Here is a 132,283-nt window from a genome sequence, read left to right as displayed (position 1 = left end):
GTCCTCACCAATATTTTAGCGAACTTATTTGTACTGCTGATCATTCCGACAGCCAGCACGACAATACAAGAAACGTCAGGGTTATCTGACACGCAGGCTACACGCATGGAGAATGCCAATGCACAGGCTACTTTGCAGTGGCAGTCAAGCGAGCAGGTGTGTCAACGACAAGTTACCAGGGCTGTCTGCCAATACATACCCCATAAAAGGCCAAAGTAAAACATTTTGATATTCCCTTTGCCCTTAAGAAGAAAGGGGACATACAAAGCTTTTTCATTATGCAGTCTAAGTAGGCAAACTAGCCATACAAACTGGCGACTAGTGACCAGGCTTTAAAATTCGGCATACTGTGTAAAATAACATTAGCTGTTAGGAGTACCCAGGATATTGTCACAGCTAAACTTAGCTTCTGTAATCTTTCAACCAAAGTTAGGAGTCATGTTGAATATGGGTGTGCCGTGCGGAGAGTCGCATAGGCTATAGCACAGAAAAGAAGTCACTAGGCTGCCAATCTTGCATTGCGAGACACCAGATATTTCTTCTATGATCTCATCCCATAAAGCTTTTCTTTGACTTGTTAGTTTTTTGAACATTTATTTTATCTAATGACATAGCAAACATGATTAATTGAATCCACATATCCTTGCACTTGCGAAAACTATTTTTCACTAGCCTAAAACAATGAGGTCGCAAAAACAATGACTTCAGACTTGACTTGCGACTCCACTCAAAAGACTTCAGACTTGGACACTTCAAGACTCCTGAACAAGCTGTATTTCATGCAATTATTGCTTTTTTTTATCTAAATGTATTCATGTATTTCTATTTTATTGCAACATACAGTATACTTTGGAAAATGTATAACGAGCGACATGGCCCCTTTGCCATAATGTGCAACGTAACGCATGTGCGCACACTCACGGATAAAAAATGCATTGACCATGGCGACAAGAAGTCCTCCCGGAGTTGTGCCTTTTATCATTACTTTCGGTTACAATAACTTCGTGCACAGAGGAAATAAGCGAACAGCTACATGCAAGGTGTGTGGCAACAACGTCTGATTCCATCAGGCATCTCCAAACGCACCCATATAGACCCTTTCAACAAGGTAAACAAAAACAATGCTTGAACGTTCTATTTGGGCCCCAATCTACTTCCTCTGCATTAAGAGAACATATGGAATGTTAAAAAGGAAGTCGTGTGGGGCCAACTATGATGCTGATAATGGAACTCTCTTGAAAGGGTCCATAGGTCAGTCACTTAGGCCTAGCATATATCGTCACAGGTGACAAGCTAACCATAGCAAAGTAGCAAAGTGTTGTGCTAATGCTGGGAACAGGCAGGGGTGGGAAAAAAATACATCAGAATGTATTTCAATATAAAATAAAATACCTAATACCTACCCTCATTTTTAATGTATCAAAATAAAATACTGTATTTTTGTATTTAGAAAATACTCAAAATACTTTTTTCAAGGAAGTATGAACGCACTGCAAAAAAAGCTTTTTTTTATCCCAAACATTGAGCCTATAAACTATACAGTAAAAAACAATACAATTTGGCCCCTGTCATGCCAAATAGTATACCGTATGCAAGTTCATGTAGCGTGTAAGAATAATTCAAGAATTTACATTTCCATTTAGTCATCTAGCTGATGCTTATCCAAAACGACTGACAGAGCTTTCAATTCGGCAGCCGTGGCCTACTGGTTAGCGCTTCGGACTTGTAACCGGAGGGTTGCCGGTTCGAACCCCGACCCCTCATTGCTACCCGTGCGCTGCTGTTGATGCAGGCAGCTCACTGCGCCGGGCCCGGGATTAATGTGTGTTCACTGTGTGCTGAGTGTTTCACTAATTCACGGATTGGGATAAATGCAGAGATTATATTTTCTTAAATGCAGAGATTAAAATATACTTATACTTGCAATTAACCACATTATAATCAATAGGCCAAAATCATAATTGTGTATCTGTGTCGAATTTCGTAATTCAAGTCCAGTGTAGAACTGAATAAGAAAATCATAAGGCTGTATATCTTGAACTTCCAGTATGTGAGAAACTTGACTTGCCTTAATATCTCCAACCTCAAGTATGCAGCTAATAAGGAAATATAATTGTTATTTAATTAAACAAGGTGAACTTCTCCCCACTGTGGAATGCAGAAAAGGATGCTACAAGGAAGGAAATTCAAACACAATCAACACCTTACCATCTATTGATGTCATTGTGGTTCATTGAGATATCTGACATTTTTTCTGTTAATTGGCTTGGATACAAAAGGACATTGTTGCCTTTGTCGGTGTCCTTATGTGAACTTGCACAGGTAACCTTGCTCATCTGCACTTGCGTATGACTTCACACCAGTGCTTCAGGGCAGCCGTGACCTACTGGTTAGCGCTTCGGACTTGTGACCGGAGGGTTGCCGGTTCGAACCCCGACCAGTAGGCACGGCTGAAGTGCCCTTGAGCAAGGCACCTAACCCCTCACTGCTCCCCGAGCGCCGCTGTTGTTGCAGGCAGCTCACTGCGCCGTGATTAGTGGGTACCTCACTGTGTGTTTACTGTGTGCTGAGTGTGTTTCACTAATTCACAGATTGGGATAAATGCAGAGACCAAATTTCCCTCACGGGATCAAAAGAGTATTTATACTTCAGACCAGAGCTGAAGGTCGTCACTGAAAAGCTGTGAATGTCGTTGAACACCGCTGTTCTCACATTAGCTAACTGCGATAAACATTAACCATTGTTGCCTAATTACCAATTATTCATTACACCTGTGTGTAGTATCTACTTTTTTTTAGTGTTTTTCACATATAGTATTTTGCAGTATTTTTAAAATACAAAAATACACACCAATAAAGTATTTGATACAAAATACAGAGCCATTTCCTTCAACCCAATAAAATACAAATGACAAAATACTATTTTGTATTTGAAATACATATTACATGTTTCAGAAATACTACCCATCCCTGAGAACAGGCAGATTACATCTTTATAGTTGGCCATATGATGACATACTTAGGTTAATACTGTATTTCACCAGTTAGGGCACCAAAATTGCCAGCAGCGGCACTGTGTAGCCTATCTTGACATGTCTATGTTTTGGGTTGCAATATACAGGTAGTGGGCTCTCTGTTAATTTTAAAGAGTAGGCCTAAGCCTAAAGTTACAGCATTTCTATCACAATTGACCAGACTTTGACCTTTGGTCTGCTTTTAACAAAATTCTGGCTATTGCATTCTACTGTTGTTAGCCTTAAGCCTAGCTCAGTCATTATGTTATACCACATCGCCCTCCATTAGAAGTGCAATGAGCTGCATTGAGCATAATAAACTGCATTTAGAATTCCAAATTCATATTTCTAGATATTTTGGTGAAAGTAACTCAAAAGTAATACAATAGTAGTGTAATGCCTTACAATTCAGATACATATTATAATGTAACAAATTACTTTGAAATGACAGTAATGAGTAATACATAATACATTACGATTTTGAAGTAAGTTGCCCAACACTGATGACAACCATCACTTTCTATGTGTGTTTGTGTGTGTGTGTGTGTGTGTGTGTGTGTGTGGAAAGTCAATCAAATTCTGTGATTGCCACTGATGTGAATGATCTCACAAATCACACAAACCAAATCAAGTTTTAAAAAATCGCAAAAGTATCGAAATTGAGATTCTTCACTTGGTATTGAAACAATAATGTTGGTATTGTGACAACAGGAGTTGGGGATGTGTCCCCACCAAAGCTGAGACCAAACCTACGCCCTTGGTTTACTAGCTGGTAACTAAACCACAGCGGGTCTGTAAACAGAATCCAATGTCCCTTTCTACTCACCCTGAAGCCAGTTGTTCACCGTCTCAGGGCAGATTGTTGATGCGAGGGAGTTTAACTCGCAGTGCTGCTATCCAAGAGACTCGTGCAATAAACATCCACAAGGTAAAAATCTGCAAACTCTCCACTAACGTTAGCCTAAAATAAACGGCAAACTCGTGTATCCTCCGTGTATCTGGGGTCAACTTGGGGTAACGAAGTTTGTAACAGTTTCAAGGGAGGGAGAGAGAGAGCCTGTGTGAGTTGTTGTTACGAGTGCCAGTAGTCCAGACTGCGTTATACATTGCCGTGACAATGCGTGTTATAGCTTATTTGTATATGCACCGTAGCCTTCGCATAGGCCTAATGTAGTGGTGGTAAGTGAGTATGCAGTTGTGTGGATGATGTACAGTAGGCAATGTGTGTGTGTGAGGGATGGAGGGAGACAGAGAGACAGCGTGCGTGTTGCTGTCTCAAGCGCCCCTCGTCCAGTTTTCTACATGACCTGTAGGCTAGGTCTACAGTAGCCTATGTTGTGCCGCACAAAATGTATCTATGTTGTACATTGCACAAAATGTATACCCCCTGAAATAAACACATACATAAATAAACATATTTTTCCCGTCACTTTGGCTTCCTCGAACATTTTCCCTACGTTTCGCCACTGCTTTGCAACATATAGATTCCAGTGTCCATGCTCCGGCAGCGCCCACAGTAATTTTAACCCAAATGATCCTACTGAAGGTTGAGCTGGAGCCTGAAACCGATCGTCCCCCATCTAGTGGTAGTCAAGACCATAGACATAATATACATAGACGCCGCATCGACCGCTACTCCTTACTAGCGCTGACGAGATTTGGAGCCGCCATCTTGGACCGGTCATCCACTCCACTCAGTGTAATCTGTTTGGCCGGTGAGATGAGCTGTCAACGCACTTAATTAATCATATCTCACTGAATACCGAACAGATTCTCACGCGGTTTTTTTTGCTGCAAAGGTCATACATGTAGCTATGATACAGGACACATTATTTAGCGTATTTTAATATTCATAGTGGGTTTAACAGTAATAGAATATTCTGATATATGATATAAAGTGACCTGACGTCCGATATCAAAACTGGGAACATAATCCATGTTTGACAGCATAGACAAAACTAGTTTGATACCAGTTTAATGAGTTAAATATAGTTCACAGTTGACCGAAAAGTTCCATCAACAGCATTATTCACAGTCCGCAGAAAGGTTCCATAAACATTTATGTGAGATCAGTGCCATTCAGACATCTGAGGGGTATTCCAAGTAGGCCTATGTGGTTTAGTGACAAACTTGGGTAAATTGACTCAGAATAAGTTGTAAACCTCCCAGTAGAAAAGCTGTATGATACAGGAAACATGGTTGTGTGTATTTTAATATTCATAGTGGGCTTAACAGTAATAGAATATTCTGATATATGATATATTATAAAGTGATGACATCCAATATAAAAACTGGGAACATAACTAATCCACGTTTGACAGCATAGACAAAAACTGGTTTGATACAAGTTTTAATGAGTTAAATTTACAGAAAAAAATCCATTAACATTTTCAGTTCAGTGCCATCAAAAATAAAGTGATGAACAGACATTGGTGTGGCATAAAGGAAATGGAGTAACTGGGTTCAATATCAACAGCATTTGTTCCAAGTTCCATAAATATTGTAAAGTGCAAGTTTGTAGGTTTGTTTCTGATCCTTAAAAAACAGACATTGGTTTGGCATAGTAAGTGTAACAGTTCATCAATTCAAGACAAAAAGGTGACTTGTCACTTGTACAGTGTCAATGGGTTCATCAACAGCATCTGTTATTTACAGTTCACAGAAAGGTTAAAATGGGTAAACTCCATAAAAGAGGACTGAGTCAACCAGACGATGGGAAAATGGGACACAGAGTGGCGAATGCAGGTGGAGCTCATAAATCAAACATTCAGTCACAGTGTAGCAGATGCCCTGCAGTACTGCAATGAAGAGCTGCACCTTCCTCAGTTCCAGGGGTGTGAGGAGACCGTTCAGTTCATTCACAGTCTTCTTGAACAAGGCAGTTGTTCTGGAGAGATACAAAATAATAAATAAATGAATGAAAAGGAATTTGAGAGGCATCTTATTCTTGTTAGGGTAAATGACATGTGAATAATACAGTGTTGGGCAAGCTACTTCGAAATTGTAGTGAGCTAAACTATCAGTTACTCTGCCATGAATAAAACACTACACAAAACTACCACCCAGGCAAATGTATTAGTAGCCTAACACAAACACAGCAGTAGGCTAGTTCACTACATAGGAAGCTACTTTAAATTGCATAAAGGAAATGGAGTAACTGGGTTCAATATCAACAGCATTTGTTCCAAGTTCCATAAATATTGTAAAGTGCAAGTTTGTAGGTTTGTTTCTGATCCTTAAAAAACAGACATTGGTTTGGCATAGTAAGTGTAACAGTTCATCAATTCAAGACAAAAAGGTGACTTTCTTCTGCTGCTGCATCGTTCCTTGTCCTCCACACATGGCTTACTATATATATATATATATATATATATATATATATATATATATATATATATATATATATATATATATATATATATATATATATATATATATATACACAGTGTATATATAAGGCATTAGCTGACCATCAAAGCTCAGCGATGGCGTTGATCAGTCAATCAGAGTTGATCAGTTGTACTGTCTGGTTTCCCTCGCAGGCCTTGCAGAAAGCCAGCCAGGTGATCGCGGAGATCAGAGAAACCCACCTGTGGTGAGGAGCTCCACTCCAGACCCCCCCACTGCCCCCCCCCCTCCACACCCAAGCCCCGCACCGCCAGGCCCTGCCCCCACCCCTCGGTGCTCCGGCACGGACAACTTGAAAATGCACTGGTGTCAATTTGTGTGTACTGAACATAGTTTTATTATGTACCATATGGACTGTTGGACTACAGGAAGGGCATCGCATATCTTCATCATCATCATCATCATTATTATGTTCATCTGTCACCTGCACAGGCACGTGTCCAGTGGTATCTCTCAAGTGTAAGTATGTTGTATAAGTAACCATGAAAGGCTTATCATTGTGTACGGCCTACAGTTCACAGGAACACTGGCTCCCTGATGTAGCTCATATTAAAGAGGATGGAAACCTGCGTCCTCTTGGTCAGCTTATGGTTTGTGTTTTTCTTCAACAGCACTGATCCTTTATCAATCAAACAACACTGTTGTAAAATAATAATTAAAAGATATACAGTAAAACATTTGCTGTCATGACCATGAATGCCACCGTTCTCCCAATTGTTCACATGATATTTGTTTTTCATATAGGGTGTATAACGTGAAGCCTTCCTAGTGCTGTATACATCAGGAATGTGATCGAGGTGATATTGTTGCAAAACATGCGTTTATCTGCGTTAAATTTATTTTTTTCACATGTGATTTCAACAGTTTCATTATTCTTATGAAGACCAAATGGTTCTAGATATGATATGATATCTAGATTGTATGGTGGTAAAAATGGCACAGAAAATATCTGAAATGTGGAGAATCACAGTCCTTACACTTTTTAATAATATTGAATCATCATGATTTTTCCTACCAGCCTATAGCTATTGATAATTTACCTGAGTTTCCACTGAAGTACACACACACACACTCACTCTCTCACACACACACACACACACACACTCACTCACTCACTCACTCACTCACTCACTCACTCACTCATACATACACACACTCACACACACTCACTCACTCTCACACACACACTCTCACACACACACACTCACTCACTCTCACTCACACACACACTCACACACATGCCAAACCCATATAAGCACCAGGGTTCTTCTGTGAGTGGTCTGTCTTCAGGTCTGGTGGTGTACACTGCCCTGAGGTCACTGTCCCTACCTGCACGCTCTCCTCCTAACGTTGAAAACCTTTTTGTTTTTTTGGGCTTTTCACTGCATCACCTGCCTTATACTCGAACTGCATGATGAAGGCCGGAATGGTAATAGGTTAAAACACTGCCTCCTGACCGGGTTCCTTAAAGGTTTTCGCCAACTCGGACCCTCAAGTACAGTATATGTGTTTTCCTTTGGAAAAATTTGAGCCTGGCTTTATCAAACGATCTAATTTTGTTTGTAAGCAAATAAGTGCATATTTAATGAGAGAGGGCATCATTTGCATATTTAAACATTAAAATTGAAAAAAAAACATGCAATACATTTTTTTCTCATCTTAACATAAGTAATTAACTGCGAAGGTTTCATGGTGATAGCTAGCCTGGGTGTTCCCATGCTGCCTTGCGCGCATTGAGAAGTGGTGGCGCTAGCCAGGCTAGGTGATAGCTAGGCTATAATTTAACATTTGACCCTATTCACGCTTCAATGATCTTATTATGCTAATTGCCCAAAGTGCAACTTTTAGCAACCAAGTTGAAATCCATCCACTAGGCCTATAGATGACATTTCTGCAATAAAACTTTAAGGTACTCAACATTTCTGGGTTTTCTATTGGGCCTATGGGAGATGCAACTACACTGTCTCTAGACCAGAGGGGTATTTCACAAAACCTAGATAAGGGATTAAGCTGGGATTTTTTGGTTATCCTGGATGAATTTAGCCTAGACTTGGTTTCACAAAAGAGATGGCACATAAATTACCATGGGGATTTATTCTCTGCACCTAGCCTGGTCCCGACCAGGCTAACAGCCAAGCTAAGTTAATTCTAATGATAATTATGTTGTCTTATTGGTTCAGCTAGGTGTCATTCAAATCAGATCTCCGTGCTAATTTTTAAGGAGCTTTATTCCATTTATATAGTATTTGCTAAATGCATTTGCTCGCAAAACAAACCGGATTGTCTGCCTACTACCATATGGTTATTATTTTAATTGTGATAGCCTTATAATTATTAACATAGGCCTAGGTTGTTTGCTTCTTTTGTTGATAGACGTTTGCTGAATAGCCTACTGTAGTTGATTGGAAGTGGAGGGGCAAGTTTTCGAAGGTGTTTTCAACTATAATGTAAAGGTATATCATAGGCCTACTATGTGCATCTTTGCAGGGGCAGGCGCTTTTTTTAAATGACGTTGCGTGTCGAGACAAGGAAGCACTCACACGTGGGTGCATACGTAAATTTGCATTCAGTTGGTCTACCACGCCTACTCCTGCTGTTTTACAGAAATAGCCATGATTCCCCATTCCAAAAAGGACAACTTTACTTCATTGTTAGTCTATATCAAAAGCGGCTGTTCACTTTGTGTGAATGACGCTATTTTCCGCGTCTTTTTTATTCCAACCGTGAGTTCTTTGGGGCAGAAACGAGAACGCGCACACATCCTGAATTACCTGGCTTGACATAGTCGCTCCTACTGATCCTGGATTGGCGTTAGTGAAATGAGTTGAGCTAGGATGACCAGACAACGCTATGTCAAACCTCGCTTTATCACTTATCTTGGATGTCTTAATTCTGCCTTTGTGAAATACCCCTCAGGGTTCTCAAACTCCGGCCCGCGGGCCAATTCTGGCCCGCTTCCGGCCCGCGACCTAATGTCAAAATAATATGTAATTCGGCCCTTGAGGGTATTTTTGATTGCGACAAACAACAACACTGGTTAAGATAGACGATAGATCCCATTTGTACTCTCCTTCACTAATTGCAGACATCCAGAGCTTCGATTCAAGCCCAAATTCGCTGCACAACGTTTTCAGGAAATTTTGTACACGCGAGAAACACAAAGACGTGCATTTATAATGACGCGGAAGCGATGCAGGCCGTAATTTTGCACAAATAGAAGCAGAAATAGGTCGACACCAAATGTTGAAAAAACGTTCACGTGTGATGAAGTCTTGGGTAGGCTTTGTTATTCACCTATTCTGATTCTGAAGGAGAATATCTGCCTTTTGGAGATTATGATCGACTATTGACAGTGATAGTCACGGTGCATCTTTGCGTGTACGACGTGTCCACTAAGCATACCATGCTTATTTCGACCCTCTGCTCAACATAGCTGGAGATGGCAGTGGTAATCGTGATGATAGTGACCGTAATGGACGCGGTACAGACAGCAGGGGTAGTAAAAAATAGGGCTCTGAAGAACAACAAAGTCACCCACGATAGGAACTGATTTGACCATAGTACATTATTGTAGGCCTATAATAACGGTTTGTGGTTATAGGCTTGTAATAGTTTACTATTGTTGGTTTACATCTTAGGCCTACTGTTTTTCTGTTAATTTGTTATATGGGTAATATGATAAAAAATAAAGTAAACCTGCTCAAATATGTTCAACATCTAGTATTTACTGAAAGGTGCATAATTTGAGGTGTTTGCGATACAGTGGCAAATTAGATGGGTAAATTTACCCCCTTCATAAACCTTTGTTTATATAGATTTTATATTTACAGTAGGACTTTATCTCTGACCACTTTCAAACCTTTTGACATTTTGATGTCAAAATCCAATGGTGTTGTCCCATTGCTCTGGTGCCTAAAGTTTGCCATGCAGGTTTAAATAAGTTATGAGAGGAAAATATTTTTATTTGGTGTGAAACACACACATACCTGTTTTTATGCTTTTTGTTTTGTTTTGTTCTGTTTCATAATTTGGATTAATATTTATTTCATCATTATTTTATTTATAAGCTAAGGTTGCTCAGGTGCCTAAAAAGAGATAAAAACACTTGCACTTTCTGTTTGCAGTTTTGTGTGTTTGTGTGTTTTAAAAAAAACATAGCATTTTCAGAAATAGCCGGCCCTCCAATCAGATGACGTTGGCAGAAGTGGCCCCTAGCTCATTTGATTTTGAGACCCCTGCTCTAGACCTCATCTTCCCTGGTTGCTCTTAGCTATCTGTCTGTATCAAATGGCTGCCTAATAACTTGCAAAGAAATGTATCTGACATGTCATCTGTGTGACATGTCAGATACAGGAACATCACGTTGTCTTTGTTTAGCCCAGTCCATTACCTATGTTGTACAATTCTGCACCTTACTCTTCACAAAACATGGAAAACCAGAATAAAAGACCATGAATGGTAATACTTTTAATGCTCTTCAGGTACATGTGAGTCTCTGGGGTAATATGATAAATCAATAAACAGATAAAACACAAACACACAATCTCCTCAGCACTCAGGCCTTCGGTCCACTGCAGTCTCTTTACCTCAGCCGGCCGGCCATCTTGCCCTTGGCACGACCTTTGGCACTGAAGAGTGGGATAAGGAGGCAGGTAAGCATGTTGTGAGGCACAAAGATGAATATGCTTATTTCATTACTGCATCTCATGCCTGGGAGTTGTTGCACATTTGAATTCATAACTTAAAACAAACTCACAATTAGACCAATTACGTTTTTTCTTCCAGTAAATTAAAACGCCAGGATTAAAATACTGTCAGATATACTACCTTTGATTTGGTGCCTTTGTTATGTGCAGGGATCATAATATTTTCCACTGTAACATCTCACAGGTTTAGGGCCTTAACAGTAAGCAGGAGTGACACAGGGGGCTCCACAACAAGACGTATAAGAATGGATACTTTTTTTTTACTGAGAATATTGAAGTTGTTTGGCAATAATGAGCAGCAATTCCCAATTCCTCTTTCCTGTATTGGGTAACATGGGGTGGAATGGAAGTTACTGTCCAAGTCATGCCCAAGCATCACAAACACACCAACGCCACCGATGAGCTGTGCAGAAGTGGTCAACAGGGCTGTTATTATGGCCTCCAATGGCATTCAAGGTGTCCAAGACCTCCACACAGACTATTTGAGACGCAAAATGTCTTGGACACCTTCTGAATATCCATAGGAGAGTGACAATTTCTCACAACGAGCTCATCAGGTTTTGAAAGGACTGTGGAGCTAGTAGGCATGTTCAGTGTTGAGAGGGAACCGTTTGAAATTCACACGGACTCAAAACAGAACATGCGTTGTCTCCGAGCGCACGGAAGCTCCGCCTCCACTGCCCTTTCAGCAGGTGGTCTCAGCACTTACCTTTGGTGGCACTGCACGCGCGTAAGGAGCTGATTGATCTGTGAAGACACACAGAGCTCTGCTGAGCGCGCACACAACACAAGTTCAAACATGGCACACGGAACCTCACCTGAGTCATCCTACCTCCTGAGTCCTGAACATGGCACACGGAACCTCACCTGAGTCATCCTACCTCCTGAGTCCTGACCCACAGCTCACCCTATCACCTGGGACAACGTCCGCAGTCACTTACCATCATCCGTTACCTCTCCCTCGTGCAAACGACCACCTTGACCCATGTCAGACCAGCAAGCAGGCCACGGTTACGGGGATATTAGAGATGCACGATAATATTGGCACTAGATCGGTATCAGGAGATAAAAACTGCAGAAGCTGATTATCGGCAGATGATTTCGGCTAATGTGCCAGGCCAATATGGTTTCAGGGAAGGATCGGTGTTTTTGGAAATCCAATATTGTGCATCCCTAGTGGGAACCAGAGCCCTCCCAACTCTTCTACTTACAACTTGCTCTGTTCATTGATACGGCACTGGAGCACAGCGATCTGGAAGCAAGTCACAGGTTAAGCCCCAGAGCATTTATTGAACATCCCAGTATACGGCCACTTGGCGTTAATTGAACATCCCAGTATACGGCCACTTGGCGTTAATTGAACATCCCAGTATACGGCCACTTGGCGTTAATTGAACATCCCAGTATACGGCCACTTGGCGTTAATTGAACATCCCAGTATACGGCCACTTGGCGTTAATTGAATAAAGGAAAGAAAAGGAAAAGTCATGTACAAACTGGTTTGAATATAGAAATGATTATTAATTATTATTATTATATAGAAATGATTATTAATTATTATTATTATATAGAAATGATTATTAATTATTATTATTATATAGAAATTATTCTTGGTCCTGAATTCACTATTTTCTGGACTCCCAGTCTGGTAGGATAGTTCATGGTTACCCCCAAATCCAATCCAGTATCCAAATGTTCAACTGTGTGAAAGCCAGTACCCAAGTGTGCATGTGACCCTAACCCAGTACCCAAGTGTGCATGTGACCCTAACCCAGTACCCAAGTGTGTATGTGACCCTAACCCAGCACCCAAGTGTGCATGGGACCCTAACCCAGTACCCCCTAACCCAGTACCCAAGTGTGCAGGTGACCCTAACCCAGCACCCAAGTGTGCATGGGACCCTAACCCAGTACCCAAGTGTGTATGTGACCCTAACCCAGCACCCAAGTGTGCATGGGACCCTAACCCAGCACCCAAGTGTGCATGGGACCCTAACCCAGTACCCAAGTGTGCATGGGACCCTAACCCAGTACCCCCTAACCCAGTACCCAAGTGTGCAGGTGACCCTAACCCAGCACCCAAGTGTGCATGGGACCCTAACCCAGTACCCAAGTGTGCATGTGACCCTAACCCTAACCTTAATGTGTGAAAGCAATCTCTCACCTCATATTTCTGTCTTTTGAATTTCTCCGTGAGGTCAAACTTCTCTCCCTCCAATTCCATCAACCATTGCCACAGCTCAGTAGCCTTCTCCCTGTGGGAAACACAATAGGAGACCTGTTGGAAATGCTCATTATCTGCCCCCTTGTGGCTGGGAGTGGAAGACCACGGTCCTGGTGTGTGCAGACAGCACAGTAACAGTGTATTGATTTCACAGCTGGAAGGAGCAGTCAGGTTGCTCTGAGATCAGAATTTAAGCATTTGCCCTGATGACGAGGGCTATTTTCAGCATTACTTTATGACCATTAAGTTTAACAAGTAAGGAAAGTGGAAATGCGCACTTCAGTTTGTCATCGCTCAGATGGTCAATATTGAGATTCTTTCGTCGGTCAGCCAGGATCTTCTTTTTCTTCTCCCTCTCTGTCTGCTTCTTGGCCCCTTTCTTCCCCTCGGACTGCTGTTAGTGGACCAACAGAGCTTCAGGTTCACACAGGTCAAGCACACAGCAAATGCATTATACTGGACTTGGGTCTTTATTCTGAAATATCACATCTTTATCCTGTTATATTTTTCATCTTCTGTCAGAATTAAATACATTCATTTTCAAAGCACCTACAATCCAAATCCAATTACATTCCAAAATGTAATTGCTCATATTTTTTAATGGAAGCACATTGGAAAGTATGTACATGTGTTTTGGGGTATAAGACATTATAGATGCTGCAAATTACTTGAGTGAAATTGTGTGTTTGTGAGCAGCACACCAACCTTGGACTGCAGGCCGGACTGCAGGGTCTTTTGGGAGAGAACTTTCTTCTTCTTCATGTCATCGTCCTGCTTCCTCCTCTGCTCCTCTAGCTCCTTCCTCTCCTTCTCCTCCTGCACCCCACAGCATGAAGGAGAACATAGAACATCAGCATCTGTGTTCTAGCACTCCACAGCATGAAGGAGAACATAGAACATCAGCATCTGTGTTCTAGCACTCCACAGCATGAAGGAGAACATAGAACATCAGCATCTGTGTTCTAGCACATCAGCATCTGTGTTCTAGCACTCCACAGCATGAAGGAGAACATAGAACATCAGCATCTGTGTTCTAGCACCCCACAGCATGAAGGAGAACATCAGCATCTGTGTTCTATCACTATTTGGACTTTTATTTGGCCTTTAGGCCTTTAGGTAAATGGACATTAGTCTGACCAGCCAGACCCACATCTGCCGCTAGGGTGCGTCTAGATTTCTCGGCTACCTACATTAGATTTCCTGATGCAATGTTATTAGGGTATGACTGTAAAACATAATTATTTATAGTATTGCTAGTTTGTATTATTGTATGCAGATTTGAAAAAAGATTTGGTAAAAAGACTGAGGTGAACATGGGGTGCATGGTGCATGGTGGCCAGGAGAGGGCAGCAGAGCAGGGTGCGTACAGCTAGTCTGGCCTGCCTCTCCTTCTCTCTCTCCGAACGTATCCTCTGCTGCTCAGCTCTCTCAGCACGGCGCTTCTCCTGCACAGGCAGCCAACAGCCACACACACACACACACACACACACACACACACACACACACACACACCAACAGGGAGGGAGGGAGGGAGAGAGGGAGGGAGAGAAAGAAAGAGTGAGTGTTTGTCTGGTTACTGGTATAAAATAATATAATGTCTAGCAATACCTGCCACAGACACATGTTGGGTCTGGTCCTGCAGGAAGGGGTGGGGCCTACTCACAATCCTGTTGACCAGGGAGAGGAGGTCCTCCTCATCCTTCTTCCTCTGGACGAAGTGAGCCTCGATGAGCGACTGCAGCTCGGACAGATCCTTCTCCTGCCGCTTCCGGTGGATATCCTGAAGAGGCCCAGCAGAAGATGTTAGTATGGCAAACTCTTTGTGTGTGTGTGTGTGTGTGTGTGTATGTAACTCACATCAAAGTCCACTTTATCACCCTCTGTGTGTGTGTGTGTGTGTGTGTGTGTGTGTGTGTGTGTGTAACTCACATCAAAGTCCACTTTATCACCCTCTGGAATCTTTGGAGCTGTCATGTTGGGCATAAACCTGCGGAGTTCACATTTGAGGACATTTAGAGAAGCTGTCCTCTCATGGGAGGTAGAGTAATAAAAAATACTTACTTTGGTTTGGCTACTTCCTCCCTTGAGAGAGAGAGAGAGAGAGAGAGAGAGAGAGAGGGAGGGAGGGAGGGGAGGAGGAATGTCAGTCAATGGAATAATGCAATACCTTTCAACATTTTTGTATTTATAGTACAGTACTGACTGATGTGAACTTACGGCACATCCCCCTCCACTACCTCCTCTGTGTCCCCCATGTCTGTGAGCTGAACCTTGCAGAACCTAGCAGAACCCTGAAACCAACGGAGGATGTTAAGAACCGATGATAGATAGATAGATAGATAGATAGATAGATAGACAAAAGACACAACACAAAAGCACAAAAGACAAAAAAAGACAAAAAAAACACAAAAGACACAGAAGCTACTTAAGATGCTTGTGTATGTATGGGACCATTTCACTGAAGTAAGTTCCCGTAACAAAAACTATTCTTTGAATGTAATGGGCTAGTTACATGCCATTTCTGAGAAACGGGGAACCCCATTAATGCTTTAACAAATAGCTCCCATCACAGAGCGGTCTCAGTTATTCGGATCACGCATAGTGCCTTTGTAGTGGAGAATGACTCACAAGTTGGGTCACATATTTAGCATACTCCTCGCAGTCCTCTGCTGGGTATAAGTGACACGCTAACACATGAAATTACTTTTATAAGTTCCGGCAGTTATTATTATTAATTCTGCTCAAGGTCATGCTGGTGTATTTAATACCTTATTGCCTTGTATACCTTATTTGTGCTTATCTCCCATACATACTACTTCTACAAATCTGTACAATAATACAAATGTTCAACACAATATTGCCTGGAACACTCCATCCCTATTTTATCATCATTTGCATCATCATTTTATCTTTGCATCTCAAAAAGACAGATTTTGCTGCACTATATACATCATAGTCAAACAAATAGTTTTTTATTCAAAGTCTCAGTCTCCCTGTGTTTTACCTCAAACTAGGTTTTAACATCATTCATGTATCAATACCTCTACATAGGTAGAATATAAAGTCAATGACATAAATAAATAAATAAATAAATAACAGTTACTAACACAGAGAAATACCTCTTACCCAAATCCCCGGAGCCAAGAGAATGCCTTATTGTTTGCAGAGCAGCAGCCTAATAGACAAGTTAAGGCTTCAAGGCTAACATACTATTGTCTGTCTAACCACATGACCAAAGTGCCCACTGATTGGTGTTTGCTGGATCCCCTGTCTATTGTTAGCTAATGGGAAACCCTAAATATATGTGTCAATGAAGTTCTAAAACCGAACATTGTGCAGTTCCCATCAGAGGTAACCTTGTTTCACCTGCTATAGAAGATCTGTTGATATATGTGTACCACTGACTCAAGGCTATAAGGGGTTTACCCCAAAAGAATCACTGTACTGAATAAAAACAAAAAACATTTCTTTCAAATATGCATTTATTGTCTTGCTCAACTGAGGGTAAAATTCAACAACAATTTGCAAAAGTTAATATCAAGTCATTTTTATGAGCTAAGCAAAAGCCAAAACAAACAATCTGATAAACTGCCCATTTAGTGTCCTACAGGTTTAATGAAAATGTTACACAAAATGGAATGTCTGTACAGTTTGAACTTTTTCAGATTGTATGTGAGAAACAAAGACCAACATGACATTCCATCATCACACAACACATTTGATGTCCATCCCTGTCTCAGCTTATTAAATCAAAGGGTTGGAACCATAAACTTTAAGGCCATGGGCCATTTTTAGCAGTAAGATGAGACTAAGATGAGCCGTGGTTGTCTGTTAGTCCTCATGGCCGGTAATAAAACAGTCCCCTTATTCAAAATGCCTTTCCCTGATAGGGAAAGCATTCAGGTTCAGGCTTCCTTGCTTTATTGTTGACGCACAAGTCTGTTGGGACCTCAGTGGGTCTAGGCTGGGGTGAGTGACATTGCATACGTGTGTGTGTGTGTGTGTTGGAGGGGGCCCATCTTGCTGAGGTCTGAGCTGGGGTGAGTGACATTGCATATATCTTCATCCTGACATGATGCTGTTGTGACCGGGTTACATGATACCAACAGCTGTCCATCTGGCCGAGACCTCTACCTGATTGACACCACACTGGCTCAGATGTTTTTCACTGCGTCACAGCTTACACATCAATGATATTGAAAGACACATGTTAACAGCATAGTTAGTGCTAGTATAGGTAGTTAGTTAGTACCATGACGGGCATGTTGGCTGGCCACAGATACCACACAGACTGATATTAAACTCTAATCAGGTTGTCTGTTTCTGCCAAAGTGTTCTTCCTAGTTGCATATAACTGTGGTAAGCTTGTCGTACATATATCTGTGAGTGAGATACATTTATAAGCACTGTGAACGCAATGGGCTTGTTGTACTGCAACAGTCTTTATTGATGCAGTGGCAGCCAGCACTTATTCTGCATGCAGTGGCATAATGAAACTAGCGCTAAGCATGCTATGAGAGCTCAACACTGAGAAACTACAAAGTCACTTATTTTCAAAGCGTCAAGTTAATTATCCAGTGCCAATTACAATGTGGTGTCGAGCTGTCATTCTGTAGGAGTTATTGATTGGTTGTATGAAATGAAGCATTGAGCTGTGGCAGATCATCGCAAGACAGATAAGACATTCAGTGAGCAGCTCTGCCAGCGGTTTAGAGGCCCATGATCATCTGCACCAGACAGTTAAGAGCCAATAAATGGAATCAGAGACTGATATGCATCAGAAGCAAAATGGTTGAAAAATAAACCAGACATCTTCAATAGGTAACATACTGTTCGCTGGCACTATATTGTGTTATGTGGCTGTAAATCCAAATATCCTAAATTTTCCTCTCGTTTGGTTGTAATCAGTTTTCCATGAATTGTGGATAGTAAAGTCCTGTTAGTGCTTCTCATCTGCTGTCTGCTGTCTGGCGACTGTAGTGATGATATTTCTGTTGATTGTCTGCCCTTGAAGTCTGTCTTGTGTTCTTTACAAAGAACAGAGAGGAGAGAGGGAGAGAATTTAATGGTATTGTTATTTTAGATCACAGATATTAAAAAGTATGTGTCAGTGTGTGACAAGCTTAGAGAGAGAGAGAGAGAGAGAGAGAGAGAGACAGATACGCAGAAAAAAACACATAAAGGTGTAACGATCACAGAGTGTGTGTGTGTGTGTGTGTGTATATGTGTGTGTGTGTGTATATATATGTGTGTGTGTGTGTGTATATATATGTGTGTGTGTGTGTGTGTGTGTGTGTGTGTGTGTGTGTGTGTGTGTGTGTGTGTGTGTGTGTGTGTGTATATATGTGTGTGTGTGTGTGTGAGAGAGGTATGTGGGTAAGACTAGTATGACGGTATACATAGTCTGGGGTCCTACATAGTGACACTGCACTGCGTGGCCTTGCATTGCCAGTTGCGCTCCTCTTCACCCTGAAGGCCCTATTTGTGCTCTGCGTGGGAATGACCAAGGTTGCTGTGGGGGGGGGGCTGGAGTGCACAGTGGAGGGGGTAAGAGGGGGGGGGGGGGGGGGGGGCTGGAGTGCACAGTGGAGGGGGTAAGAGGGGGGGGGTGGAGTGGAGTGCACAGTGGAGGGGGTAAGAGGGGGGGGGGGGGGGGGTAAGGGGGGGGGGGTGTGGAGTGGAGTGCACAGTGGAGGGGGTAAGAGGGGGGGGGGGGCTGGAGTGCACAGTGGAGGGGTAAGGGGGGGGGGGGGTGTGGAGTGGAGTGCACAGTGGAGGGGGTAAGAGGGGGGGGGGGGTGGAGTGGAGTGCACAGTGGAGGGGGTAAGAGGGGGTAAGAGGGGGGGGGGGGGGTGGAGTGCACAGTGGAGGGGCACTATTTAGAGTGGCGAGCAACCTTATCCTTTCCCTCTCCCGTCAGTACAGAGCAAACCTTTGAAAGAGAGGCATGCTAAATGTTAGCTTTAGCGGCTTTCGACCAGTTAGCGACTACTCTGCATATTGATCCTAGTGAGCCTGATGAGAGAGGGGCAGAGAGGGGTGTCGCAAGCTACCCTGGGTACACGGGGCAGGTAGGAGGGGGCCCTGAGCGCTAATCCCCCGAGACACCCGCAGGTAATGTGACAAGCAGACAGCTGCGGCCCTGGCGCCATGCGTGCCAGTATGCTGTCACCGCAGTACTGCTCTGCCCAGGTGGCACCGGAGGGGAGGGGGGGGGTGAATTTGCGCACTGCGGAGATATGTGCACCCTGCCAAGAGCCCTGCAAGGTTCTCTCTACAGGGAAACAAGGTCAGGGCTTATAAATACAGAGCCCCGAGGCATCCCAGAGAGTGCGCGCCCAGAGAAATGTACTGCACTGCGGCCGGAGTCCAGGAGTCAGTGGCGGTGAGACAGCGGCCTGCCAAGCGTGCTGTCAATCACAGAGTCCTGGGTCTGCTGAAGAGGAGCCCATGCCAGCTCAATCCCCAGCGTCAGGAATGAGTGGGAATGTGTCACTGTTGCAACATACATGAGAGGAACCACACTGATACTTTGTAGAGGACATCCAAAATTCACCCAGACACACATTAGGATTTTGAGCTTCTATGCACAAGCCAACAGAGAGAGACAGCTAGGAGAGGAGGGGCAGAGGTCCCACAGATCCAAAGAGGAGAGAAACAATCAGGTGGATTTACCTCTGACCACTCAGGACTTATTACCACTCAGGACTTATTTCTTTCCAAAGGCCACCTGAAAACAGCAGGAAGACATTGAGAACTGAGGGAACAAAACAGTATTCCCTTTCAAAGGTCAAGGTGCATCATGAGACACCTTCCTCCTTTTCCTTGGTATCAATAACAGATGTGCTATCATCCATATGGGTTAACTGATCACCCATATGGGTTAACTGATCACCCATATGGGTTAACTGATCATTTATGGGTTAACTGATTATTTCATAGACATGTTCTTTGTTTTATGTTAACAGCAAGTCATGAAAAATTCAAAAGGGGTTTGAGTCAGCAATTGAATTGAATTGAATTGGCCCTGCATTGTGTAATTTGCCCACTACAATGGGAATGTGCTAGTGTGTGTGTGTGTGTGTGTGTGTGTGTGTGTGTGTGATCTCTTACTCGGCCTGGGGTGGAGCTCTTGTTTTCCCACAGACTACGTGGTTTGGTGACGTCAGCTCGTTTGGGATCCTGCTGAGTGAACAGAATTCCCACCGTGAATTTTCACTGCTGGCTCACAGACAAAGTATCCAGCACCTCTCTCCTCCCCTCTCCTCTCCTCTCCTCTCCTCTACCACTACAATCCTCTCCTCTCCTCTACAATCTCCTCCTCTCCTCTCCACCCCTCTCCTCTCCTCTACAATCTCCTCCCCTCTCCTCTCCTCTCCTCTCCTCTACCACTACAATCCTCTCCTCTCCTCTCCTCTACCACTACAATCCTCTCCTCTCCTCTCCTCTACCCCTTAACCACTCTCCTCCCCTCTCCTCTCCTCTCCTCTCCTCTACCACTACAATCCTCCCCTCTCCTCTCCTCTCCTCTCCTCTCCTCTACCACTACAATCCTCTCCTCTCCTCTCCTCTACCCCTTAACCACTCTCCTCCCCTCTCCTCTCCTCTCCTTTCCTCTACCACTACAATCCTCTCCTCTCCTCTACCCCTTAACCACTCTCCTCTCCTCTACAATCTCCTCCTCTCCTCTCCACCCCTCTCCTCTCCTCTACAATCTCCTCCTCTCCTCTCCTCTCCTCTACAATCTCCTCCTCTCCTCTCCTCTCCACCCCTCTCCTCTCCTCTACAATCTCCTCCTCTCCTCTCCTCTCCTCTCCTCTACAATCTCCTCCTCTCCTCTCCTCTCCACCCCTCTCCTCTCCTCTACAATCTCCTCCTCTCCTCTCCACCCCTCTCCTCTCCTCTACAATCTCCTCCTCTCCTCTCCTCTCCTCTCCTCTCCTCTCCTCTTCACACCTCTCCTCTCCTCTACCCCTTAACCACTCTCCTCTCCTCTCCTCTACAATCTCCTCCTCTCCTCTCCACCCCTCTCCTCTACAATCTCCTCCTCTCCTCTCCTCTCCACCCCTCTCCTCTCCTCTCCTCTCCACCCCTCTCCTCTCCTCTACAATCTCCTCCTCTCCTCTCCTCTCCACCCCTTTCCTCTCCAATCTCCTCCTCTACTCTCCTCTCCCCTCCTCTCCTCTACAATCTCCTCCTCTCCTCTCCTCTTCACTCCTCTCCTCTCCAATCTCCTCCTCTACTCTCCTCTCCACCCCTCTCCTCTCCTCTACAATCCTCTCCTCTCCTCTCCACCCCTCTCAGGAATGCCACTGGTCCATGAGGCCCTGGCTCTCTGGTCAGGCCTTAATCACTGTTCCTACACTACAGTCGTACCTGTTTATGTGCATGCAGAGGAAAGCAGACAGGTCCAGCAGAGAAGACAACTGACAAAAGGAGATATACAGGAGATATATAATGGTAATAGAACAGTTTCAACACTGTTCAAATACAAGTTGGATTTAGAGCACAGATACAAATAGAATAGAATAGAATAGAATAGAATAGACAGAGACAGTGCTGTGCAAAGCATACTTTTGAGAATATATAGATGACAGATTGTACACATGCAGATGGCACATCTGCCCATATAGATGTTTAGATTAAAGTGAATGCCAGAGTGGAGAAGAAGAGGTAATGCCTGTATTCTACTCGTATCCCCATGTCTTTCCTCTGATATCAGCTCAAAGAACTTTGTGTTCTTTCAACCACAAGAGGGACGTCTCAAATAGTTAATGACCTGGCAACAATAAAGGATTATTCTTAAATAGTGGTTTTGAGGCCACACTTGTGAAGTTATAAGAATTACCGGTAGTCCATATAACAAAGATTTCCTTAATTTAATATCTTTTCTTTTTTAAAAAAAAAAAAAAAAGAAAAGACATATAACTAACAAAATCCATCTTGAAAATGTGCCTGCTTCCCATTCATGGGTCTGATTAGTTGTATATTGTATACATGTCTGACCGTGATCAGAGAGTCTTGTGATGAAAGCTTAAAATAAATATGGAGATGTGATGAAATATAGCGAGAGAGAGAGAGAGAGAGAGAGAGAGAGAGAGAGAGAGAGAGAGAGAGAGAGTTGGAAGACCGCCACTTGGCTCTTGGTAAATAAGCGCTTTGACACTACTGACCTTCCAGTGATCCCAAGAACTTCCCATTCCCATAAGGTGTAAACCTGTCCTTTTGTCCTTTTATAATAATGCTAAACATTTGCTTTGACCTTATTATTACCTGCTGTTTTCTGCAAAATGTCATCAATATTCATCAGATATCATCTTTAGAGATATTTACATTCCTGGCCACTAGGTGGCAATAGATATCTACAGATAGAGTGTGACTCAGTCAGTGAACTGCTTGGTTGATTTGTGTTCATGTGGGTGGGATGTGCTGGGTGCTATACACTGGGATGTGCCACATGACGCTGTGGGATGTGCCGCATGGCTTACAGCAGGTTTTGCTGGCGCTGCCTTCTCAGGCTCTGGGGCTTTGGTCTTCCAGCTGTTGAGCTGACCCGTCACACCTGTCTTCATCCCAGATGTTTCCTGCACAAAGACCACAAGAATTCCGCTCCAATTAGTTGTGTCCAAATGTACAGCACGTACCTTCTCTCCTCCCCCCTCTTTTTTTTTTACCCCTTTCTCCAATTCTATTCAGCACCTCCAAAATGCCCCCCACTCTTTCCCCTCCCCGCTGCACTCTGGTCACCTTGCTCACTGCGTTCTGCTGGACTGGCAGGGGGCTTGTTGGGGAGCTCTGCGCATTGCTCTTCTCCCACATGCTCTTGATATTCCGCACGCCTGCCTCTCCTGGAGCGTCCACCAGGGGGGACTTTGGAGACCGTGGCTCTTTGCTGCCCTGCAGAGACATCGTTAGAGGGAGACCAGCAGAGCAGTTGAATCCAGAGAGAAGGGCTCGAATACAGTAATATGGAGGATAGCTGTCCGGCCACTGGCCAGAGGGGACAGAGCTCTCACCACTGGTCAGTTGTGGAACTTGCGACTGACCTGAGCTGCGGACGTGAACTGCTCCATTCTGTTGCCTATCTTGGTCACAATGGGTGAGACATTATGAGTCGGCCTCACAGAACTGCTGTGAGACAGAAAAAACAGATATTTTCAGGTGACTAACATTGAGTGTTTTACAGGCCAGAGAAAAACTTCATATACTTTGAAAAACAATTTAAATATTAAATTAATTAATTTTAAAAAAAAATATATATACACACAATTATCATTATCTCTCTTAAAGGAGAATTCCGGTGTGATTTTGACCTAAAGTGTGTTGAAACATGATACCGAGTGTTAACGTATGTATGCAAAAATGATCTATCTATCTGGCGCCGATCGAAAAACTGTTTGTAGCATCGGCTAACTAGTGCCAGATTTCTGAGTGCAGGGGACAAGCCGAGATGAGCTATGAGACATACGTTCACACTCGGTATCATGTTTCAACACACTTTAGGTCAAAATCACACCGGAATTCTCTTTTAAACACTGGGCATCACATTCATTATATGAACTCCATACATGCAAAACATCTGATAAAAATCAGAAGTTACCTCTTCTGTGCAGACTTGTTCAAAAATTCAGCTTTCACCCCAATCTAGCAACGCAAAGGAACAGAGGCACACGTCACGTTATGCACTACTGTGGTACCGTTACGTACGTTATGTACTACTGTGCTACTGTTACGCACGTTTTGCACTACTGTGCTACTGTTACGCACGTTACGTATGTTACACACTACTGTGGTACTGTTACGCACATTACACACATTATGCACTACTGTGGTACTGTTACGCACATTACACACATTATGCACTACTGTGGTACCGTTACGTACGTTACGCACTACTGTGCTACTGTTACGCACATTATGTACGTTATGCACTACTGTGCTACTGTTACGCACATTACACACGTTACATACGTTATGCACTACTGTGGTACCGTTACGTACGTTATGCACTACTGTTACGCACATTACACACGTTACATACGTTATGCACTACTGTGGTACCGTTACGTACGTTATGCACTACTGTTACGCACATTACACACGTTACATACGTTATGCACTACTGTGGTACTGTTACGCACGTTACGTACGTTATGCACTACTGTGGTACCGTTACGTACGTTATGCACTACTGTGCTACTGTTACGTACGTTATGCACTACTGTGGTACCGTTACGTACGTTATGCACTACTGTGCTACTGTTACGTACGTTATGCACTACTGTGGTACCGTTACGTACGTTATGCACTACTGTGCTACTGTTACGTACGTTATGCACTACTGTGGTACCGTTACGCACGTTATGCACTACTGTGCTACTGTTACGTACGTTATGCACTACTGTGGTACCGTTACGCACGTTATGCACTACTGTGCTACTGTTACGCACGTAGGGATGTAACGGTATGAACATTTAACTTCACGTTATAGTGACCAAAATCGTCACGCTTTTCGGTATTATCACGGTATTTCTAAAAGTGTGTTCAATATATTTAGAAAGCACTGATAGGTCTACACAGGCTGAAATAGTTTCAAAAAGTGTCCCGTTCACTTTTTTCTTGGTCATGTTTAATTGGCTATGTGCTTATAGCTTAACTTACCCTACCATAACTTGGAGTTTGCTATTTCTGTTATTTGGATTCAATGAATGAGACCAAAGTAAGCGTTCAAAATAAAACTTTAGGCTACTGTATTCTCCTGATAACGTAAGTGGAATAGATTTAATGCGGACGCAAACATAAAAAGACGCAGAGTGGCTACATGATACAGTGCACATTTTGTGGTGAAAATGTTATGCCTTTTAAAATCAGGTGTAGCCTAATCCGAATTGTAGTTAAAACCATCAATTAGACAACAGAATCAGTAGGGTACTAGTTTTGTTTCATTGTGCCAAGCCTACTGTATGTCAAAAGCTGGGAAGGATTAAACACACGGTTTCCACACCGCGGTAATCAACCGCGATAATCATGATATTTGAAAAGAAAACGGTAATTGTTATCGTCAACATTTTTATTGCGGTTTACCATTATACCGGTAATCGTTACATCCCTATACGCACGTTACGTACGTTAGGCACTACTGTGCTACTGTTACGCACGTTATGTACGTTATGCACTACTGTGCTACTGTTACGCACATTACACATGTTACTGTACATACGTTATGCACTACTGTGGTACCGTTACGTACGTTATGCACTACTGTGCTACTGTTACGCACATTACGTACGTTATGCACTACTATGCTACTGTTACGTACGTTATGCACTACTATGCTACTGTTACGTACATTATGCACTACTGTGGTACCGTTACGCACGTTACGTACATTATGCACTACTGCGCTACTGCAGATGCTTTCACTCCTTAGTGCTGTGACACTGGTGGCACATGTTCACCAACCTTTGAGGCAGGGCCCTTGGTGCCAACACACTTGAAGGGCATCTTTGCCTCCGCTTCTGGTGCCTCCCCTTTCTGCCGTTTCTCTGCCGCCTCTGCTCTCCTCTTCTCAATCTCCTCCTTCAGCCTCCTCTTCTCCTCCTGGGAGCCACACACATAACACAAGAGTGCCACTAGTTCAGATGACTGATCAACTTGCATGGCACTAAAAGCTTGTCATTTCGGAACAAACAAGTGTTAAGTGCCATCAGAACAAGGAGAGTGTGTACAGTCATTAATTGAGGGGAAAGACATCCTTGCCTAACCGGGCACGTAACTGAAGCGCTCCGTTCACAGAGTGTAAAAATAGTTTTAGAAGACTGGTCTAATTTGTTGGAGCATACACGCCGCTATCACGTCTGGTGTAGCTACTTCCATTGATTATAGTGGAAGATAATTGTTGCAGCAGACGCTACGCTAACGGAATGCTTCAGTTACATGACCGGTGTAGCCTTCCTGTAAGAGCTAATAAGGTTTGGAAATAGAGTAGAACAGCTTGGACAAGATCAACACCAGAAGTCTACGCCCATTAAGATGTCATGACTAAAAAAGCCCCAAATGGAGCATGACCAGATTCTTTTCACAAACTATGAGAGAGAGCCCATCTATCTGCTGGGTTGTGGGCACCCCAGTAGTGGTCACTTGCCTCCTCTTTGGCCTTCTTGTCAGCCAGCTCCTGCTTCCTCTGTCTCTCCTCCTCCTCCTGCATCCTCTTCCTCTCCTCCCTCTTCCTCTTCAGCTCCTCCAGCTCCGCCTCCGCCCCGGTGGCCTTGGCCTTGATCCTCTGGAACTCCTGGCTCTCCTGCTCGCTGCGCTTCTTCTTCAGCTCCAGTAGCTTGCGCTCAGCCTCCAGCTCCTCCTTAGTCGCTGCCTCTTTGGTCCCCACACCACGGCTGAACGTATACAATACACTTATGTACAATATGCCTATGAAGATGTACACACCGTCATGCATGCATGAAATTATATTAGGTTTGTACATTGCTTTGTCTGACCTTGGCATTTTCTCTGGTTTCTTCAGCTTTGTGGGGTCAGGAAGACCTCCATTTTGTTGTTTGAGGTTCTGATTCACACACACACACACACACGGTTGGAGAAAGAAAATGAGAATGAGAGAGTGAGAGAGAGCGAATGCTTTTATATGCCTCACTATCTAAAATAAGGCTCCATAATTTGATAGTGTTGTGCTCTCACCTGCAGGAAGGCTGGCTTTCGCTTTTCCTCGACAGTCTTGGAGGCAGAATGCAAAAAATGTGTTCCAACACAGAGTACAAGCATAGATATGAAATGCTACATAAAGGCTAAGGCATCTTCAGTGTAACATCATCACATTGTCACTACAAGCATTGACAAATAGCATGACAGAATTGACTGATCACACACCAGCAAGCTTAAGTGACTATACAGTACCTCCTCTTTCTTAAGTTGAGATGTCTTTTCCTCCACCTCCCTCTTCCATTTGGGTTTCTCCTCGGCCTCCTTCTTCGGGACCACTGCTTTCTCTTCTACTTTCTTGAGTGGCACTTCTTTCTCCTCCACTTTCTTCGGAGGGAACTGTTTCTCCTCGACCTCTTTCTTAGCTTTCTGCTTCTCTTCAGCCTCTTGTTTCCATTTGGGCACTGGGGCTTCAGTCTTCACACGTTTCTTCTCTTCCTCTTTCTTCCATTTGGGCACTTTGTCCTCCACCTTTTCTGCTTTCTCCTCTGGCTCTTTCTTGACCAGTTGAGGTTTCTTCTCTGGCTCTTTCTTGACCAGTTGAGGTTTCTCCTCTGGCTCTTTCTTGACCAGTTGAGGTTTCTCCTCCAATTTTTCCGACTTTTTCTCGGGCTCCTTTTGGGTTGTTTTGGGTTTTTCCTCAACCTCTGCCTTGGGCTTTTCTTGTACGTCTACGCTCACTGGAGTCGATGGTGTTTCCACTACAATCTCCACAGCAGGCTTGATTTCCTCCTTGTTCACCTCGGCTGGTTCTTCAGGCGTTGCTGTGTCCTCCACCACAGCTTCTACTGCTGGCGCCACAGATTCTTCTTCTGTCTTTGAGGAGTCATCGTGGACTTCTGTTTTGTCTAACGTTGCGCTTCCTACCTCTTTGTCAGCCTTTTCCTCATTTTCCTTTCCTGAAGTCTACAAACAGAGAAATGCATTTCCATTTGTCCCCATCCCCATACAGTACATGCCCTGATGCCCAGACCTTTCCAACGCCACATGAACACTAAACATTTGCTGTTCTCCTTAGAGGAAAGGAAACACAAGTACGCTCATTCTGTAACCATTTGTCATGCTTGTACTGCACAGCTGCAATGCCTGCAAGGTGGCTGAGTGTGCTATTAGCACTAGCATGCTTTTGAGGTGGCTGAGTGTGCTGTTAGCACTAGCATGAGTGTGCTGTTAGCACTAGCATGCTTTTGAGGTGGCTGAGTGTGCTGTTAGCACTAGCATGCTTTGAGGTGGCTGAGTGTTGTTAGCACTAGCATGCTTTTGAGGTGGCTGAGTGTGCTGTTTGCAGTAGCATGCTTTTGAGGTGGCTGAGTGTGCTGTTAGCACTAGCATGCTTTGAGGTGGCTGAGTGTTGTTAGCACTAGCATGCTTTTGAGGTGGCTGAGTGTGCTGTTAGCACTAGCATGAGTGTGCTGTTAGCACTAGCATGCTTTTGAGGTGGCTGAGTGTGCTATTAGCACTAGCATGCTTTTGAGGTGGCTGAGTGTGCTGTTTTGCACTAGCATGCTTTTGAGGTGGCTGAGTGTGCTGTTAGCACTAGCATGAGTGTGCTGTTAGCACTAGCATGCTTTTGAGGTGGCTGAGTGTGCTGTTAGCACTAGCATGAGTGTGCTGTTAGCACTAGCATGAGTGTGCTGTTAGCACTAGCATGCTTTTGAGGTGGCTGAGTGTGCTGTTAGCACTAGCATGCTTTGAGGTGGCTGAGTGTCGTTAGCACTAGCATGCTTTTGAGGTGGCTGAGTGTGCTGTTAGCACTAGCATGAGTGTGCTGTTAGCACTAGCATGCTTTTGAGGTGGCTGAGTGTGCTGTTTTTGCAGTAGCATGCTTTTGAGGTGGCTGAGTGTGCTGTTAGCACTAGCATGCTTTTGAGGTGGCTGAGTTCTCATCTCACCTGCTCTGTCCACTCTGCTCGTGGCTTCTCCTCGCTGGTCTCTGCTCCTCTCTCAGGTTTGCTCTCATTCACTTCTGGAGCTGTTACTGTGTCCTCTGCCGCCTTCGTTTCTTCCATGGTTGTTTTCTCCTCTTCTGTCTTCTCCTCCGTCTCCCTGCTGGAGCTGGTGTCGTGGCTCGAGGCCTCGTTCTGGGTCGGCTCGGCCTCTGTGCTCTGCTGGCCGGACGACCTCCGCTCGCCGCCGGTGGCAGTGGTGATGCTGTCAGCAGTGGCGGCGTCCAGCGACTTCTGCCTCTCCATGGCGTCCCTCATGCGCCGCAGACGCCGCTCCTCGCGCTTGGCGATGCGCTCCAGAAGTGCCTGGTCGTCCTCGCTGCCCCCGGGCGGGATGGACATGATGGAGGAGGACAGGATGTCGGTCCCTTTGTCAGGCATGCTGCAGTGCACAGGGGGAGCAGAGCACCAGTATGGACAGAGGATCAGTGTGGACAGAGCACCAGTATGGACAGAGGATCAGTGTGGACAGAGGATCAGATAAGCAGCCGTGGACAGAGGATCAGAAGATCAGTGTGGACAGAGGATCAGTGTGGACAGAGGATCAGATAAGCAGCCGTGGACAGAGGATCAGAGGATCAGTGTGGACAGAAGCTCAGATGAGCAGCCGTGGCCTACTAGTTAGGGCTTTGGACTTGTAACCGGAGGGTTGCCGGTTCGAACCACGACCAGTAGGAACGGCTGAAGTGCCCTTGAGCAAGGCACCTAACCCCTCACTGCTCCCCGAGCACCGCTGTAGCAGGCAGCTCACTGCGTCAGGATTAGTGTGTGCTTCACCTCACTGTGTGTTCACTGTGTGCTATGTGTGTTTCACTAATTCACTGATTGGGATAAATGCAGAGACCAAATTTCCCTCACGGGATCAAAAGAGTATATATACTTTCTTATATATACTATACTTTATTCAGAGGATCAGTGTGGACAGAGGATCAGAGGATCAGTCAGTTTGGATGTGAAACATATTCGGTTCACCCATATTATGTCAGCCTTTTCAATTTATGATCAGGATGTGAATTATAGAACTGCAATTTAAAATTGAAATGTGATGTGAACAGCAATGTATGATAGAATGTGCATTTTCAATATCAAATGTTCAAACTGCATTTGCCTGTTAGCATTATGGATCACCTGTTGTTCCATTTATTAGGGCCCGAGCACTGAAAGGCGCAAGGCCCTATTGTTTTTGTAAGGATTATTATTATGACCGCCGCGCAGCGGCATCAAGCCGTTTTTGAAAAGTAAATGTTCCAATCAATGATCTAGGCAGCACATTTTCTTCTCTCTCCTTCATTTTACAGTCTAATGGTTACTGACTACAACGGCTCGGGGTCAGAGGTCATACAGAATCGATTAATCTGCATTACTTTTTTTAATCAGTTATTTTTTCTTAAATTAATTAACCGAAATTAATCAGTTATTTTGACAGCCCTAGTTTTAATATCTCACTACATAAACAGGAAATGTGTCATAAAGTCACAGTGCATTGAATGAATGGTCTGAAACTTCTCAGGTTAATAGATATTATGATTATGATGATATCCAGACACCCAACGGGCCTGCCTGGCATAGCGCCACCACCTGGCCAAGCAGGAAAATGTGCCAGAAAATAACATTCAAAAAACAAATAGCACACGCATCAAATATGCACATTTCACAAACGCACCACGTCGGGGCTTTGTTGGATTCCGACATGTCACGGGTTGCGGCCCGCAGGTGCTCGGGCCCGCCATTGCTGCTTGCGGCTATATTTTACATTGTCCCCCGAGCAACTTGGGATTAAGTGCATTGCTCAAGGGCACAATGGTTGAAGCCAGGAACCTACAACTTTTCAGTCTACTGCATGCTAGCCCAACTCCGACCTTAGCCACTATGCTACCACTCCGACCTTAGCCACTATGCTACCCCCCCCCCCCCCACACACACACACTCTCTCTCTCTCTCTCTCTCTCACTCACACACTCACACACTCACAACTGCATGCTAGCCCAACTCCTTAGTGGTCCACTGCACATGTGTTGCAGATGACCAGGGCCTTGTCTAGAGCTAGTCTGATGCAGAAGACCAGGGCCTTGTCTAGAGTTAGTCTGATGCAGATGACCAGGGCCTTGTCTAGAGCTAGTCTGATGCAGATGACCAGGGCCTTGTCTAGAGCTAGTCTGATGCAGCCTAACACTGATCTGTGTGTAGTGTATCTATGCATCTACCTGCTGGACTCCTCGTTGTCTCTGTTGCGTAGTCTCTCCATACGGGCCTGTCTCCTTTGCTCTCGTGCTGCCTCATCCTCCTCATTGGCCTGGCCTGACCTACAGCCCAGCAACACCAGAGACAAGGACAGCGGCCGTCAGCAGACTCAACAGCACTTGGATACCACAAAAGAGTCATTTGAACAGCCAAGTGCAGATTCCAATATTTATATTATATTATACATTTACATTATTTATTTTTATTTCAGTAGACCTACGTTTTGGATTATGGACAGGGTACCAATGACACAGCAGTATAACAACATGTATATTCAGCATTTACAACATCTGATTTGTAGATAGATAGATAGATAGATAGATAGATACTTTATTGATCCCCAGGGGAAATTCAAGAAGTGTACAGTATACTTGTAGTATACAGTATGTCAAGGCATATAACTTGATTTTATAAAATAAAAATAACAATATATTATTACTAGAGAACAGTGTGGCACGTATATTTTACAGGAATCTTGTTACAATGATACCAAGCTTGGAACCCGTAACACATTTTTCACATTTTTCCCTATATCCATTTCAGCACTTTAATGGACACCACGGTCCATTGCCCAGGAAATATCAACAATCAACTGTGAACACATATGCACTACAAAAATGTTTTCATCTATGGTGATGACCCTTTTACAAGAGAAACATGTCTTACACAGCGGAGGGGAGCGAAGACAATTTCACACCAAACATGGGAGGGTGAAGATCACACTTTGTATCTTAGCATGCTATGAAGATTTATGTTAAAAGTGGGCATTTTGCATATGGAATGCCTGAATTCCTTTTATGGAACTTAATAGGTACACAGTATTTATGTAGCAACAGCAACCTCTACATTAAAGAATTCCAACTGCCATGTCTAATGCAGCAATATGACATGTCTGGTGCTTACTATGTTTAAATATGAGTCAATCAATTCATGCAATGGTTGAGGTGTAGAGAACATACAGTACTGTGCAACATACATCCACAGTGTGTGCTGTATAGATTTGTGCTCATGTAGTCCAATCTAACCAATAGACTCACTGTCTACAGTGTTTATGAAAGGAAAGTCATGCAAAATAGGAACATCTATTCCATGGTATTTAGGTTTTACTTAAGAGAGAGGCCTCTCTGCCTGAGCATGTACACAAAGCACTTAACTAAAACTCAAAAGTACAGATGCACAAATCACATCTTAATGGCTTGCACATCCTAATGGTTTGTAGTCAACATCTCTCTCAGAGATGTTGACTACAACCATATAGTCAACTGAAATTGAGGTGGATCCATGACCCATGAAGCTCTCTCTAAAAAAAAAGGTTTGCATCTAGTGGGCAGTTCATTATAAATTCCACATGTACAGTATCTTAACAGTGCTAAGTGGCTCTGTAGTGGGAGCTGAACTGGAGTGCATCACTTCAATATCTGACAAAAGGACCCTGAACAAACTGATCAACATCTAGGACAATGAGTTTCACCCACTCCACAGCACTATTGTTAAGCAGAAGAGCCTGATCAGCTGGAGACTTCGCTCACTGCCATGCACAACTGACAGACTGAGGAAGTCATTTGTCCCCAGGTCCATTGAACTGTTCAATGCTTCACTTAAGGGGAAGAGGAGAGATAGACTCTGCATAGTCTGTCTGCCTCCTCACCCCCTCCATGTTTGGACACTGTCTGTCCACTAGCCACTTTTTACCACTGTCTTTCTGCCTCACTGTTTGCGTGCTATATTAGCACATTAGCACATATGCACTCCATGCCACAGCCGAACTGTGGCCACACTTATACCTTTTCTTAAAATAGTTATAGATAGATAGATAGATAGATAGATAGATAGATAGATACTTTATTGATCCCCAGGGGAAATTCAAGGTCTCAGCAGCATACAGACAACACAAACACATTCTTTAACAGCAGAAAGAGTAATTAAAGTATATAATATAAAAACACAACTAAGCAGTAAGGACAGTAGAAGATAAATAATATGCTCAATATACTAAAATACAAATTATACTAACACTTAATACAATATATAAAAATATACTAAAATACAAATTACAAAAATACAAATTATACTAACACTTAATCTAAATCAATTCTAAAATCTGTATCCACATAGTGGTGATTAATAAATCAGAGGCGCTTGCAATGACTGAGGCAGGGACTGAGCCTGTGATTCTCTGTGCATAGTAAGGTATGGTAAGGTGCTCTAAGGTGCTCTGTGTGAATGAATGAATGAGTGTCATGGTGGTAGTGCAATGGTGATAGTGGTCATGGTGATAGTGCAAATGAGTAAGTCAACAGTGCAACAATGCAGAAATAAAGTAAAGTAAAGTCTATATATCTATATATTTAACTATTCAAGAAAAAGTAAGTGTGGCCACAGTTCGGCTGTTGCATGGAGGGGGGGGTTATGCATATGTGCTAATATAGCACGCAAACAGTGAGGCATAAAGACAGTGGTACAAGTGGCTAGTGGACAGACAGTACCAAACATGGAGGGGGTGAAGAGGCAGACAGACTATGCAGAGAAGTCTATCTCTCCTCTTCCCTTAAGTGAGGCATTGAACAGTTCAATGGCCCTGGGGACAAATTACTTTCTCAGTCTGTCAGTTGTGCAAGGCAGTGAGCGAAGTCTCCAGCTGATCAGGCTCTTCTGCTTAACAATAGTGCTGTGGAGTGGGTGACACTCATTGTCCAAGATGTTGATCAGTTTGTTCAGGGTCCTTTTGTCAGATAGTGAAGTGATGCACTCCAGTTCAGCTCCCACCACAGAGCCAGCTTTCCTTACCAGCCTGTCAATTCGCTCCACATCCTTCTTCCTTGTGCTTCCTTCCCAGCATACTACTGCATAGAAGAGGACGCTGGCAACAACAGACTGGTAGAACATCCTAAGGAGCTTACTGCACACATTGAAGGACCGCAGCCTCCTCAGGAAGTACAGCCTGCTCTGCCCTTTCTTGTAGAGTGCATCAGTGTTGGCTGACCAGTCCAGTTTATTGTCCAGGTGGAGACCCAGATACTTGTAGGTGCTAACCACCTCCACATTGACCCCATCAATGTGGACTGGTAGCAGAAATATGATAGATAGTTATATATAGTTATATAGGTATATGACCACTATCACCATTGCACTATCACTGTGACACTCACTCACACAGAGCACCTTACCTTACTTTACTATGCACAGAGAATCACAGGCTCAGTCCCTTGCCTCAGTCATTGCAAGCGCCTCTTGATTAATTAATCACCACTATGTGGATACTATTTTTAGAATTTATTTAGATTAAGTGTTAGTTAGTATAATTTGTTTTTTAGTATTAGTATATTCTTTATCTTCTACTGTCCTTATTGCTTAGTTGTGTTTTTATATTATATACTTTTAATTACTTTTTCTGCTGTTAATGAATGCGTGTTTGTTGTCTGTATGCTACTGAGACTTTGAATTTCTCCTGGGGATCAATGAAGTATCTATCTATCTATCTAAATGCTCTGGGTAGAATGCTGTGTGTGTTTGCATATGTCTCTTTGAGAGCTTGCTGATGCCAGCTCATCCATTATGATGTCCAGCAGAGTGTGGACACTCTTAATAGAGTGTTTATGCAACCTGGGGATAAATAGTGACTGCCTTCTGGGGAGATCTGGGGAATTCTCCCACTATAACATAGACTCTGATCTGAGGTCAGTCTAAGCTGTGCTGAGGCCAACCTTTTTCTTTTAATTTAATTTTATTATTTTATTTTTATTTTGCTATTTTATTTATTTGTGTGTGTGGGGGGGGGGGCATTGCACACTAATGTTTATGTCTACCCTGAATACACAGTTATGACACATTTGTAGTAATGATCTTATTGAGGAATTCTCTCTTAGTCCTCGTTTCCCCGTGCTCTTCCTCAGGGACAAGGTCAGGCAGGAGGGGAGATATTGAAGGGGAAATCAATATCTGAAACGGGCCTCTATAAACTGTCTGCAAAGCCCCCTCTTTCTCTCACAAACACATACTCACACACACACACACACACACACACACACACACGTGCACACACAAATATGTAGAGAGCTAGACATGCAGAGAATTAAAGAGATGACAATCATTACAGGAATTAAAAGCATTTTCCCATACACAGACATTACAATACTGTACATAACATTAATATACATTATATTATTACAGCATCTAACACTTCAGACTCTCACCAAACACGCCAATGCGTTTACTATCCTCAAGTGTTTCCGTAGCATTCACAGAACCCCTGGCTGCTGAGGAACAAACAGACACACTCCCAAACACTCCCAAACATTGACCGCTCCGCTCCCCACCTCAGCCCGTGCGGCTGCCGAGTCACTGGCCTTATAAGGCCGCCTGCGCTGGGGGAGTTGTCTAATGCCGGCCAGAGAAACGTGCTGCTCGCCCTGTCCATAAACAAACACCCTTCAAGACCGCAGCCGGCCAAACACGCAGCACACAGAATCAGCATCTCAATGTGCTTTTTATAACACCAAAAATGGCTCATTGACTGAGAGCCAGTGTGTGTCTTTGCAGCTCTTTGGGTTATAAGAGAGAAGAAACTATCCGAGACATGTAACATTACACATCACCAAATGCCCTCAATCATTAGATTATCATGGTGCAGAGTCTATTGCTTGCCTGCCAGAGATAATTAAATGATTACATATATATGGCCACACATACAGGCGCATCTGCTTCTGATTGAGTTGGAACTGATTGTACTAAACTAAAGCTAAAACTAAAGCTCAGGGATTGACATTTACATGAGGCAGTGTGACTTACGTGACATAAGTGTTAAATTATCCTCATGACTAGGTTTCATACCTCAGAATTAGAAACAGCATAGCATTTTTATGGCCCACTGTTTAAATCAGTCATACATGGTACAGCCTGCATGAATACCAAAGGCCAACCATATTGAATGTCATCTTTTTTTGGGAGGATAAAGACACTGTAGAGAAACTGATGTGGCTAATTTACTGTGAGCAGGACAATAATAACAGTGTAATATTATATAGTGTAATATATAGTGTAAAATTATATAGTGATATAATATTACAGGCAGTGGTGGATGAAGTACACAAATCTTGTACTTGAGTGAAAGTCAAATGTTACTCCAGTAAAAGTAGAAGTCCTCCTTTTACATTTCCACTTGAGTGGAAGTACAAAAGTACTTGCCTTCAAATGTACTTAAGTATCAAAAGTAAAAGTCCTGAAATGTATTATGACTAATACAGTCATTTACATGCATTTACTATTGTTGAAATTATTCGACACAGACATAAGCATTCATTGAGCCTTTCTCCTCCATTCAAGGACAAAATCAGCTAATAATTGTTGTATGTAGAAAGAACTAAAAACAAACTAATGTGATATCTTATCTTAGATAATTCAAAGTAACCACATTTTTCTTTGTTGAATGCTTTACACTTTCGGACCAAATCAAGATGTTCCCTTTTGTGTTTGACAGTGTCAGATTGTTTATCATTTGATCGATGGCGTCAAGAGGCTAGTTATGGTAACATCAATATTGTGAAAAGGGGTCAACAAGGTACAGTAAATAGTGGATATGACAATAACATAGGTTAGGCAACACCATTATTTAAAGTCTAGCTCGCTTAATAGAAAATATACATGTAAATGTATTTGGACAGTCCTTTTTTTCCAAAAGGAACTTCAGCTGTCACAAAATGTAGTGGAGTAAAAAGTAAGATATTTGGCCTCAAAATGTACTGGAGTAAAAGTAAAAAACTTTTTAAAAGTAAAACATGAAAAAGCGACTTACAGTAATTGAGTAAAATGTAGTCAAGTAATGTCCACCACTGATTACAGGACAATGAAGAGCTTATTTAAAACTAGAAAATTACAGACTTGTTTTAGTGTTGGACCTGGACAATGAAATAAATCGACCTTGTACTGGGACTAGACCTTTGCTGAGAGACAATGCAGTTTACAACCTCTTTAACAGAGACTATATCCAATTGTATTTATTTTTTAACTTGTATGTATGTATGTATATGTGTGATATATGTTTATATTATTAATGGCTGCTGTAACACCATCATTTCCCTCTGGGGATGAATAAAGTCATCAATCAATCAATCAATCAATCTATCTATCTATCTATCTATCAATCTATTTTTATTTCCTTTGTTGGAGAGCAGCATCCAGTACAATGCAATGTCCAATGATTCAGCCCACATCACTTAATGATCCAGCCCATCTCCATCTCTTAATGGCTATATGTGCAATATAAAACTAAACAGAGAAATGTAAATTGTGCCACAGGTCCTTATGGTGCCACCACAAGATCACCAGGCTGAGAGAATCCAAATGTCTCCAGCCTAACAAAAGCAGCTGAGCAGAGGGCAATTGAGCAGAGGGGCAGTTGAGCAGGGGGGCAGAGGGGCAGTTGAGCAGAGGGGCAGTTGATCAGGGGGCAGTTGAGCTGGAGCTGGGAACTTCCTTAATAAGGAATCTGTGAGCTCAGTGTGTTGAAGTCTTTGGCAGAACCACACAAACTCATCACATCATCTCTTTCCAGAAGCAAACAACCCAGAGCGGAACATCCACAGCTCACAGCCAAACTACCCACAAGCCTTCTCTTTCAGTGACTGCGTTTACATCCACATCTACAGCTCACAGCCAAACTACCCACAAGCCTTCTCTTTCAGTGACTGCGTTTACATGCACCTCAGTACCCCAGTTATGAGGTTCATCCTGGTTTTGATCATATTCATGACATGGTGTTCACATGAACAGAGAAACCTGGTTATTAATATATCTGTGAACATGATGAATACTAGCGTCACAGTTAGCAACAATAAAGTTCTATTAGCACACCACATCCCAGTCTCTAACGCAATCGCACGTTTGAATGAGAAACCGGGATAAGGTGGATACATGGAACAGTATTCCGGTTGCTGTCGGAGTACTCCACCTACCATAACAGGTGTTGAGTGTGAGGTTATATCTGAGCTTATAATTCACTACAGAAGCAAGGAAATAACAAACTGGCTGCATTTGCTGTTCCATCCATCCTTAACTGACATGGGGCGGATGGAAAATGAAATGCTACTATGCTTCTAGTGCACACCTGGCTACTATGCTTCTAGTGCACACCCGGCTACTATGCTTCTAATGCACACCTGGCTACTATGCTTCCAGTGCACACCTGGCTACTATGCTTCCAGTGCACACCTGGCTACTATGCTTCCAGTGCACACCTGGCTACTATGCTTCCAGTGCACACCTGGCTACTATGCTTCCAGTGCACACCTGGCTACTATGCTTCCAGTGCACACCTGGCGTGTGTCATCGCTCGCCCCCAAGCCCATGGTCTGAACTACAGACTGAGCCACCTGCACTCAGTTGAAGGGTTGGGTCAGGGGTCAGGGGGGGGGCTATACGCTCAAAGAGAACGAAAGACAGAGAGACTGAGGAGAGGAGAGGAGAGGACAGGAGAGCAGAGGAGTGATTGAAGAGGAGGAGAGGAGTGATTGAAGAGAGGAGGAGAGGAGAGGAGTGATTGAAGAGAGGGGGAGAGGAGAGGAGTGATTGAAGAGAGGGGGAGAGGAGAGGACAGGAGAGGAGAGGAGAGGAGAGGAGAGGAGAGGAGAGGAGACACAGGGAGAAGTTCACTGCTCACTTCTCTGACTCCAGACGCATCTCCTCCCTGCGCTGCCTCCTGAGCTCTCGGCGGCGCTCCAGGTCAAGATCCTCTTCCATGATGCCTCACAACAGCTTCCTGTGACCTGCAGGGGAACGCACAACATCAACACCAAGTCCTCTACACAAGGTCTCAGTGACATGCTGGCTCATCCTATGAGCAATAAAACATGACACAGATTAACCTACATTCAGTACTTATGTCAGAAAGTCATAAATAGTACAAATACATAACAAATTTTACCAAAATATTATGTTAACTTTTAGTATTCAGAAAATTATTTGAAACAATTATTTTACAAATATTTTACAAAAGGTTATTTGTCTAATGTTTTCACACATGACAACTGTGGGAGAATATTAAGGTAATTTTAAAAACTGACATACACGTCCCTGTTTCAACATAAAATCCAGCTCATTGTGTGTATTCCTGAATTCTGTGCAATTTTATGTAGAGTTGCGATGGTTATCACATTGGTTTGTCTGAATCCCATTATGACTTCACTCTCTCTCAGAAAAAATGTAAGAAATCCTTTCCCGTCCTACCTTACTTAAGAATAACTTAGGTCCATGCACAGTCCTCCTGAGTATATCAATGAACCAAATCCACAGTCTGGTTTATATCGCAGCAAGAATTCCTTCCTGTACTTTCCCAAGCTTGAACTACCAGAAAAGGCAACGCTTCCCCTCCCTTTCTCTGCCCCTGTCCGACTCCTCACATCCTCACACTTCCCATCCTCTCTTTCCTACGTTTCTCCCCCATGTCATCTCACACACACACTTGTTTTGCCTCTTTCCCTGACTACTCCTCCTCCTCTCATTTTTCCTCTCACCTTTTTATCTCCCTCTCATCTCTCACTCTCTCACTCTCTCATCTCTCACTCTCCCACACTCTCTCACTCTCTCACTCTCTCATTGCATTCTACTCTCTTGCATTCTTCCTTTGTTGAGGTTTTCATATCCTATCTGACCTGACAATTGACCTCCTCCTGACTTGAGGGTCCTGCTCAGGGTCCTGCTTAGAGTCCTGCTTCAATCTCCTTAGAACCTCATCTAACCATCACTGTTGTTCCTCCACATTGTTAATGTCTGTCACAAATCACAGCCAAACTCTGCATGGTCTCAGAGATAGATAGATAGATATATAAATAGATAGACAGATAGACAGATAGATAGATAGATAGATAGATAGATAGATAGATAGATAGATAGATACTTTATTCATCCCAAAGGGACATTTTAGGCATCCAGTAGCTTATACAACCATAACACAACCACAACAAACACACATACAGCTCACATACATAAAATCACTCACAGAAATTAAAAAATTTAAGAGTTAAATATTTTAAAGTATTTACAAGGGTCAGTGTTGTAGGGGATGCAAGGAGAGACACCTCCACTAAAGGACCTGTTCCATTTCTCACCCATCACTGCATAACAATATTTTCAGAGACTCTGCCCCAATAAGGAGTAGGCAGAATAACAATACTAAATGAATAAAAAAAGAAATCCACTGTCACTATCAAATTCCCAAGAATACTTCAGAGCTACATTTCCTCATCAATCATTTTGTGTTTGCAGAGAAAAGGTTTGAAAGTCCTACAGGTCAGTGGAGAAAAAAAGAAAGAAGAACCCCACTGAGAGACTGCTGGCTGGAAATAATACAAATCAATCTCAATCTCGTTTGTGTTGACACTCACAGTGTTCGTTCCCAAGGCTCAAATGAACACTATACAGAACTCATCCATTACACCCTCAAGAATGTTGAACTGTGAACTGCTATCCAGACCATCTCAATCACATCAGGCCTATTATATATGCATTTTTAATCACAGACTGCAGTGGCCCTCTCTATTTCTCTCTCTCCCTCTCTCTCTCTCTACTCTTTCTTCTTTAGTATTATTTAGACATCTTTAGTATTATTGGTCAGAGGGACCATTATATTCATTCTGATCTGGTAGCCCAAGGTGTTAACAAAAGTTTGGTTCAGAGTACATACCGACAACACCTACAGCTTACCTGTAGCACAAGTGTCTAGCTGAGGCTATGGTAAGACTCTAGTCCTTATTAATAGATAGATAGATACTTTATTTAGTCCCCAGGGGGAAATTCAAGGCTGCTTGGGTAATCTGCCTGCTAATGCAGAGTGAACTCAGATGTTTTGTCTCATTATTTGTGTAGATCTGTGGGACTGCTGTGGGCTGCTGACTGGTTGACAAATACCTTTAAAGGGCTGGGTCTGGTAAGGAGCCAAAGCTCTTTAAAGGGCTGGGTCTGGTAAGGAGCCAAAGCTCTCTCTGATCATGGGGCATTCCAAGCCCCAGAAGGTTACAGCGTGGAGCAGACCGGAGCTGAGGAGACTCTCACATTCCTCTAGTCGCCAGTCTCTTTCCACACGGCAGTCAGAGAAAAGCATGGCTCAGAGGTGCTGTTGCAATACCATACATCCCTCTGACTGAAGAGTGTATTATAGAAAGTCAAACGTGAAGGGTCAGACACGCAGCCTGCTTTGTCATCATATGGTTAGTCTATCTATAGGCTAACTGGGGGATAATATGTTTACATTTGACATGGTAACAAGAAATGTTAACACAGGACACAGGCATGATGGGTGATCAGCAGCCATAGAACCATGAAAGTAAACTAAATGGGGGTTCTAAGGCACAAGTAGAAATGATCAATTATTTATTTATTTTTTTCAGTTTTCAGAACACTGGTTGAAATGTCATGCTCCTATTTGTAGGTATTCCCGTGTGGTTAATATCAGCCTGTGCCAAAAGATCAAACAGTCCAAACAGATCTTGTGTAACTAGCCCTCATTACTTTCCCAGGAGTCTTATCTTCACCATCAGGGCCTTAGAAAAGGGCCGTGTTTACCAGGCAAACTACTAAAATGGATATTAACAGTTTAGAGAAGTATAGCTGTCTGAAAGCAAACATCCAACTAAGGAAACTAAAACACTGTAATGTTGAGAACATTGGTCCTCTTCCAGATACAGGAATCACACCAGGTCATAATGCAAACATGCTTCAGAGTCTGTCTCAACCCGCAAAAAGACTTTTTTAGCACATCTGCTTGGTTTAGCATGGTGATGTATTAGATGTGTATAATGTACATAGTCTGAGGTGGCACAGAATAGCCTGGACAAGCTTCCTTTATGGTGTGCTGAAGAAACCCATACAAATGAATTTTCACTGAATGCAGACATGATTTACATGTATGATCATACAGACATGATTTACCCATTCGCTTCCTGTAACTGTGTATAAACTACGACATCCCCAGAAGAGTTAGCCTAGCTCATGTGCTTTACTGAGGGCGAGTTAGCCTAGCTAATGTGCTTTACTGAGAGTGAGTTAGCCTAGCTCATGTGCTCTACTGAGGGTGAGTTAGCCTAGCTCATGTGCTCTACTGAGGGTGAGTTACTGTAGCCTAGCTCATGTGCTCTACAGAGGGTGAGTTAGCCTAGCTCATGTGCTCTACTGAGGGTGAGTTACTGTAGCCTAGCTCATGTGCTCTACGGAGGGTGAGTTAGCCTAGCTCATGTGCTCTACTGAGGGTTCCCTAGTCATTCCTCATGACCTGCCCTGGCTGCCCACTGCACTGTAGTAAGAGATGACTGAGGAATGCTGGCTATGTGCACTCGGGCTCATGATCTCTCATCTCCCCTCACTGGGACTCCTGCAGAAAGCTGTGAACAGACAGCTGCTGATCTGCTCGTCACCTCAAAAGTTGAAATTAGTTAAACTTTGTCGCCCAATGTCTTGCATCACCAACGGTTATTTCACTTTTAGTTGCAGAATTTCATTAACATTCCATAATCTCTCATTACCATTATCGTACTGTGTGAATGTGGCTTAAGACCAAGGCCTCTTTGGTAGCACTTTCCTTTTAATGTCCACCATTAGACCCTCTTGCCACCATGAGATATTGCATACCACTACAATACCACTACAATCTCCTGATTTAGACATAACATTCACAATCACACACATTCTCCCCTGTAATGTCCCATGATACTACTGTGCCACAGCCATGAATGGGAGCAATACTCTGTCCTGAATTATCTCAGAAAGGCTGACAGCTGTTGCTGTTTGCCCCACTCAGGGGCTGCTGTCTGACCCACTGCTCTGCTCGCACTGTGCACTGCGTAGAGGAAAGAAGAACAGCAATGTAAGAGTGACAGCTTAATGAAAGCACACAGTGGCACAAGATACACATCAGAGAGGAGCTGCATGTCCATATGAAGAGTACTGTAAACCAGACTACTAAAGTACTGGATTGTATCCATATGAAGAGTAAACCAGACTAAAGTACTGGATTGTATCCATATGAAGAGTAAGCCAGACTAAAGTACTGGATTGTATCCGTATGAAGAGTAAACCAGACTACTAAAGTACTGGATTGTATCCATATGAAGAGTAAACCAGACTAAAGTACTGGATTGTATCCATATGAAGAGTAAGCCAGACTAAAGTACTGGATTGTATCCGTATGAAGAGTAAACCAGACTACTAAAGTACTGGATTGTATCCATATGAAGAGTAAACCAGACTACTAAAGTACTGGATTGTATCCATATGAAGAGTAAACCAGACTAAAGTACTGGATTGTATCCGTATGAAGAGTAAGCCAGACTAAAGTACTGGATTGTATCCGTATGAAGAGTAAGCCAGACTAAAGTACTGGATTGTATCCGTATGAAGAGTAAACCAGACTAAAGTACTGGATTGTATCCGTATGAAGAGTAAACCAGACTACTAAAGTACTGGATTGTATCCATATGAAGAGTAAACCAGACTACTAAAGTACTGGATTGTATCCATATGAAGAGTAAGCCAGACTAAAGTACTGGATTGTATCCGTATGAAGAGTAAGCCAGACTAAAGTACTGTAAAGTAAAGTAGTGATTGGATGACATTGTCAGACAGAGCTACAGTACCAACACAGGATTATGTTTATAGAATAACTATGTGTGGTCATGGCAGTGGGCCCCTGGGCCGGTCACTGGCGAATAGCTTAAATATATTTAGGGGTTTCTCCAGTCCATATTGGGGGTGGTTTTGTTATCAGACGTTGGGTAAAGGCCTTTATTATGTATATATGGTTCCAACAACGTTGTTGATGATGCAGCGATACATATCATTGGTGGAAACAGTGGCAAAGTGTAATACCCCACCCCCTAGAAATTTTCTGCCACAGCCTATGTCGACATTTTTTCTAATTTAAACCAAAAGTGATTAATGCTGGCATTGTCAGTGGCATCAGCAAAAGCCTAAACCTATTGCAAGCATATAAAACAGTTTACTTAAGCCGACCAATATGTGTCATTATTTGTGTTAAATCCTCTCTCTACTTTTCACTTCTGAGTAAGAGTAGGCCTACGAGACACAACAAATATTTATGCATATAGTTACGCTACATCGAGAGACCATTAGGTACATGACATCAGTCAAAACAATTGTTTCAAATATAATTGCACAGCTTTATTTGGTATTTCCACGTATCACACCAGTTCACCTGCACGTAATCAGAAGCAAGAGGACAATCTCACTTCATAAGATAATCAAACCTACAACGTGCGACCAACAAATCACCTGCTTTAGCCACTACATCACTGATCACTGTGATCTAAAGAGCCTGTGAAGATTATAACACTAGCCTATCAAAAAGCAAGTCAACACTCGAATTAACATCAATAGCAAGAATGAGCCCAGTAGAGGAGTCAGTCTCTTAATGAAAATGAAGCTACAGCATAGATCAATCATTGAGACAGAAGATAAACAACCACCTCGTAATGTTTTGTTGGGCGGTTGTGATTTTTGGTTAGGCGCTCCGGACACCAACTGGAACTACCAACCCACCCAGGGGCAGCAGTTCAAACCACCAAACAATTTGCGATTGAGAGTTCGAACTACCTTTTCTAGAAACCCCAAATCCAACAACTACGGAGGTTAGCCAACTACGCTTTCTAGAAACGCATCCCTGTCACAGGAGCATATGTACAACTGTTCAACTGAGTGTATTGTAGATTTTTGACCACAAATCATTTCCATGTGAGGGGGCATTGAAGACACGTTCTAATTGACACATCTGTAACTTATTCTGCTTCTTGGGTATGTTGCCCTTTACGAGATCTCTGCCTCTGCAGCCTAAACTACAGTTGGAGAAAAGATGTCACAAGAAAGCTTCTTCCGTTCGACCTGATCTTACAACCAGAAAAATAAATATTCACACACATTAAGTAACCACACAAATCTGGAAGCCATTTTTAGAGAAAAGGGCATCATGGAGTCTCTCAGTCAAGAGACAAAATTGTTGCTTGGTGGATGTAAGACACAGAAGAGGCGCTATGAATGGGACATTAATCAACTGAGAGTTTACACCTCTAACTTTCGGGGCCTGGGATATTGTGCTGTGTGAATATCGTCCCAGACCATGGCAGAGCTGCTCCACAGCCAAAACCAACGAAATCAGAACACTATCCAAACCCACTAAGAGAAAATAGTTTTTCTCAATCGCTTTGGTGCTTTTCTCAGATCAGAATGAAAATTCTCATAACTAATAGTTCAACCACCACAGTCATGTCAGTCAAAATGAACTATACTTATGGATGCTGAATAGTCGTTCCCAATTAAACTAATAGTCTTCATTTCATTGCTTGAGTCATTACATACAAAATTGTTAAACTAGTTATCAAATTCTGTCACAATGCAGTAGAATTGCAAAGAGCATATTGAGTAAAAATGTGAAACATACATATTCAGTGTCTTGTACTCACTTACTCCCCTAACTACAGCAATGTGTAACTTTACTGTAGTTTTCAAATGGCTGTAGAAGTACTGTATAGTGCTGTCTTGAGCATGTTCAGGTAGTGTCACCGAGTTCTGACCTTTTTTTTTGCATTGGAAAACACTGAGAGAATAAACTGTCAATGAAAACATGACAAAGCCATTTGACTATCTTGTTCATAAACGATGGTGTCAAGACTCCTCATTTTGATGACATTGGCAGTTTCATTGACATGAAGACTTGCTTTTGAGGAATGGACTGGACTATCCATTTTGAGCAAGTGACATGCTTTTGCAGGTAATCCACTAGGTTTTGCAGTTTGCACTAATTGTTTTGAGAAATGCACTAACTGCTGTGCAAACGTTAATAGTGATGTGAGAAAAGCACCAAAGCGACTGAGAAAAACTGTAATATAAACATAGGCACACCCGAAGTCACTAGGAGCAGGAGAGGATTAATCATGTGAGGAAAAACAAACCTTCACATGCTAATGATGCTGAGGAAGGTGGATAGGGAGAGCCTGGGTGTAAGGTTTGTGGAGATTTGACCAAGTATACATTAAAGTATACATTAAATACTTGCAAGCTCAGCTAGAAAACCCATATCATTACATGTGTCATATTTTGTATTCAGTGCAGCTTCCGCCCCACACAGCGATACAGCTGGAGAGGATGCTCTCAATGGTGCCTCGGTAGAATGTGGTCATGATGGCTGGTGGAGCACTTGCTCGCAGGAAGTACAGGCGGCGCTGAGCTCTCTTCGCCAGTGATGCCTTCAGGGAGGGGAGTGAAGCACCAATAATCCTTCCAGCTGTGTTCACTATTTCACAATATTTTCACAATATTTTTAGCTAAAGTTTATTTTATAAACACCTGCGTCACCTCTTCTTTGGGTTCCAACTCTAGATAGATAGATACTGTACAGGCCCGGAGTAATCGGGAGAATCGGGAGAATTCCAGGTGGGCCGCTTCACTTTTGGGCCGGTCGAGGGAAAAATATCGACATTTGTCACGTTAATCTATCTTCTCTTAAAGTTGGCTACACACGTTCGCATTCTATGCCTAACACAGCAGCCTCTGCATGGGTTGTTCTCCCCTCCCAAGAAAAGTTAATTGGTTGGGTCCATATAGCCCGTCTTTCCTAAAAAGTTTTCTCAGATATCCTACCAGCCGGGCCGGCCCTACCGTAGTGTAAGCGTCAGGGAGGATGGATGGTAGAAAGACGCCATGAGGGACTGAAAAGGCCAGGTAAAAAGACAAAAAGTATTGGAAGAAAATGCTGCCAAGTGTGCCAAACTTCCAATTTTTTTTTGAAGAGGACAGACATAATTAAGTGGCAACTGGTAAAGAGAGATAGCCATGATTATAACGGCGTAATTGGGCTAATAACCTACTGGATGTAGCGTCAACCTATTCGCAAGTAACATATTAAATGAATTAAAATATTAGCCTTTTTGTATCATCCAATATGGCAATTCATAGACTTTGCAAATATTGATAACACAACTCAAGCTTGATCTGTGTATAGGTCTTGGCCCCGAAACTCTTGGGCTGAAAAGTGGCCCCACTCCGGCCCTGGATATATATATAGATAGATAGATAGATAGATAGATAGATAGATAGATAGATATACTTTAATTATCCCACAGGGAAATTCAGTTGTTTCAGCAGCCTTATGAACATACAGCAAGCACACACACACATATAGTCCACATACATTACATTACAACAAGAAATTACTTTCACCCACAAGACATAGCATATGGTAGCTGTCAAGGTACCATACACATCCAAGTGCCAAAGTGTAACTGCCTAATAAGACATAAATCAAGACAATTGCCTCCATATTAGATATAAAAGATTAAAAGATAAGTTGTCTCTCTCTACTCAAAGGAGAGTCGTTGTAAAGTGCTATTGCTGTGGGTAAGAAGGTTTATATCTGTCCTTACTGCAACTTTGGCGAAACCGCCAACTAAAAACACTTTGTTGTTTTGCCAGTGTACTGTGTAGGGGATGTGATGCATTGTCTATGATGTGTAACAATTTCTGCAACATCCTCCTTTCCATCACCAACTCTAGAGGCTCTTGAGTAGTCCCCAGCAAAGATCCTGCTTTCCTAATCAGCTTGTTCAGTCTGTTAGACATCTCACGATCCAACGGTTACTTTAGTGCTGATCATGTGCTCCTCTGTGTCTTCTCAACTGAGTGCTGTTGTGCATGAGATTCATTCTAAACTACTTCCTCATTCTATATAGTATATATAAGTATATACTTTTTTGATCCCGTGAGGGAAATTTGGTCTCTGCATTTAACCCAATCGGTGAATTAGTGAAACACAAACAGCACACAGTGAACACACAGTGAGGTGAAGCACACACTAATCCCAGTGAGCTGCCTGCTTCTAAACTACTTCCTCATTCTCTCACAATGTGTTTTACATCTGACTTGACATGAGGAAGATGAAAGCTACTTAATTAAGTCTACTGCATGTGAGCCAGTGTATAAATCACCATCATCAAAGTGAGAGACAGTGGAACTTTATTTTCTTTTATAATTCCGTGGAAATGCATGGAGAGTTCATATTCTCGGTATCATATTTCAACACACTTTAGGTCAACATCACACCGGAATTCTCCTTTAAAACCTCCTTCTAAATGTCTAATTAGCATTAACACTAGCATTTGAAGTCAAAGCCACAAATCACATTAGGAAGATTACACCATGAGAAGAGAAAGCAGCTGGCAGCTATGGACTTGTCTTTCAATGTTCACTCTCTCTTTCTCTCTCTCCTCTCTCTCTTTCCCTCTCTCTTCTCTCTCTCTCTCAGGACTTCTTGCAGGGATCTGTGGGCGGTGTCCAGTGGATAAATAAACAGAAGTGACAAGAGCACTTGTGCTGTGTCACAATCTAAAGGCCACTGCCTCATTGGCATCACTCCATCTGCCCAAATATGGTCTCAGAAAATGTTACCAAGCCAAACTCACTATTTCAAGATATAATACCGAAGGGTAACTACTGTTTTTCATTCATGGTGAAGGGTACTACCCTACTGTACATCCACATGTGTGGGTTGAAAGTACTGCAATAGTCACTTTAGACTATGGTGGATCTCCCCAGATTTCCCAGCATACATCACAATGAATGAATGACGCCCTACGGTCACCATACATTGAGGAAATATTCTCTGCCAACAGACACTCTCTTCCAAATAGTCTCTCTTCCAAACACAGTCTGTTCCAAACACACTCACCCAACAGCTCATTTGCTGATGTTTATGCTTCTCCTTAAACAGCTTTGTTTGTGGCAACAGGTTCTCAAAACACAGCTCATTTGCTGATTTTTATGGTTCTCCCTAAACAGCTTTGTTTGTGACAACAGGTTACCTCAAAACACAGACATGACAAAGCTAATCATCAGGAGAAGAAGCAGAGGGAAAGCCACTTTCCTAACAGAGCATCTGATTCAGCTTCCTTCTCAACCAACAATAATAACCCATCTTAGCTAAACAGCAATAGTGACACAGATGCATGTTTCCCTGTAACTACAGCATTTGACATATTACTTTTTACAATGTTGCCAAGAACAGCCATGCCTGTACAGACAGAAATACATGTCCAAAGTCAAACTTCAGAATCCTGTTCATGTTCAAGACGCTCATAAAGAGGGATTGTGGTAATTGCAGTCATTCTGGGCTTATTCCACATGAGCACTGCAGCTGCTATATAAGGAAGCACACATTTCCAGCCTTTAAGAGAGCGCTGCTGGGATGAAGTAAAGCACTGGGTTTACTCTAAGAGATGTTTGCCATAATACAGGGAGACCATCCAGGAATAATTCATCTCCACTTGCAGCTCATATTAATATATACACAGTACAGTAGCCCACTATCCACCATGTTTTACTTTTTCCTTTTTCCCTTGCCTCTTTCTTAGCCTTCATAATGATAAATTGTTCCTATTGGTTCTTAAGCAGCTTTCTATTACCCTGTTGCTTCAAGTACCTCTTCATGCCTCTGTCAAGGTAATGACTAGGAATAAATCAATATCTAAAAGTACCCCCCCCCCCCCCCCCCCCCCCCCATCTTCATTTGGTGGCTTCTGCATCCTTTATGGTAGTGATGTTCAGTAGATGTTTGAATAAATTAGATGCAGCTCTCTCAATTCTGTTGCAATGCAAAACAATACATCTATACATCTTCAGCGATTATCCCACAATATGTTATGTTTCTCTCTAGTTAAGAGGAAATAGTGGAAGCGATTTCTGGTTTTGGGCACTACCGGTTATTTGAAAATAAGCAGAAGCATTAATCGGTTGAGCAATTTATAGCATTCAGCAATTTGTAGCATAGCACATTACATGTGTACAAATCAGAGCCCTTAAGGTTAAATACTTCTTCTTGTACACCATAACAACTATGAAATGCCATGCTCGAGCATTAACTAGAGTGGCTCTATATCACAATTCTGATCATTCTGAAAGGATTCTGAAAACATCACCTTTGGTATCCCATAAAATGTAGAACACCTCTGCAACTCAGAACATTGAAGCTATAACAAACTATTAAATTGCCCAATAAACAGTTATTGAACTAAGAGCACATTTTCAAACTTAGCTCAAGGTTTCTTGGCATGGTGGTCGTCATGTTCTCATGAACTCCCCATGCTAGAGGCATTTGTTTCCTGCCTGTTTGCTCCAAAGCAACGTGGAAAGATACTAGAGCTGAAATGGACAACTTGACAGGGGACACTACATTCACAATGCAGAGGGAAAAGTAGAAAATGTGGAAAAGCAGGGAAAGGGGGGAATAATCCATATTTGGGATCTTAACTTGAGTTCTACATTTCTGTTACACAAAGGAAGAGACCAGCTTCACTCACAAAAAAAACCCATCTGGTCCTCCAGCAGGCTATTGTTTCAAATTGAACCCAATAAATGGTATAATGGCAGCACAGAGATGCATGAATAACAAGCATTCATTCATAGAGTTAGCAGCTTTGATGTCTTTTACAATCGCCTTTTCCGAGGATCATGAAACAGGAAGTGGAAGGAATACTCAAAAGCACACCTGACAGGAATGCATTGAATTATAGACCATTTCAACAATAAAAACAAAAACAATGCTTGAACGTTCTATTTGGTTCCCAATCTACTTCCTCTGCATTAACCTGTTTAGGAGTACGGTCACAAATATGTGATTAGAATGTTTGCGAACCAAGAGTTCCACATTATGATGTGACAATTACCCTCAGAGATTTTCCCCATAGACTGAATTGAGAACACTGAAACTATAGATCGTTTGCATAGAATTCTAGAAGGAAACAGGAAAATAATTCACTCCTCAACAGGTTAAGATAACATATGGAATGTTAAAACGGAAGCCTTGTGGGGCCAACTATGATGCTGATAATGGAACTCTTGAAAGGGTCTATATGGCTCTGGTATATTCCATTTCAGAATGGCAAATAATCTACTATAGTAAGTCTATACATCATTCTGTCTGTGGCTTACCTTCCTGGTGGAGGGTGTCAGTGAGTGTCTTCTGGACAACTATCAGGTCAGCAGTCTTTCCCACGATTGTGGTTGTGTTTACTGAACGAGACTAAGAGATTAAAGGCTCAGGAAACCGACATTTCTGTATTATAACCTCTTTATTCTAATATTTTGAGAAACTCATTTTGGGGTTTTCATGAGCTGTAAGCCATAATCATTAAGATAAAACAAAAAAATGGCTTGAAATATTTCACTTTATATATCTAATGAATCTATAATAATGAAAGATTGACTTTTTAAAAATAATTTAGGTGGGAAAAAGTAACTTTTATGCGATATTCTAATTTTTTGAGACCCACCTATTCCTAAAACTATAAAGCCTATAGAACTGTTATGCACTCAACATATGATCACATCAATAGGGTTAGCACATGCCATATCAAGGTGCTGTATGGCTATTTAGCAAGATAGCTTTTTGTTGCTGATACACTTCTTTAGCAAGATAGCTTTTTACATTGTTGCTGATACACTTCTTTAGCAGGATAGCTTTTTTTTATAGCAACTAGCATAATGAAGATTTAGATTTCTTTAGCCCACACCATCTAAGGAATAAAGCCCTGACTTGGTAAATATCCAGGTGTCATCATGATGGTGAATTCGGATGATGACTTCCCCCATGAATTTCTCAAAAAATATGGTTCCCTTTAAAAAGACAGGTTTTCTCTATCAAAAAATGGTGAAAAGTTTGCCTGAGGTAGTGCATCATAAGAAGTTTGCCTGAGGTAGTGCGTCATATTAAGACCCTAGAAATAAAGAATATATGGCACCTTTACCTCACACAAACTTTAAAGTGATGATGTATTATAACAAATATTGCAGATAAGCTTGCCGACAACTAACTCTTAAATTAAATTCAACTCATTAATGATATATTGGGCCAGTGACTTTAGTGTTGTGGTGCATTAGGCGGACACATAGGCTACTGACTTCTGAGGAAAAGTGTTTCAGAACTTGTGTTAGGACCATGGCCGGATCTAGAATAGGGCTGGGAGGGGCAATGCCCCTCCAAATATTTCTTCTGCCCCACCTAATTGGTCAATTTTAATTGACAGCTATTGAATCTGCCAATCACACTTTTCTAATTCGTCCTGTCTGAATTTCGAGGGTGCTGATTTGCTGGTTGGATAGTATAAATATGCTACCGGAGCAGCAGCGACGCGTTCCCCTACCATTCCACACTGAGTGCATCACTTGCTGTTTCATACTTCAGTAGAGAGGGCTTAGCTATATTTCCATAAAGGTTATAGGCTAGATGTAATATAGATTCTTGTTGCTGGTTTAAATAAAGACCTTTTTTGTATTATTCTCGTTTGAATAAGGTTTGTTTTTAGCTAATGTGCATGTTAGCTTTCTAAGGTGATCTAGCCAGTTAGTTTGTTAACATTGGTCATTCCTTAACTGTGTTATAAGCTGGGTGGGAATTTTACGGCGGCCACGTCGTTGCCCCTTGCGTTGACCGTGATGTCCCTTTGAAAATCCGAGCTTCACAGGCCACTGTGGCCTTGGTGCCCATATCTTTCTATATTCTGCTTTGCATCCGACTAGCGATTTTTATTTAGCCTATGGCCTGATTAAGCTTAGCATTCACAACGCAAATTAATTTAGCCTATGCCTTTTACGCAGTGGAGACTGTGACAGAGCACGGCAAGAAAAAAGTGCGTCCAAATTCACCCATTCTTTGCTGAAATAGCCTATACTCCGATAGATAGCCTACTCTTCACAAAGATATTGCAAACCATATATTAGAAGAAACAGCAGACCTTACCGAATAAAAAGGTGTAAAGCATTCCCCTGTACAGTTAGCCATTCCAGAGTAATCCGGTTTTACATTTGCAGCAATGTCTAAATGCTCCAACTTTGGGCTTCAGGTTTCACAGTGTGTTTAAATTGTCCATACATGATTTCATAACAGGCCAAATACAAAATAAATGTTACAAATATCGCCTAGATATCTGTAAATATTAAAATCAGCTGACTAAGAGTTTGTCAAAGTAGCCTTAATGATGACAAAATGCTAAGCATGCATGTAGACAATTTTAATTTCTTAAAGCTGAACTGTGCTTTAATTGTTCAATACATGATTTCATAACAGGCCACATAGAAAATAAATGTTAAATATAGCCTAGATATCTGTAAATATTACAATCAAATCTATGATTAACAGTTCTATGTAATATGTCATGTTTGCTATTAGATACGGGTTTTAAGGTGAAAAGTAAGGCATTTGTAGGTTAAACTGAGCGGGGGGGTGTATTCATTGTGCCCACCCCAAATTTCTATTTGCCCCCCCAATCTGAGCAGCCTTGATCCGGGCCTGGTTAGGACCACTCTGTGTGTCTCTTAATCTCTCATTGTGACCTGTGTGGTCACCTGTGTGTTCCTCTTCTTGTCATTATTAATGAGACAATGCGTCAGTCCTGCTTTTCTCTAAACGTTTAGCAAAATATCTATAGATTAGGCTACACTTGGCTGGGATCTCTAGTGATCATTATAATTAATTCACAGATTCACTCAGAAATAGCCTACAAACAATTATTTCATGGCAACTTCAATGTCAAGACACTTCCACGCAAAAGAAACAGGAGACATCTATAGCCTATAGTAGCCTAAAGTTTAAATACGAGTCAGATTTGACAACAGATGATGATTCTTTAAAATTCTTACCTTTCGAGTCGCGTAAATAAATCTTCGTTGGGCTTCGATTCCTTCGACTGACTGAAAATAAACGAGATTTGAGGACCTCAATATAAAGCTGAGGGACCTTTTTGGCCACTCCCATCATATAACATTAATTACTCTATTGTTTATTAATTCCACGTGCCACCATTTGAGCTCGAGCAGAGAATACTCAACTCCTCCGGTCTCGAGAGCGTGTTATTGTTATGATCACAGGTCCAGCCTCACCACAGCTAGCTGTTCCACATGTGTGCATTTTTCAAATGACATATCCCGAGTTTAGGACAAATCACCCGTCATATACAATTTCTTGACCAGGTTCATGTTGTAGCCTAAGGCAGGAGTGCATTATGTTGACAGCCTATCACGTCATTTTAATTATTTTAATGTAGCCTGACTTAAACATTAGGTCAGATAGAAATAGTCAAGACCCAAAACAAATGTTGCAAAATACTTTCATAAATATTCAAAAAACATTCACAAACAATCATATTTTCTATTTGAAAACAGATCAAAATATTTTCAGAGACAAGCACTGTTAATAGCCTACCTTACTGGGCCCCCCAGAATTATTGGCACCCCTAGCAAAGTTGACTAAACAGGTACAAAAAATAATCTTTTGATGATTTATTGTAATCTCACAATAAAAACAATGAGGAAATATTTAACCTCAAAGGGAAGCTAATTTATTCTGAAAAAAGAATAACCTCATGAAGAAATATTTTTTTTAACAAAAACACATTGCCCACAATTACTTGCAAGAAAATCTAAAATGTAACAGAAGCATTTTCCTATTTATTTCAACTTCTTTAAGTTAATCAGAGTGTCTGTACATTTTTAGTTCATGTGCATGACTTTCTTTTTCACTAAGGTATGAAAATAAAGTGACACCGAGGCTAAATCCCCATGTCATTTCTCAACACAGGAAAGACAAGAGAATACAGTACATTTAAATGAAAGGGAAGTGTTAACATTTGTAAGTCAGGGAATGGCTATAAAACTAGGTAGGCCTACATGATTGAAAATGTCCATATTTACAGTTAAATTAATATTTAAAAGGTTCTAATCAACTGGAAATGTGACAAACATGCTTGGACAAAGACCCATGTTTATCTTGCCCCCTCGTAGAGTATGGTCATGTCAACTTTGTGATGAGGCATGGAGAATGAGCTACTGCACACACACACACACACACACCTCACTGATGAGGCTTCTCTGTCTTTGAACATAACTCATAACATGGGCCAAGCACAGCAGTCTCAGATTAGCACAGCAGTCTCAGATCTCAGATTAGCTCACTGGCTTGTTCATCTTCATCTCCAATGTGTTGCTGTGGTTACTAGACCTCAGTGTGGAACAGAACTATCATCCCAACCTTAGAACACTCTCCAGCACCTATCATATCCCAACCACAGAACACTCTCCAGCACCTATCATATCCCAACCTTAGAACACTCTCCAGCACAAATGTTTTCATTTGGGAAATCTTCTGTCATAGATAGGGCCTTCCTATCTGCCCCTGAAACACGTTCCATCCCAAATAAAATATTAGACCAGAGTTTCTGAACGTCTGGAAAATGGCAAATATGTTCCAATATATTACAGCATGGCATTGCAGAGTACAGAATCTGATCCTATGAAATTCACAAAACACATTATTACCAATGTTTAAAGATGCATTTAACACCCACACTTTACACGTTAAAATAGCCCCAAATATTCATTTCGTGTGATGATTCTTACCAAGCAAGCAGCCATCTCCTTTTTGTGTTAGGAGAGACAAAAGATCAGATGAAGATGGAGGTCAACTTGTTTCAGCAGTGAAAAAGGGTCTGGTGTCAACTAGGCTACAGTGCAGTCAAAATAGCCTGAGGAACTGCAGAGTGAAATAAACTCAAATCATCAAGCATGTTGGTTGAGCAAGAATACCAAGAATAATTCAGCAGAGTGAGGTGTCACTATAGGGTATCACACCATTCAGCAGAGTGAGGTGTCACTATAGGGTATCACACCATTCAGCAGAGTGAGGTGTCACTATAGGGTATCACACCATTCAACAGAGTGAGGTGTCACTATAGGGTATCACACCATTAACCTTGTGCTGTTGTATGTGCGGTTTTTATTGCTTCACTCAATATTGCTCATCATACCAAGCTTAACATATTACAGTGTCCACTGATGCTTGCTAACAGCCGCCTGCTCATGAGCTAATGACATCCCTCTGTGCTGTGAGATCCTGTACGCCTTCAGCTTCATCCCTCTGAGCTACGCCTGTAGCTCCACCCCTCTGTACTGTGAGCTCCCCCTGCAGCTCCTCCTTGTGGTAACACAGGTTAAATCCTGACACCATTCCAAAACAAACCAAAATGCACACAAGTTCTTTTTGAGCCTTTTAATGACATTTTCCCTGCATGAGAAACATCACAGTGTCCCTGTCATGACATTGTAGTTGCAAATGTGTAGAGCGTGAGAGGAGGACGCTCTGGCAGAATAAGGTTTGAGCTCATTTAGAGTCTATAGAAAATTTGACCTGAGCTATAGGATACAGTACTACTGTGCTCACTTCTACATAAGTTGTATGATAGAAGCCAAAATACATTACAAATGCATTATGGGTTGCAACATATGGTTATAAAACACTGCATAACTTTACTCAGTCCACCATATGTATCTCTATGGTTTAATTTCTCTTCAGTTATTTCATTTACAAATGCATTATGGGTTGCAACATATGGTTAGGAAACACTGCATAGCTTTACTCAGTCCACCATGTCTATCTCTATGGTTTAATTTCTCAAAACCAATTTATTCATGACCTTTACTCATACTTCATTAAATTCATAAGGAACTTCCCAGTCATTCATTTGCAATGTCCACAGTGACAAGCTAATTAAGTCATAGTTCAGCCTTAAGCGCTTTCACTTTTTACAATAGCCTACACATAATATTACTTCGGACCACAGAAAGTAACAAAGCTCCTAAATTATTATATAAAAACTAGAGCTGTCTAGCGATTTAAAAAAATAAAATTAATTACATACTCTGTGAATAATTAATCTAAATGAATCGCATGCATTCATTTTTGCTATGAACATATTTTTTTAAATATTTAAATTAAAAATGTGGTAGATTAGTGAATCAATGGAAAGCCAAACCAACATTACAGACTTTAAAGCTTCAGTTTCAGGTGTTTTTGGTGACTCTAGAGCTTTACCTAGAGTCGCCATATATTTATATTTGACTTTGCCTTTGTAAATAGCCTACTTCTCATCTTGTTCTCCTTGTAGGGGCCTACACAATGAACTTGCTTTTCTTGTGGAGGCGAAGGCCTACTGATAAGGTAGACCTAATGTTTCACGATTCTCGGAAGATGTTTTTTTTAGCATGTAAATGCAAATGCAAATGACTCAAGTTTCCACTCGCTGACGTGTGCAGTAGGCTACCCTAACACCGAGGTAATGCAGACGATTTAGTAAGGAAGGTCGGCAGTTAGTCGGTCTGTTATGGAGCCTAAAAACAATACATTTGCAAGTTAACGTTGACAAGGCTGGCGGCTAGCATTATGTATTATTATCAGCGGGTTTGTGCTAACTCCTAATCTACCTTTGGGTTGAGGTGATGCTTCAGACTTGACAAACTCCTATGATACGCAAATTCCTTACTGCAGAAATCACTGAATCGCAGAAAACATGCTCTTGTCAACAGCTCTATCTGGCCGTTTTTCTAAACGTAGGCGACATGTTCCAGTCACAACAGCTCCATCTGGGCATTTTTCTAAACGTAAGCTACATGTTCCAGTCACTGGACCAATCAGCGCTTTCTCATCTGCCTCCTTCAGTTACTGTAGCCAAGACTGCACGAGGTCAAAGGTCTGTGACCTTTGACCTCGTGATTAATCAGCGTTAACACGTTATTCTTTCTGTAATTAATTAATCGAAATTAACACATTTTTTTGACAGCCCTAATAAAAACACATTTCTGTTTAGTGCTCTTACACAATAAATACAACATATACTTGCATGTAGATAATGCATACCTAAACAACTGACAACAACTTAATAAATAGACAAACTTAAAATACTCAAAGTAACATAGGCCTCATTTACAGTGTAAAATGCACAGCAGAACTGATGTATTCTGAGGCAATTCATGGTGACAAACACTCCTGTGTTAACTATCAACACTCCTGTGTTAACTAGACACTCTTTACACAGGGTCACTTTTGGACTTCTTCACTTCTCTGCTACAGATATAGGGTCCTGGGCAAAAATAAATATTTTTAAAAAGTGCCATATTTTCAGTAACTTTTCAACAAGGGTAGTAATGCTGTTTCTAATAAAATCATTATTCCACATTCTATGCAATGTCAAACCAGCAGTAAAAACAAGGGAAATATATACCAGTGCAAATTACCAGTGCTGCTAAATTACCTCATACCACCCACTCTAATTTCTCAAGTTTGATTCATCCAAAAAGTAAAAAGCTTGGTTTTGTTTGTTCAGGTGAGAAGGAATAGCTTTGTTTCTTTTTTCTTTTTTTGTACGTCATGCAGGAAATATGTTCACCATACAGCTTGGAATGAATGATCTCTTCTGTCTAACTCCATGAGGTAATGTAGGCTTGTTCAGTGTTTTTACCTAAAAACTTCATTTAAATGTTAGATGATATAAATATTTAGGGGCACCAACGTTCATTGAACATGCAGCTTGACAAGTCTGCCACCATAAGATCAGTATGTATATGCCCTTTGATACTTGCTTGTTAGCTTTAGCCTAGCTTGATAGCTGATGGATGATAGCTGAGATGATAGCGCATACATGCATGCAACAGCTTATCAGCTACGAATGCCCAAATGCATACAGTACTTATACTCACTCTAATACAGAGTTACAATAAAAAAAAATATACACCACTTGGAGTTTAGATTTAGCCTTCCAGCCTACAGTAGCTACAAAACACAGAGGTGATGTGGGGTGGGGGCTTTGTTAGTTGCATGTGCAAAGCATCATGGGGCTTATACTTGCGCTCATCTTGCTGTAACAGTGTGTTCCACACATGTACTTTCCCTTTGTGAGTCAGCTGACCATCCAATCAGCATGACAGACGGCAGATAGAGGTCTCTCATTGGCTTAAACATAAGACAGATAGAGGTCTCTCATTGGCTTAAACATAAGGCACCTCTGGTCCTCTCGTTAATTCCCTTAATAAACCCACCAGTGCTCAGTTTCTCTTTCTCCTCTCACTTATCTCACTTCCTGTGTCAATCCACTGACATTATGACACTTCCTGCGCTACTCTCCTCACAGGTTTCAGGGGGAGATATAATGCTGTATGCTAAGGAACAGTATCAGGAGTGTTTTATAGTACTCGAATTTGCTTCAGGAAGAGCCAATCACAAACTATTTCAATACACAACATGGCACGTTTGATGCATACAGTACTTACACTAACTGGAAAGGCAAACACAAACATAACATTTAGCTACAGAAACATAACAGAAACGTAACAGCAACATTTAGTCCATTCAATCAGGAGGTGTGCAGTCATCACACAAAAAGAAGGGTGTAATTTCTTACTAATTCTCCATTTCTTTTCCAAAAGACACAAGCTCTATTGTATCTGAACCATGGATTGTGTTAGATCGAATTTAGCCATTAATAACAAACCGTTAACCTACACTACACTCTTTAATGTGCCTCCTACTATCTATGGTAATCTTAATCAATAGCCTCTATGAGTAAAGGTGTGGCCTTCCCTGGTGATACCCTGCAAACAACAGTTACCCTGACAACCCTGCTTCTGGAGCGGTCAGAGTTCTGTACTTCCTGTGCTGGCCCTTATTTGGGCGCATTGACCTTCCCCTGATCCTCCACCTTTTTGATAGCTGCCTGGATCTTCTCCTGGTCTCCTAGGAGCTGGCGCGGCTTCACTGGCTTCAAATCCTCATCCAGCTCCAGTAACACAGGAATCCCGGTGGGTAACGTCACACCGACGATGTCCTTCTCCGATATATCTACAGAACACAGGGCAGAGAGAGCAGAGAGGTGCTCAGATGTGTGTGTTAAGCACAGTAAATACATGACATTAGAACTCCATTCATTGGTAAACATCAAAATGCAACGTATGTACCGGTATGTTAGATAGTCTATGTTTATTCTTCTAACAAAAAAAGATTTGGAAAAATTGGGTCATGCTAAATCATGCACATGTATCAAGTGGGTCGGCCTATACATTTGATCCATTTGGGTGTACTGTACACTGTGTCTACTGCATGTGTTAAGCCACCTAAATGTGTAGTATGACATTGCCTGCGGTAGTACAGTAGCACTGACAGGTTTTTTAAAAGGTCGAAGTGCATCAGACTAGAGTAACCTTAACCCCGTGCCCTTTCTGATGAGGTTATTGGTGCCATTTCAGGAACTTAAAAAGTCTGTTGGCATGACATGGGGTTAGTGTTCCAGAACAGCAGAACTGCTCATGTCATCTGGTTACTTGGGGAAGCTCCTTCAGAAAACCAACCATTTCTACACCACTAAGTGACAGTGTGCAGTGTTGTGGTCAAGGCAGCGTACTTTCTAAGTGTTTGAGCAAGGCTCTGCAGCTGTTCCCATGTGCCGAAATGAGCACGGTGTGGCCGCTCTTGATCTCTGGGACGACCACCTGGTTCCAGTACGGCAGGAGCCGGTCCAGCACCTCCTTCAGGCTCTCAGCTCGCGGCAGCTGCTCCTTGGGCACGTCGCACGTACTGTAGCGCCGATCGTTGTAGATCTCGGCGAAGTACGGGTGTGACTCATCAATGGGCGGCGGGGTGATGTCATAACTCCTCCGCCACAACTTGACCCGCTCCTCGCCGTGGTTCAGGGCCATCTCGGCCCGGTTGAGGCCGATCAGCGCACCGTAGTGGCGCTCGTTGAGCCGCCAGGACTTGGTGACGGGGATCCACTCCTGGCCCATGGCCTCCAGGACCAGCCAGGCCGTCTGGATGGAGCGGCTGAGCAGAGAGGTGAAGACGCGGTCGAACTTGTAGCCCTGCTCCTTCAGAAGCCTCCCACACTCCTGGGCCTCCACCACACCGGCCTCGCTCAGCTTCTGGTCCACCCAGCTGCAGAAGCGGTTCTCCTTGTTCCAGGCTCCTTCCCCATGCCGCAACAGGAATAGTTTGTACTTTGACATCTGGGTAGAAAGTATAGCATGTTGAGAAGAGCACCGATACTGCACAGAACAGGAACAATAAATTATGCTGCACAGTACACAGTGTCCCACATCTGAGGAACGTCACAGCCAATACTCCAGATCCTCCACAGCCAGCTCCAGCCAGAGCACTGATGTTTATATCATTACATACGGGTTACAATACACACAATAGGTGTACTGCATCGGCTACAGTACACAGTGTCACATCAAAACAACATAGATACTCGGCTATGAGTGTGGACTAAAGGATTAGGGTTACAAGCCAAATGTCAGATGCTCAACTGGTTCAGACTCAGACACACATTGAAGTAACATGATTGGACTTGAAAACGAAAAGGCCTATATGGTCATTTCAAATGCAACGACAAATAAATATAGAGTTCATAAGCTATGGAATACCACAAACGTTAGCTATAGCTAAGGTTGCCCATCTTATCTGACGTGACGTGAAACGACTGTTTGCACTCTGACATTTGCTTCATAACGTTAGCTACAATTTGTCTTCATAATTTAAAGCTAATGACTTCAAATAACACAATACACTTGAACGGGTATAATTTCAACATAAGAGAAATGCATATATTATACTTCTTGTTTTACTCGCCTTTAGGATAATAAGTCAGACGTCTAGATGGTCGCAGTGTGCAGGGTTGTGGACAGAGACATGGCAGCGAGTTGCGCGCACAGCACACACCCATGCGCCTTCCTACTTGCGTAGGCGATTGACAGCCTCTAATCCAATAGGGACCGGGAGAGTTCCCTTGAAGGCGGTACTTTCGGAGCTGTCTTTACTCTGTATGGTCTGTAGTTAAAGGCAAACATCCGAGGCGGTGTTCAGTCATGTTTTTGTAATTCGGTCAGTTCTATGGTAAAATTCCTTTCTTTTACTGTCTATGTAAAATTCACCCTATGATGTAATGTTTCGGATTCGATGAAAACTCTATTCATCAACGATACAACCACTAACTGTCACAGTAAAAATAGGCTTAAATTGTGTGTGCAGACATACATAAGCTCTCAGACGACTCACTCAGGTGTGCCAAAATAAACTCACACCAGTAAAATATGCTTTTCTTAAACTCATTGAAGTAGGCAGCCGACCTGTAGGCCTATGCCTAGCCTACTGGCCTTACCTAGGTAAACCTTTTTAAATGCTGAAATCTAGGCTATAGAAATCAGCCATGTGAAACACAGGTCATTTGTTTGAGAGGATCTAAATATTTTAGATTTAGACTATATGCATTTATTCAGACATTTTAGATGTTTTTTTTAAGCCTGTAGTAAAACAAATATTCAAAAAGTAAGGAAATGATTAATGATTATGCCCCTATGATTAGGAAATAAATAATGATTATGCCCATTAAGTTCAAAGAAAGGTTTAGGAAATAAAGTGTATTTACTTGTTAATGAAACATATAAGGGAGCTCTGATTACGGAGAGGGTTTGTTCAGCATGATGCGAGCTTCTGGGTACTTAGATTATGGAGAAAGCTAGATTAGTTCAAACTATTTGATGTGGCACTGGGGAATTCGAGTTGGGAAGCTTACGACAGAGTATTAGCCACACATGAAGAAAAAAAATATTTTTGCCATGACGATATTAAACTCAACATTTCGAGAATAAAGTTGAAATATCATGTCGACTTTAATCTCGACGTGTCGACATTAAACTCAACATTTAATAAAGTTGACATATCATATTGACTTTAATCTCGACATTTCATCTTGACATGTCCATCAGAACTAGTTAAAACTGTCCTATAAAATATCACTTTTTCTCATCGTACAATATAGCCTAAAAAGTTAGGTTCCTTAAAGCTGATGACACATGGGGCAACTGTTTGAGCTATGTTGCTGCACATGGGGCAACTGTTTGAGCTATGTTGCTGCACATGGGGCAACGGTTTGAGCAATGTGAAAATATGCCTAATGATTAAAGTTCTCCAGTAAAATGATAGCTACCCGATATCAATGGGAAGGTGCCAGAACCACGATAGTCAGGAACACTGCCCAGACCAATAGCCTGGGTGTACCCAGACTGCCCAGACCAATAACCTTGGTGAACCCAGACTGCCCAGACTAATAGCCTGGGTGAACCGTAGCCTGCGTGTACAGCAACAATAGCCTGGGTGAACCCAGACGAACCTTTTAACAAATTTGAATTGGACCTGTAGAACCTGGACCTGGAGAACAAATTGGACCCGTAGAACAAATTGGACCTGTAGAACAGATTGGATCTGTAGAACTAATTCAAATTTGCTAACAGGTTCATCTGGGTTCACCCAGGCTATGCTACAGCAACAAAGTTGAAAAAGTTGCTTTGTGTATCACCAGCTTTACACAAATATGCTAGTTGTGATAGTACAATATCCAGCAGCACCATTGGCAGTATAGGAATTTACAGTCAACTCAAATTAACAGTTTTGGATGTTACCTGACAAGCTATCATGTAATTATAAAGATAAGGTAATTGCTGTTGTTCTTCTGGACATAGGCCTGAGATTGCAAAGATAAGGTATTTGCTGTTGTTTTTCTGAATATAAGCCTATGAGATTATAAAGATAAGGTATTTGCTGTTCTTCTAAAGCTATCATGAGATTATAAAGATGAGGTAATTGCTGTTGTTTTTCTGAACATAAGCCTATGAGATTATAAAGATGAGGTAATTGCTGTTGTTTTTCTGGCCTATGTTGAAGATTGTGGTCCAGGACATACACCTATTGTTCTTAGTAACTTACATTCCTATATAAACAACACATGAAATGCTATACTGTTGCTACGTTTTTCACTAGCTGTACGATTTTGGCATCAAGGACTAATACAGTATCTAAATGATCTAGGAAATGTTTCTGTTAATGCTGAACATACATAGTCAGTGGATCTGTCTGAGTATGTTGCTTTACAGCACCACCATGAGGGAGACAGGTGAATTGCAGCCATTTGAAAGGCAGAATTTCTTTTTTAATATGAGCACAATAAGCACCTCAGTAGCTATAAACAGACGCCATGCATTTATGTTCAATTCAGCTGAATGGATGTCCACACACCCAATATACATCACAGATACAATACAGTACAAACAGACAACAATAATACCTCCTATAAAAGCCTTGGATAAAAAAGCAAAACCGTATGTGTTTATAAAATAAAACCAATGTAGTTGTGTGTAATATTTTAGTGTTATGCCCATTATGCAAAAGTTCTTGACTTTATATTTCATTCATTGTTCAAATATTTTCCAAATCATTACACTCTTCCTGTGTTTAAACTGAAATTGTACATGGCTGGACACAATTTTCCAAAAGGTAATGTAGACATTTCATGAACGTTAACATGAAAAAAAAAAACAAAGTTCTCATGAGAAAAGACAGGTGATAAAAATCAACTTAATCAGTCAAGTGAGTTAAGTCCATTTAAGATCCTGTTAAGAAAATGAGAAGAGGCACACAATTAGGAGTTGAACTTGTTGAACAGTGTATCAGCTCAATCAGACATTTTTTTGCCTTCAACTCACATTCCGATAGTCCGATAGTCTCATTGGTCTCATCATTACAGTTTTTCTCAGTCGCTTTGGTGCTTTTCTCAGATCAGAATGAAAATTCTCATAACTATTAGTTCAACCTCCACAACATTTAGTTATTTGTGCACATTATAGTAGCAATTTCTCCTTCCTCTGAACAAATTGCAAATGCTTTTGGACATGTTTCAGTTGCTTTGTCATGTCAGTCAAAATGAACTATACTTATGGATGCTGAATAGTCATTCCCAATAAAACTGATAGTCTTCATTTCATTGCTTGAGTCATTACATACAAAATTGGTGAACTAGTTATCAAATTCTGTCACAATGCTGTAGAATTGCAAAGAACACAGTAAAAATGTGAAACAGTGTCTTGTACTCACTCTCCTAACTACAGCAATGTGTAACTTTACTGTAGTTTTCAAATGGCTGTACAAGTAGTGTATAGTGCTGTCTTGAGCATGTTCAGGTAGTGTCACCGAGTTCTGACCTTTTTTCGATGGGAAAACACTGAGAGCATAAACTGCCATAATGAAAACATGACAAAGCCATTTGACTATCTTGTTCATAAACGATGGTGTCAAGACTTTTCATTTTGATGACACTGGCAGTTTCATTGACATAAATACTTGCTTTTGAGGAATGGACTATCCATTTTGAGCAAGTGATGTGCTTTTGCAGGTTATCCACTAGGTTTTGCAGTTTGCACTAATTGTTTTGAGAAATGCACTAACTGCTGTGCAAATGTTAATAGTGATGTGAGAAAAGCACCAAAGCGACTGAGAAAAACTGTAACTTATCCATCAACTGATTGTTTGATTGATTGATTAATTTTTACTTGAAGTATATGTGGCATTATCTCTACGTGACATTACCTGCTACTGTCCACCAGCGTCGAACAGCTTCTTCCTGCCCTCCATGCCAGACATGGCCTCCACATTCTTACGCCAGTCAGTCACCTCCTCTTTCTGTAAGGAGGAAAAGTAGCTCATGTAAAAACCTGATGTTTGTGAGGACTGTTTGTGCTGGTTCAAGAAAATGTTCAAACATGCTAAAAGAGGCACAGACAAAAATTATTAAAGAACAAAAAACAAATAATAATGTTGATAAATATAATCTGGACTGGACACAGTTCCTTTGCCCCAGGCAACCTCCGCTACAGCTACACACTGCTCTGCATACGAAGCCATTAGCAGATAGAGAGAGATAGATAGATAGATAGATAGATAGATAGATAGATAGATAGATAGATAGATAGATAGATAGATAGATAGATAGATAGATAGATAGATAGATAGATAGATAGATAGATAGATAGATGGATAGATAGATAGATAGATAGATAGATAGATACTTTATTGATCCCCAGGAGAAATTCATTAGTGTTACCTTCTCATCCTCCTTCTTGACTGTTTTGAGGTTGGCCTTGAAGTCAATGGTCTGTGTGTGCTTGCCACCCAGGAGGACAGAGAGCAATTGTTCTGCAGATATTTTCACTCTCTTCAGAGTAGGCTTCTTCCTCGTCAATTCTTGCACCTTCAGCTTCATCTCATGAATCTGAATTAATAGCAACAACAAAAAAAACATCATACTTTGCGGCACAACAAACCCCATTTGGGTTCACGCTCAAGTTTCACTCTCAAGTCCTTGTGCTTGTCCACGTTAACATCACTGACTATGTTTGCTTTGTGACAAATGTTAGTCCCAATTGCCTTGCGTACATGTTAGAGAATGACCACTGCCTACTCCATGCATAAGGAGCCCCAGGAATAAGCTGCGTAGTACCTCCTTATCATTTTTGGCCACTTTCACTTCAACATCATAGCGTTCCTCATCAACTACATCAATTTTGTGATGCAGATCTCTGCAAAGATCCTGTTGAGTAAAAGATAAAAAAGTGACTTTAGTCTGCAGCGTTGGGTAGAGTAAGTTGTGCAACAAACAAAAGATGAATGAATAAATCAGTGTAGTTGTGCTGGAATGAGTGGGGGCAGGTAAGGGTGGGGGCAGGTAAGGACAGGTGAGGGTGGGGGCAGGTAAGGGCAGGTAAGGGTGGGGGCAGGTAAGGGCGGGTAAGGGTGGGGGCAGGTAAGGGTGGGGGCAGGTAAGAGTGGGGGCAGGTAAGGGTGGGTAAGGGGGGGGCAGGTAAGGGTGGGGGCAGGTAAGGGTGGGTAAGGGTGGGGGCAGGTAAGGGTGGGGGCAGGTAAGAGTGGGGGCAGGTAAGGGTGGGTAAGGGGGGGGCAGGTAAGGGTGGGGGCAGGTAAGAGTGGGGGTAGGTAAGGGTGGGTAAGGGGGGGGCAGGTAAGGGTGGGGGGGCAGGTAAGGGTGGGTAAGGGGGGGGCAGGTAAGGGTGGGGGCAGGTAAGGGTGGGGGGGCAGGTAAGGGTGGGTAAGGGTGGGGGCAGGTAAGGGTGGGGGCAGGTAAGGGTGGGTAAGGGTGGGGGCAGGTAAGGGTGGGGGCAGGTAAGAGTGGGGGCAGGTAAGGGTGGGTAAGGGGGGGGCAGGTGAGGGTGGGGGCAGGTAAGGGTGGGGGGGCAGGTAAGGGTGGGGGGGGGCAGTAAGGGTGGGGGGCAGTAAGGGTGGGGGGGCAGGTAAGTGTGGGTAAGGGTGGGGGCAGGTAAGGGTGGGGGGGGGCAGGTGAGGGCAGGTGAGGGTGGGGTGGGGGCAGGTGAGGGTGGGTAAGGGGGGGGGCAGGTGAGGGTGGGGGCAGGTAAGGGTGGGGGGGCAGGTAAGGGTGGGTAAGGGTGGGGGCAGGTAAGGGTGGGGGCAGGTAAGAGTGGGGGCAGGTAAGGGTGGGTAAGGGGGGGGCAGGTGAGGGACTCACCTGGAGCTCCTGCACAGACAGGCCAGACAGCTTGAGTGGCGGGACGCGTTCAGCAAGGGTGTCCGCTCTGTCTTTCACCCTGTCCTCATTCTCCACAGCCAGCATGTCGAACGCTGTGTACAGCATCTTCATCTTGTGTCAAAGTTTACAAGTCAGTGATTTTGTATGCAGCATCCTTATCTGGTGTTAAAGGAGAATTCTGGCAATTTTCATATAGATCTCTGTTTCTCAAGGTCACCGAGTACTGTTGGTGTGGAAAAAACGGGCATTTTTAAAATCATGCGCCCAGAGTGTAGCACTGTAGCTGCCCCATGTTCATGCCCCCAGAGTGTAGCACTGCAGCTGCCTGGCTTCTCTAGCTGTTGCCCCCAGAGTGTAGCATTGCAGCTGCCTGGCTTCTCTAGCTGTTGGCTGCAACAACTCGGGCTAGGTAGCACTGTTTTTTGTGTTTTTCTTTTTAAGATTGAAGTTAGTGATTTTGATGAAAGGTTGTTGATTTTTTAACTCAAAAGCCAATCAAATTAGACCCCTCCTTCATTCTGTCATTTTGAAGTAATGTATTTTATGGCTGGAATTGTTCATGGTTTTTCTCTTAACTGCTATAGGACCGTGAATTAGAGCTTGCTGAATTTGACAAAAAGTGCATTGGATAAGAATTGCACCTATACATTTGAATTGCACCTATACACTTACCTTCAGCCCCAGCCTGCGACCTGAGCTGATCTTCTTTTTCTGCAGTAGAAAATATAGTGTTTATATCATTAATCAACTTTCTAAATGCCATGGAGCAGAAATCATAGGACAGTATTCAGCAGCTATTTTCACATGCCACATGGCTTACTTTGAAGCCAAGACATTTGTTGCAGAGTTTTGTTTTTCAAAATCAGCTACATTTACTAAAAAGTTAATAATTCTTCAGAGTATGAAAAATAATCTCTCTGAGGAACCATTACCAATGTTTTAGAGTGTAAAAATGTTGTGTTTTCTTTAACATTTTAGCATAACAAAAATGTCAGTTATCATTGAGATGACTGGAGTGATACTCACCGGTCTATTCAAGCAACAGAACCCCCCACAGAGATGGAAAACAAAAACAGACGTGTAAACAAACATCAACAAACAAACAAACAGTCTTTTTTATCATTTTAGTGTTTGTGATTTTACAAAGCATACTTACGCATCCGACATCTTTGGTCATATACTGCACACCAGATCTGAAATAGGAATGAGCATATGCATAGGTTTTGGCGACACTTTAGTCAACAGTCTTCTTCCAGAGATGAGGTAGCTCTGGCCTGATAACAGAGGGGCAACTGGGACATGATGTTATTGTGCTGGACTTATTAAGGTGTGCTGGTTGCTCTCCTCGTTAGCTCATTATAGCTCAACAATGTGATTTAATGGCCCCGGCTGAAAAAGTCACACGGTCACAGGCATATGCCATCTTTTCCTGCATGTCCCATCCAAATGGAAAGGCCAGGTCCCACTTCACCTCTGGCTTCCCTTCAACCTTCCTACGTGCCATCATGAAGCCCTCATTTTGATATATGAAAGGCTGGCATGCCAGGAGGCTAAGGATTGCCAACACCTAGCCACCCTCAATCACAAGTGGCATCTCACTCCAAAAAGAACGAAAAAGTACCAATTATGTTTACGAATTTTACAAAATGGGAAAACAGCAATAATGTTGCTATATGTAAATGTACTAAGTCAAATTAAATAGCATTGTATGGCAAAGTATCTTTATGGGTTGTCATTGTGCAACAATTCCAATAACGTATCATATGACTTGGACTAGCCTACGCTTGGTTTATGAAATCTCATGTCTCCCGCAATTGAATGGAAGTCAAATGCAAAGCTGACAAGAGTTTTGTCATTCATCAAACACACATAGGCTACTGTTTTTCTATCTGTAATCTAAAGTATCAGTAGAAACCAAATTAGCCTACATTGTGTCCAGCAAAATTCAGCGTCAGTACCTTATCATTCACCCACATATACCTTTCGCATAGCAATGTATTAAGTGATGCTCACATATCATTCCTCGATACCATTTGATCTGTTTCGTCTCAGTGCACCTCAACTTGTCATCGGCGCTGCCCAGGGGATTAACCCCGTTTCCCTCCCGCCCCCCTTCACCTCCTCACATCTAGCAAGTAAGTTGGTCAAAACGTACCTTTGGGAGAGAAAAGCTGACAGTGTTGGATGCACACGCCAACTGAGGTTTGGGGAATACAGATTCAGATTTATAGTTTCTAACGCTTAGGGGAACGGCCCACGAAAATAACCCGATGTCTTCGTCCTCTCTGCAGCTGACGTTTACTGTGGCACATACATAGCGCGCAAACAGTATTCAGTCTACAAAGCGTGGCAATAAAACAACTTTATTGGTGTTGGACATGGAGTTATGTGGTGCGGTGATGCCTGGCGGTGGTGGAGGCTAGTTGGCAGGTCCTCTCTCAGCTGTTGCTGTTGCCCAGAGCAGACAGACGGGTTCGAATGGCAGAGCATAAAATGCTTCTTTGTCAGGTCAGAAGAAAAGCCTCTATCATCCTCATGGGTCACTCTCCCACTGGGGAAAAACATAGTTTTTCATGCAAAGTTTAGTTTGAACAGAGGTGAATGTGAATAAGCTCTTCTAAATGAGATTCTTTGGAAACATTTCATGTGTGTTCAGTGTCTTTTGACACTTCAACAAGGAATGAGTTACCATTTGAGTAATGTTTCTTAATAAACTTCTTCAACATGCTGTTTTATTTTTGTCTAAGTATGACCACACTATTTTATTTTGTAATCTTAAAAAAAAATCCCAACAAGTTTTCTGCCAATTACACAGATAATCCATTTTTTCATCCATTCTGGTGATATACAGTAGTGACAGAATTCAAATTATTCATAAAACTCACCTTTAAGTTATGAAGGCCATCTGTCAGATCGAACAGTAATCAATCACTGCAGTGTTATGCTGTGTCCATTAAGGGCAATTACCAGACATGACATGAATGTGTTTATACCCAGTCACATTAGGCTTCAGCCCCTGGCCACAAAGAGGACCAGGCGTAAATCACTGCAGTGTCTTGGTAAGAATAGCAGAAGCAGGTGGATGGTATCTTGATGTAACATGAGCTCGCCCACCTACAGCTCATTCTTCTTTACGTGCGTAGGCAACATGGCAGTGTGTGAGAGGCGCCGAGAATGACAACGCCACCTTGACCACAGTTTAATTTTAGACACAGTGACCTGGTAACAAGAGGCTTAGTGTGTTAACTTAACGCCTTTGTTTTGGGTCTCTGAGTTAACTTAACGCCTTTGTTTTGGGACTCTGAGTTAACAGTGGCATGCCTGCCTACTCCTCTCTTAGTCTGCTAATTCCTTTAGCATTTAATTCTGGCCATAGTCCAAAGATACTTCAGATTGTTGATGAAGAAATCGTGCACCAGGGACAAGTGGTTGTAACTCATTTGAACGGAGTGCTATCTTGTTGGGGTCAAACAGCCTCAGTGCACTTGAGATATCTGGTCTGGCCATGACTCTTCCCCTTAGAGTCTGAAGAGGCCGAATATCTGAGGCCATGTTTACCCTGGCCTGATTTACAAACGTTGTTTTAATGTTATGGCAGCTATGGCAGCTCAGCTGTGAATACGGGCAGCCTTTAAAGGAGCTTGGCCAAAGAGACAGACATGCAGTGAAGAGAGATCAGCACAAGTGGAGTGTGTAGAGACCTGCCTGGCCCAGCAAGAAGGCACAATAGCAAAGGATTTGAATGGTCATCCAGTTTATTCCAGTGCAAAACTCATTTACATGAATGAGGAACATCATACGTATGACAACATATATGACAACAACATACTGATAAGATTGCTCTAAAGGGATATTTGTACTGCACATTTTGTGATGACATGACACCCACAGTTGCTAAGCTAGCTGGATCCACAGGCACACACTCTACAGGCACACACTCACATTCCTCAGTCTATGAATCTTTCATAGACAATTTTCTTCCAATATGTAATGTTTAGTAGTCTTGCAATCAAATCAGCAATGTCATGCAATATACTGTATGCTAACATGACAGAAATTAAAACTCCAATCCACATAAAACATACAAAAGATGTTAAGTAAGAAACTATTATCAGACAATCAGACTGTAATAATTTCAGCTCGTTGTGCATTAAGTCCTTCTACGGTTGTACAGTGACATTTGTACAAATGTTTGCTCAATGTTTGCTTAATGTTTGCTCAATGCTTTTGGAGACACTGGTTTTGTCCGACCTGCTACTGCCCACCTGCGTCGAACAGCTTCTTCCTGCCCTCCATGCCAGACATGGCCTCCACGTTCTTACGCCAGTCAGTCACCTCCTCTTTCTGTGGAAGGAAAGCTCAAGTAAAACAAGGTCACTCCGTAGTGACATGCTCAGATCAAATTCTTTGGGTCACTATTGCAGTCAAAATACACATTTTTTCATAACGTTTTTATTCCTTTTTCACATGAGTAGACAATAGGACAGTAATGGCAGCAAATGGCATCTAGCCAAAGCCTCGCCTTCTCCTCCTCTTTCTTCACGGTCTTGAGATTGGCCTTAAAGTCCACCGACTCCTTGACCTTGGCTCCAAACAGAGCCCCCAGCATGGCGTCGGCTGAGATCTTCACTCTCTTCAGCGCCGGCCTCTTCATTTTACCCTTCAGCTCAAAGATCTTATGGGCCAGGTTCTCAATCTGTGGTCAGCACAGGTCAGTGTTACTCTATATTTGACCACTAAGCAAAATACAACAGAATATCATTTGAATTTTCAAATCCAAACCTTGCTACTTATGTTGCTAATTTAAAAAGTAATGACATGACTTGTTCATCAGGCACCTCTTTTTCATTTTTGGAAACTTTGAGGTTAAGGTCGTATCGTTCTTCATCGACCACGTCAGTCTTCTGGTGCATCTCTTTACACAGGTTCTGGAGGATGCAAATTCAGGAAGTAAGTGCACTTTGCACCGCACATGTTGACAGACTTGTCAGTACAAACCTCCACACCAACAGACTGGACACACAGACAGACAGAGAGAGAGATGGATACGGTTGGCACGTGGGCGGCCATGTTGATTAATGTCGTGGTGTGTTCTATATTCCGCTGGCCGTGCATGCCGTGCCTTGTGGGAGTGGTCATAGCTGACATGGTCAGAACATACCTGCAGGTCCTGCACAGACAGACCTGACAGCTTGAGTGGCGGGAGTCTCTCATTCAGCGTGTTCTCTCGCTCTCGTTTCTTCTCCTCTTTCTCAGCAGCCAGCATAGAAGTACCTTTCTTCAGAATTTGGATCTGGCACAGAATGACACGACTGAAGCAACTCAGTAGCCTTCACATGAACAGGGCTACAGTAAAATCTCATTTGTGGCCAGACAGATTTAATTAGCATATGCAGTTAGCATACACTTTTTTATTAACAAACCAAAACCAATCAGAAGCCTCTATGTGACAACAAGATATAGGCACTGGTCTGATTAACTTTTGACATTTAGTTAGCTTATTGTACTCATTCAGACAACACATGTTGTGTGTAAAGGCTAGGTGGTCAACCCACACACACAGTGGTCAACCTACACACACACTACCTTTAGAAACAGCCTGCGCGAGGCTGAAATCTTGGACTTGGGTTTCGGCTGACAAATAAAGCAGGGATATGAATTAATATTACATAGATCAAACATGATGCTACATATTTATCTGTTTATTTATGACTTACCATTCTGAAGGCATGTGAAAAAAGGAAGTACAAATAAATTAAATAAATGAAGTGCATTAGTGCGACAGGAAATGCAATAGGAATGTATGATTAATATTTGCTATTGACAAGAAGCATCAATCACACTAAAAATACTCACGCCTCAGACATGTTGGCTTATTGTGAATGGTCTAAAAACATCAAGAGAACACATCAGTTGAATATGCCCAGCAACACCAATAAAGTTGTCCCCAAAGGTTCTCAAATAAATGACCATCATAAATACTATGGCCACAAACTGATCATAAATACTATGGCCACAAACTGATCAACCAAGTTATGTGTTTCATGTGTTTCATGTAGCCGCTGACCTGGCTGTATCTAACTGGCAAATCATCTAATTGCCATTGCCAAGCAGCAATGATTTATTTACTTGTTTTGAAAAGGTTATTATCATCCAAATACCTGCTGTCTACGTTATGTACGCGCACAGACTCGGTGCCAGTTCAATAAAACTTACCTGTTTCTCCTGCAGATGAATCACGAAGTGCAGAGGGTCTGACAGTGACAGTAGGCAGGAAACCCCCGGTGAAATGTTATTGCCCCTGGCCCTGAGATCGTTATTGCCCCTGGCCCTGAGATCGCATCTGAGTGGTTAACTAAAATAGATCCCTGGATTCTGACGTTTGATATGACCCAGAGCAGCGCAACACAGGTGCACGCAACCTTCATGGCCGGCTGCCCAGCCCACCGGCCCATTGTCTCCACCCTTATATGGGAGGAGGGAGCAGGGGGAAGGCACCTTGAGTCTGTATTTTAAGGCAGGGTGGACTCTGTGCCTCCCTGTCACTCATGGAAGATGGTGTCATGGTGTCCTCTGAGTGTGCTTGTCATGCCAAATGAACATGTGACAACTGGTATTATTAACCTGAAATTAAGCTGAAAACTGCCATAAGAGACGGACTGGGGAATGGGTATGCATTGAATGCTCTAACTGACTGAAGGGTCATTTAATGAAGGAATGAATGAGGGTTTTGAGGTTTTTCAATTTGGGCGATCATTCATATTTACCACTACAGTGAAACTTGAAAATATTTAGCTGAAAACATGCTTTAGACTATGTCTCGGTTTGTATAGCATGCAACTATTAAACAAAATCCTCACTCGTTAACCTAACAACATAGTGTGGCTTTAATGACGACCCCCTGGGTGGCACCAGCATATTGAGAGACACACACAGTTCAGAAGAGTGAAGTGCAAATGTTCAAATAAACAATAAAGCAGTTTGATGATTAATGCAGCACGTTTAATTGTGGAATGCCATTAACAGAGTAATTTCTCATTTGGTGACATTAACAATTTAGTGACACATCTCTGTCAGCAGCAAATCAATGAAGTCCTCTCACAGAGTTCTGCTCGCTAAGAGCTTCTCTCAGATGTTAGCAGTTACAACCTACAGGTTTCCATAAAATGTAATCGTCTTGTTAAACATGTTTCAGTCTGACAAAGTGAACAATCTCCTCTGCACACTGCAGGCTTACAAAATATTGAAAGTACAGTATCTACAATCAAACTTCTCATAGTGTCATATATAGTGTCATATTTGCTTCACTATGCTGTCTTAGAATACCAGCAAATTTGTACAAAAAAAGAATGGGAAACATCAGAACAGGGCAGACATTTCCCATGACGTTATCAGGTTGTGCATTTCTTCTGTTGTGTCTTTTGGCGTTTTTGGCATACCTCATTATTACTGGTTCCAAAATGGGTTTGTACTTGTACGAGACGGGATGAGTGCTGTTTGCTTATTCCTGATGCTTTAGAAGAATACTGTAGGTGTCTCTCTCTTCCAAACAGCCAACCTTGTTACTGTCCAGCGTCGAACAGCTTCTTCCTGCCCTCCATGCCAGACATGGCCTCCACATTCTTACGCCAGTCAGTCACTTCCTCTTTCTGTGAAAAGGGAATCAGATTCAATTAGAGCTTTTCAGTGTATAAAACAATATATTAATTCCATGTTTCTTTATGGTATTTAATGATTGCTTTAGACCAGCCTTTAAAGTAACATGATGTAGGAATTCCTTACAGGGTTCTGCCACTACACACAACTACATGCTGCTACCCGCAGCCATGTCAGAGTCTACAGTACATTTTCCTTTTTCTCCAAAATGAGTTTGCAGCCGTTATTTTAAGCCAAAATAACTAGTTGCTTTATAGGGATGGGGCTCTCAGTGGGGTCAAAAACAATGCTAATTGGTGCAGTATTGAGCTAGCAAGTTTACAGTACATCAGCATTGGCTAAGCGGCTATACTCCACAGTGGTGTGTGATGCATGTTGTCAAACATCAAAGTAGACCACTCTTTTGACTAGGCTCAAAGTCTCACAGAGTAGTTCCTCCGTCATTGCTGGCGTTAGCTCAATGCTAACGTGTTCTAACTCAATGCTGCACCAATGCTAATGCTAACATGTTCTAGCTCAATGCTGCACCAATGCTAACGTGTTCAAGCTCAATGCTGCACCTATTGTGTTCTAGCTCAATGCTTTTGCCCCTAAAAATAGGGCCAAGGTTAAAAAAAAATGCTAGACTTTTCACATGATCACATGACCATTGCTGTATGTTGTGTCTCCACTCATACCATCCATAGGCTACTGTGCCTATACATGCACGCATATCTGCAAATACATACCATATAAATGCTTATGCATACACATGTATAGATGTAATGACACATCTGTATCTATTCTATAGGATCTATTTCAGTGACTCCCTTGCCTTCTCCTCCTCCTTCTTGACTGTCTTCAGGTTGGCCTTGAAGTCAGACTTGGCGGTGAGTTTGGACTCAGTCAAGGCCCCCAGCATGGCATCTGTGGATTTCTTCACCCTCTTGAGTTTGGTTCGGTTCATGCTGGTACCCTTCAACTCCTCAATCTTCTTCACCAGGTTCTCGATCTGTCCAAGACATCATTCATCAGGCACTTCTCCTTTGGAAGTGAATATGTGAGCCTATATGTAGCCTGTTGCACAAAAGAAATTAAGGATGCAAAACTGGCATTTGTTGTTGTACATTCATTGTCTTGTAGGGTGTCCAATGAATGATTCAAAGCCATCAGAGCCTTGATATATTGTGGAATTCAATCCAAAGAGGATCTAGTTATTATAATTCAAGCCTGTGGGTAAAGTTACAGAGCATGTTGGCACAGTATCTAGTTTATGGATGGCAGGTACATGACCTTCTGTGACGGCTTCTAAATCATTCAAAATTCTAAACATTCACACAGTGAAATAAGCATTTGTCATCCCACTTACCAAATAACTGCACTGTGATTGGGTAAGAATGTTCTTGTAATAGTAATTATATTTGCAAATATTACTAAATGCTGAGTACAGTAGAGAGGAAGCTGCAATGTGAATACCTCCTTTTCATTTTTCACCACCTTCACCTCTATGTCATACCGTGCTTCATCTACGGTATCGCACTTGCGATGGAGATCTTTACAAAGGTCCTGCAAAGAGCAAATGCACAGTCCAGTCTTTAACAGATTACATGTGAATATGCCGTGTCGTGTACACATGTACAGTGAAAAGGCCAGAGGCCGTTGTGTTGACCATTGGGGACACAGCAGGTCATGCGTAGTGTTTGCATTGGGGACACAGTGCTTACAGCAGTGGGGTATACTACGAAGCACGTTCGACATATCTAGGCTATGTAGACATATCGAGGCTTCACAAAGCCTTGACTCAGGGGTATACGTTAAGTGATACTACGACAGCAGTTATGAAATATATTTGTCAAACTAGGCTTTCAGTTCAGATCTGTGCGTGTTCTCGGTGTTGGGATGACGTTGGCCAATCGTGAAACGTGGAGACGCACAAGACCGCCTCTATTTAAAAACAATTACTTCCGCATTCATGAGCGATAGCTTAATCTACACTGCGGTCATTTTTTGTGTCTAACCTATAACATCAAATAAATCAATCAGTTGTTGTATGGTATGCACGTCCATAGTGGGATATTTGCACGCACAGCACTATTAAAGCGCATTCGAGATCCAAAATGTTAGTAGAGGCGGAGCTCCACCTGGCTTTGAACGCAACATACCTCGCTAACCCACTAATCGAGATTCGTAGTATACCCCACAGGTCATGCGTAGTGTTTACATTGCGTAGTGTTTGCATTACCTGCAGCTCCTGCACAGACATCCCCGAGAGTTTGAGTGGCGGCACTCTCTCGTCCAGAGCACTCTCCCTCTCTCGGACCTTCTCATCCCTCTCAGTCAAAAGCATGGACCCAGCCTTTTTCAGCAGCTTGGTCTGGCATGAAGAAAATATGTATATAAGTGTATACAGTATATATAAGTGTATATATATATATATATTAGGGCTGTCAATCGATTAAAAAAAATAATGTAATTAATTACATACTCTGTGATTAATTAATCGAATATATATAATTTTTGCGGTGAATGTATTTTAAATATTTAAATTCAAATGAATCATTGAATAATCAGCATTAGTGACATTAAAGTTCAAAAACTCTTTTATTATTATTTTCACTGTTCAAATAATGGCCATAAAAATCTATGCTTTGACCTAATATGCTGAGGAAATAAATTCAAAAGTGCTTCGGGAAGAAGTTTTTTTTTCACATACAAGGCATTTCAGGCCACAAATATAACCTAGGGGACACAATGAAAATAAATTAACACTCCCCTCAATGTCAACACTTGCAGACATTGCAAAGGACTTTATTTTCAACATTTTATTTTTATCAACACCATCAGGCCGTTTTTTTAAAAGTAAATGTTCCAAGCAATGATCCAGGAAGCACGTTTTCTTCTCTCTCCTTCATTTTACAGTCTAATTTTTACTGACTAGAACGGCTCGGGGTCAAAGGTCATACGGAATCGATTAATCTGCACAAATTTTTCAGTTCAGTTCAATCAGTTATTTTTTCTCAAATTAATTAATCGAAATGAATCAGTTATTTTGACAGCCCTAATATACAGTATATATATATATATATATATATATATATACACAAGCATGGACCCATGCTTGTATATATATATATACACAAGCATGGACCCAGCCTTTTTCAGCAGCTTGGTCTGGCATGAAGAAAAGATGTGGCAGTGGCTTTACTTCACGATAGTTCATAGTGTGGGGCTATTCATTTCTGCTTGTTACTAACCTTCCCTTATGATTTCAGGTGTGAACAGGTGTGTGTGTGTGTGCATGGAAAACATTGACAAAAACGTACCTTCAGCATCAACCGGCGAGTTGCAGAATATTTTGATTTTTTCTAACAGGCACAGAGAAGCTAGAATTAGCTTCATACATCATGTATGCATACATTATGTAAATTATTTTTTAGATAAAGAAAGCTATTATGTAATAAATATTTAACCATTTATTTCATGCAAATGAAATTTGCACTACAGTGTCAACCATACAAAACTGTATAAAAACAATATCGCATTGAATTGGGCAGGTCACTCACCGGCCTGTTGGTGTAAACATAAACAATCAAACAAAACAAATGGAATGTCAATACAACAATAAACAATTAGGCCTACATTTTCCACATTCCAAAAATATAATACATTTTTAACATTCCAAAAATACATAAAAATGGATATTTCTCTTGAAATATTTAAATTATATTTGTACAGTCCCTTACCCTTCAGACATGTTTCCTCTTTTTTATGTTTCCTGAGAAAAGGAAGAGAAAAGGAGGAATACGAGACAACCCATTAACGACATGATATCCATTTGAGACAACCCATTAACGACATGATATCCATTTGAGACAACCCATTAACGACATGATATCCATTTGAGACAACCCATAAGGAAGAAGACGCTTGATTCTTTTTGAAAATATTGCACACAAATCATTTAAGACCCTAGGATATAAAAGGTAGTATATGATGCCATGTCTTTTAAAAGAATAAGTTCGGAATGTGCTTATGTGTTACTGGTCTTCTTCTGCAAATAAACATATGACCTATCAACTGCCTTGTACATGCTAAATTAGATAATGGTACGTCTTGTGTGTTCTTACCCAGTTCTATTAAAACAAATTGCTGTGATGCTTTCCTTACCCAGTTCTATTAGAACACATTGCTGTGATGCTTTCCTATGGCCTAAAGACAGCAGCAGGTGCTGCCTTGACAGGGCATGAATGTTACAAGACCCTGTTCAACAATGCAGGATGTTAAGTGGCTGAGACAAGTAGGCATTGTCCCTTTCTTTCCACATGTCAATGACAAAAGATCTAAATGTAGAACAGCAACTGAAGATAGGCTGTCCTTTAGTGTTTATTACTAGATCTGAGAGTTGAATTTGTAGTTAATGTATATAAAATGCCTGAAGAAACAGTTGTCAAACAACACCATGGATTATTTGATGGAACAGAGCAATACATCCTAGTATCTGTGCACATTCATTCTCCTCTCATGTTAACAATTGTTCTACTATAGTTAATTTATCCTACACCAGTAATGTAACTCATTTACCCAGCCACTGAGGATCATGGCGCAGAAGGCATGCGCTTTCATGAAATACATTCTTCCAGGATGTAATTAAGTAAGAATTAAGAATAAGTGCTGAAAACATACTGGCGTGTTGCATACAACTGCCATTTTAAAAGCATGTAATAATATTGTCAAAATGATGCCATGTTATTTACATTTCACAAACGTTTGTTCCCTATGCAGTGAAGGCCCACTAGAGGTAAGTGTTGGCAGGAATCAAAATACTATGCAACCACACGCAGTCCTGTCTTTCATTACAAGAATTCTTTGACGTAAACAAAATTCAGGGATGAGTCACCCTTAGTGGCAGCACAAATGCAGGAGCCCTTTTTTGACAGGAGTACAGATGCACATAAACACCTAATCCCCTTCCATCTGTATAATCAACTTTGACTACCTCTACCTGTCAGCTCATAAAAGCCACGCACAGCAGACTGATGGCTTGAATGATTGATAGGCTGTAAATTCACAATTGACTGGAGTTTTGACATTTTTTGTGGTCTGACACTAAGCCTTTAATCCTATAGGAAATGAGAAGTGGCAGCACTATGCCTTTAATCCTATAGGAAATGAGAAGTGGCAGCACTATGCCTTTAATCCTATAGGAAATGAGAAGTGGCAGCGCTATGCCTTTAATCATGTAGGAAATGAGAAGTGGCAGCGCTATGCCTGGGACTTACCTTTAACTTGAAGACTTGGGCAGAGTGGAGAGAGGGATAGCGAGAGCTGTGGTGGCGCCGGAGCAGACAAAGTATTTTATGATTTTTGATGAAAGATTTATGATTTCAAACTAACATGTGAATGGCTCGCTAAAATAGAACCCCCGCTACGCCTCTTGCTCCCTCTCGCATGTTCTGCATAGCTTCACAACACCTTCCGACTTGTCCTCTACTTCTAACTCGGCCTGTTATCACAATGCGCATGCACGTACACAGACACACACACACTAACACGTTCATAGAAGTACCCTCACGTGTACTCTGTCTCTGAAAGATTGGCAACATTTGAATGCTTAAAGGCCGTTCATATCTTTGGCCTGCAACTCAGGGGCATATCTCCATTGGCAACCCTCAGCCAATCATCCGCAAGTGAACGAACTGTGGCATATTGGAACACAGCAGTGGTGAGTCAATGGACATGTGCTTATGACCTTAAATTAGCTGTGTGATAATAACCGCAGTCCCGTCCTTTAAAGGACATTAAAGTCAGGAGGGTGATAAGTTAATAATTCCATAGACTCATAGGTGTGTATGACATGTGGCATTACTGCCTTGTCACAGAGTGAAAATATCACTCTGTCAATCAACAGAAATGTCCTGACATCACAATGATCACAACAAGCTAAACTTAAATTGGTTAAAAAAAACTGAAATATTTCCATTTGAGAATCCAAAGAACTCAATGAGCAGTTGTCCTGGGTCAGTTGTCTTAGGGTCAATGGCTTGATGTCTTGATGTTAAACTGATGCTTTGATACATGGCCGAGTGATACCAGATGATTTGCTGATTGCTTGGAATTTCACCATTCTGGGGGCAAGGCCACTTGGCCTTCAGTTGGGCATATTTGGTGGGGGGCACAAAGGCCACATGTCAGGGCACCAAGGCCAAAGTTAACTATACAGTAGGCTATAAAAATGATCGAAGTTGTATTTAGCCCATTCACTGCAGTAGACCTGCATCACTGTAGCCTATGAAACATTACAAAAACATGAAACATGGCATATTACATAGAACTGTAAATCATCTGATCATCTAATAATTACAGATATCTAGGCTATATATAACATTTATTTTATATTTGGCTTGCTGTGAAATCATGTATTGAACAATTTAAACACACTCTGCTTTAAGAAACTCAAATAGCCTAGATCAGTGGTCCCCAAACTACGGCCCGCCACCTCATTTTGGGTGGCCCCCCAAAACATGTCCTCGGTATATACTGTAGCATCTGGCCCGCATGGGAGTACAACATCGTCAAACTATAACTTAACTTAATTAATTAACTGTAATTTCCCCCATGCATTCTCTATGGCAGGGGTCTCAAACACCCGGCCCGCGGGCCAAATCCGGCCCGCGTCCTGCCCAATTCCGGCCCGCGACGTATGACAAAATAATAATGTAATCCGGCCCTTGAGGCTATTAATTGCGACAAACAACGATACTGATTAAAATAGACGATAGATCCAGGTACGGTGACAAATCTCATTTGTAGGCCTATTCTGCTCCACTATGTGCAAAACATCCAGAGCTTGATTCAAACCCAAGAAACCCAAGAAACCCAGAATACTTTATTGTAGGCCTATATTGTAATACTCTATTACTAAACCACAACATCTTAGGTGTTGGTATACATCTTAGGTGTTTTCCTGTTAATTTGTTATGTGGGTAATATGAAAAAAGGAAAGTAAACCTGCTTAAATAAGTTCATCCAGTATTTACTGAAAGGTGCATAATTTGAGGTGCTTGCCATCCAGTGACAAATTAGATGGGTAAATTTACCCCCTTCATAAACTTTTGTTTTACTCAAAGATTTTTACATTTACAGTAGGATTTTTACATTTACAGTCTGACCACTTTCAGCCTTTTGAAATTTTGATATAAAAATCCAATGGTGTTGCTTTCTTAACCCTGATGCCTAGTTTGCCAGGTTTAAAAAAGTTATGAGAGGAAATATTTTTATTTGGTGTGAAACACACACACATACCTGTTTTTATGTTTTTCATTTATTTTATTATTTGTATTAATATTTATTTTATCATTATTTATTTATAAGCTAAGGTTGCTAGCACAGGTGTCTAAAACTAGATAAAAACACTTGCACTTTCTGTTTGCAGTTTTGTGTGGTATTTGAAAAAAGAACATTGCATTTTCAGAAATAGCCGGCCCTCCAATCAGATGACGTTGGCAGAATTGGCCCCCAGCTCATTTGAGTTTGAGACCCCTGGTTTAAAAGCTGAATGTAGATAGTTTAAAAGTTGTTGATAGACAGCTAGTTTAATAGATAGTTTAAAAGTAGACTGTTTAAAAGTTGTTGAAAAAGTTTTGATAAACATGCTAACTATGCTAGCAATGCTAACTATGCTAACCATGCTACTTAGCTAACTTAATTAACGTTTTCTAGCAGTTTTGCTAAACATGCTAACTATGCTAGCAATGCTAACATGCTAACTATGTTAACCATGTGACTTAGCTAACCTAGCTTATCATTTTTAGTAGTTATGCTAACTATGCTAACTAGCATGCTAACTATGCTAACCATGTGACTTATCTAACCTAGCAATTCATTTTTAGTAGTTATGCTAACTATGCTAACTAGCATGCTAACTATGCTAACTAGCTACAGTGGTTAGGAGTCATAGTTGATGACAAGTGTTGACATAGTTGATGACAAGTTAAAAGTTGTTGATAGACAGCTAGTTTAATAGATAGTTTAACCATAGTTTAAAAGTAGACTGTTTAAAAGTTGAATGTATATAGTTTAAAAGTTGTTGATAGACAGTTAGTTTAATAGATAGATAGTTTAATGATAGTTTAAAAGTAGACCGTTTAAAAGTTGAATGTAAAAAGTTCAGTAGTTTAATGGGTTACATTGTTTAACAGTGGATTATTGTAGTGAGGACTTTTATTTTGAAACAGTTTTGGGCAGAGGAAACAGTTGAATAGGATGTGTAGTCTTAATTGACCCAGATTGTATGCTTAAAGCCTGAGGCTGCAGGTGGCCTGAACACCTGCCATAGGATTCTAATTGCTTAACGGCCGTATTATGATGTCACAATCGGCAATGTTAAGTCTATGGGGATTTTTAAAAAGTTTTTCTTTAATAGTTTAAAAAGTATAAAAGTTTCAAAGTTGAAAATACATAGCAGCTTGGTCCGTTTGAATACCTACGTTACAAAGTTTGAATGAAGTTTCTAAGTTAAACTGTTCAAGAGAAATAGCGTACGGAAAAAGTGGTAAGCGGAATAATAATAACTAGAAAAGCATTTCCTGAAGGAAATACAGTGCATGAAAATGCAAAAAATATGATGTAAAATATCATACAGAGTAAAAACAAACTATATTGGTTGCTAGGTAGATGAGGTTTAATATAGTTGGAATGACTGAACAGCTAAATAGGTGGATAGTTTATATAGTTAAATGATTTACTTGGTAGATAAGGTTTAATATAGTTGGAATGATTGAACGGTTAAATAGGTGGATAATTTAAATGGTTAAATTATTTAGGTAGATAATTGACGATAACTGACAGTTGGAATGGCTCTAATGTTTGCTAGTAGTTATGCTAACTATGTTATCAAAGATAATAATGTTAACCAAGTTACTTAACTTCATTTTTAGTAGTTATGCTAACTATGCTAACTAGCATGCTAACATATTAAGTATGCTAACCATGTTACTTAGCTAACCTAGCTAATCATTTTTAGGAGTCATGCTAACTATGCTAGCATGCTAACTATGCTAACCATATTATTTAGCTAACTTAGCTAATCATTTTTAACAGTTTTGTTAAAAATGCTAATTAGCATGCTAACATGTTAACTATGTTAACCATGTTACTTAGCTAACTTAGCTAAACATTTTTAGCAGTTTTGTTAAAAATGTTAACTATGCTAACCATGTTACTTAGCTAATCATTTTTAACAGTTTTGCTAAAAATGCTAACTAGCATGCTAACTATGCTAACCATGTTACTTAGCTAACTTAGCTAATCATTTTTAGCAGTTTTGCTAAAATGCTAACAATGTTAGCAATGCTAACATGCTAACTATGCTAATCATGCTAACTAGCTACAGTGGGTAGGAGTCATAGTTGATGACAAGTAACAGTTACAATGGCTGAACAGTTAAAAAGTTCAGTAGTTTAAAGGGTTAAATTGTTTAACAGTGAAATATTGTAGTGAGGACTCTTATTTTGAAACAGTTTTTGGCAGAGGAAGCAGTTGAATAGGGTGTGCAGTCTTAATAGGGCCAGTTTGTATGCTTAAAGCCTGAGAATGGCAGTTGGGACAGGTGGCCTGAACACCTGCCATAGGATTCTAATTGCTTAACGGCTCTATTGTGATGTCATCAGCCCATGTTAAGTCTATGGGGAAATTTTGAGTAGTTTTAATTAATAGTTTAAAAAGTATAAAAGTTACAAAGATGAAAAATACATAGCCCACATGTCCTAAGTAAGACCTACGTAACATAGTTTGAATGAAGTTTCTACGTTAAACGGTTGAAGCTGCATTAACTGCGTTAGAAGAAGAAGAAGAAGAAGAAGAAGAAGAAGAAGAAAATGCCTAGGAAGAACAGTACAGTGCATTTTCATGCACTGTAATAAGAAGTTGTTGAAGTTGCCTAGGAAGAACAGTACAGTGCATTTTCATGCACTGTAACAAGCTTATTTTCCCCCATAGACTTTGTATGGGGACTATGACATCATAATGGGCTAATTAACTTGATTTGCACCTGTATCAACTTCCAGCTGCTCAACTAGGTCCCATCAAAAAGCTAGTTAAACTGATTGCAGCTGTATCAACTGCTTTCTGCTCAATTAGGCCAACTCTCTCTGTGTATCTCCATTCTACAAGGATATAAGGCACATTCCATCCAACTTTCTATCCATTCATCCTCTTCAAACCATTCACTCATCTACCCATTAAACTATCCCATCAACATCCATTAAACAATCTGCCTATCAACATCCATTCAACTTTCTGTCTATCAACATCCATTACACTATCTACATTTAACTTTTAAACTATACTCTGTCTCAGGCTTTAAACATACAATCTGGCTCTACAGATCCTGTTCAACTATTTCCTCTGCCCACAACTGTTTCAAAATAAATGTCCTCACTACAATAATTCACTATTAAATAATTTAACTATTTAAACTACTCAACTATTTAACTGTTCAGCCATTTCAACTGTCAGTTGTTATCAACTATGACTTCTGCCAACTTCACCCACCCATTAAACTGTCCATCAACATCCATTAAACAATCTGCCTATCAACATCCATTCAACTTTCTGTCTATCAACATCCATTACACCATCTACATTTTTTAAACTATATACTCTGTCTCAGGCTTTAAGCATACAATATGGCTCTATTAAGACTGCCGTTAAGCAATTAGAATCCTAGGCCAGGTGGCCAGACTATATTAAGCCTCACCTAGTTCAGTCATTCCAATTATTAAACCTCATCTACCTAGTTCAGTTATTCCAACTATATTAAACCTCATCAACCTAGCAAATAATTTAACCTTTTACATTATCCACCTATTTAACTGTTCAGTCATTCCAACTATATTAAACCTCATCTACGTAGTTCAGTCATTCCAACTATATTAAATCTCATCTACCTAGCAAATAATTTAACCATTTAAACTATCCACCTATTTAACTGTCCAGTCATTCCAACTATATTAAACCTCGTCTATCTAGCAAATAATTTAACCTTTTAAACTATCCACCTATCTGTTCAGTCATTCCAACTATATTAAACCTCATCTACCTAGTTCAGTCATTTCAACTATATTAAACCTCATCATGTTGGTTGCCAATTAGCACATCATCTGTTTTAACAATATATTTCACACCATATGTTTTGCATTTTCATGCACTGGTAATTCCCTGGAATTGCGTTTTCTAGTTATGGTTATTTTCTTATTCTAGTCTTACCAACTTTTTAAAAGTGCATGTTTACTACTGTATTATTTTATTTTGTAAATCGCTTGGACTAAAGCGTCTGCTAAATTCCATAACCTTTTCGCTGTCATCTAGTGACTATTCCCGCCCCATAGCAGCAAGTTAGGGCAGAGGAATGATGAGCGCATCCGAATTGTTTTAGTACAGGATAAGCAAAGCTATCTCATTTGAATGTGTGACCATTAACATCAGCAGAGTGACGCAGCCTGCTTTGTGAATGAATTCAACAACACGTGTGGTGTGACTCTAGGTAGCCTGTTTTCCAGTGAGGTGAGATCTGGGAGGAAGTGCGTTCGTGTTTCATATCCGTGGCGTTAATAAAGTGTGATTACCACAGCCCATCCGTAACATAGCGAACTTCGACTCTGTGAGTAAGTGATGTAGCCTAATTATGATTGTTGTCCTGTTTACTGTTTTGATAGCAACCCAACTCGCCATATCACTCCGAATACTACAGAAGCCTGCAAACTGCATGCAAGAGGTAGGCTGAGCAATTAGACTACTTTTGAATCTCAAACCGGTATGTGTTTTTTTCAATTAACTGTCTTCTGACGTTATTAACAAATATATTGCTGACAGGGGCTAAACTGTACAGTCCATATAAGTAAGTACATTTTACGCAAACCTTTTCAACATATGCGTACAGCCAGTAGGCTATATAGGATACAATCCCGATGCAATTTTTCTCGTCGCTTCAGACAACTGCCCCAGCGAGGGCTGGGTAATAGCTGACAGAATGGAAGTCCCAACGTCATTCCCAGAAGAGCCGCTACTCAGCTGGACTATTCTACCGGATGAGGAAGGCCGACTTGCTCCTATTCTGCTTCTCCACTGGAGAGCACCGTCCGATGGTAGGATAACCTATGTACTATACATGCATAAATCCTATTATAACGCAGATAATTGGTTTCATTGATACATAAATATGTCATATATTCTCATGTTTTGCATCGCAATGTTGAATTCTCTCCTCTCAGCGTCTATAAAGAAAATGCAAGGCAGTGAAGTGACCGTGTTGGAGAAGTGTACTAATCAGAGGATTTGCATTCGCTACATTTTTAACAACACCTTAACCTCAAATCTCAACCGAATATACAAACCTGTAAGAAATATGTGAAACCTTAAATGGATCGTTGCACTGTCTATTTTTGCTTGCATTTGCTGTCTTTGTTTTTTTTTGCACTGTTTTGCATTGTTCTATAAATGTTAGCGTATAACAGAGCAATAGTGTTAATTTGGAATTGTTGTACTATTAGGCCATAAACTTCATTATAAGATCAGAGCTTACTATCACTGTTGGGCACTTTAATGAATCCTACATATGTGCTTTTATCCAGTGGTCATTCTCATCAGACAGCGTTGTGGTAGACCCGGGGTGCCAGTACTCAATCTCTTTCTCCCACTTGCCCAAACTAGAGGGAGAGAGAAATAGTCCCTGCACCATCACAAAAGACATTTCAATTCCTGGTAGGTATTCATACAATGTATTTGTTTCATTAATTTTAGACAGTAGAATTGGACCTTTCCTGGCACATACTGTATCCATCTCTTCTTCTTGCATAAAAGTGAATTCATGAGCCTGATAGGAATTTGCTATTGCATTTTGTACCCTATTGCTTGTGTTGTCTGATACAAATGACACACAATCACTCACTTTTCATCTTCACATTTCTAGACTGCAACAATTCCTCAATCAAAGAAAGTGATGTATGTGTTAAGCAAGGTAAGTTATACCACTAGCCCTAGGGTTCAGTGTTGTCCTGTATTTACCACCGTTTAAAGTAAACAAATCTGTGCATATCCATAACTGAAAGATACAAGTTGACCTGGTCAGTTATCACCAGTAGCCCTATACTATAATGCCATCTCTAGTCAACTCAAGAAAATGTGCCTTGTTCACCTTTTTGTATTACAGGAAGCCTTTGGCAGCCTAACATCACATGGACTGAATCACAAAGTGAATTTAACCAATTGGTCATTTTGATAAGCTTTGACAAGTGGATATATTCTGAGAATTTTAAAGTTGAGATCAGCGGCAGAGCGTTTTATGATTCTCACAACATTCAAAAGGTGCCCTCTGGTTTATACGCTTTGGCCAGTGACAACGCTTTTAGAGCTACAAGATTTAGATCTGAATGTCTATTAAAAAGTTGCCGTACTATGGCATGGTATTCTTAATATTCTCATACAGGTATTAATTTGAGGCAATTGTATGCATTTCTCAGACAAAGAATATTTTTAAATGATTCAAGAATTAGAATCATGATATTTCACTGTCCACTGAGAACAGCCTTCAAAAACCACATACATAGCATCTATCTCTATATATATATATATATATATATATATATATATATATATATATATATATATATATATAAAGGTCAGTGGTTCCATTTCTGAGGATTTCTCCTTTAGCAGGTGCATCTTCAGTGAGTGACAAGTTTATTGACAAAAAACCCCATCTGTGTTGTGTTTGAAACACAGGCCAATCAGAAGAGACTGAATACAACCTTCACATTCAACCTACGGTCGCTGACTCAATCAAATGAACCATGCCTATTGTCTATTGTGGTGAGTATTATTTTGAGTTTTAGGTAATTACATCAAGCCTATTGGATTCTTATGCTGTTGATGTAGCATCTTGTCCAGGCCTTACAGTACACATATTTGACTGAGAGGGTCTTTTGCTTTCCCACCAGATCACACCATTTTCTGAGCGATGCATAAGACACTGTGTGAATCACTGGGACAACATAAATATCTGTAACTGTAAGTATATGAATGTATGGAATCAATATAAGGAAAATAAAAACATGGGTACACAAATGAACAACATAAAGTTAATAATCAGTGCTGGCACACTGAACATCACTGTAAAACAGGAGATTGTTGTATCTTGTCATAGGATAGTTATTATGTAATGGTTTCCTGCAATAATACATAATGCAGTATAATACTGCAAGTGATGTTGCAAAGCACACAAACATAACATATCATCGGATGTATTTTTCTCCTTTAGACACTTCCTTACCTACTAGAAAGAGACTTGCTTGGATCATTCCTATACAACTTTTGGTGGTACTGTCTGGAGGTTATCTTGCTGTTTTGCTGCATAGGTGTTTTCATGGAGGTTTGTATTAGCAGTAGTGATGGGGACGAGACCGCATATGTCCTTGTCTTGTCTTTGAGTGCCTAAAACGCAATATTGCGTTTTTAGTTTTTTTTTTTAAATTGCGAAAATAGACATTCTAACACACCTTATGTGCGATTTTGGGAACTCTATGATGAACAGAACTGAAATAGATGACGATTGAAAACTCATGAAAACGCACAATCATAACTCGCCTTTTGATGGTTGCCGCTTTGGGTTGAATCAGTGGCAGTCTTGCCAGGTCACTTCCCGGAAACCTTACAGGCAACACTTCATATTTCATTTAAGACGCTATATCTCCATTTCTAGAAAAAAAAAACAGGCCACTGTTTAGCTTGGGATTTCTCAGGAAATAAAGAAATAAACGGTTTGTGCCCACTGAGAGCTTAAAGTCTCCCCTTTCAAACGAGCCATAACAGAATACGCTGTGGCTCTACAACAATCGTCAACAATGATCTAGATTGCTGGCACTCTGGGCCAAAGGTTCTGAAAACAGCGCGGCAGTCAAAGTGTTAAAGGGTCAAGACCAAGTCGAGACCGAGACTGTTGGTTTTTAAATGCAGCCGAGACAGAGTCGAGACCGAGTCTTTAAGGAGTCAAGACTGCATCGAGACAGACCAAAAAATTTGTTTGTCATGATTTACTTACATTAAACACTCCCCATTTAACCCCCCATTTAACATCACCCAAGTAGGCGGATGTGGCCTTTGGGGCAGCAGTGGCCTACTGGTTAGGGCTTCAGACTTGTAACCGGAGGGTTGCCGGTTCGAACCCCGACCAGTAGGAATGGCTGAAGTGCCAGCAAGTCACCTAACCCCTCACTGCTCCCCAAGCGCCTCTGTAGCAGGCAGCTCACTGCTTTGGGATTAGTGTGTGCTTCACCTCACTGTGTTCACTGTGTGCTGAGTGTGTTTAGCTAATTTACGGATTGGGATAAATATATATTTATCCCAATTGGGATAAATATATAAATATATATATATATATATATATATATATATATATATATATTCATTATTCAAAAGTTAAATTCCCAAAGGGTAGAGTGGGGATTGTTGGCTATAGGAGCAGTTTAGCACACATTTTGAATGACATGATGTCAACATTTCATTAAAGTTAAAGGTGTTGAATTGTGGTTCAAGTAACCAAATGTAATAATTGCGTATTACAACCAGAGGCACGCCTTGGAATGACAGATTATGCCAAAACCGTAGGTCAGGCTACTTCAACCCTCTCCAGAATAACTCTCAAGTATAGCAAAGATTGTACCTTTCAAAACCTTTGCACTGCGCAGCACAGCACCACGGGATATAATTTAACGCCAGTCAATATTATAATTTGTATTAAAATAAGAATATCTGTAATGGTGGATATTTTAGAATATATACTATGAAATATACAGTTACAAAAAAAATGGGTGGAAAAGGACTTGTGGTCTCGCTCTAAAATTACCACATCCTTTCAATGTAGGTCAAGACCGAGTATTTTTGCTTTCAATTCCGAGACGAGACCAAGTAAGCAAAAATGGTCTCAAGACCGGACTGGAGTACTACAACACTGATTAGCAGGTTATTTCACCATCAACAGTTTGTATGTCTCCGACACCCCCCGCCCCCCCCCCTTCACCATAAAAAGAAATTATGTTAAAATTAAAATGATCTACTACTATGAAAGTATGACATTTACATTATTGTCCCTAGAATACTATAATAGATATATATAATATATAATATAATAGAATGCTACCTTTGGTCATCAATCCCTAGAATACTATAATAGATATATATAATATATAATATAATAGAATGCTACATTTGGTCATCGATCCCTAGAATACTATAATAGATATATATAATATATAATATAATAGAATGCTACATTTGGTCATCGATCCCTAGAATACTATAATAGATATATATAATATATAATATAATAGAATGCTACATTCGTGATTAATCGAGATTTCTCTCACCACAGATGTCTCCCCAACTATAAGCCCCAAGACCGACCAATTAGAGATCATCCCGATGAGGACCCAGAGAGTTCTCATCCTCTACTCCGTTGACCACCCGCTCTACAAGGAGATCATCCTGAAGCTGTGCGCCTTCCTAAGGGCCAAGTGCGGCGCCGAGGTAGCCCTGGACCTGCTGGACTCGGCCTGGCTGAGTGCCGTCGGCAAGGTCCAGTGGCTGGAGATGCACAGGGAGCGGGCCGGCCGCTCGCCCTCCGACAAGATCCTCATCCTGTGCTCGCGGGGCGTGGCCGCTAAGTGGAGGGCCATGTGCGGTAGCGGGCACGCCGCGACGCTGCGCGAAGACCAGGCGTCCGTCATGGGCGACATGCTTACGCCCGCCCTGGCCCTCATCGTGCCCGACTTCGTGCACTCCGCATCTCTGGAGAGGTACATGGTGGCGTACTTTGAGGAGGTGAGCGGCGAGGCCGACGTGCCCTCACTCTTCCACATGACGGTCAAGTACAAGCTGATGAAGCACTTCGAGGAGCTGGTCTTCAGGATCCTGGACCAGGAGCAGAACGAGCCCGGCAGGGTCAAGCACATCTACGGCATCGCAGAGGACGACTACTTCCTCTGTCCAACCGGAAAGGCCCTGCGAGATGCCATTGAGGCTTTTCAGGCATACCAGCTAGACAACCCTGACTGGTTTAATCAAGAGCTTGTAGGTCATACAGGGGAGAAAGGTATTGGCTCAGATTGCGAGCCTCCTGTAGAGAGTGTGTGTAGTAGTGATGGGGACGAGACCGCCTATGCCGAGTCCGAGTCAAGACCGAGTCTTTGAAGGGTCGAGACCGAGTCTGTTGGTTTTCAAATACAGTCGAGTCCGAGTCAAGACCGAGTCTTTGAGGAAGCAAGTCCGAGTCGAGACCGAGTCCTTTAGGAGTCAAGATCGAGTCGAGACCAAGACCATAAAAAAATGTCAGTTTTAATATTCATAATTTAATATCACCCCAGTTAATAATCAACAGTTAGGCCTACAGACTAAGCTAGATTGGGAATTGTTTAGAGGAGCAGTCTTAACGTCTTAATATGGACTATGCTGACCTACAGACACTCACCGGCAGCAGAGCCATAGAGATAAATAAACGGCTCTGACGGCAGTATCTTTGCATTGCACCATGGGATGTCATTTTCAAATAATGCCGGTCAACATTGCATTTTATTATTGTTGTTGTTATGTGTTGTCTGTTTTTTTATATGAACATAAAAAATGCGTTGGTCTCGAGGACTCGGTCTGAAATTACAAGTCCTTCTCCTCCCACTGTGGCCCGAGACCGAGTCAAGACCGAGTCTTTGAAGGAACGAGTCCGAGACGAGACCGAGAAAGCAGAAATTGGTCTCGAGACCGGACTCGAGTCCGAGACCGGACTCGAGTACTACATCACTAGTGTGTAGCCATATTCAGGAGGTCCAGGGCAGCGAGGTATCCTCTCTCCTCACCAATATGGAGTTAAATCAAGCTGTGTCCTATGCAAGCAGCAACACAGAAAACACATATGTATACTCGTCAGCTAATGAACTTGTGTTAGCAGTCTCTCCTGCGATCACCCAGTGCCAGGTGTATTTGAAAGACAATGATTGTTCAAGGTACAATAACAAATTATTCACTGCACATGCATTTTGTTCAGAAAAACTCAAAGTAAGTGAAGAATCGCACAGGACAAAAAAATAAAGTAATAATAAAAATAAATAAAGGACATTTCCAGCATGACTGTGAGCTGAATGTCACACCTGTGCATTCTAGTCACTCATCCTTCCAGATGAATGTACCATCAGGGTCCTTGTGTTTTGAGGGTGAGTGGCGTCACTGCAGATTAGATCAGCATTCTGCATGTCCAAGTGTGCTTGATGACCTTACTCTATGGAGTGAAATTAACTAAGCGTAGCCTATATTCCCAGGCCTGTCTTGTAATTAGTAAGTGATTCAGTGCAGTGCTATCTTGTAATTAGTAAGTGATTCAGTGCAGGTGCAAGTGTATTCATGGATGTATGTACTAAATAAATGTTTTTTGCTTTCAAGCTCATGTGTGTCACAGACCTATTCAAATTGTACATAGACAGCAAAGCAAGAATAAATGCATTTGCCATGATCAACAATAAAAAGCTACCTTTTCACCTGACCTGGGTTGAAACATTCTATTTAAGTCCAAACTCGAAACGCCGCAAATGATCAAACATCGAACTAACCAACAAACTCGGGTCAAAGTTCACTAGTTTGGCACATGCAGCAGAGGGTAAGCAATGCAGGGAATCCGTGAACATTCGAATGTATTTCATTTGTTTCTATTAACGGTATTAGAGCGTACAAGATATGATACATAGTAACAGTATGATTATATTCCCAAAAGGTTTCCGTTTCCATGTCAAATCCTCCAATCAGAGTAGCCTATTTAGCATTATCGTCTCAATGTGTTGCTATTTATCCATATTGACTATAAAGATTGTTCAGACGGCAGTTGAGAAACGTTATTATGTGTAAGTCAGCGAAACTTCTCAGTGCTGGGGTATGTATTGGAAATAGGCAACTATTGTATTTCTACAGCATACTTTAATGTCTTTAGTTGTTCATGGGGTAACCATTTGCCATGCATGCCAAGCCAGCATACATCGAACACATTGGTATTCGAGGGAGATGATGGGCTGCAAGCCTTTCTTTGCGTTAACTGGAGCATGCAACATTTTTGAAACTGGGATACTGGTTGGAACTAACTAATTCCCAATTGAGGCTGCAACCATCCCTTTAAGCGGCTGTCGTGTGTTCTTTTTTTTTTTTTTTTAAATAAACTTAAACTATGGCTGTCCAAATTAGCCTGAAAAAGAAGAGAATGCTGGGAGGATTGTCGAAACACCTGCGGCGGTGTATTACGTCTTCTTGCAAACCTGGCCGTCAAGGTGAGAGAAGAAGAAATAGCTTTCAGGTAACTGCTTACATAATGCAGGCTACACATGGTAAACCCGCTACTTAGACGTTTTGAAAACCTTTGCCAAATCCGCACAGGTCCGTTCAGTGTGCACCCGCACGTGTCCCAGGCGGTGGCCGAGGGCAGACCGGTGGTGGCTCTGGAGAGTACCATCATTACACACGGGATGCCTTATCCTCACAATCTGAGGTGGGTCAAGCACAGAAATAGCTATAGAACAAAACACATGTTCTGTCCTGAAGGAGCACACCTGAGAGAGCAAGGTGCTGACGTGGCCGAGGTGGTAGGATTGGTGTGTTGTGAGGACATAATGTTACATGTATATCAAGGGAAATCTTCAATTTTAGAAAAGAGATGTATGAAAACAGTGTGTCTGTTGTTGGGGTGTTTAGCACAGCTAAGGAGGTGGAGGCCATAGTGCGGGCCCAGGGGGCCGTCCCTGCTACTGTGGGCGTGCTGAACGGAAAGGTGCATGTGGGCCTGTCTGAAGAGGAGCTGGGCTTCCTGTCCCAAAGCAAGACTGCCCTCAAGGTGTCCCGCAGAGACTTGCCTTACGTCATCAGCCAGGTGGGCCCCAAACAAGGTTCAGTGACCTGGGGGAACCAGGAAATGCAGTCAACACTAAAAAATATATCCAATCGCTTACTTGAATTTTCCCTTGGGAATCAATAAGTATCTATCAATCTACTATATACAGTATTTTTATAAAAATAAAGTGATTGACTGATTAACCTACTGTATGTGAGATATAAAGTGCATCCACAGCTGATTGTACAGTATCACACGCATCTACAGGGTCTCTCTGGAGGGACGACCGTGTCTGGCACTATGATAGCGGCCCACAACGCTGGGATTCCCGTCTTTGTGACTGGGGGGGTTGGAGGAGTACATAGAGATGGAGAAAACAGTAAGTTATGCTACAGAGTACTGAATTGCAGATGTATGGGTTTTGAACCTTAGGGTTTCAATGCAGGGAGTGCACAGAACATGATGCACACAATGGCCATTTTGTAGTTTTAGCCCCCCTGGCACACCCTGTTTTGAACACTTACAGTAATGATGGCATGGGTACCCGCCCCCCTGGCACCCCTGTTTTGAACACTTACAGTAATGATGGCATGGGTACCCGCCCTGTGCCACCTGCCCGATACGTTCTGCGAATGTGCGTAATGCTCGACCAGGAAGTATCGATTTTAATAGTCCAGACGGCACGGATCGGGTACCCACAGATGGCATGAATTGGTATTCTCTAAATATGTTGTGTAAAATTGATCATACCTTTCACTCCATCCAGCTTTAGATATAAGTGCCGATCTCACAGAACTCGGCCGTACGCCCATCGCTGTAGTCTCTGCGGGGGTAAAGTCGATCTTGGACATCGGGCGCACCTTGGAATTTTTGGTGTGTAAACCAGGTAGTATTTAAGGATTAAGAACGTAAGCATAGCGTGTTATTTTCCATGGAAAAAATTTAATCATTTTTATGTTTCGTATTTGTTTAGTATTTTTGTTAAGTATTTTTACCTTTAGTGAAAGGAGTCAATTTATTTATTGCTGTGTATCAAATATTTATCACTCTATACATTTACATACTATCATTGCTATCCTCATGTCTCTTATAGGAAACACAGGGAGTATGTGTAGCCACATATGGGCATTCAAAGAATTTCCCAGCATTCTTTTCTCCTCAGAGTGGGTACACATCTCCATACCATGTTTCCAACCCTGAAGAGGCTGCTGAACTGATAGGCAAGTCTGCGCACACACACCCCTGTCCTTTATACTTATTACTTAGTATGTTCTCCATATTTCGGAAAAAGCAAAGTGACTCAGGATCAGTTGTAGAGACAGGGGCGTAGCACAAGATCCTAATCAGTATCGGTTTTACCCCCAGTCCCACGCCCCTGTGTAGAGAAGGTGAGACTACATTTGAAGAGGTCCCATATTCTCTTGACCTCTCTCTGTGCCTCCTCTCCCAGGGGCCACTCTCGCCCTGGGGCTGGGGAGCGGGCTTCTGCTGGCCGTGCCCATCCCAGAGGAGCACGCCGCTGCTGGGAAGGAGATTGAAGATGCCGTCCAGCGAGCTGTTGCAGAGGCCAAGTGAGTGGTGTGGTCAGGCCTCCGTCAGCATCACAGAGGCAAAGTGAGTGGTGTGGTCAGGGCTCCGTCAGCATCACAGAGGCCAAGTGAGTGGTGTGGTCAGGCCTCCGTCAGCATCACAGAGGCCAAGTGAGTGGTGTGGTCAGGCCTCCGTCAGCATCACAGAGGCCAAGTGAGTGGTATGGTCAGGCCTCCGTCAGCATCACAGAGGCCAAGTGAGTGGTGTGGTCAGGCCTCCGTCAGCATCACAGAGGCAAAGAACATAGTGCATCTTTTAATTGATGTGTTGAAAGTAGTAAAGGCTTATGATGTGCCTCTATATGAGGTCTGGCAAGGATATGGCATGGCAATGGCTACTTTCACTGCTAGTGCATTTGATAATAAGCACTTTTTTGAAGATAAGCACAGAAATAGCAAATTCCCAGAAATGGAAACACATCTTAGTCTAATGTTAATAATGCATGTACAGTATCTAGTGGTCAAATAAGAATATCCGAGTTTGTTAGTGTAACCCCTCACCTGCTGAGCAGGCCACGCCCCTTTACACCCCTTTCATCTCAAATCTGCAGCAGATTATGGGTCCATGTTTCTGCATCAGATTATGGGTCCATGTTTCCGCAGACGTCATGGAATAGATCATATCGGGGCTCTAAAACCTGGGCCCTGGGCCAGTAATGTTTGTGAAACCTTGACACAGCAGATGAGGGCTAATCTCTGATGAATATTCTTATTGAATATAAAAGTCTTTTAGTAATTCACGTCTCCAGTTAGTTTATCTCTGTTTCAGAGAGGAGCTCTTATCGTTTGCTGACTCATTTCCTTTACTTTGAACTTTTCTGATCATTCTACAGCTGCTTTATCATGATGGCCTTAAGCACGTATTGCTCACAAATGCTAAAAAAACGACTCTTTTGGTGAAAGTGTTACAGGAAGGGTACACCGGTCATGTAACTGAAGCGTTCCGTTAGCGTAGCGTCTGCTGCAACAGTTAGCTTCCACTATAATCAATGGAACTGGCTACACCAGATGTGATGGCGGTGCATACTGTACATTCGAAATTGCGACCAGTCTTCTAAAACTATTTTTCCACAACTAAACGGATTGCTCCAGTTATGTGCATGGTGCAGCCTCCCTGTTACGGCTCCTACACACTGTTGCGTTCCGTCAACGCATGCCAGTGGGTGTTCCCGACGGTAGCTATGCAAATGACTTGAAGTATAACCGTAATTTGATTGGTTGGTGCCGTCCGTTGGTTGGCTTGATTGGCCGGTGCTGTCTGTCGATGCAACACCAGCTTAACTTCTCAACGCGAGCTACGGGAGAAACGCGACGCAACGGACCCACAAGTCAGTTCGGCAACGGATGACGTGAGCCCATGTAAAGTGAATGGGATGCGTCTCCAGCAACGCAACGCACGCAGCTGTGTGTAGGAGCCGTTAGAGTTTAAGCCTCTAAGCCTTCCTCACCTCCCTTCATCTGTGTTCCCAGCTCAAAAGGCATTACTGGACGGGAAGTGACGCCGTTTATCTTACAGAGGGTGAATGAACTGACTCAAGGGAAATCGCTTCAAGCTAGTATCCAATGTTAGTCACACTCTTTAAGATTTGAAACAATGATGGTATAAAAGGGGCTCTTGGCTCTGTAAACGTAAATATACTGACTTTTTTACAGTTGTTGGTTTGAGCAGTAATAAGCCATAAAGCAGTTACTCGGTTAGGTGTTATTGGAGATGTGTGGCGAGGTCATTGCAGTAGGCCTACTCTTGCTGCAGGATGTTTTTTTTTTTTTATTCAGGGCAGGAGCACAAAACTCAGTCTCTTTTAGTTTTAAAGGGTAAGAGCGCCAAACTCAGTCTCTTTTTGTTTTAAAGGGTAGGAGTGCCTAACTCGGTCTCTCTTTGTTTTAAAGAGTGCCGGGCCAAACAAAAAAAATCACAAAAGGAGAAAGGCCACATTTTGCATAATGTCACTTGTTTTACTGCACATGAGTGTTTCCTTAACTTTATTACCACAGACATAGCTCTGATTCATAATAATGCCAAGGTGGGCAGCCAGATCGCATGCGCTCTGTCACAATGCAGTCGGAGGAAAGATGGCGTCCTGAGCAGGAAGGGCAAGAGGGAGACGAGCCTGGGCACCAATGCTGTGAGTGGATCTCATGAGAAGAGTCAAAAATAACCAATGACACGCTAAATACAGAATGACTGTCCTCTTTTGTTACCTCCCTTTGTAAATGCAGTGTGTTAGCTACACAGACTTTTCTCTATTCACAGATTGTTATTGGTGGAGTGAATGTGGACTTCCTTGCAAAAGGAAAAACAAAACAGTTACTGGTATGGCTTAAGGAACTCGAATGAGTGCTTCAATTTGAAGATTTATTTCATAATATAATAACACTAAATATACTGTGGTGTGGAAAAACTGTTTGCCCCCTTCCTGATTTCTGTGTTTGTCGCACCTAAATGTTTCAGATCATCAAACAAATTTAAATAAAAGACAAAGATAACACAAGTAAACACAAAATGCAGCTATTAAATTAAGGTTTTTATTATTAAGGGAGGGGGGGGGGGGGGGGTGGATCCAAACCTACATGGCCCTGTGTGAACAAGTGTCCCCCCCCCCCCCCCCCCCCCCCCCCTGTTAAAACATAACTTGGAGATCCAAAGAAATTCAGGAACAAATGAGAGAGAAAGTAATTGAGATGAGATCTATCAGTCTGGAAAATTTTATAAAGCCATTTCTAAAGCTTTGGGACTCCAGAAAACCAGTTAGAGCCATTATCTCCTACTGGCCTTACAATGCTCCTACTGGCCTTACAATTCACTCCATGCTTTACACCGAACATATTCAGACATATAGGAATGCCCTCACTGCTGTCCACTCAAACTACTACTCATCACTCATAACCTCCTCCATGTCCAGGCCAAAAACCCTATTCAGGACTGTGGACAAACTCCTAAAACCCTCTGTCACTGCCTGTCCTAAGACCCCTGAGCAGTGCCAGGCCTTCTTACACTTCTTTGATGATAAAATTAGCCAAATCTACCACTTCTTCAACCCCAATGCTATCTCTCTCTCTTCTTCTCCTCCTTCTCTGGGCCCTCAGCTCTCTCATTTCACCGCTACTGACTCCCTCACCATCACTGACATCATTACTAAGTCCAACTCCTGTCAGCTTGACCCTGCCCCCACCCCTCTACTCAAAGGCCGCTATTCGCCAGCAGCAGCAGCATCCATCGAAACCGCCTCAACTCTGCCGTCATTATGTTAAGCCAACTCTATACACAATGTGATTGGCCTGATCGAAGTTTGATTTTTGCTCGCAAGCCAACGGAGAGTTGCTAGACTACCCAGGCTACAAATAACATTTACTGCGGCTATGGTGCGTCTAGATTTCTAGGCTACCTGCATGGCAGAGTTCCAAGACGAAAACCACTGCTGAGCAAAAAGAACATTAAGGCTGGTCTCATTTTGCCAGAAAACATCTTGATGATCCCCAAGACTTTTGGGGAAATACTCTGTGGACTGACGAGAGAAAAGTTGAACTTTTTGGAAGGTGTGTGTCCCATTACATCTGGCGTTAAAGGAGAACACTGAATTTTAGAAAAAGAACATCATACCAACAAAATATGGTGGTGGTATTGTGATGGCCTGGGGCTGTTTTGCTGCTTTAGGACCTGGAAGACTGTTATAAATGGAACCATGAATTCTGCTGTCCACCAAAAAATCCTGAAGGAAAATGTCCGGCCATCTGTGTGACCTCAAGCTGAAGTGAATTTGGGTTCTGCAGCAGGACAATCAAAAACACACCAGCAAGTCCACCTGAATGGCTAAAGAAAAACAAAATTAAGACTTTGGATTTGCCTAGTGAAAGTCCTGACCTGAATCCTATTGAGATGCTGTGGCATGACCGACAGGCATGACTGACAGGACAGGTCATGCTAAAAAACCATCCTATGTGGCTGAATTACAACAATTCTGCAAATTCCTCCCAAGCGCTGTAAAAGAGTCATTGCAAGTTATGGCAAACGCATGATTGCAGTTGTTGCTGCTAAGGGTGGCCCAAGCAGTTATTAGGTTTAGGGGGCAATCACTTTTTCACACAGGGCCATAGGTCTGGATTTTGTTTTCCCTTAATAACAACCTTCATTTAAAAACTGCATATTGTGTTTACTTGTGTTATGTTTTACTAATATTTAAATTTGTATACTAATATTTAAATCTGAAACATTTATGTGTGACAAACATGCAAAAAAAAAAAAAAGAAATCAGGAAGGGGGCAAACACTTTTTCACACCACTGTATATAATATTTCAATCTAATTGTTGCTGATTTTTAGAAGAGAAGGTTTTATTTGCGATGATAAAAAAACAGTGCTACATGCTTCCCTGGTCTGTGCATGTGGATTTTTATTTTGCAGTTTGGTCAGACAAACCCAGGAAGTGTCTGTCAGTCATTTGGAGGAGTTGGCAGAAATATTGCCGGTCAGTATGATCTATGCAGTTCTGACCGCTGTTGACGCATACACTGGAGGATCTGAGTGATTTCATATTTTGATTTGGTGTCTCGCAGACTGTTTGAGTCGACTAGGCCAAGAAGCCCTCTTCATCTCTGCTGTTGGAGCAGACTCACACGGTGATGCTGTCCTCAACTACTGCAAGCATATGGTGGGTATGCGTGGGAACAGCCCAGGGTGTGCAAGCGTGTGTGTGTGTGTGTGTGTGTGTGTGTGCACATGATCTACTTGTTATGGAAACAAACAAATAGCACATGCGGGAATATGTGTGTGTGGGTGTGCGCTAGCAGACACAGTGTGCTATATATTGGTTTTGGAAGTCTTCCGGTATCTAATAAAATGTTGTCACTCTTGACACCTCAGAACACCAGTGGAGTGGCACGAGTGAAGGACCAGAGGACGGCCACCTATTGTGCGGTCCTCACGGAGAGCGGAGAGCTGAGCCTGGGCCTGGGCGATATGGACATCCATCAGCACATCAAAGAGCAGTATGTGAGTGGTCACTGGGCAACAAACACGAAATCAGAGAGGAACAGAGACCCACTGAGACATAAACAGATACAAAGGACACCCGCACCAGTAGCCGTTTAAAACTGAAATATATTCAACTGTTCTTTTCTTTTCACAGGTGTCCCGTTACGAAGAGCAACTCTCAGCTGCCTCTCTCGTGTGTGTCGATGGGAACCTTCCTGTGTCCACCATCAACTACGTTTGTTCCGTGGGCAACAAACATTCTGTCCCAGGTACACGCTAACTAAACCCCAGGCACAGCCAGGCCTCACAGGCCCACGGTGACGAGCTAACCGCTAGTTTTCAGAACAGCTCATGCTAAGTGTGTATGGATGTGTTTTGCAGTGTGGTTCGAGCCCACAGATGCTGATAAGGCCTGTAAGCCCTTCCTGTCTGACAGCTGGAAGGCTCTGACCTACACCTCCCCCAACCTCGCTGAGCTCTGCACCATGAACCGCACGCTAGGCCTGCCGACTCCTACAGGTGCGTGTCTCTTCCTCTCACGCTAGCGCTAGCAAGGATCCTGTGCACAGGATGATGAAGCTGATAAGCAGCGCAGGAACAAACAGCCTGTGCTGCGAGGCGTGCGAGGGGAGTGTGCGAAGGACAGACTCTGACCTGATGGTGAAAGTGCCAGTTTGAAATGTAGTATTCTGTCCATATGACAATGTGTGTCACATACCGTAGATAATTGTGGTGATTTACTGTATATTGCATATTTTTTCATACATTTCTATGAATAGTTACTGTAACATAGATAGATAGGTACTTGCAAGGGTGTTGTACATGTCCTCATAGTCTGCACCAGCCTCTCCTCTCCACTGGGGTTCCTGACACAGGCTGTGTATGGATATTGTACAAAGACTTATTTTTTTTTTTTTTAAATGTATATGGTTAATTTATAAAAAGTTCTATAGATACAGTGCCTATAAAAAGTATTCACCCTTGGATATTTCCCATTTTACTGCTTTTATAAATGGAGTCTTGACCAGTTCAACAGTGTTTGGTGTCCGGCAAACATAGCACCTAGTCTGATGGCTCATCAGGCCAAAGAACCTTCCTCCATTTGACCTTGGAGTCTCCCACATGTCTTTGGGCAAACTTTAGTCCAGATTTCATAAGACCTTTGCCACTCACCCATAGAGCTTTGACTGGTGAAGAACTCGGGCAATAGTTGTTTAGTATGCAGAGAGTTTCTCCCACCTCAGCTGCTGAAGCTCTTACCTCCTTCAGAGTTCTCATAGGGGCCTTGGTGTTTACCTCCTTCAGAGTTCTCATAGGGGCCTTGGTGTTTAACGCCTTCAGAGTTCTCATAGGGGCCTTGGTGTTTAACTCCTTCAGAGTTCTCATAGGGGCATAGGGGCCTTGGTGTTTACCTCCTTCAGAGTGGTCATAGGGGCCCCCACCAGTTTGTGGTGACTACCTGGGGCTGCTCTGGGCAGATTTGCGCTTGTGCCATACAGTATTCCTTACATTCCTTAATGATGGATTTCACTCCAGGGGATGTTCAGTGAAATTTTTTTTTTTTTTTTTTTCTTTTTTTTTTTTTTTTGTATCATTCCCCTGATTTATGCTTTTCAAAAACATTTTCTCTGAGATGTTTAGAGTGTTCTTTTGTCTTCATGGTGGAATTATAGCCAGGAATACTGTTTAATCAGTGACTGGACCTTCCAGACACAGGTTTCTCTAAAATTACTATACTATACACATTAATGCATTCAGGCGATATCCATTTCACTAATTGTGAGACTACTAGCATCACTCAATCACTCAATAAAGTGTAACTCCCGCGAAAAATTGACCCCATTGACACAACCCCAACCCCTCCCCACCCCACCAAACTGTCCCCCTACCAGCTTCTCCAACCCAGTATGGCAAGGATTGGTTGTACTGTCACGCTTGGTTAATCTATTCTCCGTGCTGGGGTTGGAGGAGCTGGTAGGGGGACAGTTGGTAAGTGTTCTTAACAGTCTTCTGTAATAAACTCTGGGTTCACTAACTGCGTTGTTGGTGCTTCTTCAAGCTACTGAAGAGGTTTGGTGCTGTGTTGAACAGTATTAATGGTTAAAAGATGCTATTTGGGAAGTGTTTAGCTCACCGCCCTTAGCTAATCCACTGTTTGTGATTTGGGGCTATAGCGTATACCGGAGCAAGCTCTGTCTCCACAGCTTATTTGATGTGTTTTAATGCAGAAAGAGACCCTGGGGTCAATTTTTTCCAGTTACACTTACACAAGCTACATTGTATCAATTCATGGGTTAACTCTTGGGGGAAATTCTCCCATCTAGCAGTGAGATGGTATATTGCAACAGACTCCATTTTATATTTTTTTTAACTGTCCAAGGAGGGTGAATAGTTTTTATAGGCACTTGTATCGACACCATATTACACCTACATTCCCATTTATTCATTTAGCAGATGGTTTTAAAATCCAAAGCAACAAAATGAGGAATAACATTGAAGCCACAATGCAGAGGAGACCTTATGTAACAATAAATATTATAATGTTGGTGCAGCCAAGCCCCATGTAGTTACTAGAAATTAAGTAAAATCTCTGAGTTGAGCTAAAATGTCCGTCTGAAGTGACGGGAGTTGATCCCCCCCCCTCTCCCCTCAGTGCTGCCGGAGTCCTTGGAGGAGTTGCTGAGCTGCGCTGCGTCTCTCTCTCGCCCCCTGCTGGAGCACCTGCAGTGTGTGGTGGTGACGCTGGGCCCAATGGGAGTGCTGTTGTGTGGGGAGCATGAAGCAGGCTCCGTCAACCTGCAGCCCAGGAGACACAGAAGGGTGAGGAGGCCTCAAACGGCCAGCCAAATCTCAACAGGACACTGGGCATGCTACAGATATTAAAGGATATAGGATATGGACATTCAGTCTGCTCCTGGTGCCCCCTGCTTAGGTCAGTGTAATTACGTTGTGGATCAGGGGATGGTGAGGACAGATCAGGGGATGGTCAGGACATCAGGGGATGATGAGGACAGATCAGGGGATGGTGAGGACAGATTCAGAGCAGTGGTGGGAAGGGGATGAAAGTCTGGAGGTCCTGTAATTGTGACGATGGTTTGATTTCTGTATTTCAGAAGGGACGTATGTGTGCCCTTCACTACCCTGCTCTGGCCGTCTCCGCAGACGACACTGTGAATGTGTCTGGAGCCGGTGACAGGTAAGCTACTCCAGTGTGTGAGCTTCATATGGGCCCTAATGGGGGTGTTGGCTGTTGTAGCTGTGAGTGTGTGTATGAGTGTGTGTGAGAGCTTCATATGAGCCCTAATGGGGGTGTTTGCTGTTGTAGCTGTGTGTATGAGTCTTCATATGTGCCTTTATGGGGGGTGTGAGTGTGTATCATCTGAGCTGTGCTGTGTGAGCGCTTCATATGTGGCCTTGTCCACCAGCCTTGCGGGGGGGATGATGGTGGGCATTCTGCGGGGCTGGGACACTCACGCCTGCGTGCACATGGGACTCCTGGCGGCACGGCTCTCCCTGGCCTCACCCCACCCCATCGCCCCCATGCTGACGCTCGACGTCGTCCACCCACTCAAGGCCCACCCCCAGCCGTGGCCCCAGCCCACCTGCCTGTGGATGGAGGCGTGAGAGGGACACCGCACCGCTCCACACCGTCCCGTCTCCACCCGAGCAGCCTGACGTTCCCCTCTTTTCAGCAAGGTTGAGGTTTACATTTTTACAATTTAAGGAGCGTTTGCGTGTTTCACGTAAGGATTGCTTTTTAATCATGCTGTACAAAAAGCAACCGCTTCATCACAGTATTATTGAGTTTGAGATTGTATTGACCATTGCATTGCAGTCCTGCCTCAGGCCTGTATTGTTTCACAGAATTGAAGCCCAGTTCTTCACCAAATATATGCATAATATACTGCCTTAAAAGCACATAAACTATATGATAATGCTTCAAAAGTTAATTATATGTGTAGTAGGAATGGATAAATGATTAACATATGATTGACTAAGAAGAAACAAGGAGGGCCAAACATTTGAGCATCATTGGAAAAAATATTTTTGCCCATAACTCTCTCCTGTTTTAATCCATTCTAGTGTCTTTAACATGCGCTGGGTGTTTCTCCTGTTTTAATCCATTCTAGTGTCTTTAACATGCGCTGGGTGTTTCTCTAGTGCAGTGGGATGTGTAATACTAGAGGTTCACTCTTCAGCATTACTTGTGTGACTGACATGTGACTTTTTCTGATCAAATGTTTTGGTCTTCTAATTTCATGTCTTTTATGGGTTTCCTAAACACACCCTATGGTGTCGAAAGAAATAAAACACATTCTAATCAATCAATAGAAAGATAAGAAAGTTACATTCTTTCCTTCAATGTGTCATTTTTATGGTGAACATATTAATAAACATACAGTAAGTGTTATGATTAACATATTAATAAATATTATTGTCAAATAGTGTTATTGATCCTAAAGGTTCCCACAAATGATATGTTTCAACCATCTCATTCACATGAATTCAATTTCAGACTACAGTTCATCCTTTGACCAGGTGTTCAACACCATCCCATCCCTCTGTGTCCTCCTCTTCAGCCTGATGTTTGGAGGCAGCCCAGTCTGTCAGCTCTGCTCTGATTAAACACGACACAATAGTTTCATCAGAACTTCACACTCAAAGAACTAATGACTCTTTTACTCTTTTTTTTTTTTTCTCATGCTAAAAGCTTTGAAACAACCCCAAGTTTCAGTAACACAGAACAGATGAAACAAATGGAATTGAGCCATGAGTAATGCATTGAGTCAGTCGAGTGAAGTACACACAAATGTGTGACTTGTCAGTACCAGACAGATGAAGGGCAGATTGTTGTTACAGCTCAGCTCATCCCATAGGCCTCCATTGCTCATATCTATTGCTGTGCAGCCCTCTCCACTGCCGTAGTTGTCAGGTTTCCCAGACATCCAGTACCGGAAGGAAGACATTTGGCATTTGTCTGACTGCTCCCAGCTATCCTGGAAGAGGTCAGTCCAGTATGTATGTCCATATCCTTCCTTCTATTTCCTTTTCAACTGTTGAGTTTGGAATAGAAGCAAGGTCAGTGTAGCTTTCCCTGCAATGTTGAGCTTGGGGCTATGGCATGGCAATGTTTCCAACAGGTTTTGCGCCATCACTCTCTCTGTGGTAAAGCAAAATGCAAGAGGAGTAAGAGACGAGATACAAGCGACATATTCCAGAATACAACAGAATACAGGCCTACACTGTACATGTGGAGGGAACAGCTTGACAGGCCTACACTGTACATGTGGAGGGAACAGCTGGACAGGCCTCTTAACTCTACAAGCAATCTTGAAAAGAGGATCTGGGAGTTGCATTTGTTTTGAATCCGATTGTTTTGAATAAGTACATGAAATGTAAATGACAGCTCACCAAATGCAAATAAACACATGCAAAAACCACATATGCAGCAATTAAACACAAATGCAATAATTAAATATTGCAGACAATAAATATGTATCAATGTAAGTGCAATTCAAAGTTGTTCATGTTGATGTGCAAAGTTACTCACCATCGAAGCAAAATAAATCTTTTTGTTCTGAACATAGTGCATCGCATGGCACCATTCTCCATGACATGACATCTCCAGAGCATTGTGAACACACATGTTCCTATAATAATGGACGTTAACTTTAATGGCACCAAATGCCTGGAGACATGAATGCCCCCAAGGTTGTCAGTTTTGCATTTAATAGTGACTCGACTCGGACTTGAATACTGGAGACTCAGACTCGAGGCATAGTGACTTGACTACAACACACCCATCCACCATCCCAGTGTAGTCCCACCTCTCTGGCAGACACAGGCGCAGCTCATCCCGAGAGCCTCATTTTAGTCTAAATGCAAACCCCAGAGCCATCAGTCAATTGGAGTTTAAATTTGACCTTTTGTCTTTCACGTGCCACTTCAGACAAAGACATCACTACTTGTGCAATGCCATGCAGTTCAACAACAGGCATTTTCCACTTTTTTTTTTTTAAATACAAAATATTACATGGTGGATATCCTCTTCAACTATGGCAGGCATCTAGTAACAATAAATTAATAAGTAACAAATTCATCTAAAAAGAACAACAAAGAACTTGCACTGTGTAAACATGTATTGTAATAGAGGACCCATGACCCTGGATGAACCAATCCTGTTAGAGGAATGGTCTGCAATTCTCTGCTCCGTATTCTACAAACCTTTATAAAATGCTATAGAAGATTTGTTGCTGCTGTTTTACTGGCAAAGGGAGGTTTTAAATAAATGTGCTTTGCTTTTCAAGTTTAGATTTACAGTGTGCAATTCAGATAACTCACCAAAAGACATTTCTTATAAACTAATCTTTTTTACTAATCTTTGCCAGGGGTGCCAATAATGTGACATTACTGTGAAAGAAGAGTCATCAACACCGATGCCCTCTGACATGTCTTTATTGTTTGCTTCTGGGTACCAGTTTGCATTTCTGGTCCTCACACCGTCACAATCTCTGGGTGTCAACACACCAAAAGGTTAGATACTGTAGTTCTACACACACAAGCTACAGCAAGCTAAAGAAAAGTATTAAGTCATTTGTTGTAACTGAGATATAAAAGGCCGTCTACAAGCAGAGGCATGTGCCGTGATTTAATAAGCTCTATCTAGCTCATCTGTCTATCAATGTAATACGCAAACCCTACACTATCCCCATTCTCTTTGCACATTACAATGCTGTTTAAAAGCTAAAAGATAACTTCTGGAATTGCAAAACATTATGTTTTAGAGTTTGGTCCAGTGAGTGACTACAAGTGGTCATTGTCTGGGCCTAAACAGCCTCCCATCACTCTGCCTCCTCCACGTCAGTCTGATGTCCGGAGGCAGTCCACTCGCAATCAGCTTGGACTTGATCTGAAAAACAACAGAAACTTCTCCATCATCAATAGCAAATTCAGATGATAATCCTGTGCAGATACTTTATACTTTCATGTGCATTGGTGTGATATCAACTTTAAATGGATAACCCTCATTGTCATTAAAATAATATTAGAAACCGTACCATGCATCATAAAGTAAAATTAGAATTGCATATTGGAATATAAACAATACTGTGGAATTACACAAAACAAAGACAACTATGTGCTGTCATATCAAAGGCAACTATGGGGCGTCATATCAAAGGCCAATCATTTCATTGTGCTTGTGTTTCACTTCAGGCCACTAACCTGCTCCAGGATGGCCACTGACAGGTCATTTAAGCGCAGATCTCCAACAGAGGAAAACGTCACCTGAACAATCTGCTTTTTTCCCTCTGAAGAGTCACAGAATCACAAGTACTCACTGGTGCAGCAGACCCACCTAAGAGGACTACTGACTATATATATAGTTGTTATTATGTTATTATAGAGAGATAACATTTACATTTATTTATGTAGCAGATACTATTGTCCAAAGTGACTTACATATGTCAACTTTATTACAAGGGATTACATTGTCCCCAGAGCAACTTGGAGTTTAAGTGCCTTGCTCAAGGTGGAACGGTGGAAGCCAGGAATTGAACCCACAACTTTCGGTCTATAGCTCAGCTCCTTAACCACTACACTACCACCGCCCACTAGCCCAGCTCCTTAACCACTACACTACCACGCACACTAGCCCAGCTCCTTAACCACTACACTACCACTGCACACTAGCCCAGCTCCACTACACTACCACTGCACACTAGCCCAGCTCCACTACACTACCACTGCACACTAGCCCAGCTCCTTAACCACTACACTACCACTGCACACTAGCCCAGCTCCACTGCACTACCACTGCACACTAGCCCAGCTCCACTGCACTACCACTGCACACTAGCCCAGCTCCACTACACTACCACCGCACACTAGCCCAGCTCCTTAACCACTACACTACCACTGCACACTAGCCCAGCTCCACTGCACTACCACTGCACACTAGCCCAGCTCCACTACACTACCACCGCACACTAGCCCAGCTCCTTAACCACTACACTACCACTGCACACTAGCCCAGCTCCTTAACCACTACACTACCACTGCACACTAGCCCAGCTCCACTACACTACCACTGCACTACCACTGCACACTAGCCCAGCTCCTAAACCACTGCACTGCCACTGCCCAGTTACCTATACTATATTATTTCAGATTGTTGGATCAGTGCACTCAAAAAGTGAATGCAATATTTTCTAAACTTCGGACTCACCTCCCAGACAGATGAAGGGCAGATTGTTGTTACAGCTCAGGTCATCCCATAGGCCTCCATTGCTCATATCTATTGCTGTGCAGCCCTCTTCACCGCCGTAGTTGTCTGGTTTCCCAGACATCCAGTACCGGAAGGAAGACATTTGCCGTTTGTCTGACCACTCCCAGCTATCCTGGAAGAGGCCAGTCCAGTACCAGTATGGTCCTGCTATTTTCTCGATTTCCTTTTCTACAGTTGAGTTTGGAATAGGAGCTAGGTCAGTGTAGTTAGCCCTGCAATAAAGCTGAGCTTCATGCCATGGCTTCTTGATGTCCACGGCAATGTATTTGCCATCACTCTCTGTTGTAAAACAAAACCCCGCAATTGTATGACAGAGATTGTTTTTGTGACAAGCTACAAAAACCTCAATGGAAGCAACCACTCTACAGGATTCTTTCAAAACACAAACTAACCAATTAAAATATAGCACACCATAACACAGTCAATGTCACTGTAACCAAAGCATTCCATGCAAAATTACTCACCATCAAAACAAATAAACTCGGTCACTATGGAACAAAATGCATCAGTCCATATTTCTTCATATTTCATAGCACATGTGTCTCCTGGTCCATCAGGTTCGCCCTCCCCCCAGTTAGTGTATGTGATGGTCTGAGAGCTGTTCCACAGAGACCACTGCCAGCGCTGCTCCATTCCTCTCTCCAGCCCAATCCACACCAAGCCCAAGTACTGTGGGTCTACAGTCTTTAAGAGACTCCTCATACTCCTCATATCCTCTACAGTGGCCAGGTCAATATGGGCTTTTCTGCAGGACTCCTGAGCTTCTGCCCATGTTTTAAACTCACTGATGAACTGGTACTGCTGAGACATGGCAGAGTAGGTGCTGCACAGACCTGTCATTCAAATGGAAGGAGCGTTAGTCTGCCACAGAATAGAGCTTAATAAACTATCGGAACTCCCCATACCGCCGGTCCCGTATTTCCGCCGTCTGGCGTGTATGTGTATGTCATTAATATCCATTTTTATACAAACCAAGACGGCGGATTTCTAAAGAAACGCAAGCACCCACACCATAGGTGTATCTAAATTAGCTATGTACCAAAAATGACATTTTACTGTGACTCGAAGAGCTGTAAACAGTGTTGTAAGGCTGCGTGTACAAATCCGCTTGGAGTTCCAGTGGAATTGTAATGTCATGACGAGAATTCTCGGTCTAACCCGTTAATGTGCCATTGAAATGGCGTAAATAGGCGACCCACGAGACCAGCACTAACCTCCGAGCGTAGTAAACAAATGTAATGTAATGTAATGTAATGCCTTTATTTGTCCCCCAGTGGGGCAATTAGTTTTGCAGCAGTAAGAGCACACAAAATTAAAAAAAATACATAAATACACATCATATAATAAATAACATGGTGCACATCATTGTCATAGGTGAGTAAACGGCCTTTTCCTCCTAGCGTTTAAAAGGGAGACAGCAGAAGGAACAAAGGAGTGTTTGAATCTATTTGTTTTAGCAAATGGGAGTCTGAGCAATGAACCTGATGGTAGAAACTGAAACTGTTGATGTAGAGGATGAGAACAGTCAGACAAGATGGAGTTTGCTTTCTTAAATAGATGTTTGTTGTAGAGATCCTGTAAAGTTTCTTGTCCAAGCCCAATAATTTTACTACTAACACTAACAGAAGGAAAAAACACCGAGGAAAACGAGCCGGGGCCCGTAACAGATTGAGGAATAGAGCTCATAGGCCTCCACTGCCTAGCATTCTCCTAGCCAATGTCCAGTCTCTTGTGAACAAGATGGATGAACTAAGAGCGAGGATACAGTTTCATAGAGACATAACAGAAGGACTGTAACATTCTATGCTTTACTGAGACATGGCTAACTGAACTTGTACCGGACTGTGCCATCACTCCGGTGGAGTTTTTCTCTGCTGCTCGCTCTGACACGACTGAGGAATCTGGAAAATCGAAAGGTGGCGGTGTTTGCATCATGACGAACAGCAAGTGGTGTGATCCTAGAAATGTCACCGTTCTCTCAAAGTCCTGCTCGCCTCATCTAGAACATCTAGCGATCGTCTGTCGACTCTTCTACCTGCCCCGTGAGTTTACTTCGGTAATATTCAACGCTGTCTACATTCCTCCCTCCACAAGCCAACACAGATGCTGCGGTTTCAGAATTGCAAGAAGTGTTAAAAGAACCATATGTAAGATTGTGGCCAAAACTGGTACTGCAATCACTTTCAAAATACTGAAGAGCGGTGTATCCCCTCCCCCCCCCCCCCCCCCCCCCCCCCCCTCCCCCCCTCCCCCGACTCGAGGTTGCCAACCCGGATGGCAAAACACTACTGACTTTGTGATTAGTAGATAGGTGGAGGGTGGCGCATCAGGCCAAAACACAACATGACATGACAAAACACAACATCAACATCAGTTGAGGGCTGCAACTTCACTTTTTAAATGACAATATCCTGGCCGGACTACTGTTGTCAGTGATATAAGTATTTGAAGTGAACATGATTTCTTAATGTCTAGTGACATATCAGGGCCATTTTATGATTAATTGAAATATTTTTCTTACATACGGTTCCTTTAAATAGACAACAACACACGCACCCTGAAGCTGCGCTTATTGTTGTGGCCGGTGATTTCAATCAAGTACATCTGAACCGGTCCATGCCTGAATTTATTCAACACATTCACTTCCCTACACGTGGTGACAACACACTGGATCACTGCTACACACAGTTCAAGAACAGTTACAAAGCGACGTCTCTACCAGCTTTCGGAAAATCAGATCATGCCGCTGTTTTCCTACTGCCTATGTACAAACAGAGAAGTCGGACGGAACCCCCAGTGACGAAGGAGGTCAAGCGCTGGACTGACCAATCGGAAGCCAGGCTACAGGACGCCCTTAGCAACGTTAACTGGGAGATGTTCAAGACGAACTCTGCTGACATCAATGAGTTTACGAAGTATCATTGAGTTACATCAATATGCTAACTGATTCCATCATCCCAACGGTAAAGATCCGAAGCTTCCCTAACCAGAAGCCATGGGTGGATAGAGAAGTGAGAACGGCATTAAAGACACGCAACATGACTTATAATGCTGGGCTTATTTCAGGGGATATGACTGATTACAACAAAGCAGCATCTTATAGTTAACGTAGAGCTATTAAAGATGCTAAGCGGCGCTATAGAGACAGAGTTGAAGCTGATTTCTTGGAGGGTGATCCAGCACGAGTGTGGAAAGGACTCCGAACAATCACTGGCAAGTCCCCTCCTATGATGAATGTGAGTAAAGCCCTCCCTGATGAACTTAATGCTTTTTATGCTCGCTTTGACATGAAAAACACAGACTATCTTGCACTAGCTGCAGCATGTGAAGCAAATGAGGATGCACCTTTTTGTGTCTCTGAGGTCGATGTGAGCAATGCCTTTAGGAGGGTTAATTGTAGAAAAGCTGCTGGACCGGATGGAATTTCTAACAGGGTTTTAAAATCCTGCGCTGCTCAGTTAGCTCCTGTGTTCACTTATATCTTTAACACATCATTGGCTCAAGAGACAGTTCCTACTTGCCTCAAGCAGTCTGTTATTGTTCCAGTACCGAAAAACAAAAGTCCATCATGTCTGAATGACTACCGCCCAGTAGCCCTGACGTCTACAGTGATGAAGTGTTTTGAGAAGCTTGTGAAAAACATTATCTGCTCATCCCTCCCTGCCTCCTTCGACCCCATCCAATTTGCTTACAGAGCCAACAGGTCTACAGAGGATGCCATCTCAAACCTCATGCACACCACCTTAACTCACCTGGAGGAGGGGAATGGGAATTATGTGAGGATGCTGTTCATTGACTTTAGTTCAGCATTCAACACGATAGTACCTCTCACCTTGGTCACAAAGATGATGGCCTTAGGACTGAACACCACCCTGTGTCACTGGATACTTGACTTCCTCACCAACCGTTCACAAGTGGTTAGAGTGGGGGGTCTGACATCTGACTCATTAACCATCAGCACTGGTGCTCCCCAAGGCTGTGTTTTGAGTCCACTGCTGTACAACATCTACACACATGACTGCAAAGCCAACAGTAGTCATACCTCCATCATCAAGTTTGCAGATGACACAGTGATCTTGGGCCTGATTAGTAACAACAATGAACAACAATGAAGCTCTACTTGGATCAGGTTGATGAGGTGGAACAGTGGTGTCAATCTAACAGCTTGACACTGAATATCAATAAAACCAAGGAAATGGTAGTGGATTACAGAAGGCAGCAGCAGAACTACAGTTACACCCCACTAATGATCAGCGGGCAACCTGTAGAGAGTCACAAGTTTTAAATACCTTGGTGTCCACATTACTGAAGACCTAACATGGACTGTTAACACTCAATATGTTCTGAAGAAGTCCAGACAATGACTCTACTTACTTCGTCAGCTAAGGAAATTCAAAGTTTCTACATCCATCATGAAGGCCTTCTAGCGGTTGCGGGTGTTCTAACTGGTAGCATCATCACCTGGTATGGGAACTCCACAGTTAGAGATTGTAGTACTCTGCAGAGAGTAGTACGCTCAGCTGAACGTACTATAAGAACTCAACTCCCTGCTCTACAAGATATCTATTCCAGAAGAGTACTCCTAAGAGCCCAAAAGATTCTGAAGGACTCTTCTCAGCCTAACAATGGATTATTCCTACCGCTGAAATCAAGAAGACGCCTATGTAGTCACAAAGCCAGAACTGAGAGACTCAGGAGAAGTTTTTATCCCCAGGCCATCCGAACTCTGAACTCACACTATACTGACTTTGCACACATTCACTCCTCAGCACTCTCAAACATTTCTCAAACATTTCCCAAACACACACACACACATATCTGACTTTCTCCAACTTTTGCACATCTCCATATAACTTTTTATTTATTATTTTTGATTTCTCCTCCATCTACCCATGTCCTTGATTGCCTAGCCTTTCTGCCCCCCCCACCCTCATCCCCAACACACACACAAAAAACACACACACTTACATCATCACTGTCATCACCTCACATACATACAGCACACTGCTTGCTACAGTAAGCCTCCTCTACTTGCTGCACACTGCCCCCCCCCCCCCCCCCCCTCCCTACATACACAGCACATTGTCTTCAGGATCTTCTCCAACACACATCCTCTACATACAGCACACTGCCCCCACCTACCCACACACACTACACACACACAGTCACTGCTACACTCCCCTCCCGCTCACACACACACATCTTCATCACTCACATACATCATACATACAGTAATCTGCTTGCAATAGTAAGTCCCTTCACCATACTTGCAGTACACTGCCCCCCCCCCCCCCCCCCCCCCCCCTCTCCCCTACATACACAGCACATTATTTCATCAGGAAGCTTCTCCAACACACATCCCCAACATACTTACAGCACACTGTCCCCCCCCCCCCCCCCCCCAATACACAGCACATTGTCTCATGAGGAAGCTTCTCCAACACACATATTGCACACTGCCCTCTCCCCACATACACAGCACACTATCCCATCTCCCTTGTCATCCCCCCAACACACACACCAAGACCCCTGGCAGTTGGGTTAGCCCCTTGAGCCGTGGATCTGCCCAAGGTTTCTTCCTTGGTAAGGGAGTTTTTCCTTGCCCCTGTTGCTCTTGGGTGCTCCTTGTTGGTGCCCCCCCCCCCAATTCCAATCCTCCCCCACCTTTCTTATGCAGCCCTTGCCACTTAATCTACTAAACCCCTCTTCTACTGCACTTTTTACCCCCCCCCCCCCCTTTGCACAAATAGGCTGACACCAGACATAATTTCACTGCATTTCTTACTTCCAGTAACTATATGCATGTGACAAACTTCCTTGTATCCTTGTATCCTTGTAACAACCTTGTTCAGCAGGTTCCTCTCCTTTACCCTCAAGGACTGAAACTAGGGTTGCCACCTGTCCAGGATTTTCCTGATTGTCCAGGATTTTCATGGTCTGTCCAGGAAAATAAAAATAAAAATCCTGGACACTGAATGTCCCGGATTTTTGTACATGATGCGCAAAATGTGTATTTCAGTTTAATTGAAGCGTGCCTACGTCCATAAACGTATGCACAGCCTTATTGGCTCTACAAAAATGACGTAGCATAACATGGGTGGTGGTGGTGGGGGCACGCACCGTGGAGGTTCATTAGAAATGGTAAGGTGGAGACGGAGAGTGTGTGGGACAAGGAGAGACAGAGAAAGGAAAGTTTATTCCACACAAGCAAAAAAGCAGAACCTAATTATGTATTCCCCCTTTTTTCTCAATACTGCCCCCAGGTGTCCACAACTAAAAACTGTTGAAAATATAACAAAATAATAAAGGTATTAAATAAAGCAATTAACTAAACAAACAACTAGAAATTGTCATTCTTACTAATTTTAGCTATACAATTGTCGCTTAGAATGACGGTTTTTATCTTGGGTTAGATGTGCAAAAGGCGCCGTTGCTTACAAACACAAAGGTCGATTGGATGGTCAAAATGTCCAGGATTTTTGTCAGACACAGGTGGCAACCCTAACTGAAACCAACAAATAAAGGAGAACGTAATAACAGACTCAATAAAAGAACAATAAAACATAGTCATCAGGGTAAAGTCAACCTGGAATTTGGAGAGTTTTCGAAGACAAAAAAGACGCTGCTGGCTTTTCTTATAGATCGAGTCAGTATTTTTGTTGTCAAGAAAAGTGCTAGCCTGGCGAGCCAGACCCACATTAAAATGTAGGGTCTGGGCACTCACCGTTCGCAGTGCTCAGTCCGAGGGGCGGGATAATCAGTTGTCTTTCAAATTCCCTCTGCACGCAATAGGACGCAATAGGATATTTGTTTTCAAGTAGCAGGGAATTCAAGCCAAACCGTTGGAACTCTGCCATCAATCATTATGTTAAGCCCACCAAACGACTCTATACACGATTTCAATGTCCTGATTAAGTTTCGATTTCTGGAGCTCACAAGCCAACGGAGAGTTGCTAGACTAGCTACGGGCGCGTCTAGATTTCTAGGCTAGAAAAGTGCCTAAGTACTTATAAGACTCTACAAAATCGTACTCTATAAGACTCCACAAAATCGGATATTTCAGGCAGTAAAAGCTCCGGTAACAACCAAACCAGATTTGGTTCAAATCTACACACCTATGGCTACTGAGAAATGTAAGGTTCATTCATCAAATTTTATTTGTAAGTATTAAAAAACATCATTGTTTTAGAATTTTCGAACAAAAGTGGTGGTAATTGGAGGCGTTACGATACAGGAGTAATTTAATTAATGGCAAGTCCTTTGAAACATGCAGCCTTCTAAATGCATAATCTGATTTTAATTTGATGATAATATGACAAGTAAATCTTGTTGTAGCCCTCTCCCAGATTGTGAGACGATCATTTTAGGGCTTGTAGTTTGATAACACATTTCAGGCAGTTTCAGTATCAATGAAACAAAGACAACCACATTATAATATTTTAAATATAACATATCTGTCATATCAGCACACATACTGTATGTGCACTAACCCACTTACCTAAGAGCACATGCAGCAGACATGCTCCTCTGGCCATGGTGAAGAGCATCACTGTCTCACGCTACGGCCAGACACACTGACTGGCAGCTTATCCATGATTTTACTCTAATGCAAAAACCACTGAATGTTTTCTACGGGCCTGTTCATATCAAAGATACTCAGCTCATTTGCATCTCACTCTCATGAATGTAATGTCTCAAGATACCTGTCATTTTATGATGGCCTGCCACAGACTACAGCTAGACCACTGGGTTGAAATAATTATTATGATGATAATAATAATTAATACGTATTAATGACACTAAATGTAATGCTTTCACATGTCAACAGTCACAGTCAGTTAACTTCATATCTAATAGTTTAAGGTAAACTACAGTAATGTTTTTTTTTATATATATATTGTTGTGTGCTTTGGGATATTTATTTATCTATATCTATAGTGCTGACTGTAATTTTAAATAAAAAAAAATGTTTTACCATTAATATTATCCACTGCCATTATTTAATTATTCAGGGAATATCCTTTGTACAAATGTGCAAACTAATGCAATCTATCATGAATTTAAGTGAAGTGGCCTGATTGAGACTTTGAGTCTGAAATATTCGGCCTTCAAAATTCAACTTTGCATTACATTAATACACAGGATTAGATGTTAAAATCTCTTGTGCCAAAATCCAAGGTAAAAACACATTCAGAAGCCCCTGCTCAAGTTTAACTACCCACAAATCCGCCAACAAATGGTCACAAGCACAATACAAATGGCCCATCCAACAGCAGTATATAGTATGCGGCATGTCATTGGGGTTATCAAGTGGGCACCCTCATTCACCGATGTTTCGTTAAGTGGAGGTACCGCCATCTGCTGGCCAAGATCAACCTTCATTTCCCAGCCCGCCCCATTTTTCAACTGGCCGGTTTTACACCTGGCCTTCGCGGAACAAGGTTTATCCCCCTGACGTACAAAGTTAATTTGCCTTACCCCTTTACTAGCTGCTAATGAATTGACCTCTCCTTTTATCCTCTATTGCCGCTGCCACACATTTCAATACCTGGTTATGACGCCACGTATACCGCCCCTGGGTGAGACTTACCTTGCATCCTAATAGGATATGGTGGAGACTGCCCACACACGAGCAAAGTATGCATTTATCATCCTCACCAAACCATTGACTTAAATTCTTGGGAGATGGGAGCACATCATATGTAGCACCTAACATAAATCTGATCTTACCAGCTTCCATGCCCCATAGATCTTTCCATTTAATCTGTCTTTTTTCCACCCCTTCCCAGTTCACCCACTGCCCTTGTTTTGCCTGCGACACTGCCTTAGTACATCTTACAGCCCCCTCCTGTCTATGCATTTCCTCCACTACCATTTTCCTCTTTTCTCCTGCAGAAGCCTTACTCCACAAGGGTTTACTTACACCCACCCCTAAACACCCCACCCATGCTGCATATGGCCCATTATATCCCTATGCTTCAATGCTGATTGAGCTTGCTTAACTGCCTGCTCTGGGTTCCACTTCCTCCCTGCATTAACTGTGGGTGCAACTTTCCTCACCACTGAGTCCTTGGACTGAGTAAGAGTCAATTCCAATCTAGCCTTAGCACACTTAAATTCCTCTGTCAGACTAGATATTGGCAACTCTACAATACCCTTCCCATACAAGGCTACACTGCTTAGGCAGCGTGGGACTCACAGCGTGGGAGCCATTTTCTGACAAAGGAGTTGATCATTTTTTCCAACCTCTCTACCTTTGACAGAGGAACTTCATAAACTGTCAATGGCCACATTAGCCGAGGCAACAAACCAAACTGCAAACACCACAGCTTGAGCTTACCTGGCAGCCCCGATTTGTCAATTTTTGCAATACCTTGCCTAGTGACCTGTCTCAAGTCTTCAACCTGTGATTTATCACTAATGCTTGCATCATACCACCTTCCCAGACTCTTCACTGGTTTCTCCAGAACTGTGTGAATCACCTCCTTATTTATAGCAAACTTCTTATCTATTACCTTCCCTTTAACAATTGAGAGACTCCTAGACTTACTTGGCTTCACCTTCATTCTGGCCCATTGCAGATTACTATTTAACTTACCCAGCAACCTGTTGGTGCATGGAACGGTTGACGTCAAGGTTGTCATGTCGTCCATGAAAGCCCGAATCGGGGGGAGGCGTGGCCCTCCCTGCAACTTCTCCCCACCCACTACCCATTTTGAGGCCCTAATGATGACCTCCATTGCCATTGTAAAAGCAAGTGGGGAGATGGTACATCCGGCCATGATTCCTATCTCAAGTTGAGTTTAATCAGTACTCTCAGACAATTCAATGAAGACGAGCACATTATAAACATTTCCATGTCACAATGGTACACATAATAACCCACTTACCTAAGAACACAAACAACAAACATGCACCTTTGCCGACGGTGTTTATTGCAATCACAACTTGGTCAGACACTTACCCATGATTTTACTGTCATGCAAAATCCTATTCCCCTGAACATTAACGCTATCAGACAGACTGGTTTGAATATGACCTTGTGTTGTTCTCGATGGTCATTAACGCTATGAGACAGACTGGTTTGAATATGACCTTGTATTGTTCTCGATGGTCACTTTTTAAACTCGGCCTCCTCTGGCCATGGCGTGGACAGCATCGCTCTCACGCTACGGCCAGATACACTGACTGGCAGCTTATCCATGATTTTACTCTCATGCAAATTTGAGTCCCATTCTCAAGGACATTTTGAGGCCATTTCTTTAAATTTGGTACAAGCTTAGACCACTGGGAACTGAACCCCATTCATTTATGTCATCATCAACATGTCATGATCCAAATTATAATGCAGTAATAATTGTAGTCTAACAAAGCACAGAATAAAGTATGGAAATACATTCCTCTTCTATTCGCCCACACACTCCTGCATACCTGTCATACCCTGAAAACGAATAATATCAGTTCCTGATTGGCAAGCAGGTGTCAATTAATTCTGTTTAATGAAACACCTATGAAGCAGATCCGATGACGACTCTTAATACTTTATAATATTTAACACAGACGGATAAGTTGTTTTATCTGTTGTGCAGCAAGGTCATGTTTTTCAATTTCTCCTCTGTGGAATTGATCAGTATCAGAGAGGCTCTGATATGATTTATAATTAGACCAATCGGCCTGTAGATGGTGGTGTTGAGCAAAGGGTTGCAGGTGGAGGATGATTGACATGTACTTACATTTCTACAAGCACACACACACACCCAGTACTTACTATGTTTCTACAAGCACACACACACACCGGTAGGTAGAAGAAGCTACGCAGGCAACTTTAGTGTGAGACCCATATATTTAATAAGCAAGTAGACATATCATTCATTTGAGAAACAGATGAGACACAGAGCATACATGAAGGTCATTTGAGAAACAGATGAGACACAGAGCATACATGAAGGTCATTTTATTGGTGATTTTTAGTATGAAAATAAAAAATGACGCTGAGAGTACCACTGATACTTTACTAGATGCATTTGTGCAGCGAGCGCTTTTCCCCAAAGCACTACAGGGCACTGCATTTGTACAGCACTTTTCCCCAAAGCACTACAGGGCATACAGTACATGCTCCGTTGGCAGAGGCTGCCATGAAAGGTGCCAATCTGCACATAAGGGAGCACTTTTGGGACACTTGGACAGGGTGAGGAGGAGTCGGCCTTGAACCGGCAGCCCGCATTAAAGTGATGATGATATTTAGGTGAGGCAGCCCGTAATAAAGTGATGATGATGATATTTAGGTGAGGCAGCCCGTACTAAAGTGATGATGATGATGATGATGATGATATTTAGGTGAGGCAGCCCGTACTAAAGTGATGATGATGATGATATTTAGATGAGGCAGCCCGTACTAAAGTGATGATGATGATGATATTTAGGAGAGGCAGCCCGTACTAAAGTGATGATGATGATGATATAGGTGAGGCAGCGCGCACTAAAGTGATGATGATGATGATATTTAGGTGAGGCAGCGAAGGCAGAAAACAAAACATCATTACGAACAGAACAGTGACAGCTCTGCTGCGCACACATCCTCATAACCACTACGCCCACTCACACAACACACACACACACACACATACACACAACACACACATAAACACAAACACACACACACAACATAAACACACAGACAGACAATGGGCTCTATCTTGCATCCCAGCGCAATTGACTTTGTATACTCGCGCTTTTGTCTTTCCTATTTTGCAGTCAACACATATTGGAATTTTCCCTCCACAGGTACATGCCTGTAAATTAGGGAATTAGATTGCGCCCACGGGGGCGGTTCAGCGAAAAGACGGGGCGTGTTCCGGCGCAAACGTTCACTGATATTTTGCAGTTTCAGAAAACAATTCCGCCACAGACCAGTCCTCCTGGTCTAAAGTCTGTGGCGCAAATGCAGATGCTATTTTAAGGGCGCATGCATAACACAGGCCTGCATAAATGAATGTGTTGCATTGGTGACCTAAAAATTTAGTAGCCTATATAGTACAACATCTACATGCAATATCTTTACATAACAACAACGCCTAATTATGACCTATTAATTTGGACAACTTTAAATACAGCCCTATAAAGGCTAAAGTAACCTTTAGTTTTGTTCATTGCGTGCGCTTTATCACCAGCACTAAGGTTTTAAGCACCATCATTTTGCCTACCTTGTTGTAGCCCATCTGAAATAACTCCAAGCTTTGTTATGTTCCCTCCATCCTTTCGTTATTTTCAAAAAACGTTTTATATCCATGATGACCTTGAAGTCTTGAGTTAGTGAATTAGTTTAAATCAGCTTTTATGTGTTGTTAACCAGCAACCATAGATAGTACAAGAAAGCAGCAAGTATGGCTACAATTTCTGTAGTTGCTGCATCCATTCATTGTTATTCTCTCTCCTGCTCAAACAAATGTTGTGCGTGCATTAAGTTGATGATAACGTGTTTACAAACTCTACTTAACAGAAAATATTGTAAATAGCCTACTGTCATGCAGTTAATGGAATACTGTGCAGAGTTGAAAGTTAGGTCAACTTGGGAACTGTTTCTCGTTGTTGCGTTGCCTGATAGTAAGGAGCCCTCGCTTGGCCGCCTGTGCTGCGCAACGTACACTTCGCTCCTCTCATCTATACATCGTAGTTCCCATTTCTGTAAACCATACATAATTTCAAAGAAAAATATTACCACTCGAGGGAAATCAATGTGGTGTCCATTAAGATGTGAAAAAATAGGCATAAATCTAGCGTACACATTTTCACAAATCACGGATGTGTTGATGACATTAATTAGGAAATATTAGATGACTTAAGGAGACGTGATGTTGAACTGCATGCCGATGCCATTTAACCCAAATGCCCCAGCGGCAGCACGGGAGAGTACAGTATGTTAGATTACATTGTACATTGCAAAAATATCACCATGCATTCATAACCTCGTGATTCAGTGAGAGTGATCCCAAAACATCGGAAAGTATGTCTTTGTGACAATTCTGCATTACATTTTGTCAAGAGGAAAAATCAATAGCTACCTGTTCCCAACTGAACAGTGATTATAGCGCTGTGAACGCTCCTGGCTGCGCCTGGCAAATACGCCACCATAATAGCAATCAGCTATGGAACAAGCGTGCCTGTTGTTAAAGGGAATGTGAGATGACACTCTGATTGGTTTATTGCACGTTACGCCCAAACCACACCCATGATTCACTAGTTCGCCCTTCTATATGATTGCTTCAGCTAGACTAGAATGTATGGGAGAAGTGCGTGTTTGGCAAGGTAGCTGTCCGTGGTCCTGGAGTGCCTGGAGCGGATATCGCGATAGAGCGATGACCGCTTGCACCCCCCTGTGTAAGGAGGATGAGTAACAGGGCAATTGGTGAAATGGAGGAGTAGGGGGAGGAGGGGGGATGATTTCGCGAACGTCGGAGCGTGTGACGTATGGAAAAGGAGGTCGGCTTAAATAGGCCTACCCTGCAGCGGCAGTGGGTGAGTTAATTGCTGTCAATCATCCCGAAGGCTCCACCCGAACTTTGTTTATAAAACATCATTTCACTAGTTCGCCCTTCTATATGATTGCTTCAGCTAGACTAGAATGTATGGGAGAAGTGCGTGTTTGGCAAGGTAGCTGTCCGTGGTCCTGGAGTGCCTGGAGCGGATATCGCGATAGAGCGATGACCGCTTGCACCCCAAAAGATCACAGAGAAAGGCCGCTACCAACTACATAAGTGCTTGCTGAGCGAGTCGTAAATCCGCTAGATGGAGCGGATGTAAGACTGGTAGGCATCCGAGGACCAACGGCCCAGTATTTTAATTTGTTGCTCCGATAAGCCGTTGAGCGCAGCTGTTGTGGCAGCTCCTATCCTGAAGGAGTGTGCGGAGTAGCGATCCGCGGGAAAACCAGATTTGACTAGAATGGTTTTTAAGAGTGTCTGGAATCTGTGGCGAGTGATGGGTAGCCCTTCGTCTGACACGAAGGGCGGGCTAGTAGACGAAGCTTGAGCTGACCGATATGAGATGTAGTGAGATAGTTATTGGAAAGGCTGAAGATCTGAGGCGGAGTTAAATGGATATGGAGTGTCCTTTCGGGACTGATCGGTTTTACTCTGTTTGATGGTAAATCGAATGGTGTCTTGGTCTAGCTGCTCTAGATCTGCGATGCACGGGTGGACATCGGGAACGAAGAGAGACGAAGGGCATGTAAACTCGCTACATCTCAGCAGCCCAAAAAGGCCAGTAGAAACATAACGGAGATGGTGGAATCGGAATGCGGTGACATGAACCCTTTGCGAAGGGTAGCGAGGCAGGTGGCGAGAATGCTTGAGGTAATGGGAAGGCGGGAGTCTTGGGGGACTGGATGTTGCCTACGGATACCTTTAATTAACAAGCCTATCCTGGTGTCGGAGAAGGGGCATTCGGAGCCGTGGGGGCGTTTGTAGAAGAAATGAATGCCAGCTAGGTAGACTCTAATGGAAGAGACTTTGATCCCGAGTGAAGTGTGGGCGTAGGTGATAAATGATAATATGGTGACTGCATCGAAACTGGGAAATGGTAGTGAGTGCTTTGCATGGAACTGTTTGAAGCACGACCAAGCAGTCCAGTAGGACTGCATGGTCCTGGGTGCGAGGGCTTGGAGGGCTAGGTCGGCCGTGATGGGCTGAAGATAACTGAGGGGGTGGTTTATAGGAAGATGGTCTCCGAAAAGCTGGGGAGTGGAGTAGGGTACGGGTCCGCCTCTGGAGCCAAGCTTCTGAATCTCTGGAAATTAAGACGAGAAAGAGAGTCAGCAATTTCATTGTGGCAACCGGGGACGTGCGCGGCTCTTATGATGAACTGGTAGCTGGCTGCTATCCAGATTAGACGCCTAATAAGAGGGGAAAGCGCAGGCGATTTTGAGCGCGAGTTATTTATGACGTGCACTACGGCTTCGTTGTCGCTGTGGATTAGCACGCTCTTGGAGGTCCACTCCTTCCCCCAGAGTAGGGCCGCAATGACTACGGGGTAGAGTTCGAACACGGCTGACGATTCGTTTCCGTTATTAGCGCTCTGAACTCTAGTGGCCAAGGGGATGCAAACCAGCGCCCTTTGAAAAAGCCTCCGAAGCCTATTGAGGGGGCTGCGTCTGTGTACAGCTGGAGGTCTTCTGGATATGATTGGCAGTCGTCGTAGAACATGCACAAACCATTCCATTCGTCTAAAAACATCCTCCAGAGTTTGAGATCGGCCAGGCACTGGGCATCTAGATATACTACGTCTTCGAGAGATGGGGATGCTGAGGCGCAGTTTAGGAGATGCGAGATGAAAGGGCGGCCCTGGGGAATGATTCGCATGGCGAAATTGAGGTGGCCTAGAAGGGAGAGAACTTCTTGTTTGGTGTGAGATGGTGAGGTTATAAACTCGTTCAACAGTAAAGAGATTCTGTCTTTTTTCTCTTTGGGGAGAGATGAAGAGAATTCTTCGGTATCTAAAATGATGCCGAGGAATTCGAGTCTGGATAAGGGACCGCACGTTTTCTCTTCTGAGAGTGGGACTCCCAGTTTGTTGAATACGTCAGTTAGCGTAGAGATGCCTAGGGCCGGTGGGTAGGAATGGGGGATAACTACTAGAAAGTCGTCCAGAAGATGAACGAGAAATGGGAGCTTATAGTTATTTAGGAGAATCCAGCACAGGGCTTCTGATAGCGTATCGAAAATTTTGGGACTGCTGCGGCAGCCAAAGGTGAGGCGAACTGCAAAATAGTATCTCCTATGCCATTTGACTCCAGAATTCGAGATCAATGGGCATGACTTTGAAGGCTGAGGTGATGTCCGCTTTAGCTAGCCAGCAACGTCTACCTGCCTTTTTGATCAGAGCGATAGCGTCATCGACAGAGTGGTAGTGCAGCGAGAACTCTTCTAGTGGAATCAGACTGTTAATGCTGGGAGTGGTACTATTGTGCGGAGCTGAGAGGTCGATGATAAGTCTCTTTTTTCCTGAGTATTTGCGCGTAGCTACGCCTATGGGGTTGATCCTGTAGACTGGGAATGGAGGCATGGTGAACGGACCGATCGTAAAACCAGATTCGACCTCTTTGCTTAGGAGTGAGGTGACTACCTCCGGATCTTTGACGGCAGATTGTAGGTTTTTACAAACGAAAGACTCTGTAGGTCTTGCTAAAACACCTGGATGGAACCCGTGCTTCAACCCTGAAGTCAAATAATCGCAAAATCCCCTATTTGGATTGGACTGAAGTTCTGAATGGAGAGCAGAAACAATGATTGGAGTAGAGAGATACTTTTTTAAACTTTTTATATATGTTCTTGAGTGCGGAACAGACTGACTTGGCATGGGCGCCTGCGCAGTAGCTGCAAACGTGGAGGTAACGGCAGGAGGACTGGCGACACTGAGCGAAGTTAAATCTTCGGCAGATTTTCTCGACCTTTCCAGGAACGCTCGTCCTCTTCCCTGGCTTCTCCTGCCGTAGCATCGGGGATGCGGGGAACATAGGAAGAGGATTTAGGGGCTGTGGAGCTGGTGCTGGGGAATTGATGGTCGGGGTTGACTAGTGGACACTCGGCCGCGCCGTGACTGGGGCTATTGCAGAGGGGACAAGATGGCTTAAGTCCTAGGAAAACGCGGTTATGGAGCTCCATATCGAGCGCGCCCCAGTAGGGGTTTTAGTTCCAGAGGCCGACTCTGGCAGCGCATTTTGCTGAAAACAGCCGGTGGTAGCCTACGTATGAAAATGAGCTCCACCGTAGGATACGGCTAGGCCGGCGATGATGGCCGGGTAGTCATTTAGCTTAGTCATCTGCGTCGACTGGAGAACACGAAACAGACGACTTCTGTGTAGTTGGCAAAAGCTATGGTGAACTCGGGAAATGACAGGGTTTTTTGATGCTGGGCCAGAATCTTTTTTTTTTTTTTTTTTTTTTAGAGAAAAACCAGTTCGCCGCAAACTAGATCCCGGTTATGAGAGGGAATAGGTAGGGAGGGAAGAATGGTAGAAAGGTCTACGTCTGCACCTGACAAGATGAGGTTCCTGGTGGGCGCTGTGACGGGTGGTGGTTCGAATGCTGCAGCGTGAGGAGGCGGTGGCAGGGCCTGTGCTGTGGCTAAAGAATAGTTTTGCTGCCGGAACGGGACGTCGTGGTCCGAAGCACTCGCGGAGTGCTGATGACCCGCTGCTGCGGGCTGGTCTAGCGCGGAGCCGGGGAAGAGATGGGAAGGGAGAAGAGGGGGGAGGGAGGGAGCGGTCGCTGACGCGACCGGAAGGGGAGCAACCTGGGACAGGGTCGCGGGAAGTGGGACGGGGAAGGAAAGAGGGTTAGGGGGGAGTAGCGACGCTGTCGCTATCGGCGCCGACTAAGACCAGGTGCTCGCTAACTCATAAGAGAGATGGGGAGCTAGTGAGGTGACTCTTCGAGCTGACGCTTCGTGAGTTGAGGCGTGCTGTACAGACGTGGCTCCCGGGATGGAAAGGGGAGGGGGAGAGGGGGGAGGGAGGGAGCAGTCGTCGGAACGACTGGAGGTGGGGCAGGCCTGGACCGAGTCCTGGCTAGGGGAGGTGGATGGGGGAGGGAAAGAAGGAGTGGGGGGGGGGGAGTAGCGACGCTGTCGCTACCGGGGCCGTCTGGAAAAGTGGGGCTGGACCCGGAAATACGGCGGAGATCCGGCGGGAATGGGCCTGAGCCGCTGACGTGGCAGTGGCTGTGGCTGAAGCAGCGGAATGATACGCTCTGAAGCGTGTGGTGCCGGAAAGTGCTGTCGGCGTGCCCGGTTCGCGAGGTGGCTGGTGGTGTGTGCTTCGTCCGGCTGAATGGCCGGCGGAAGGAACCGCGTCGGGATGCCAGAAGGAGCAGCTTGCTTCCTGGTCTGGGGAGGAAAACAAAGTGAGGGAGCGGGAGGGCGAAAAGACCGGGTTATCCGACTGCGTTAGAAGGCGGAGGAGATGGAACTTCCTATCCGACATGCGGCATCGCGATGCCGCGGGAATGGAGAGTGCTGCGGATGCGAGCCACTGTCCAGTGGGTAGGGTCAACGCCTTGCTGGCGCTGGGTGGATTTCCAGTTCCATGAGAGCTGTCTTGTCAATGCGAACGATACGCAGACTGAATGATTTCGCGAACGTCGGAGCGTGTGACGTATGGAAAAGGAGGTCGGCTTAAATAGGCCTACCCTGCAGCGGCAGTGGGTGAGTTAATTGCTGTCAATCATCCCGAAGGCTCCACCCGAACTTTGTTTATAAAACATCATTTAATGTAGCTACTTCAGACCACCCCATTTTAGATTTCCGTTTCAGACCATTAAAATAGAGCCCAATAACTCTAACGTATACTGTTTGGTCTATTCTGGGTTTTGAGATAATTTTTGCTCTCAAAGAACAATACAGCACCTTAATACTGTAATATTAATTTAATAATTGACCAATTTTATCAGAGCTTCCCCTATTTTGAAGAGCAGCAACCGCCACTGCTATATAATGTCCACTCTGTTACTATATAATGTCCACTCCGTTACTATGTCCACTCCGTTAATATATAATATCCACTCCGTTACTATGTCCACTCCGTTACTATATAATATCCACTCCGTTACTATATAATGTCCACTCCGTTACTATGTCCACTCCGTTACTATATAATATCCACTCCGTTACTATATAATATCCACTCCGTTACTATGTCCACTCCGTTACTATATAATATCCACTCCGTTACTATATAATGTCCACTCCGTTACTATGTCCACTCCGTTACTATATAATGTCCACTCCGTTACTATGTCCACTCCGTTACTATATAATGTCCACTCCGTTACTATATAATGTCCACTCCGTTACTATGTCCACTCCGTTACTATATAATGTCCACTCCGTTACTATATAATGTCCACTCCGTTACTATGTCCACTCCGTTACTATATAATGTCCACTCCGTTACTATATAATATCCACTCTGTTACTATATAATGTCCACTCCGTTACTATATAATGTCCACTCTGTTACTATTAATGTCCACTCCATTACTATATAATGTCCACTCCGTTACTATATAATGTCCACTCCGTTACTATTAATGTCCACTCCATTACTACAGTGGGCAGTGCTTCGATTTGGCCAGCTTCACTCGCGGTCCGCGCGTGGGATCACGCGGTATCACGCGACTTTAATTTGTATTTTTCCAGTGAGACTCTGCAACAACCCAAACAACCGGTAGATGGCTCAAGTGAGCAGGGTGTCTCGTAAAAAGAAATGGAGCCTGGAAAACCCTACACAGACTTCACTTTTGCAGCCGTAGAGACGCAGGACAAATTAAACATTCTGGTTTTCTCCGAGTGCAACGATGATAGACAGACATCATTTGGACAAAATATAGAGTATTAACCTCCGTTGCTCAGCCAAATGCCTTCCTGTTACGTCCTGTTATCACGGAGTTACAGGCGATAAACGATTTTTGATGGTCACAAGTTTACTTCATTAGGGACTGTTCGTTATTTATTTAAGGGGCTACCGGAGGAGTTTTGGGAGCATTAGTCCAAAAAGACGTGACCCTCCCTCGCCAGCAATACTACATTTTTCTATGACCCTCCAAAGTGATTATGAAAAAATCACTGTCAACTTTTTCCGGGTTTATCGCCTACTGTATTTTAACGTTTTCACATATTTGGCCATAAGCCGTTTATCATAGGCTATATCACGAAACCAAACTACAAAGGCGAACACTTTAACAGGGGGAATTAATTGGGCATGAATCATGCTGAACGCTATTTCGCTACCTTAGAATAATAAGGTTCTATCTGCGTTTTGAGTAGGTACAACCGGGACGATTGAAACGGGGACGAATGAAACATTCCGGTTTTCTCCGAGTGCAACGATGATAGACAGTTATCATTTGGACAAAACATGGAGCATATTAACCTCCGTTGCTCAGCCAAATGCCTTCCTGTTACGTCCTGGTATCATGGAGTTACGAGCGATAAACGATTTTTGATGGTCACAAGTTTACTTCATTAGCGGTTTATTTTTTTGGAGAATTAAAGAGTGTTTTTCATTTAAAGGTTTGACTTCGTGCTTATTCAGTAGAGCATTTAGTGCTCTCCCCAATCCCAGACGTTCACATTGCATGTTTGTTTGTTATGGATGCAACCGCGAGATAGGCTATGCGTTTGACAATGAGTTGTTAACAGAACCAAGACATATAGCCCAGCAGCAATCTAGGGACTGATCGTTATTTATTGAAGGGGCCACCGGAGGAATTTTGAGTGCTTCAGTTGGAAGTTGCATGACCCTCTCTTGCCTGCTAGAAATTGTTCAATGACCCTCCGACAGAATTGTTAAAAAAGACATGACCCTCCCCTGCCAATTGTCTTCCGCCCGCGCCACAGCCACACACTTTGTGATAACGTTCTTAAATCAATCTTTCCCGTGAGCTTGCATGCTACCAGTCCTTCCTTTTCAAATGTGTTGCGCCTGTTTGCACAATTTCACAAATAATCATATGTGATTAATAGTATGATAAATAATCCCTGTGCACGGGGACCGAAACAATGCATGCCAACTGTTTCCGTGTTTATCACGTATTTTAACTTTCCCCGCTGTCTTGCCGTTTTAATGTTTTCCCGTAGAATATCCCATATTTTAATACTCTCATAACAGCCCTGCCATCGGGCCTGTCTCTGTGTTGCCCTGTTGCTACCCCTTGCCCTTCCAATGAAACAGATGTCTTCAAATCATCGTTTTCCTTGCTTGAAGGCGAACTTAGAGTGATGTTAACCTATTTAAGTTTAACGGCGCGATTGTCGTGAGAGCACGATTCATTGGCGCTTGCATGTTCGGCCTTATGTCTACGTGCGCACCTGAGGCTACTCAGCTGCAAGAGAAATAATTTCCCCTGTTTGTATGTTCACTGCAAGTTGGCCTACCATAACTTACCAACTCTGCACTGACTGGCTATTTATATTTTTCTGTGAAATAAGCAAATGTATTTGTTCAACTTTATGAAGCAGAATTACGCATAGGGTATTTGGAACATAATACATTTGACAAAGGACAGATGAATGTTGCTAGTGACAAAATATTAACTTTCAGTGTTTTACGATGTCTTTGTCATGGGGAAGTGTTTTTCCCCATGCATTTATTCTAGGTTACTGTCAGTGACTGCCGTGAGAGAAGCGGGTTCTGTGTTTCGTTCATGTCAGTGACTGACGCGAGAGAAGCGGGATCTGTGTTGTGTTGTGTTGCGTTGCGTTAATTTATTTTCATTGGGCATACCGTGCCGTGCCGTCCACAGCTCTTCAGTTGTGACAAAGCCAAAATTACTCCTTTTGAAACAATGAGTGCAGGAAGCGCGTTTGTATGGTTATATTGCTTGACGGGGGGGGTCCCAAGCAGCTTTCAGCCATAAGGCTACTTTGAGAACATTTCAATTCACCCGACACTAATATTCAAAATGTTGAAAACTATTTTGGCATAGCCTATAAAGCAGTTTAATTAAATGGAATGTTAGTTGTAAACAAACAAGCTACTTGGTGAGGCTTGGCCTCACAGATGCGCTCCTGCCTTAGATGGCAGGAAAAATCTTCACGATAGGCCTATTAACTAACCACCCGATTCACGTTGGCTGGGGGGAAGGGGGCCATCAGACAATTGTGCCCAGTTAATCCGGCCCTGCCCCCAAAAAATCACACCTTCCCACCTCTGACAGCTTAAAAGAAGTCAAGAGGACTCCTTACTCACAGACCTATTCACAAACCTGCGGTTTTGAAATCCTATGCAGCTACAGGAGCTTCCAGTCGCGAGGAAGCAATTTTGCATTGTAGGCATAACTAACATGCAATAACGCCGCCAACAACAACCAAAACTAGTAACAGAATAATTTAATAATGTTACAAAGATACTACATCAATCCGTATGTTTCAATGGGCTACTAGGCTATTTGTTTTGCCTTGATTCATTTAGGCTAGGCCTTTTTATTCAGGGGCCATATTCACAAAGAATTTTAAGGCTAAAAGTAGCTCCTAACTGGCGAATTTAGGAGCAACTCCTAAAAATAATGGGCGTGTCACTCCTAACTTTAGGACTCCTAATTTTTTCACAAAAAGTAATTCACGAAGCATTTTAGACCTAAAAGTAGCACCTAAGTCTGGGACAGCTTAAGTCGAGAGGACTCCTAACTCACTAAGACCTATTCATAAACAGCTTTTTGTGGCATTTTACGTTGCGATGTTTTGAAATAGCCTATGCGCAACAGGAGCTTCCAATCGCGAGGTAACAATTTTGCATTCATAAAAGGGATGCAATAATGCTACCAAGAACAACCAAAAGTACTCATTGTTAACATGTAAATGAAATGTAACGTTTCATTGTGAATCAAATTAAAATGTTC

At 42.5% G+C, this 132,283-nt stretch overlaps 10 protein-coding genes across 24 annotated transcripts in view; 3 read left to right on the top strand and 7 right to left on the bottom strand.

Annotated features, from left to right (window-relative positions):
- The window catches only part of dnm1l (dynamin 1-like), a 27,027-nt gene extending 19,931 nt beyond the window's left edge, over window positions 1-7,096 (top strand). For all 4 annotated transcript variants that reach the window (XM_042110611.1, XM_042110609.1, XM_042110610.1 and 1 more), the window contains one exon: window positions 6,556-7,096. In XM_042110611.1, the coding sequence (XP_041966545.1) occupies window positions 6,556-6,612 (57 nt within the window). In that variant the 3' untranslated portion in view covers window positions 6,613-7,096. The remainder of the gene's footprint in view (window positions 1-6,555) is intronic.
- A 3,772-nt stretch (window positions 7,097-10,868) lies between these two features.
- Window positions 10,869-16,602, bottom strand: tnnt2d (troponin T2d, cardiac). 2 transcript variants are annotated; one of them, XM_042110733.1, is made up of 11 exons: window positions 16,477-16,602; window positions 15,568-15,641; window positions 15,412-15,432; window positions 15,280-15,337; window positions 15,014-15,130; window positions 14,718-14,795; window positions 14,056-14,166; window positions 13,629-13,744; window positions 13,291-13,381; window positions 12,339-12,379; window positions 10,869-11,049 (listed from the first exon to the last, which is right to left on the bottom strand). In XM_042110733.1, the coding sequence occupies exons 2-11, from the start codon at window positions 15,603-15,605 to the stop codon at window positions 11,004-11,006; spliced, it is 717 nt and encodes a 238-aa protein (XP_041966667.1). In that variant the 5' UTR covers window positions 15,606-15,641; window positions 16,477-16,602; the 3' UTR covers window positions 10,869-11,003. The 2 variants fall into 2 exon arrangements, with proteins under 2 accessions (XP_041966667.1, XP_041966668.1); XM_042110734.1 differs by lacking the exon at window positions 12,339-12,379 and adding an exon at window positions 11,837-11,874.
- A 1,050-nt stretch (window positions 16,603-17,652) lies between these two features.
- On the bottom strand, window positions 17,653-54,146 carry cald1b (caldesmon 1b). Of its 6 annotated transcripts, XM_042110731.1 has the most exons (17): window positions 53,934-54,146; window positions 38,905-39,010; window positions 31,214-31,312; window positions 28,956-29,391; window positions 27,601-27,969; window positions 27,259-27,567; window positions 27,043-27,078; window positions 26,844-26,923; window positions 26,495-26,741; window positions 25,813-25,950; window positions 23,951-23,994; window positions 23,397-23,481; window positions 23,098-23,247; window positions 22,839-22,934; window positions 20,464-20,535; window positions 20,026-20,080; window positions 17,653-18,377 (listed from the first exon to the last, which is right to left on the bottom strand). In XM_042110731.1, exons 2-16 carry the CDS (start codon window positions 38,982-38,984, stop codon window positions 20,060-20,062), a joined length of 2,262 nt encoding a protein of 753 aa, XP_041966665.1. In that variant the 5' UTR covers window positions 38,985-39,010; window positions 53,934-54,146; the 3' UTR covers window positions 17,653-18,377; window positions 20,026-20,059. The 6 variants fall into 6 exon arrangements, with proteins under 6 accessions (XP_041966665.1, XP_041966660.1, XP_041966663.1 ...); XM_042110726.1 differs by having other exon boundaries at window positions 27,259-27,969; window positions 53,934-54,145; XM_042110729.1 differs by having other exon boundaries at window positions 20,464-20,532; window positions 27,259-27,969; window positions 53,934-54,144.
- Window positions 54,147-56,322: 2,176 nt separating this feature from the next.
- Window positions 56,323-61,824, bottom strand: bpgm (2,3-bisphosphoglycerate mutase). Its single transcript, XM_042110738.1, has 3 exons — window positions 61,744-61,824; window positions 60,518-61,118; window positions 56,323-59,958 (listed from the first exon to the last, which is right to left on the bottom strand). The coding sequence occupies exons 2-3, from the start codon at window positions 61,116-61,118 to the stop codon at window positions 59,783-59,785; spliced, it is 777 nt and encodes a 258-aa protein (XP_041966672.1). The 5' UTR covers window positions 61,744-61,824; the 3' UTR covers window positions 56,323-59,782.
- A 2,253-nt stretch (window positions 61,825-64,077) lies between these two features.
- On the bottom strand, window positions 64,078-69,821 carry LOC121724292 (troponin I, slow skeletal muscle-like). The gene is made up of 9 exons (XM_042110740.1): window positions 69,657-69,821; window positions 68,658-68,694; window positions 68,528-68,531; window positions 68,174-68,212; window positions 67,481-67,612; window positions 66,443-66,532; window positions 66,047-66,214; window positions 65,533-65,625; window positions 64,078-64,559 (listed from the first exon to the last, which is right to left on the bottom strand). Exons 2-8 carry the CDS (start codon window positions 68,666-68,668, stop codon window positions 65,536-65,538), a joined length of 534 nt encoding a protein of 177 aa, XP_041966674.1. The 5' UTR covers window positions 68,669-68,694; window positions 69,657-69,821; the 3' UTR covers window positions 64,078-64,559; window positions 65,533-65,535.
- Window positions 69,822-71,238: 1,417 nt separating this feature from the next.
- On the bottom strand, window positions 71,239-74,408 carry tnni4b.2 (troponin I4b, tandem duplicate 2). The gene is made up of 8 exons (XM_042110089.1): window positions 73,718-74,408; window positions 73,358-73,388; window positions 73,219-73,222; window positions 73,088-73,135; window positions 72,663-72,794; window positions 72,340-72,429; window positions 72,024-72,197; window positions 71,239-71,845 (listed from the first exon to the last, which is right to left on the bottom strand). The coding sequence occupies exons 2-8, from the start codon at window positions 73,366-73,368 to the stop codon at window positions 71,756-71,758; spliced, it is 549 nt and encodes a 182-aa protein (XP_041966023.1). The 5' UTR covers window positions 73,369-73,388; window positions 73,718-74,408; the 3' UTR covers window positions 71,239-71,755.
- A 73-nt stretch (window positions 74,409-74,481) lies between these two features.
- On the bottom strand, window positions 74,482-80,726 carry LOC121723891 (troponin I, slow skeletal muscle-like). 2 transcript variants are annotated; one of them, XM_042110090.1, is made up of 8 exons: window positions 80,416-80,726; window positions 78,880-78,911; window positions 78,700-78,703; window positions 78,460-78,501; window positions 77,379-77,510; window positions 76,613-76,702; window positions 75,972-76,148; window positions 74,482-75,150 (listed from the first exon to the last, which is right to left on the bottom strand). In XM_042110090.1, exons 2-8 carry the CDS (start codon window positions 78,888-78,890, stop codon window positions 75,064-75,066), a joined length of 543 nt encoding a protein of 180 aa, XP_041966024.1. In that variant the 5' UTR covers window positions 78,891-78,911; window positions 80,416-80,726; the 3' UTR covers window positions 74,482-75,063. The 2 variants fall into 2 exon arrangements, with proteins under 2 accessions (XP_041966024.1, XP_041966025.1); XM_042110091.1 differs by having other exon boundaries at window positions 78,696-78,703; window positions 80,416-80,725.
- A 5,978-nt stretch (window positions 80,727-86,704) lies between these two features.
- LOC121724640 (interleukin-17 receptor A) lies at window positions 86,705-93,388 on the top strand. The gene is made up of 12 exons (XM_042111332.1): window positions 86,705-86,909; window positions 87,008-87,032; window positions 87,127-87,279; window positions 87,406-87,530; window positions 87,766-87,895; window positions 88,104-88,151; window positions 88,344-88,498; window positions 88,916-89,002; window positions 89,131-89,248; window positions 89,451-89,561; window positions 91,560-92,321; window positions 93,357-93,388. Exons 1-12 carry the CDS (start codon window positions 86,820-86,822, stop codon window positions 93,386-93,388), a joined length of 1,836 nt encoding a protein of 611 aa, XP_041967266.1. The 5' UTR covers window positions 86,705-86,819.
- zgc:136858 (uncharacterized protein LOC678543 homolog) lies at window positions 93,265-107,188 on the top strand. Of its 5 annotated transcripts, XR_006035068.1 has the most exons (20): window positions 93,858-94,071; window positions 94,406-94,488; window positions 94,595-94,706; window positions 94,910-95,084; window positions 95,313-95,424; window positions 95,812-95,918; window positions 96,139-96,265; window positions 96,496-96,616; window positions 98,105-98,190; window positions 98,630-98,760; window positions 98,889-98,948; window positions 101,036-101,099; window positions 101,188-101,282; window positions 101,495-101,623; window positions 101,760-101,874; window positions 101,987-102,124; window positions 104,259-104,425; window positions 104,719-104,801; window positions 105,031-105,301; window positions 106,122-107,188. XR_006035068.1 is itself a non-coding variant. In XM_042110058.1 (19 exons), the coding sequence occupies exons 2-19, from the start codon at window positions 94,422-94,424 to the stop codon at window positions 105,227-105,229; spliced, it is 2,088 nt and encodes a 695-aa protein (XP_041965992.1). In that variant the 5' UTR covers window positions 93,265-93,830; window positions 94,406-94,421; the 3' UTR covers window positions 105,230-105,934. The 5 variants fall into 5 exon arrangements, 4 of the variants coding, with proteins under 4 accessions (XP_041965992.1, XP_041965991.1, XP_041965993.1 ...); XM_042110058.1 differs by lacking the exons at window positions 93,858-94,071; window positions 106,122-107,188 and adding an exon at window positions 93,265-93,830 and having other exon boundaries at window positions 105,031-105,934; XM_042110057.1 differs by lacking the exon at window positions 106,122-107,188 and having other exon boundaries at window positions 105,031-105,934.
- Window positions 107,189-108,419: 1,231 nt separating this feature from the next.
- Window positions 108,420-110,870, bottom strand: LOC121723886 (macrophage mannose receptor 1-like). The gene is made up of 4 exons (XM_042110074.1): window positions 110,357-110,870; window positions 109,833-110,171; window positions 108,830-108,915; window positions 108,420-108,515 (listed from the first exon to the last, which is right to left on the bottom strand). The coding sequence occupies exons 1-4, from the start codon at window positions 110,730-110,732 to the stop codon at window positions 108,420-108,422; spliced, it is 897 nt and encodes a 298-aa protein (XP_041966008.1). The 5' UTR covers window positions 110,733-110,870.
- Window positions 110,871-132,283: the final 21,413 nt, after the last annotated feature.

Source organism: Alosa sapidissima, chromosome 11 (genome assembly GCF_018492685.1).
Source record: "Alosa sapidissima isolate fAloSap1 chromosome 11, fAloSap1.pri, whole genome shotgun sequence".
Classification (NCBI taxonomy): Eukaryota; Metazoa; Chordata; class Actinopteri; order Clupeiformes; family Clupeidae; genus Alosa; species Alosa sapidissima.
Note: the sequence above shows the minus strand (reverse complement) of the source record. Positions and strands in the feature narration are given on the sequence as shown.

Excerpts from the sequence above, each read along its gene's own strand:
- LOC121724292 (XM_042110740.1), bottom strand. Across the intron at positions 66,533-67,480 it reads TGTCTGTGCAGGAGCTCCAG|GATCTTTGCAGAGATCTGCA; the intron begins GTGAGTCCCTCA and ends TTTACTCAACAG. Across the intron at positions 65,626-66,046 it reads TCAAGAAGGAGGATGAGAAG|AAAGAGGAGGTGACTGACTG; the intron begins GTAACACTAATG and ends TCCTCCTTACAG.
- zgc:136858 (XM_042110057.1), top strand. The coding sequence starts at position 93,908 with ATGATACATAGTAACAGTATGATTATATTCCCAAAAGGTTTCCGTTTC. Across the intron at positions 95,425-95,811 it reads ACATAGAGATGGAGAAAACA|CTTTAGATATAAGTGCCGAT; the intron begins GTAAGTTATGCT and ends CACTCCATCCAG. Across the intron at positions 102,125-104,258 it reads AGGCCTGCCGACTCCTACAG|TGCTGCCGGAGTCCTTGGAG; the intron begins GTGCGTGTCTCT and ends CTCTCCCCTCAG.
- LOC121724640 (XM_042111332.1), top strand. The coding sequence starts at position 86,820 with ATGATTGTTGTCCTGTTTACTGTTTTGATAGCAACCCAACTCGCCATA. Across the intron at positions 87,033-87,126 it reads AAACTGTACAGTCCATATAA|ACAACTGCCCCAGCGAGGGC; the intron begins GTAAGTACATTT and ends TCGTCGCTTCAG. Across the intron at positions 92,322-93,356 it reads TCCTGTAGAGAGTGTGTGTA|ATGAATGTACCATCAGGGTC; the intron begins GTAGTGATGGGG and ends TCATCCTTCCAG.
- cald1b (XM_042110726.1), bottom strand. The coding sequence starts at position 38,984 with ATGGAAGAGGATCTTGACCTGGAGCGCCGCCGAGAGCTCAGGAGGCAG. Across the intron at positions 27,970-28,955 it reads GAGCAGAGTGGACAGAGCAG|ACTTCAGGAAAGGAAAATGA; the intron begins GTGAGATGAGAA and ends CTCTGTTTGTAG. Across the intron at positions 23,995-25,812 it reads CCAAGGGCCCTGCCTCAAAG|ATTGGGGTGAAAGCTGAATT; the intron begins GTTGGTGAACAT and ends TTGCGTTGCTAG.
- LOC121723886 (XM_042110074.1), bottom strand. The coding sequence starts at position 110,732 with ATGACAGGTCTGTGCAGCACCTACTCTGCCATGTCTCAGCAGTACCAG. Across the intron at positions 108,916-109,832 it reads GCCCTTCATCTGTCTGGGAG|AGGGAAAAAAGCAGATTGTT; the intron begins GTGAGTCCGAAG and ends GTGACTCTTCAG. Across the intron at positions 108,516-108,829 it reads CAGTGGCCATCCTGGAGCAG|ATCAAGTCCAAGCTGATTGC; the intron begins GTTAGTGGCCTG and ends GTTGTTTTTCAG.
- tnnt2d (XM_042110733.1), bottom strand. The coding sequence starts at position 15,605 with ATGGGGGACACAGAGGAGGTAGTGGAGGGGGATGTGCC. Across the intron at positions 14,796-15,013 it reads TCTCCCTGGTCAACAGGATT|GAGAAGCGCCGTGCTGAGAG; the intron begins GTGAGTAGGCCC and ends CTGCCTGTGCAG. Across the intron at positions 14,167-14,717 it reads AGAGGCAGGCCAGACTAGCT|GAGGAGAAGGAGAGGAAGGA; the intron begins GTACGCACCCTG and ends TGTGGGGTGCAG.
- tnni4b.2 (XM_042110089.1), bottom strand. Across the intron at positions 72,198-72,339 it reads TTTCCAAAAATGAAAAAGAG|ATTGAGAACCTGGCCCATAA; the intron begins GTGCCTGATGAA and ends TGCTGACCACAG. Across the intron at positions 71,846-72,023 it reads TGAAGAAAGAGGAGGAGAAG|AAAGAGGAGGTGACTGACTG; the intron begins GCGAGGCTTTGG and ends TTCCTTCCACAG.
- LOC121723891 (XM_042110090.1), bottom strand. Across the intron at positions 76,703-77,378 it reads TGTCTGTGCAGGAGCTGCAG|GACCTTTGTAAAGATCTCCA; the intron begins GTAATGCAAACA and ends TGCTCTTTGCAG. Across the intron at positions 75,151-75,971 it reads TCAAGAAGGAGGAGGAGAAG|AAAGAGGAAGTGACTGACTG; the intron begins GCAAGGGAGTCA and ends CCCTTTTCACAG.
- bpgm (XM_042110738.1), bottom strand. The coding sequence starts at position 61,118 with ATGTCAAAGTACAAACTATTCCTGTTGCGGCATGGGGAAGGAGCCTGG. Across the intron at positions 59,959-60,517 it reads CTTGCTCAAACACTTAGAAA|ATATATCGGAGAAGGACATC; the intron begins GTACGCTGCCTT and ends TGTGTTCTGTAG.